The sequence below is a fragment of the Castanea sativa genome, chromosome 12 (assembly GCF_040712315.1).
Source record: "Castanea sativa cultivar Marrone di Chiusa Pesio chromosome 12, ASM4071231v1".
Taxonomy (NCBI): domain Eukaryota; kingdom Viridiplantae; phylum Streptophyta; class Magnoliopsida; order Fagales; family Fagaceae; genus Castanea; species Castanea sativa.
Window position 1 is genome coordinate 39,677,513 of NC_134024.1, and position 117,765 is coordinate 39,795,277.

General features: G+C 34.9%; 5 protein-coding genes, 2 long non-coding RNA genes and 1 pseudogene across 8 annotated transcripts; 1 reads left to right on the forward strand and 7 right to left on the reverse strand.

Annotated features, from left to right (window-relative positions):
• The first annotated feature begins 22,261 nt into the window (after window positions 1-22,261).
• Window positions 22,262-25,651, forward strand: LOC142618528 (uncharacterized). Its single transcript, XR_012841308.1, has 3 exons — window positions 22,262-22,316; window positions 24,566-24,592; window positions 25,271-25,651. It is a non-coding gene; the product is annotated as an uncharacterized LOC142618528 (long non-coding RNA).
• Window positions 25,652-26,113: 462 nt separating this feature from the next.
• Window positions 26,114-27,581, reverse strand: LOC142620953 (putative glutathione S-transferase). The gene is made up of 2 exons (XM_075794275.1): window positions 27,228-27,581; window positions 26,114-26,757 (listed from the first exon to the last, which is right to left on the reverse strand). Exons 1-2 carry the CDS (start codon window positions 27,534-27,536, stop codon window positions 26,398-26,400), a joined length of 669 nt encoding a protein of 222 aa, XP_075650390.1. The 5' UTR covers window positions 27,537-27,581; the 3' UTR covers window positions 26,114-26,397.
• A 7,190-nt stretch (window positions 27,582-34,771) lies between these two features.
• LOC142618379 (pentatricopeptide repeat-containing protein At4g16470-like) lies at window positions 34,772-35,838 on the reverse strand (annotated as a pseudogene).
• A 153-nt stretch (window positions 35,839-35,991) lies between these two features.
• LOC142618380 (uncharacterized) lies at window positions 35,992-36,991 on the reverse strand. Its single transcript, XR_012841276.1, has 3 exons — window positions 36,639-36,991; window positions 36,139-36,222; window positions 35,992-36,052 (listed from the first exon to the last, which is right to left on the reverse strand). It is a non-coding gene; the product is annotated as an uncharacterized LOC142618380 (long non-coding RNA).
• Window positions 36,992-37,611: 620 nt separating this feature from the next.
• LOC142621127 (putative indole-3-pyruvate monooxygenase YUCCA9) lies at window positions 37,612-39,230 on the reverse strand. Of its 2 annotated transcripts, XM_075794438.1 has the most exons (3): window positions 38,854-39,230; window positions 38,306-38,679; window positions 37,634-38,080 (listed from the first exon to the last, which is right to left on the reverse strand). In XM_075794438.1, the coding sequence occupies exons 2-3, from the start codon at window positions 38,519-38,521 to the stop codon at window positions 37,952-37,954; spliced, it is 345 nt and encodes a 114-aa protein (XP_075650553.1). In that variant the 5' UTR covers window positions 38,522-38,679; window positions 38,854-39,230; the 3' UTR covers window positions 37,634-37,951. The 2 variants fall into 2 exon arrangements, 1 of the variants encoding a protein (XP_075650553.1); XR_012841707.1 differs by having other exon boundaries at window positions 37,612-38,080; window positions 38,298-39,230.
• Window positions 39,231-39,937: 707 nt separating this feature from the next.
• Window positions 39,938-41,803, reverse strand: LOC142621218 (dehydration-responsive element-binding protein 2C-like). The gene is made up of 2 exons (XM_075794536.1): window positions 41,639-41,803; window positions 39,938-41,213 (listed from the first exon to the last, which is right to left on the reverse strand). The coding sequence occupies exon 2, from the start codon at window positions 41,002-41,004 to the stop codon at window positions 40,183-40,185; it is 822 nt and encodes a 273-aa protein (XP_075650651.1). The 5' UTR covers window positions 41,005-41,213; window positions 41,639-41,803; the 3' UTR covers window positions 39,938-40,182.
• A 24,726-nt stretch (window positions 41,804-66,529) lies between these two features.
• LOC142621273 (putative glutathione S-transferase) lies at window positions 66,530-68,070 on the reverse strand. The gene is made up of 2 exons (XM_075794589.1): window positions 67,655-68,070; window positions 66,530-67,221 (listed from the first exon to the last, which is right to left on the reverse strand). The coding sequence occupies exons 1-2, from the start codon at window positions 67,961-67,963 to the stop codon at window positions 66,862-66,864; spliced, it is 669 nt and encodes a 222-aa protein (XP_075650704.1). The 5' UTR covers window positions 67,964-68,070; the 3' UTR covers window positions 66,530-66,861.
• Window positions 68,071-94,845: 26,775 nt separating this feature from the next.
• LOC142621286 (putative glutathione S-transferase) lies at window positions 94,846-97,045 on the reverse strand. The gene is made up of 2 exons (XM_075794606.1): window positions 96,659-97,045; window positions 94,846-95,443 (listed from the first exon to the last, which is right to left on the reverse strand). The coding sequence occupies exons 1-2, from the start codon at window positions 96,968-96,970 to the stop codon at window positions 95,084-95,086; spliced, it is 672 nt and encodes a 223-aa protein (XP_075650721.1). The 5' UTR covers window positions 96,971-97,045; the 3' UTR covers window positions 94,846-95,083.
• Window positions 97,046-117,765: the final 20,720 nt, after the last annotated feature.

The window sequence follows — 117,765 nt, forward strand, 5'->3', positions numbered from 1 at the left end:
CTTCTTTTTCTGACTTCCTTGCTCCCTTTATATTAAAGACATTCTAGAAGCCTTGGCTTTAAGAATTTCTTTCTTGTAAGTGAACATATTTTAGATTTCAAAGAGGTTAAACTTCTTTGATTTCTAAATTATTCCTTCATTGAATGGTATATTCATGCAAGTATGTCTCTAATCTCACTCTTTGGTTTATTTCCTATCTGATTATGATATATATGTTTTATTCATTGATTGATACAATCTTGTTCATATTTTTTTTGACCATGTTCACATGTTTAATTTGTTGTTTAATAGTCGATTAGCATGTCTAGGTTTAAGATTTAGTTCTTCTTTAAATTTCAAGATCTGCAATAAACTACTAAAAACATTTTTTTTATATAAAAAAAGAACAACAACAAAAACAAATTTGTATTTTCATTAAATACAGATCTAAAATTTTTCAGCATATAAAAACTGATCTGTATTTTCATTAAATACAGATCTGAAATTTTTTTTGAATCAAAACAGATCTGAATTTTCATTAAATACAGATCTGAAAATTTTTTGCATAAAAAACTAATCTGTATTTTCATTAAATACAGTTCTGAATTTTTTTCAGCATACAAGACAGATCTGTATTTTCATTAAATACAGATCAGTATGCAGAAAAAAATTACAAATCTGTAGTTTCATTAAATACATATCTGAATTTTTTTGCATATAAAAGAATAATCTGTATTTTTATCAAATACATATCTGAACATTTTTTTTATATATAATTTGAAAAGAATTTTTATTTTATATATATATATATATATATATAAGGTTAGATTCAAGTTACACCTGGTGTAATTCTTGTAAAGTTATACATTTTTTACACTATAGATTTTTAAAAAATTTATTGGTTAAAAAAGACCATTAAGTGTTATTGCTTTCGACTTTTGTCTCTCTCCTTATTTATTATTTTTCACTTGATTGAAGAGCACTTGCCATTTTCAACAACCTACTTTTCAAATGATTCTTCCTAAAAAAGAAATTAAATAATTTGAAAAGATTTTTTATTATATGGTGGACAAACCAACAACCCTTTAAGAGAAAAGACTTGTATGGTTGTAATTCTTAGATTTGGGCTACATATGCAACCTTTTTAACAATATAAAAAAGAAAAGAAATCCTCATGCAACTTGGAGATCTTTTCGGCTAATCTGTTTGTAACTTGAAAATTGAAAATCTAAACAATCTGTTTAGAATTTCATAGTTTAATACAGTATCCAGATATTATAGCATACAGCATTACTAGAACCACGAACATAGAGTTTCAATCTTTAATTGTGTCTAATCTTCAATCAATGCCAGCAACATATATGAGTTTTTACCTTTAATGCTTTGTTTTTCACCCATTGATTCAAGAATCACAACCACGAACACAGACCTACCGTTGGACCTTTTGATTTTTCCACAAATCAGTTCTTCTTTCTTATTAAAATGAAAAGCAGTAGATTACTTTTAAATTCAATTGTATATATAATTGTACAAATTTTATTTCTTATAATATAATTTTATCATCAAATATCTATTTAATTTCTCTTTTAGGATGAATCATCTGAAAAGTAGTTTGTTGAAAATGACAAGTGCCCTTTAATCAAGTGAAAAACAATAAATAAGGAGAGAGAAAAAAAGTGCAAAGCTATAACATTTAATGATGTTTTTTTTAATTGTTTTTTTTTTATAGAGGAAACGATAGTAGACCTTATTAATTGAGTATCATGATTTAGAATGGGGAAGAGAGAGAGAGACATTTTATTAACTAAATAGTGACCCCCTCATTCTCTTTTACAACACTAGCATACGTTAGAGTAGCACGATTACATCGTAAAGAAAAGAAAGAAAAGAAAAGAAAAAAGAAAATCTTCAAAATCCAAACTACTGTAAGAAAAGCGAATCTTCACTTCAAAATCTCTAGATGCCCAGAAAACCAAAAAAAGTGCCAAACGACACCTTCTTGATTTACAAGGACATCAAAACAACACCTTCACTTTTTTTTTTATGTTTTCTTTTTCCAACTATAGGAGCGCCAATCCCATAGTTGATACAACCCCTTTGCTCATTCTCCACAGTTCTATATTTCCTTTCTCCCTTAACATCTGTAGCCTCCTTATTCATGTTTTCTGCTTGCTTCCTTTTTTGCCTAGGTTCCACGTCAACAATTGAAGAATTACTAAGAGTCTGAGGTCTTGGAGTAAGCCTCTTCCAACTCATTATTGCGTTTGAGCTTTCAATTGTAGACTTCTCCACAGACTCAACTACTTTTGGGCTATGCAATGATTGACTCACACCCTTATCTTTATTACCACTTCTTTTGGGCCAGCCCTTACTAGTACCCTTGCTACCTTGCCCGTTACCACAGCCAACCTTAAAACGTATCTTTGATCCCTTGAAACCCACTTTGAATCCCATTTCATATGCTACCCCACTAGAATTAACATTATATTTATCCACTTTTGTTTTCAAATTCCACTTTTTATTCATGGGATTATCTTTTATGACTTCCACTTCTATCATGTCACATTCGTTATTATCTTGAAACCCCATGGGATCAGTTTGGTCAACTTTTGAATTTGAAACCACCAAATCTGCATTGATAGTTGTATCAATATCCCAGATTAACTCCTCAAAAACCGAGGTGTGCTTCCACAACACCTGATTCTCCATTGTTATTCTCATTTCACCACTCATTGCATCTCTATTGTTTCCGACATCCTCCGTGGCTAAACCTTCCATCGGCATTGCTGCATTCATAGTTGACTCCTCTCTATTTACATAATCCACTTCTCTGCTTGTGACAGACTTGATAATCCTACTCGACATCGCTCTTCTTGAGAATTCCATGGATGACTTTGGACGATTTGAATCAAAACCTTTAACCTTAACTATTGTTTTCCTCACTGGATTGAACCGAGGTGCTCTAATCCATGGCCCAAATTGTTGTTCATCTACAGTTAGTGTTCCTCTGCTACTAAGCCATAATACACAGTCTTTGTCGTCATGTGATACAAGCCCACACCGGTAACAAATATTCGGTAAACGCTCGTACTAAAATGCACCCATCCCTCGCTATTTTGGTCCCACAAGATTTTTCGGCCCCTGCATAGCGGTTTAGAGATATCCACTACTACTCGTACCCCCTCATAAAACTACCTCCTTCCATCTCACCAACATCCTTCGGTTTGGTGACAGTATCTATAGTTTCTCCGATACTAAGTGCAGCATCTATTGTCAACAATGAGAAAGGGAGGTTGTGGAGTTGTATCCAAAAAGCTGTCTTGTCAAAACAGAGATCTTGGATTGAAACAACACAATTGTATCTTTGAAAAACCACTAAGTGTCTATCGAAAGCCCACTGTGCTCCCTGCATGACCTTCTCTGCATCCACGTCCATTTCAAAAGCTAGCAACAATATATTATTTCCTCTATATGACACCTCAAAGTTACCCCAAGTATGCCATAGTGGTTGAAAAGTCTTTACCACCGCCTCAACATTTAATAATTTATGAGTAAAGAACTTAGCAGCTAACATGAAATCTAATTTTTTTCTTTCCCCTTGAGAGGTCCACCTTAGTATCTTCAACCTCCGACAGAGACAGTGTTTCCCACTTTTGAGCCAAATCCTCCATGTTATGACCTTGTGGATAACCACGGTCACAACCTGAGGAACAAAACACAAACCCTACTAGTTCTACAACTAGAAGGTACACAACGTCCTTCTCAATGAGAATTGAAACTCTATGCTATAGTGGAGAGAGTAGAGCTACCTCCTCTTGAGAACTAGTGATGAAAAAAAAAAATTTAATTGTTAGATCTCTTAAAAATCCAAGATGTAAAAAATGTGTAACTTTACAAGAGTTACATCAGGTGTAACTTAAACCCATCTCATATATATATATATAAAAGGATTCCCTTCCTTGAATTGGACTTTTTTTATAATAAAAAAAAAAAGCCTCATCTAGTATCTAATAACTTCTCTTAAAAATGTTTTAGAATAGGGTCAATAGCGTCACACTATTACCAAAAAAAAATCCCTTTATTGAACTAGACTTTTATGTGATTCAAAAAATACCCTTATTAATAAATAGTGACTTCTCTTCAGAGATAGGGTCAACAATGTCAAATAACAAATTGTTTTGAATTAAAAAAAAAAAAGAACTCCTAATATTTAGGATTTTTTTTCCCTCAAGTTCATCTTAGATTTTTCTTTCTCAAAAAAAAAAAAAAAAACCACCTCCTATAAAACACCTCCACGTTGATTCTTGGTGTAAATAAACTTGTTCCCTATATTTTGGGGTCATTTTTATTTTGGTCCTTACATTTTTATTTTACCACTTTTAGTTCTTAAAATGAAAAACACGTTCCATTTTGGTCATTACTGTCACTTACTGAACGGAAATATCCTACGTGGCAAACAGAGTGCACTATTGGTGCTAACGTGGCAAACGGAGTGCACTATTAGTGCTAATGTGGCAAATAAAATAATATTAAAAATGCCACATCAGCATCTATTTTTTTAAAAAATTTATCAATTTTTAACCCAAAAAAAAAAGCAAAATTAAAATTCAAAAAAACATAAAAATTTAGATGTAGATTCATCTTCAACAAGAACACAATAAACAAAAACCCAGATTTTAAATATAACAACACACACCCAAAATTTCTAGCATTTTCTTGTCAACCAAACACAAACATAAACACAAAAACACACACAAACCCCGGCAATCAATGAACTCAAGGTAGTGAAGAACTCCATCCTTGAACTCAAATTGGTTTTGATGAAAATTAAGATACTCTTATCCATTTTCTTGGCAACCAAACAAATTTTTTAGTTTCACAAAAAAAAATTCCAAATTTGACAACCAACCAAAATTTTGATGCCAATCCTAAGATCTAAACATTTTTCACAAACCCAACTAATCCCTTTATGCACAAACCCAACAGATTCTCTATCATAAACCCAAAAATTTCCTTTCACAAACCCGTATTATCCCTTTTCAAATTTATCAAAAATCCAAAACAAATACAACAAACTCAACCTAGATAAAAGAGAGAGAGAGATGAGAAAGTGATGAGGGAGAGGGGTTTCAAATCTAACTGGAAACCCATATGATGGCACCGGCGGTGGCAACTTGCCACCTCACCACGCTTCCCAACCTCGCCCTCACACTCACGCCCACTCTCACCACCAGCACTAGCAAATGATTCTCGACGATTACAGTGGCGGTGACGACGAAGTCGAAGTCAAGGCAAGCCGAGATGTGGGTCCAAGACATGAGTTGAGATGTGGGTCCAAGACATGAGCTGAGATGTGGGTCCAAGCTGGAGTCGAACAAGCACTTATGGGAGTAGATTTCATCAAAGACGAGAGAAATGGAAGAACTTGCTTAAAGAGTTCAAGAAGGCTAAGCACCAAGATAGAGGGAGAAAGAAGAAAAAGAGAAGAAAGAAAGAAGTCAAAAGAAAGAATGGGAGACTGAGAAACTAAGAGAAAGATTTGGGGAAGAAGAAGAAAAATAAAAAAAGAAAAAGAAACTAAGCACAAACATAACAGATCTCAACTCCACCATTTTTTTTAAAATTTTTTTTTATAGTTTTTATAATTTTTAAAATTGATAAATTTATTTTTTTTAAGTTAGATGTTGATGTGGATGCTGACATGGATGTTGATGTAGCATTTTTTAATATTATTTTAATGGACACGTCAACATTTATTATGCCAATAGTGTACTTTGTTTGCCACGTAGGATATTTCTGTTAAGTGAGTAACAGTAAGGACTAAAATAAAACACGTTTTTAGTGTTAGGGACTAAAAGTGGTAAAATAGAAATGTAAGGACCAAAATAGAAATGACTCCAAAATATAGGGACCAAAAGTGCATTTACGCCTTGATTTCCCCCCCTAAAATTTAGCCTTTTGTTTTCCTTTTTACCCAAAAATAAAACACCTCCAATTTAAAAAATAAAATAAAATAAAACTACTCAATTTTAAAAAAAAAATACTTATCCTTATCCCTTTTGTTTTTTTTTGAGAATCTAATGCTCTGTTTGTTTCGTTGGAAAACCTTCTGTAAAAATAGTTTTTCACATTTTTCAGTGTTTGGTAGTATAAAAAAATTTAGTCAACAGAAAACTATTTTTAGTCAAAGGAAAACTCTAATAGAAATAAGGCTTATTTTCTATAGGTTGTTTTCCAAAAAAAAATATTGGAAAACAATCTCTCTCTTGCGCAATGCATAACTCTTATAGTTCTCTCACTTCTTCTCTTCCCTTTACTTTTTCTCTCACTTCTCACACGGTTACTATCACGCTATCTGATCTTTTCTTTTTCCACAGATTTCTCTCTATTCATCTCTCTTCTCTCTTTTCTCTCGGTTTCCCTTCCCCTCTGAAACACAGTTCTTTGAATTTTGAGCTATATTTTATTTTTTCTCTAAACAATTTTTGGTTTGATGGATTCCCATATGGATAACTGCAGAAGTTTATACTTTTTTTCTTTTTCTTTTTTTATGGGTAGAAGTTCATTCTTTTTTGCACATAAAAGCACAACAAAAAAAAGAAAGAAAAAAAGAAAAGAAAAAATGAACAAAGTGAAAGACGAAAATTTGCCAACATAGTGCTATATGGCTAATTGATTTTACATAGGGCAATTCATACAATAAATTAATAATGTTACAAATAATAGTATAATAAATGATAATTTTTTTTTGGGGAATTGCATTTTAGCTTATCATATTAATATTATAAAGTGGATTTCAATCTTTTCCTCAAACTTCAACGCTAAGCCATTGATTTCTTTAAACTACTGTAATCTATACCCTTGTCCTGTGTATGGGCTAGCATTGTAGATATATTATGCAGAATTTTTTATGAGTAATTTGTAATTGTTTTTTGTCCTACAAAGTGATCAATTTATATTTCTTATGTACGTTATTTGTCCTAATACACACACACACATACACACACACACAAGCAAGATGAATGGTAGAGATCATGAAAATTAGACAGATAATTTTAATTGTATTTAATTTTGACTGTATCTGTTGTCAAAATTTTAGTTTAAAACCAAATTCATTATTGATTTTTATTTTTATTTTTATTTTATATTGATTACATTAGTTGGGTTTACTCAAATCACTTGTTATACATGTTTTAAATTATACAAGAAATGTTATAAAAAATTTGTGCATACCAAACACCGGAAAATGCTTTCAAGCTCATTTTCAAAGTTGTTACCAAACACCGGAAAAATAGATAGTTTTCTAGAAAATATTTTTTAGAAAATGAACCATTTTCCAAAAAATATTAATACTGAAACAAACAAAGCATAATTGCAATTTGAAAACCAATAAGAGAGTGGTCAAGTTTTGATTTAATATATTTCTCACTTTTTGTATTCAGTTTTCTCCTTTCTTTATTAATATATTTCTATCGTTGATGTCAAAAAAAAAGAAGAAGTAATTTTACTAGGTTGTCTTAAAATTTTGTCAGGGTATAAGGATATTTTTGAACCATAAAAAAGTCAATCATAAATAAGAGAAGTCTTATAAATAGTAGTATAGAATAAATACAATCAAGATTTACATTTACATTTATAATTAAAAATTCATGATTTGCATAAATTACTAACTAAATACTTGTTATATATTAAAATAGAATGTCAAAAAACTCTCTGTCTCTCTCTCTCTCTCTTCCACAAAAAGGGAAGGATAGTGATGAAGAAGAATAGATAGATCTAATAAAATCAGGATAGTTTTCAGCATGTATATAGCTGGAAATGTCTCACCAAAACAATCTAAGAAGCCAATTGAAATGTGATTATAAAAAATAAAATAAAAATTTGAGATAGTTACAATATATTGCTAACTCCACAGCTCAATTTTTTTTTAAAAAAATTAAAAATACTAAAAACGGGTACAACACGTCTTAATAAAGATGTTGTATAACTAGTCAATTTTATAAACTAGTTATATAACTTATAGACCTGGTTTTAGTAGCATAACCACGTGTAAACTACTATATTTACATACCAAATACCAAACAAAACCTCCAATTATTATCAAATATAATATATATAAATACATAAATTGTAAGCTAACTACTCAAAACTCTAACCATCATTTCCGAATCTAAATATAGAACTTATAATAAAAAACACTAATATGAATATTATAATATATTATGTAATGTAATAGACAATAGACACTCAACAAGCATATATTATTTCATCAAAAAAAAAATATATATATATATATAGTATTATTATTTAGGATGGTCAGAATCGTCAGACAAGCTTGGCAATTGTATTACATCCAAACAAACACATATATTTGCAACTATTATGATTCGTGAAGTACTAGAAGTCTAGAAAAACATCTATCTATTATATCAAAAACAAAAAAAAGTCTAGAAAGACTAACATTTAACCTATTTCATAAATAGAGTCACCAAATGCTTCTTCTTTTTTCTTTTTTTTTCCCTGATAAATCGATAATTGGGGGATGGAGAAATTTGAACCCTAAATATCTTCGTTGGAAACATCAGATGGTGCTAGTTGAGTTACAAAACTCTTGGTGAGTCACTAATTATATATAGCATTTTTTTGAATTGTTGCGGGTAACCTTTTCCTATCCATTTTATGAAATTTCATATTTGAATATTTCTTGAGCTTCGAGCCTAGAAATTGATATCTAATTGTTCCAACTTCAATCTTATTCTATCTATTTTTCTTCTCTTTTTTTAACCTTATCCTCGGAATTTCTGTTTCTACGCTAAACGTTAAGTCCTCACCACATCAAGTTGTATTAAAGCAAAAGATCCTAGATCTATGCCAAAAAATTCATATCTGAGTCAAAGGTAGTAACTTTAAGCTATGGCCAGCTGTGGTAGAGATCATGAGGGTAGAGGATGATAGGCCGCAAACGTATTGACCCCTAGTGTTTAAATTAATTGATTAATCAGCCAAGTTATTAATTAATCAAATTAACATCCAAAGTGCGTGGTAGCACAAATAAATCACCAATTAAACTAAGTATGCAGCGAAAATTAAATGACACGGTGATTTGTTTACAAATGGGGAACCCCTACACGACAAAAACCCCACGGGGTGATTTTAAGGTCACCACTCCGGAAATTCCACTATTATCACAACAAGCGGTTACAAGTAAAGGAATCCCAAGTACCTTACCAACCTACAATCGAACCCTTACCCCAATACCCAATTGGACTTGTTCTGTAGTGACAATTTCTCCTTTCAATGCACGGCTCCCAAGTACGTGACAAACCAATTGCGTGGATCCCAGTACGGCACTTCAATCACCAACTAGAGAAGATTATTGGTTGCAAAGTTCTTCAATTCATCTACATGATGAAGATCAAGAAGATGCTTAGTTACAAAACCCTACGGTGCACATTACACAGCAACTTCTTCACAAAAGAGATGAACTAGGGTAAAAACTTTGTCTCCGATCACAACTTGCTTGAACAAGGATTTCTCAATGCTTGTGCAACTTGTGAACACTTTGACGACCCTTAAAATAATCCTTTTATATGTCTAGGGTTAGGAGAAAAGAAGGCCCAAAGACACATCCACGGATTCTAAGAAAATCAAATCAGAATTCTGAAATTCGTAATCCTCGACAAATTGAAGCTATTGAGCACCTGTCGAGAAGCTGTCAAGCCTCAAGACTGGAACAGCTCTTTAAACCTCGACACATGCTAGCTGTCGAACTTTAATGAACTTGCACTTTTCAACTTGTTTCTTGGACAGACTTGATGACTTTAACACTTGATTTTGAAACATATTTTCTTGAAGCATAAAACACATCCCAAATCTACCCAATTACAAGTAAAGTGCGTTTTGTCAAAGGATTAGCTAATTACATAAAAGAATGACATATGTTCTAAACAAGTGAAACATATATGTCCTAACAATCTCCCTCTTTGGTAATCCGTGACAAAACGACAACAAAGAAATGAACATATGAGATAAGTCATAAATCAAATAACTCATATTCACTTGTTGAATATAATAAAATCTATCCTAATACAAATTTTTGAAAAACTTTGCAAGAAGAGAGTTTATGGCAAGTAGACTTTGACAACCTGTACTTTTGAAACACTTTAAACAAAACTCATCAAAGCATCTAAGTGTGAAACAGAAATAATAGATTGCATGCAAGTAATAAGAATCATGTGTATAAAGATAGAAAAGAAACAACACATGTAAGGGTAGTTGAGAGAAACATACATCAACATATAAAGAGAATAAGTCCAATGTATGTCATACATGGTCACAAGACCTCATGTACAAGAAAAAATGTATCTAAAGTAGATAAAAGAAAAAGATACAAGTAATCCTCACTACATCCCTCAAAACAACAACATTCTCCCTATCAAAAATGTCCTATACAAGCTCTCCCCTTAAGTATGACTACTCTCATAACTAAAAACTACTCTCCTTTTTTGTCATGAGTGACAAAGGGTAGAGTGTCAAGTAGACATTGCATCAGTTGAGCTAGCATCTCTATCATCATCGGCCGAAACATCATCATCATCACCATCATCATCCTCAGACTCAGAAGCCACAGGAGGTGGTGGAGGAGAAACCTCAAGAGCAAAACCACCCATGGTCGCTTGTCGCCGAGCAATGCAACCAACACGAATATTCACCTGATACAACTCTGTAGAGAGCATATCTAGGCTAGCATCCATGCGCTGAAGCTGTGCCATGATGTCTCCTAATGACACATTGCTCGTAGAAGAGGAGGTAGCAGATGAGACTTGAGTAGATCTAGATGGAGCCGAACGGGAGGAAGGAGCTACTAAATCCATCTGTCGTGACCTAAACTGCACCTCACTACGTTTTACGATAGCGACGTCTATGGCACACATGACATGAAAGGGGTCGGACACAGTAAAAGGGATGGAAAAATGGCGTAAAATCCTCGTGATAGCGAAAGGAAAGATGAGCTTATCACTGGTAGCCATATCCTTATGCACATCTATTATAGAAGTAATGAAATGTGAAGGAAAATCAATGGAAAGATCCTCAAGAAAAGATAACAGAAAACGAGCATGAGGCTCTGTGATAGAGTTGTAATGAGAGAGAGGATACAAAACAAACGTCATCACCATGTTCAGGAATCGAAGACCTTTAGCAAAAGGCTGACATGATGTAAACTGAAGCTCACCCCAAACAGCTGGGTGCTCATAGAAGGAAAATATCATCTCGTCTTTGGACACGATCTGTAGACGCACACAACCAGGGTAGTCAGGATGCGCAACCTTCAGAATATGAAGCACATCGGATACCAACTCCGGTGTAACTACTTTACGTGTACATCGAACGCGAGTGTAAAAGAGAGGTACTGAAGTATCAGTTCCATGCATGTTGGAGTAGAACTCCTAGATTAGCATGGAAGGACATGTGACCGAGACGTCACACAATGACTCCTATTCCTATTTGTGAATGATATTGGGAAGGTCAGTGTTGGCGAAGTCTGCCAAAATAACTTGGCGTTCCGAATGAACACCTCGTTTAGAAAAGTATTCCAAGTAGTCCTTTTGGGCATCCTCATCCTGGAACTGAACAGAGGAGCGAGTAGGATCAAAAGATGGAGAGGCCCTAGAACGAGGAGAGTTCTGGGATGGGGCAGACTTACGTTTTGTAGCCATAGACACTACTAACATAAACAGAAAGAAAGGGGGAAAGAAAAAAACACTCAGAGAAGTCCCAAAACAATTCAAATATAACAAGTATATTGAAAAGAGAGAACGTATGCATGGGAAATGCATGAACATATGACATGCAATATGAAAAGCATCATGGGCTTAGCCCAATCCAAACCTACTAGCACACAAACAATTTGCACACATCTAAATGCATGAGAATACTGTTAAAATATGAATGTGATGCAATGCATGGAGTTTTTAAGATCAAATCTACAAAACCCATCCCAAAAATTGCAACAATAACTTATCAATTTTGAAAAACCCCAAAATTTTTCAAGAACTCCAAAAACTAGGTTTCAAAACATGAAATGCATGTAAATAAAGAAGATTAGAAGCTTACCAAGTGAAGGAAAGCTTGAAAAAAAACTTGAAGAAACCTTGGGTAGAGGTTTAGAGTAAGAGAAAGAGGTTTGGGAGGTGAAGAGACAGAGCTATTGAGAGAGAGATCGAGAGAAATGAGAAGCGGGATTGCACAGAACCGTTAAATAGAGGTTCAGTAAATCTCGATAGATACAGGTGTCGAAAGGTGTCGAGTCATCTGTTGAGGAATGTGTCAAGAAAAGCAACGTCAATAGATAGAGATATTGAGAAGGTGTCGAGGAACAAAGCAAAGACACGAGAATAGAAGCTTGATCGATCCACCAGGTGTCGAGAAGCTATCAAGAGGACAGAAGTTTTCTCGATCGATCCACCAGGTGTCGAGAAGATGTCAAGATTGCGATAAGAAAAAGCTAAGAAGCTCGACAGACTGCTAGGTATCGAGGAGGTGTTGAGGAGATGTCGAGCCAGCTTTTAAAAGCAGTTTTTCAAGAAGGGAAAAACACAGACATGAATGCAATCATGCATGCAACTCAACCAATGATCCAATCAACATATTAGACTCTTAAAATCATTTCTCAACAACAATTTTAAGTACATGGATCTCAAAACACACACACAAACACTAAACAAGTCTAACTGATTTTATATTTCAAAAACAAGTCAAGACAATTTATTGAGTATACATCAACACATGTAAACCTTGTGATGGCCAAATCATATTGTACCTGAACATATATCAAAAGTAGCAAAGAATATTGTGTGTTGTGTGTGAAAGCATCACAAGATTGCATAAGTGTTTCTATGTTATGACAATTTGAGATATGAGAAAATCACTGTAACTCATACATAATCATAACTGTTTGATGGAGACTATCACCTTCGAGGTACATCCTATAACTCTCACATCTCCTTGAAGGCACGCTTGCAATCATGTTTTTAAAGCATTTTGTTCTTTTCGCTCTTCTTTCTTTGCATATTTACTTGTATTAAGCAAACCATGCATAAGTATATAAATGAGAGAAAAGAAATACCCAATTATGTTAACCTTTTTGACATTGCACTTTTGCTATGCCGAAGCATACAGATGTCATTGACATTGCACTTTTGCTATGTCGAAGCATACATATGTCATTTCATGATTGGCGGGCAACAGTGGTGAGATGATTATTTATGCCTTTCTTTTAGGATTTTCTAGTCCTTCCTGTCAAAAAGAGTGATATGAGTGTTAAGTACAAGAGATCACTTAACCTTACTCATCACAAACAAAGAGCCACAAAGCTCACTTGCTTAGTTGTACATAGAGATGCTCATCTAAGTTACAAGCTATACAAAATTTAGAAAACTCTGTTTCAATGGCCATTTTAAGGTTCACAAGAACCAATGTGCACATACATACACTGTTTTTGTATTTTTCAATTTTTTTTATCTGAAAAACAAAATAAAACAAAAACTGAAAGTAAGCAAACAAAAATATGTTAATCAAAGCAAAACAATACATAATACTAGACTGACTCAAAAATAATAAAGCAAAACACATAACTAATGCAAAAACAAAAACAAGAAGGGGAGAGAGAGAAAAAGTGATTAAATCACTTGGAACCCTTTTCCTTCCACACCTTGGAAGAACCTTTCCTTTTTGCAAACCCTTGAACCAGTGATAAGGGGGGAGAATTTGAACCGTTCAAGTTCGAAAGGAACACGAGGGCTTTGAGAAGATCTCCAAGAGGAGCAAGAGAGGTTTGAAGCGGATTCTGGATCCCGGATGCTATCATACCATTGCTCTGTTGAGTGGCTAACCACTTATAGCAATTTGGTTGAGTATGATCGACAATACCACAATGATGACAGAGATGCTGCTTCTTCTGTTTAGGCTTTTAAGAGTTAGCTTTCTTAGCCCTAGGGTTTTTAGTTTCCTTCTTCTTAAGCTGAGGTGGTGCTCCTAAGATGGATTTACCCTTATCTAGGTTCTCACTGGCTAATTCAGTTTTAACATCATTGTTCTCAATTTTAATGTTATTAGCAAGAGGAACAAAAACAGTAGTACTAGCAGAAGCAATATTAGAAGAAGAGAAATCATACTCCAAACCGGTTCGATCGGAAGCAGATTTCTGAATGCTAAGCATCTCATCCAACTTCGCACTTGATGTCCTCTCCAATTGAGTTTTAACTTGAAACAGCTCCACTTCATGCTATTTGGTCTTCTCAACTAAGAAATTGTTCTCGAATCTCAATGCCCCAATGGTCTAATTGGCTTCATCAACTTAGTGGAAAGCTCCTCACGGTTAAGTTCCACATCACTGAGCTTCTTGGTGGCCAGCCTATAGAGTTTTTCATGCTTCTCAGAAAGCTTGTACAATTTCTCATAGGCTGTATGGATATCATCTTGATCATCCATCTTTTCAAACTTAGCATCCACCAATTCTTCTTCTTTATCTTCATCTTCTACAATCCCTTCGGTAAGATTGACAGTGGCAGTGAAGGCATTCAAGATTCCATCATCCTCATTGTCGGAATCATCCCTAGGCTCAGTGTCGCTCAAAGTGCAGCAAGTGCCTTGCTCTTTCTAATGCTCTTGAGATATGTGGGGCACTCCTGTTTCATGTGACCAAAGCCTTGACACCTGAAGCACTTAGGTTTGTGAGAACAGTGTATTGACCGCCATCCCTAGCATCCTTCTTCCCTTTATCTTGGATCTTGAACTGAGAAGAACTGGATCGCCTACGATCCTTGTCAAAGCCTTTTCCACTGGCTTTTTTCATGAATTTCTTGAATTGCTTGGTGATGTAGGACTTCATCTTAGAATCTTCATCGTCTGATGACTCATCTGTCTCATTGCTTTTGGTCTTCAGTGCCATGCTTTTGCTTTTACCAAACTTACCAATTCTTGTCAACCCTAGCTCGTAGGTTTGCAGATTACCAACCAGCTCAATCAGAGGAATCTTGTCAATATCCTTTGATTCTTCTATTGTCGTGATCTTGGCATGGAATCTCTCGGGTAGAGATCTGAGCACTTTTATCATAATTTTGGGTTCAGGAATGGTTTTCCAAAGATTGAAAGCTAAGTTTACTATGTCCTTGAGCTTGGCATAGAACTCATCGAACGACTCATCCTCCTCCATTTTAATTTCTTCGAAGCTTGTAGTGAGCCTCTGTAGTTTCGAATCTTTGACAGCCTTTGTTCCCTTATAGGTAGTCTAGAGGATGGTCCCCTGCTTCCTTAGCAGTTTTAGTGGAGGATATCTTCTTAAACTCCTCATTAGTGACCGCACTGAATAAAGCATTCAATGCTCTGCTGTTGAAGTTTACCGCCTTGATTTATAGCATCATCCTAATCGGCCGGCGCTTTTGTAGGCTTGGTCCAGCCTATCTCCACAGCTTGCCATACCTTCTCATCTAAAGACTACAATAAAGCTCTCATGCGTACTTTCCAATATGCATAATTAGTACCATTAAACAATGGAGGTATAATAAGAGACTGACCTCTATCCATGACAAACAGGGGTCAATGGATCACACATAAAGATTAACCCTAATCAGAGTGTGTCTGCTCTGATACCACTTGATAGGCCACAAACGTATTGACCCCTAGTGTTTAAATTAATTTATTAATTAGCCAAGTTATTAACTAATCAAATTAACATGCAAAACACATGGTAGCACACACAAATCACCAATTAAACTAAGTATGCAGCAGAAATTAAATGACACGGTGATTTGTTTGCGAATGGGGAAAACCTAAACGGCAAAAATTCTATCGGGTGGTTTTAAGTTCACCACTCTTGAAATTCCATTATTATCACAACAAGCGGTTACAAGTAAAGAAATCCCAAGTATCTTACCAACCTACAGTTGAACCCTTACTCCAATACCCAATTGGACTTATTCTATAGTGGCAATTTCTCCTTTCAATGCACGACTCTCAAGTACGTGACTAACCAATTGCACGGATCCCAATACGTGACTTCAATCACCAACTAGAGAAGATTGTTGGCTGCAAAGTTCTTCAATTCATCCACACGATGAAGATCAAGAAGATGCTTGGTTACAAAATCCTATGGTGCACATTACACAACAACTTCTTCATAAGAGAGATGAACTAGGGCAAAAACTTTGTCTCTGGTCACAACTTGCTTGAACAAGGATTTCTCAATGCTTGTGCAACTTGTGAACACTTTGATGGCCCTCAAAATAATCCTTTTATATGTCTAAAGTTAGGAGAAAAGAAGGCCCAAAGACACATCCACGGATTCCAAGAAATCATATCAAAATTCTGAAATTCGTAATCCTTGACAGATAGAAGCTGTTGAGCACCTGTTGAGAAGCTGTCGAGCCTTGGGGCTGGAATAGCTTTTTAAACCTCGACACATGCTAGTTGTTGAGCTTTAATGAGCTTGTACTTTTCAGCTTATTTCTTAGACAAATTTGATGACTTCAACACTTGATTTTAAAACACAGTTTCTTGAAGCATAAAACACATCTTAAATCTATCCAATTACAAATAAAGTGCATTTTGTCAAAGGATTAGCCAATTACATAAAAGAATGACATATGTTCTAAACAAGTGAAATACATATATCCTAACAGAGGAAATCAAGGATAGTAGAAAAAAAAAGGAGATGAGGCGTATTATTGAAGATTTATTGCTAGTTGTTCTTTTCAGCAATGAGAACCAGTGGGAGACTCACATGAAGATTTTGGAAGGAAACTAAAACCCCTTGGACATATTGGAAAGTGGTCATGAGGATGAGAATGATGATACAGAAGATGAAAGCTCCTTTCATGATACCAAGTAGAGCATGTAGCATGAGGTAGGTTGGAAGATTAGTTGGTGTGTGTAGTTGAATTGAAGGATGAAAATTTTGAAAGAGTTTGCGCCACAAACTAGGATTCTTTTTATGATGGTTTAGGGATGTGTAATTAATACAAATTAAAGAAATTATTTTATCAAAGTAATGCACATCAAGAGTTCGATGCAAGTCCTATGAGTGTTCTTTTGGACATGGAAGATTTGCATACACACGATTTGCAAAATCTAGTACTGTTTGATTGAATTCAAAATTGAAAAATTTTAGTGAAGATGGATACTTTTACATGGAATGATCTGATGTTTAATGTTTATGTATTTTTTGATAGATAATGAAAATTTTTATTAATAAACAAGATAGCCAACCCAAGTACATTGGGGATGCGCTTTGGGGACAAAAATCAAGAACCCAAATTACAATGATCAAGTAAAAGAGGAAGAGAAAAACAAGAAAAATGCAACAAAGCCACACTCCAAAGAAGGAGAGTGTGTAAGAAAAAAGACTTATTCTCTAGCAAGGGCCATTCACATCCCTCAAAACAGCAAGCATTTCTTTCCCTCCAAATGCACCACATCAAGCAATGTGGCACAAGTTTCCAAAAATCTATATTGTGATGTTGCCCAAATTCACCTTGCCAAGATTCAAACAACCCAATAACCTTAAGTGACATAACCCAATGCAGCCCAAACAAACAAAGCAATGACCACACCTCCCTGGCTAAGGGACAATGAAGCAGAAGATGATCCATTGACTCTCCACACCTCTTACACATGTAACACCAATCAAGAACAACAATACGTTTTTTTGCGAAAGTTATTAGTTGTAAGAATCTTACCTAAAGAAGTTGACTATGAGAAGAAAGCCATCCTTCGGGGAACCTTTAAGTGCCACACCAACCTCCAAGGGAAAGAAAGGGAAGGAGGGTAGAAGGAAAGATAAAAACTACTAACCTTAAACCCTCTACTCCTAGCTAGCTTCCAACAAACCTTATCAGGTTCAACCCCTCGCACTTTCGAAGAGTAAACAATGTCCATGAACCGATCAAAAGATTCTTCCTCCCAACCTTGCAATGAATGACGAAAAAGAAAACTCCAATGCAGCTGCCCACCAGACCAGCCCATAACCTCCGCCATTGAAGAATCATTTGCTCTGCTAAGACCGTAAAGTTCTGGAAAAGCCTTTTTGAGGGAACAATCCCCACACCACACGTTCTTCTAAAACTTCACTCTAGTACTATCACCTACATCATATTGTAACAGTTTAGAAAAGTTCAACCAGCCACTTCTAATAAACCTCCAGAGGCTAACACCATACGAACTAGTAACCTTTTTCCTGCACCAACACCCCAAACATTCCCATATTTCGCCTTTATGACCCTCCTCCATAGCGCATTTGCCTCTAAATCATACCTCCATAACCACTTTCCCAACAAAGCAGTGTTAAAACTTCTCAATCGTTTGATACGTAGCCCCCTAACCAGCATTGGCTTGCAAACCTTAGCCCATTGCACCAAGTGAAATTTAGAATCATCATTACTACCACTCTAAAGAAAATCTCTTTGTAGTTTCTCCACACGATTAGCAACCTTCCCAAGTATAGGAAGAATGGAAAGGAAATAAGTAGGTAAGGAGGATAAGACACTTTTAATAAGAGTGACCCTACCTCCCTTAGATAAATAAAGCCTCTTTCAACCTGCTAGTCTTTGTTCTATCTTCTCTAAAATAAGATTCTATATTGATATCTCCTTGAATTTGGTGCCCAAAGGAAGTCCCAAATAGCATTATGCCAATTTTACTATTGGCATAATGCTGAATGATGATAATCTTCCATTTTATGAAGATAAAGATACAAGATTTGATTGTGTTTAGGAAGAAATTATGGAGAAAGAGCTGCGAGACACAATTCGACAAGCTCCAAGAGATACATGGATGGGGTTAAGCCAATTTTAGAACAAAGTTGTATGGTGTTAGATGACGGTACTTTGTTCTATGTGACTTGTTCATGTTACAAATTGAAGAAATGTCCCAAACCTTGTTAAGTAGAAGTTCTTATTGGCATATTAAGGCTAAGTAGCTATTTCTTGATGCTTTTTTTTTTTTTTGGAGAAGTACTATACTATTTCTTGATGCATTTAAGAAGACAAAGAATGAAAAGATAGAAAATATTATTTGGGACTCCGATAAATTGTAGAGAATTGAAGCCCAACTAAGGATGAATTTTCTCCAACCCAAGGAGAACTGATGTAGGAAAATTTAAGCCCCCCAAAAAAGGCCCATCAGTCCATTCTCTTTTATTTCTATATTTCATGTTTCATTTATTTTTATGTCTCCAGTATTTCAAAAGGTCATTTGACTACCATGTGACTTTTAATGAAGTCACAAGCTAAAGTGGCACAAACTCTGAAGACTGATGCAAAGGTATACAGGTCTGGTATAAAACCAGTCTGTCTCATCTTGTAATAAAGATTTAACCCCACTTCTTCAAGCCCCTTTTGCACATACCCTGCAATCATTGCATTCCATGAAACCGAACTTTTCTCCCGCAAATTATCAAATAGAACGTAAGCAGATCCTAGATCCCTTGACTTCACATACAATATCAACAATTTAGTATTCAAATACTCCCTGGGATCAAATCCAACAACAACCATTAGTGCATGGATTCTTCTCCCCTTCTTATACTCTTTTCTAAATATGCATTCCTGCAACAGAAGAGCATAGTTCTTGGTTCCACTTGCACTACAGCAGCGCACAACAGCCCCACATCTTCCTGAAATACAAAGACCCTTTGATGTTTTATCCAATTGGAGGTAGCTCTTGTAAGGCTCAACCTGAAAGCTGGTGATAATCACATTCCATCAATTGAACCAGTACATTGCCAAAATCTACTCTTTCCCAATTCTAAAAATAATATATGCAATTACGCATGCCAATTCCATCAAACCTTGAGCTTTACAAAAATCACATTACATACATAAGTATGTATATAGTAATGGAAAATTCCATTCAAATTGCCAAATATTCAAATTACTCAATTCACTATTCAGCCTAAGGATCTCAAATTTGGCACAGAAAATGATACTACCCACCAAATGAATGCAGCATTTTATCAACAACCTGCATGAATTCAAGCTTAAATTCATATATAAAAATGCATGAAAGAATGGAAAAATTTCATTCAGACGGTCAAATATTCATACTACCTAATTCACTACTGAATCTAAAGATCTCATCATTGGAACAAAAACAATACTGCGCCCACCCAAAAAAAATTATCAACAACCTGCAAAATTCAATCATAAAGCATACATAAATATGCATATAAAAGCAGCATAATTCCAATCAACACTACTGCGCCTAAGACATCTCATATGTGGCATAATAACAACACTGTCCACCGTAAAAGCAACAATCTTAAAACAGCTCACGTAAATGCAAGCTCAAAATCAATTACAATGCATAAATTTAAAAGGGAACATTTCCATACAAATAGTTAAACTATCCAATTCATGTTTGACAGTTGACACTAAAATAACACCAACCACATAAAACGAGCTAAAGAAAAAACACCATCCACCAAAATGAGCTAAAATTTAATCCACAACCTACATTAAATTCAAGCATGTATATAACACACATAAAGAAAGTAACTAAAACTAGTGAAGGTTCACAAACCTGCCATTGCTGCTCTCAGATTCAATTCTGCGAAGAAGGATGCAACGTGGTAAACAGGAAGAATACAGACGATGCACACAGAAGTGGATAAAAGAAGCGAAGTGCAGGGGGGAGGAGTTACAAAGTGAGTCTGAAAATTGGAAGTAAAATCCAATAAATTTAACGTAAAAGACTAGAAATTATGACTTAAAGGACGGATGAAGAGACCCCTAAGAGAATAAAGTTCTAAGAATGATCATTTTGATCACTCTCATTGACTTCCATATTCCTTCAAATGCTAGATTATTCCTTTTCATGTATATTGTACACATTGGACAGGACAATACCAATCTTCAAGAAACATAGGTTCTCCCCCCATCTATTTTGATCCCCCAATGAGCCTGCAATCCAAGAACTTGAATATATGACAGTTGGACAACTTTTATGCAGATTATCTTATAAGACTGATTTTGAATACATATGTGGAGTTATATTGTAACTTCTTATTAGCCCATAAAATGGTATATTACAACATGTTAAGTTGTGTCTAAGTGGAAGATGTTTGAGGCATTTTGAATTTATGACTTGTAAGATCCTGCTTGTTCTTCAGATATAATATGTTAAGACATGTCTAGGCATTAATGTTTTGAGGCATTTTAGAAGCCGGAGTCTTAAATTTCTTTCATTGGGAAAGCTCACTCCCTCCCCATTCGTTTTTTAGAAAAAAAATTTTTATGTGTTCGTGTGTGTACCTAAACACGGAGAAAAAAATGTCATTGTGTGTGTCTGGAAGATTCGCTGAGTTGTTTTAATCATATGATGTTATACACAAGGACAGCCAAGTGCCTTGTAGCTTAATTGGTTAGCACCTTCTGGTGTTTCCAAAGGAGATTTTCAGGGTTCAAATTCCCCCTCTCCCAATATTGAATTATCAAAAATGATGTTATGGACTGATGCCATATTCAATGTCATCAGGATTTTCTTCTTTCTTACTTTTTTTGGGTGATAAGTGGGTTTAAATGCCTATTGATTTGGTCAGTGACTCAGTGCCCTGTGTACCATGTTGGCAAGTTCTGCTGTTGTTGATGCCAGGAACCTGGTTTCAACTTGGAATAACCAACTGATCAATTAATTCTATCGGTAACTTTCTATGGAGACATCTAGGGTTCAAATTCCCCCTCTCCCAATATTGAATTACCAAAAATGATGTTATACATAAGGACTGATGCCATATTCAATATCATAAGGATTTTCTTCTTTCTTACTTTTTTTGGGTTTAAATGCCTATTGATTTGGTCAGTGACTCAGTGCCCTGTATACTACGCTGGCAATTTCTGCTGTTATTCATGCCAGGAACCTGGTTTTCAATTTGTAACCACCAACTGATCAATTAATTCTATCATTAACTTTCTATGGAGATCCTATTTCTTAATTATGTTGTTTCTCATGGGATATATCAAATATTGCTGTTGGAGAATATTAGTGACTGCCATGTTTAAAATTTTTGAAGTCATTCCTTGAATAAAAATATCTAAAAGTTTGATATATATATATATATATATATATGTATATATAATTAGTTAGTTAGTTCTTTGCCACCTAATTGACAGTTCCTACGAAAATGGACCTTTGGTTATCCATTTCTTTTTTGTAGTGCTTATCTTTCAGTTCAATTATACTCTTACCTATTCATTTTTCCCCTCTTTCAGGTCCCCAAGGGCCACAAGTGCAGAAGGTTCTAGAGAGCTTTACTGGCCAACATACTGTACCGAATGTCTTTATTGGTTAGTTGTACTTTTGTAATGCTTAACATTTAATTCTAATACTTCTAGAATATACTTTTTATTTTTTCTTTTTCTTTTGGTTTTTCTTCTCCTGAACAACATGGTGATTACTGCTTCAATTTATTTTTGAAATGGATAAAAGTATACGTTTGCATTGGCTGTTTTAATATGCACAAATGTAGGGGTGTTTCCCATATGGAATTTGAAAAATGGTAAAAGCATAATTTCCAATATAATAAGCTATGTCACTGTGTATATTCTTGAATTGTGCAAGTTTAACTTAAGGATTCATGTCCTATTGCTGTTGTGACTGCTTCCTTTGACTGCAAGACATGCAGATTTATAAAACTTGTCAAGCATATCCTGAGAATATACCATTCTCATAATTGGATTTTTTGTCTTGATGAAAGATAGTAATCAGTTTTAGCGGTCAAAGAGATCGCTTACCTCACATCTGGTGACAACATGATTTGAGTTGAAGATTCCATGAACGTGGAAGGGTTTGGCTGCCTATGGTCACTCCAAATCTTCACTTTCTCCCCGTCATCAATCCTCCACTTTACCTGAGATAAGATCGCTTTCACACCCCAGATACTCCTTGATGCATTTCCTATTTTCGCTCTAAGGATTAGTTATGGAAGTAACTTCCTCTAAAGACCTTATGAAATTAGCTTTGTTTGACCTGTGTAAGTCTCCACTTTTGTTTTGCAAGCATAGCTTGATTGAACTGTTGTATATCTCTGAAGACTTTAGGGTGCACATTCTGTCCCAACTTCATAACTGGGATTTAGTAGTCATGATTTTGTGTTTTTAAAATTTTTCTTAATGCATGTATTCATTTTAGATACATCTGTTGTTCCAAATCTTATGTCCAGTAAGTTCAACTCAAATTGAAATTTGGACCTTGAAAATTTAGCTTTATGTGTACTGATTTGATGGATCCATTTGGTAAAGGGGATGCTTCCAGAACCTGTCAGGATGCAGCCTAGTGGTTGGACTCTTGGGATGAGCTGTAAACCCAGACATCTTGGGTTTGAGTCCCCACTAGGAGAACAGTTCTGGCAGGTAGGTCATGTATCCGTGGTTTACTCCTCAGGGTTGTGTCAAAGGGCTCTACCTTGATGAGTTTCCATTCCATAAAAAAGGGGGATGCTGCTAGAGTGAAACACACTGGACAGCAATATTTTAGACTGCTATCCAGTCAAAGCAGGATCTGGAAGTGTATATACTACGTAGACACTCAAATAGTCTCACCTGATTGTCTCTGGAATTTAAAACATAGAAAAGATAAAATAACAACCAACAGAGGACAGCCTTAGTAGCTAGTGCCATTGAATATTTGGCTGTGTTAATGACTCTTTTTAGGGTTGTTGGAAGCAAACTCAAACGTAGTTGCAATTTGTTTGCTGGGAATAAGTTGAATCAGTTCACAGTTGGACAGCTAATGTATGAGGGGTTCAGGCTTCTATAACTTGCCAAATTCTAAAAGAAACTGGGAATTGAAGTTTATTTATCCCTAGTAAAATGGTTCGACATTTGAGTGCAAAATGAATTTAATATTTCAAAAAATAAAAATAAAAATGAAAATGAATCTTAATTTATTTTACGATATATGGGGTCATCTGATTTAGAAGATCATAAAAAAATCTGTTGACCATGAATGTAAGGCCATAGATATTGTTCTGTCTTAACTCTTAAGTATTATAATTATTGAATATTACATTTTTTGTTTTTAGATGATGCTTTTTCGTTCAGAATATTTGGCAAATTATCCATTGCAAGATGTTTATCTCAGTTTGTCCTTCAAATTACGTCCATTGTTGTGATCTTACAAGTCAATACAAGATGAGCTATGACTTTCTTCTGATGGCCTTTGTTCATAAATAAAGAATGCAATGATGATTACCCCATTGTTTTTGATCCCTCGCCTAATAACAGTATCATTGAAGATATGACATCAATCATGACAATTTCCAATTTAAAAATGATGCCAGAAAAAATATTTTAACAATGTGAAAGCATCAGTTGACAACGTAAGACCTGATGTTGTTTATGCATGTTTCTTTTCAAACTAGTAACTATTCATTTGATGATGGGAAAATTATCAGAGCCATTTAGAAAAGATATGATTTAATGTTGGTTTTGAAGCAATAATTAGTTTTTCTTATGCTGTATTTTCTATAACGGATTTATTTGGATATTGATATTATTGAAAATAGATACTTATTCTTACTGTTATCCATGACCAGGGGGCAATCATATTGGCGGGTGTACAGGTACAGCTTTTCTTCCATTATCTTTTACCCATTGGTTTATGTAGTTGAGTGTTGTCTCTCCTCCTTTGTAGGGGGGAAGTAAGGGGTTCAAAACCTTGTGTTTTACTTATTGGTTTAGGTAACAGTGTATGATTATTAAAAGGAAAAGGAAGAAGGAAAATACATTCTTCATGCTTGTCTTTTATACAATAAACATACAGGTAAATATATCTGACAGTTAATATCATAACATTCACCTTTTCTCCCCTTAGCTTTTTCTATAATGTTCCTGAAATTCATCTTATATCTTCGATAAATTCATGGATATAGTGGCCACCCAAATTAAAATTTTCATTTATTTACTTCCTAGTGATTCCCAAATTCTTGGCCTGCAACTGCTTATGCATCAATCTATTTCATGTTGACCACACTTCTATATTTCTGGCATTACATTTTGGCACCAACAATAATCTATGTTTGTCATTCTAATGACTGCCATAGATTTGGATTACACTAGTTAAAAGAATTCTCTCAGGGTTTTTATTTTTATTTTGGAGAGAGAGGGGGTGGCGTGAGGTTTACATGTATATTTCTTACATAAAAGACAAGTATGAAGAATGTCTTCTCCTCTTTCTTCTTCTTCTTCTCCTCCTTTATTTTATTTTCTTTTTTATACGTTTGTTTCTTTTTATAATGTAGACACAGTGAAGCTGTACCGAAAAGGTGAACTCGAACCTTTGCTATTAGAAGCTAATACTAAGAATACAGAGAGCTAGTCCCTCGGACATGTAGTCATTCAAAGAACCTGTTCTTCATGCCAACCTGGGATTTCACAAGAAAACATATCACATTTCTGTCTCTGCAAATATCATGAATTAGATTTACAGTGAACCTTCTTAGCTAGTAAATTCATATAAAATCCTGAAGTTCTGGCAGTTGATGAAGGGTATGCGCATCTAAATGCTGAGGGTACCTGTGGGTGTGGTTGGAACTGTACATTTATTTGAATGTAACTTTATTACTATCCCCTCCAACCCCCCGCTCACTCCCCTTTTTTTCTTATTTCGATTGCTTTGTTATTTTATTTCTTATTTTTGGTTTTTAAGTTACATTCCATGTTTTGGAAGTACCAAATAGTTTAATGAGGAAATAACTGTGCTGAGATTTCGGAAGTGAGAAATAACTTGGGGTCATGAAATTACTGAGCTTCTTATGGATTCACTGATATCCATATATCTAAAGATGGATGAATAATTGTAAGGGTATAAAGAGAATGGTCTGGAAAAAAAAAATCATGTGATTTTTAGGAACCGATTACTCTAAACTAAGTTACAAAAGATGGATAAATTTTCAAGCAATGGCAACCTGAGATCATTTCTGCTACTTCAATGTGCAAGGAAACTTGGAACCTGTATTGGAAATGACAAAATATGAGATTTATGTTTTTGGTTGTTAGATTATTTAGGAAAAAGGGGTGAAATTTATGAACTGCAAATTGAAAACACTCCACAATTTTTGTTTTACAACAAAAAAAAAGAAGGAAAAATCAATTTATTTGGCTCTCATAATATATCTAGAAATTGGTCTCATAGTCATCACTCGCCTGTTTTTAGTGAGAATAAGAAAAAAAAACTACATAATAGCAAGCCTCTACATGTAGAGCAGAATTGTACATCTAGTAAAATGCCAGTCACAATGCCCTGTCTTTTGCACTCAGCCATGCAAACTTATTTGTAGAATAACGAAACTTGAGAATTAGATTCAGAGAATGAGAGAACACAAGCTATTGAATTAGAAACCAAGCTGATGCTAGTAATGTTTGATGTTTATGATGCTGCTGAGGAGAGCAAGTATTCTCTTGTTCCCTTGAAATATGTTGACAGTGCATTGCGATCAGGTAGGCTCTCTTTAACCACTGGAATCTCGTTGAAGTTTTTGATCCATGCCTGTAAACGAGGGAAGCTATTATCTTCCAAGACTTTGACCCCAGCTGCTTGTTCCAGAAATTCCAGAAAGCAAGCTATCCACCCAAAAGCTATGTTGACCAATCCTATTTTATTGCCACCAAAATACTTCTTTTCACCAAGACCATGCTCTTCTAGGATTCTCAGAAGTTCTTGCACTTCTTTTGTGGCTTTCACTTGTTCTTCTCCACAAGTTACATAGAAGCTTAAAAAGATTTTCATCTAAATCACATAAAGCATCAAGTTGAAAGAGGTAGCACTCCATCTTATCTGGGTTTGGAAAAAAAAATCTTTGTTGTTCAGACTTTTTTTGTGTGCAAAGACAATCACCTTTTATGATTTTCTCCTTTTTTGGCATCTTTAGTCAAATGACATTTGAAAGAAATACTTTTGAAACTTACAAATGTATAAAAGAAAGTAAGATTTGTAGTGAAGGAATGCTAAGAACATGATATTTTTAATAGCTTCACAAGTTGCTGGTATGACATATTGTGATTGGAACATTACTTTCACTTTAATTTATCATTTGACATCACTTTTATTATGCATTAGTCACTACAAAACATGTCAATAATTGTAAAAAATTATATCATAGACTTATTGTTTGTAGCCCAAAAACAATAAATAAGAAAAGAAGTTATAGTTGTGATTTTATGCAAGCTAATCTGAATTATTATTAGTAGTAGAATTACCTTGTCCTCTCCAAACTTAGTCCAGAACCGAGCCACAGCTCTCTCATGAGGATCATCTGGAAGCAAGGGGTTCTGTGGCCACTTCTCTTCAAGGTATTCGAGAATGACAGTAGATTCCGGGATGGGTTTCCCACCATGAAGAAGCACAGGAACCTTCTTATGCACTGGGTTGTACTTCAAAAGCAATTCAGTCTTGTTAAATATATCCTCTTCTAAATATTCATATTTGATACCCTTGAGTTTCAGAGCCCATATAACTCTGTAAACATAACCACTAGGCCAAAATCCTATTAACTTTACTTCTTCCATTCTTACTCAGATTTTCTGTCTTCCTGCCCGAGTGAGTTCATATATAACTAGTCAAATTGATTCCCTGGCTTTATCTACAAGCTTATGGTTGGTCAATTAGAATAAGTATTTGTTTATTCATCAAATTAAAAAATAAAAAATTTGGAAGATGTCATTTTTATTGATCTATTGTTGACTAAAGGTCAGGTTCACTACTGTACAAATCATTCTTTATTTTGCAAAAAATGAAATTACGTTTTACTAGATAAATTAGGTTGGATGCCTTGAAAACACTGATAAAAGCAAGTTTACTTTGAACTAGTTGCGAACTTGCGCGTTGCGCATGATAATTATTTTTATGGTAGTTTTATTAAAATTTTTATACAATTTAAACTAATTTAATAAAGAGTAATGTACTTTGTAATTATATTTTTATTTATTATAAGAATAATCATAAATGTATGGGTTCCAGTTAGCTCAACTGGTAAAGTCTCTGATGATTGTATAAGAGATCTGGGGTTCAATTCCTGCCTACACCAAAAACTGATTGGTGTCTTAATCTGATGATAAAGAGCGATCATTAAGAGCGGACGCTATAGGTTGAAACTCTCTAAAAAAAAAAAGAAAGAATAATCATAAATGTAATATAGGAGTGCAAGAAAATTTGAAGGAGAAGAAGGGAAGACTTAAGAATTTTTGCCATGCTTGGTTTTTATCTTTCACATGTCATGCCTCTTGATCTAGTTTACTTTTAATAACAAAGAGAGGTGAAGATATTTCCAGTGGTATGAAAGTGAAACTTTTGGCATCTCAGTCCACATGTTAGAAGTCCTTAAATTCCACGAGAGAATGTTCAAATCTGATGGCATAATAAGATTTACATATTTTTGTCTATTTTCTTAGGAGAAAAAGAGAGAATTGAACGAGAGAATGTTCAAATCTGATGGCTTAATAAGATTTACATATTTTTGTTTATTTTCTTAGGAGAAAAAGAGAGAATTGAAGATGGGATTAATTCACTTACAGGCCAATTTTACTCTAAACAGAAGCTGATCAGACTGGGATGGGCTGAATTTGATGGATGTATCAAAGTGTAAACTTTCCTACAAGTTAAATATAGGTTGTATGTGACTTCTTTCATGATGCATACCCAATTAAATCCATACCCAGTTAATTAAATCCATACCCACTTACCCCATATCAAGATGCTTAATTAGGTGTGTGATTTAATCAAATTGGGGTTGGCTGTTGTTCGTTTTGCATATTTTGAATATGTTACATGTATCACTTATTTTACATGTGTTTATCTTTTTGGTATTTGCATCGACTTTTATTCATGCTAGTCGCAAACCCATGCGTTGCGCGTGATAATTTTTTAAGTAAAATACTATTTTAGTCCCTAGACTTTATAAATAGTTTTTTAAAAAAATAAAAAATAGTTTTATCATATTTTTCATAATCTTGTCTATAACGTTTTTAAATTTTTTTTTTTTTTTTTATCATTATCATATATTTATTAGTTAATGATTTGCATAACATAGACATTAAATAAGAGGAAGAACTATTCATTAAATTTTTTTAAGTCATGGTGTATGAAGATTATGATTATATATATATATATATATATATATATATATATATATATATATATATATATATATATATATAATGTAAGTGCACAATTTGTACCCGAACCCAAAACGAGTGATGGGCTCAGGCCCAAAAAACCTTATACAATGAAATTTGTAGAGTATGAGTTTGAAACCTAGGATAGGGATATTGGAAAGTTGATAAACAAGCTAGAATGCCGCAGCCTATACCAGGTTCAAATGAATGTGACAAAAAACCCTCCTTGAACGTAAACCAAAGACAATTTGTATAGCCTTTCTTTCTTTAAGCAAAATGTTACAATTTTTGGTTTTCAAAAGAGAATCCCCCTCACTTTTCTTCCTCTCTCGTCTTCTTATATCCCTCTTCTTCTTCCCTGTTTCATCCACGTGTAACACAGATCTTTCTCCTGGATACTTGTCCCACCCATCACTTTCTTAAAGTCTTCAAAATCATAGCTGGAAGGTTGAATACTACTATTAAGAGGTCATTTATCCATTAATGCGGTCAGATAGGTAGATGTAGGGCCTTTAATGTGGTGGTAGCAGCTTTTTCCTCAGATATTTCTCCAACGTTCCTGCTTCTAATGGGTGCTTGGATCACGCCTTTACCCAGCAGACCTTCCAGAATTCGGTCTTTAAGCCCTTTAGCAAGTCGCATGGCCTTTACTGGGCCTGTCCGAGGAGATATTCCACCTCGGACTACTCCTCGGACCATTGTAGTGCGGACTAACCTGTGGGCCCAAAAAACTCTGAATTTGAATAGACTTATATCAACTAACCAGGCCCAAGGCCCAAATGTGCCTTCAAGCATTTTTACCCCCCACAATATATATATATATGGGTTCAAGTTACACCTGGTGTAACTCTTATAAAGTTACACTTTTTTAACACCTTAAATTTGTAAGTAATCTAATGGCTAAAAAAAAATCATTAAATGCTATTACTTTCCATCTTATTCATAATTAATACTAGTATTTTCTCTCTCTCCTTATTTATTGTTTTTTGCTTGATTTGAGGGTAAACTGCCATTTTAGTTCATTTTTTATTTGAAAGGGAGAACAACAGCCTTTGCGTTGAATGTGCTTTCTGCTTATTCTAGTGCTCGGGTAGCTTGGAGGGCCATTTCAGAATGGAGTTGAAGGCATGTCATAGCCATCTGAAAAAGAATGAACTGAATCATTCATGTGGGCATGGATAAAATTTTAAACAATTCCACAGTAGATGAAATAAACAAAATAAGAAGGAAAAAAAAAAGGTTTTCCTAAAGTGCTAAACTTCTATCATATCACAGGAGTTACATAAGCATTGTTTCAGAATATGTTCTCAATTTTGCAGAAGTAGAGTTCTTCAATTTTCTTAGGGTTAATCCAAACATCACCGTGTAACCAAAAAGGACATATATTAGCTAGCATTCAAGATTAGAGTGAATGATTGATTCACGAAGCATAATAATGATGAAAGCTAACTTTTCGGAAATGTGTTAGAAGACAAATTAATAGAAGTTGTTACAAATGGTATCAGCAAAGAAATTATTTTTGCAAGTCCATTTCACAATGTTAATTATAGCATATTCCTTACTACTTGACTATTAGCTTCGGCAAGATCTACAAGTTCAACACACAGGCAATACTATCCGCAAGAAAGAGATGGTGAAAATGAAAAATACAAGCACAAATTTTGAGCCTCTATGGTGAAGTAACTTCAGCTAAGTGCTTGGAAATAGTAGTTAATTTTTTATTTGATCGATTAAGAAGAACAAGTTCATTTTTAATTAGACTAGAACTAACTTTTTTTTTTTTTTTAAAGAGTTGACTGGAACTAATTGGTTGTGAATCCATTGAATTTTCTCCTTGTGCTTGATTACTTTTTTTCTCCCGTGTGATCAATTAGAACCATATTCATTTTAGTTCAAAAAAGCTATCCAATGTAAGTTGTTAGCCGTATAGTTTTTTGTCTCTGTATAGTTCTCTTTTCCAAGTATAGAAACGTTAGTCGTTAAAAATGGCAATGTGCCCTTTAATCAAGTGAAAATAAATAAATAAGGAGAGATAAATTGCTAGTATTAATTATGAATGAGGTTGAAAGTAATAGCATTTAATGATATTTTTTTTAGCCGTTAGATCACTTACAAATTTACGGTGTAAAAAAGGTGTAACTTTACAATAGTTACACCAGGTGTAACTTGAACCCATTATATATATATATATATAAAAGGTTAAATGAAATGTTAAAAAATAAGATTATAAAATTTTTCAACTTTATTTCTAATATAATTTCTATATTACCGAAGAACATCTCATTTTTAGTTATGATAGGAAATATAATTTCTCTAGTTAGAGTTTGATTAGTTTTAAGTATAAATTTTGTATGATTATATTTAGTTGTTGATTACTGATTTAATTAAGTGAATGTCATGGTTGATTTTATTGCACTATAAAGTTTTCAATGTCCACTGTATAGCCATCTCTATTTTATTTCTTACTTCTCTTGACCACCTTTTTATTTTCCAAATAATGGTTATTAATTGATGTTTAATTTCATTTTATTTTTCTTCCTTCATTATTCTTTATTACTTTGTATGTTCCCTTGCTAGCTGTTTTTATGGTTATCATTAAGAAATAGATATCATGGATGACTTAAATAGGTGTCGATGTAGTTATGCTAGTGGTATGTCAAAGGGTTATTTTTTCCTTCCGAATTTTTAAGGAAATATGAAAGGCATTTCTCTAGTTAGGTGTCAATCAATTAAGATATCCATAATATATTAACGGAAGTAATAATGAGCCTTAAATATTTTTTAATGTATGAAGTGGTTAGGCTAGTGGTATGTCAAAGTTTTTGTACAAAATATTTAAAAAATAATTCCAAGCAAATGTAAAAGACCCTTTTTAAGAAAAAGAAAAAGAAAAAGAAATTGTGGCTTTTTGAATTGTAGAAATATGATTGTTTTAATTACCTTGTTTATAGATTTCATTATTAAGTTATAAACATCTAAATTAAAGTAGATGAATATATAAATGCAAAATTATATGTAAAGTTACAACCGCACAAGATAAATATGTATAGATAATTTTTTTTTATTCATAAATCATTATTTCATTGTTTACTTATAAATATCTAAACTAAAGTTTTTTTTTTCTGAAAAAAAAATTAAAATAGACGAATATGTAAAGGTAAAATTATATAAAAAGTTAAAACTACCCAAGATGAATGTTTAACCACTAGTAGATATGTGTTTTTGAAGACTAAAAGTATATTTGATTGCTTTAGTTGGAACTATATAATTATGCAAATATTGTTGTGAGTAGTTCCGTCATTTGTAAATTATCAAGTTTGGTGGCCTTATAAAACAGATATTTCATTTTGTAAAAAATTTTACATGAACTCTTCTTTTGTGACAACTTTTTTTTTTCTTTCTTTTTGCCGAAACAATTTAAGAATATTAAGACTTAAGTTAACACATATGGTAGTTGTAGAACACATCAATGATATGAAAAATAGAAACGTTTAAATATTTAAAAAGCATTTTTAGTAGATTGTAATGTAAAACATATTTTTCTTAATATTTTATGTAACTTTTCCCTTAAGATCAATATTGTTGGCATCTTTTAAAGATGATACATAATATTTTTGAGAAGAAGAAGAAGAATTAGAGACGATGCTAACACATAACATAAAATTATTAAGTTTGTGTTATTTAAATTTGTGCAAAAAAAAAAAATAATGTATCTATGATAAAAGTTTTTATCTAAATGATATATAGTAGTTCATATTTTTTTAGTCTTGATTCAAAAAGTTCATTCTCAATAGGCTTTTAAGGCTGCAAATTGCTCAACCTATAGGCCTAGACACATTCAAAGAGTGCTATCTAAATTATAAATTATATGACCCTTTATCATACAAATATTTTGATTCCCCCAATGTATGGTAAAGGAAGGCAGGTTTGTGTCTAGTCATTTTTCTTGATTTGTGCTACATAATCTAATAGTATAGAGGATGTGAATGGATTTAAATGTTAAATAAAATAAGAGAAGAAAAAAGAGTAAAAATAAAATATATAACAATAAACATCAAATTATCCAAGTCATTCTATGTAATATAATAACATTATATTATTATATATTATATGTATAATGCAGTAGGATAATATTTAATCAAAGAGAATATAAAAGATAACAACTTAAAACACAAAACGAAATTGCATCAGCCCAAAGTAGAATTCTAATTGACACAAAAATTAATCAACCTAAACAATTGATGCAATAAAAAAAATCAAACAAAAAATAAAAACAAATTGAGAGAGAGAGAGAGAGAGAGGTAACCTTTTTTTTTTATGAGAAAACTATGCATAGAATGAAAAAGAAAATGTCAAATTTATAGTAAAATGTTGAGAATCAGAAGAGTTAAAATAAATGAAGATAAAAAGGTAGAGAAAGAATGATATTAAGGTAGAAAGTAGTGAGGAGATGAAGAGGTAAAAGGAAAAGAGAGTTTTGGAAAATTAATAATAAAAATAATGGTTAAAAGATATTTTAATTTTTAAATAATGGTGTTTTTAAGTCACCTTAAATGAGAAAAATGTTTAAAAAATATATGTAAAAAGTTGGACCTAAAAAATGATGATGTGACTGCTGATGTAGCTCAACGTGAGCGTAGCAACATTAAATGCTACGCTTTAACTTATAGTAATATATAGATAGATGGTGGATCAAGATTCTGTAATGTAAAATGAATGATGCTAGGATAGAGAATTTTATTAGATTAGTGACATTAATTTGTAACACCTATATGATAAAATTTGTAATATTCCTACCATCGTTTAAAAATTGATTCAAAAGGTTTATAAATTGATATTTTACCAATTACAAAAATAAACTAATATTTTTATATTGCTGAAGTGGCAGCAACGTGATTCAATGCTACATCAATCTATAGTCTACTACTACAAATTTTACTTATGTAAGATTTACAAAATGGTGTAACAATAAAAATGATTGATAACACATTAATCTCTAATATTTTTATAGTAAAGTTAATAAGAACTTTAGCATTTTCACATCATTATCCACTGAAGGAGTAAATTTGTAGCAATAGTACTGCTCATAGACTCAGTCATATACCATGGATGGCCAGCTATTCTGATTTTTTTAATATGACACGCAGTGTGTTATCCACTCAAGGATTTCAAACACTGACGACAAAGCCTAGGAAAAATAAAACACAGATTATTCTAACTTCTATATACCACAATACATTCGTATCATATTATTTTAAAAATCAAAGTTTTAGGTTAATATAACAGGTTAGGTAAGGGCAGCTAACTATTAGTGCCAGACTAAATTTCTGAACACATATAAGGTCTTAATTTAAAATTGAGGGTACTACTATCCTAGAAAATATGTTCAAATTTAAATAGTGGGTTGGACCGTTAGGTGCTTCCTGAAACCTTCTCTACCAGATGATTTTGTAATTTTTATTTTATTTATTTATTTTTGAGAATCAATATGATTGCTGTATTGTTAAAAAAGAATTTATCATTCCTCATAAAATAATTCTTTTGAGGCATTTCATCCTAAATAATTCTTTAGCAAGTAACAGACTAACAGTTGTTTTTCTTCAGTTTCAATATATTATAAAAGATTGAATTACAATTTATATCTTTAAAATTTAGGAAAATTTTGATTTTATTCTCTAAAATCTACAATTTATATCTCCATGAACCCGTCAAGGCCCAAGCGAAGCACCTCATATCACTGAGTGATCCTTACAAGCTTTACCAAATTCATACGCTTCTTGTAACCGGCCAGCACGCCCTAAAAGATCAACTATAGTTGCATAATGTTGTCCTCTTGGCTGAATTCCATAATCTTTGGTCATAGATGAGAAATATGCCCAACCCTCATCAAGCAAACCTCCATGGCTGCAAGCAGAAAGAACTGAAAGGAAAGTAACATAATTTGGTTCGAAACCCCTACAACTTTTCCATGCTGACCATAGCCAGAGATTAAAGCAGTCCGCATAACAACATTCCTATTTAAAGACTTGTCAAATACCCAATGCCCATCAGATAAACTACTGCATTTAAAGTACATGTCCATAAGGGCACTATTGACTACCACATTTTCCCTAATTTGACACTTGATCATGACATCATGGGCCTGTTTCCCATGCTCGAGTGTTGCTAAAGTGGCATAAGCTCTGAAGACTGATGCAAAGGTATACTGGTCTGGTATAAAACCAGTCTGTTTCATCTTGTAATAAAGATTTACCCCACTTCTTCAAGCCCCTTTTGCACATACCCTACAATCATTGCATTCCATGAAACCAAGCTTTTCCCCTGCAAATTATCAAATAGAACGTGAGCAGTTCCTAGATCCCCTGATTTCACATACAATATCAACAATTTAGTCTTCAAATACTCATTGGGATCATATCCAACAACAACCGTTAGTGCATGGATTCTTCTCCCCTTCTTATACTCTTTCCTAAATACGCATTCCTGCAATAGAAGAGCATAGGTTCTTGGTTCCACTTGCACTACCATAGTGCACAACAGCCCCTCAGCTTCCCTCAATCTTCCCAAAATACAAAGACCCTCTAATTTTTTTATCCAATTGGAGTTGGCTCTTGTAAGGCTCAACCTGAAAGCTGGTGATAATCACATTCCATCAATTGAACCAGTACATTGCCAAAATCTACTCTTTCCCAATTCTAAAAATAATATATGCAATTACGCATGCCAATTCCATCAAACCTTGAGCTTTACAAAAATCACATTACATACATAAGTCTGTATATAGTAATGGAAAATTCCATTCAAATTGCCAAATATTCAAATTACCCAATTCACTATTCAACCTAAGGATCTCACATTTGGCACAGAAAATAATACTACCCACCAAATAAATGCAGCATTTTATCAACAACCTGCATGAATTCAAGCTTAAATTCATATATAAAAATGCATGAAAGAATGGAAAAATTCCATTCAGACGGTCAAATATTCATAATACCTAATTCACCGCTGAATCTAAAGATCTCATCTTTGGCACAAAAACAATACTGCCCCCGCCCACCCAAAAAAAATGATCAACAACCTGCAAAATTCAATCATAAAGCATACATAAATATGCATATAAAAGCAGCATAATTCCAATCAACACTACTACGCCTAAGACATCTCATATGTGGCATAATAACAACATTGTCCACCGTAAAAGCAACAATCTTAAAAACAACTCACGTAAATGCAAGCTCAAAATCAATTACAATACATAAATTTAAAAAGGGAACTTTTCCATACAAATAGTTAAACTACCCAATTCTGCACTGAACCTAAAAGATCTCATGTTTGACAGTTGATACTAAAACAACACCGACCACATAAAACGGGCTAAAAAAAAAACACCATCCACCAAAACGAGCTAAAATTTTATCCACAACCCACATAAATTTCAAGCATGTATATAACACACATAATGAAAGTAAGTAAAACTAGTGAAGGTTCACAAACCTGCCATTGCAGCTCTCAGATTCAATTCTGTGAAGAAGGTTGGGGGGTTTTCCGTCAAACATGGGGCCAACGATCACGCGAATCTCTCCAGAAGACGCAGGAGGGGTCAGCAGCTCCACGTGCACACCACGACTTTGGATTGAATGAATGGAACAAGTAGGAGAAAAGGTTGTGGGTTTTAGGGGAAGGAAAATTGTGTGGTTGCATGGAAAGGATTAGGGGAAGGGGGGAAATGGGGTTTGAACTATATACATCAGACATTCTACTACATAATGGTATGTTTTCAAGTTTCAACAATAATTTTGCTAATCAGCAAATGCAAAATCTAATTGTTAGGAATACACTACATCATCTTTACCCATGTCTATGCATAACAAAATTATTAGCAATCCATTACATAACCTTATCAGTGGTTTATAGATTTTGATAGATGTGTTTTACACCTTTTTTTTGTTTGTTTGTTTGTGGTAAATATACAATTTTACCCCTTTGATGCCAAGTTTCCTTTACATTTATAACTTCTCCAATTGGTAATTACTCTACGGCGACTGTAAACAAGATAAAATGACTTGAGTTTATACAAAGTTTCAATAATCTGGGTTTATGCCTCAAGCTAGGCGGTAAGAACAATAACCTTACAGTTTGGGATCCATTTAATCCTAGGGAAAAGTAATTGCACACACCTCTATGTATTTTTTGTTACTATTTCAACTCTGAAACTTTAAGTTGGTTCTAATTTAGCTCAATTAAAGTCTCTTATTAAAATTGAAGTGAAGGAGATTCTCTTTTCTTTTTTTTTTCTTTTTTTTTGATCACAGGAGATTCTCATATTTGATCTAACAACGTACTAGGAAAAGTACAAATAATGTTAACTATAACTATCAACAAAAATAATAATAATAATAATAATGTTAACTATTCTGCTATGTGCTATCAAGGCTTTCTTGATTTGAAACTAGAATAGAGATACAAGACAACATACAAAATACAAAAGTGAAAAAAGAAGTTTTTGTCATTTGACTTCATCATTGAATATGTTACACAAACTGTATGAAACTTCCACAACAACAACAGCCAAAAAAAAAAAAAAAAAAGGGTAACAAGAAGAAGAAATCTCATCATCCTCAGTTTGCAAAATGCCCAAAACATCTGAAAACTTGGGCCTTCGAAAAGGGCTCTGACCCTGTGCAATCTGTTTCTTTCTTTGTTTGTTTATACAATGTCATTATTTTTCTTTTACTCTAAGGCAAGCCGTTGTCCTCTTCTTTTGCTAGGTTTCCTCTATCCAGAGTTGGCCAATATCTTCTCTATTCTCATGGTATCTGAGGATGCACTAGAGAGCCCTCTCCTAGTGAACCCAACTGCATAGAGCCCACTATTTCCTTGCCACCCATTTGGAAACGGTGCCTTTGGAAAACTATTCTTGGAGAAAATTCACCTTCCTGTATATAAACCAATACAACATTAGCCTGTTTGTGCAGACAAAAATATCAATTATAAAACAATCATAGAAGGAAGCTTCTAACCAAAAGCTCAGAGTCTGACATTTTTTAGCATGTAAATCAACTTAACAACTTCCTTATTCTTTTGTTAAAAAACCAACCATCAAAACCGCCCTTCAAACACCCAAAAAATAAGATAGACAGAGGAAATAGAAACCTTCTTGCCTGAAGCCAAGAAGGGACATTGTGGTGGTATCCAGTAGCAAGTAGCCATTTTCCCCTAACTGAATCAATATCAAGCTTTTTGCCATTTACAAGCTCAACTTGGTCACTTAAGAACTTCTTGATATCAAGAACCACCTTAATGGCACCAGATTTGATTTTGTCCAATGCACAAATTTCCAACACAGGAGTCTTCCCCTTAGTGTTCTTGAGCTGCATTGGCCAAACTGCCGACCTGCTCAACCTGTATTTCTCAATGTTTCCAAATACTAACCATGATGGAAACAAGAGGAGCTTGTCAAATGTCAACTAGCCAAAGGGGTAGCACCATTTCATCATTGGAACCGCCAATTCAAATGTAGCTTTTCCACAAAATTCTCTTGGCAAGACATGCAGTAGCGAAACAAAATAAATGCCATCAGAATGTTGGTTAAATGATTAAATTTACTATTTTATAACAACTCAAGCTTTTCGGACTATTAGAACAAGTGGTCCTAAGTCCAAACCCTATCTTAAGCTAGCATTACATGGAATTAATTAATAGTACTCACCGAGCTACAAGCCCGCCAAGGATGGAAAGGCACTGTAGTTGCAAAGATTAAGGGAAACTTCCACGCCTAAATTTCCACACTGCACAACTAGTACTTGCACTCACAAAGTATGCAAGTGTGTAGATGAATTGAATAAAAAAACTAACAAAATAGCCTAATACAACAAAAATCCAAAATCATATTTTGTTAATAAATTCCAACTAACCTAATGCAACAACAACCAAGCCTTGTTACCAAATTATTTTGAGTCAACAATCATGGATCCATTAATATAGAGTGACTAAATTTTACGCGGCTACCTACCGCAACCCTCTTCCTTTTTCCGGGCTTGGGACCGGCTGTGAACAAAACATATGGCACTAAGCACCAACACAGGCGGAGTTAAATTTTTCTAACCTAATACGCATTGAAATTTTAAAATCATTCAAAACTTATTCTACCAAATACCATTAAGATAGCATTAGCTATGATGTTGAAATTGCAGTCTTTATGGGCATTGTCATTTTAAATCAATAGGTTAATCCAATAGGGTTCTGCAGTACAATATCTTACCTCAAATAAACTGTATATAGAATGAAATCATTCGCATTTCAAAAATATTAAGTTCTAACTTCCAACCACATGGTCCATTGTAAAATGAAAGAAATTCAGACACAGATATAAGAAGAGCCACTAGTAACAAGCTGTGCCACAGGTAATTATTTAAAGAATAGTCCAAACTTGAATAATAACAAAAAAATAACAGATATTGACAGCATCACCAACCATAGGAGTTTAAATTCAGCATACGACACTACCTCTACCACATAGAAATTATTAGAAACACATTAACAGGAAATTATAGAAACATATAGAAAACTATCAATTGAGAAGGAAAAAGATTGAGAGAAAGGGGGAAGAACAAAAGAATGGGAAGATTTTATATTAAACAATTATATGGTAAACCAGAATTTAAAAAAAATAAAAACAAAAAACAAAAACAAAAACAAAAACAAATATGCTACCAAAATCTGTTGATAAGTAATTCTATTGCCGACCAAAACTAGTCATTTACATGAAGGCTAAACCTCAAAACAGAATCCAGCATGCAAATACAAATATCCTACCAAAACTTTTTGATAAGTGATAACTAATAGTAATACTGACCAAAACTAGACATTTACATCAAGTATAAACCTTAACACAGAATCAGTAAGCGAATAAAAATACCCTACCAAAATTTTTTGACAACTGTACTAATACCAACCAAAACTAGACATTTACACGAAGTCTAAACCTTAAAAACTCACTCCAATAAGTGGTATAAGTGGCATACTGTTAAAGAGCCTGCTAAAATTTCCCCAATCCAAGCTGATCAGCATCATAACCAAAACCCAGCACTGAATCTGTGTTGCCAACAGGATCGTTTAATAGAGCCATAATTTCATACATAAGATTTTCATTTTCTGAACAGTCCAGCAAGTTCTCCTGTCCATTATCCCCAAAATAGTTTGTAGAGTCATCCTTAGCTTCTGTGACAGGATAATACAGAGTACCCTCATCAGCACAAAACTCAGACACACCAGTAGACTCACCCTCGGCCTCTGTCCCCACCAAACTTGGCATGTTGGCTTCAGTGACAGGATAATACAGTGCATCCTCATCAGCACAAAACTCAGAAGGGTTTGCAGCAGTTGTGGATTCAGATCCCACAGGACTTCCCATTGAATAAGGGACCGATTCAGAGGAAGTCCAGCAGCAATCCTTCACAGATTCCATTGGGGATGTGCGACTTGTGATATCTGGAAAGTTAAGTCGAGCAGAGGAACCATACATTGTTGAAGCAGCTTTGTCATATGCGGACGCAGCATCAATGGCAGTCTCAAAAGTCCCTAGCCAGAGTTTTTTTCCACCATTTGGCTCACGAATCTCCGCAACCCACTTACCCCATGTCCTCTGCCTAACCCCTCTGTAATGGCACAGTGAGTTTTCGGGTCCTCCTTTTCCTTTCACACAACACCCTTTCTTTGACCCTTTGGCTTGAACTTTAGGAGCCCCACAAGTCGCAATCTGGGCAGTATTTTTTTCTTCCCACTTCGCCAGTGTCTCAGCCACAGAGTCTCTACTATTCTTCCTCTTCCTCTTCTTCTGATCAGGATTGTCCATGACCATGTGAAACCTTTCCAGACAATTCCAATAATGCACCCGCTCAACAAAAATTCCAGAAACACCAAGACTGAAGTAACAACGTGGAATTTCCCAAATCACAAACCCTCTTGCAATAAATCAAATCCCACAGCAATCAAAAACCCCAAACGGAAAAGGAAACTGAATTTCCTAATCTGAAAGTGAAACCTTTCCAGACAATTCCAATAATGCACCTGCTCAACAAAAATTCCAGAAACACCAAAATTGATTGAAGTAACAACGTGGAATTTGCCAAATCACAAACCCCCTTGCAATAAACCCCACAACAATCAAAAACAAAAACCCCAAACGGAAAAGGAAACTGAATTTCCTAATCTGAAAAAACACAAACACTTTTACATCAAACCCCAGAAAATTCAAACCCTAAAAAAATAATAAAGAAAAACCCAAACAGAATATTTCCCCCACAATCAATGAAAAACCCAATATGAAACCCTAATATTCAAGTAGCAATACTGAATTTTTCAAAAGAATCAAAACAGAAAGGAAAAAAAAAAAACACAAACCCCAGAAAAAAAAAAAAAAAATCAAACAATAAAGAAAACCCAAAACGGAAAAGAAGAGTATAGTCTAGAAATTGCTTTAAAAAAGAAGGTACCTCTGAGTCTGAGTCAGAGTCAGAGTCAGTGGAAGAAGACAACAAAACCTCTAGTGTGTTGTAAATTGCAGTGTTTGTTTCTGACCAAAACGAGTCGTTTCGGTTTCTCCTTGATGGGGGCGTGTTTGTGTTTGAGAGACAGAAAGAGAGAGAGAGAGACAGCTTTCTTTGGTCCCAAGTTCAGAGACAGAGAGCTTTTTGAAGAAAGAGAAAAAGAGCCGTTATGAATCTAAGGTATTTATAGGGTTCCCGCTTGCTTTTTTTATTTTTTATTTTTATTTTTTTTAAGGCTGAATATTTCTTTTATTTATTTAACATATTTCTTATGTGATATTTTGTACCTCATCAAAAAAATACTACTATTTAAAATAAAAATAAATTCTTGAAACTGATTTTAGTTAAAGTAACATTTTAATTTTCTTGAACTTGAGTAATAAAGTTTTTTTTTTACGTAAATCACCTTAAAAATTATTAAATTAATTGTCATTTGTTTCCTAAAAAAATAAAAATAAAACTTAAAAATGAATTGATCAAAAGGAAAAAAATCATTTCATAAAAAAATTGTCAAAAATCATACTATACAACTTGTGATACATTTGCTGATATATAATAAATGGCAAAATCATTCCATCTTTACCGGCCTTGAACAGTCTTGATATTATAGATTCAAACATAAATATATCATTATGTTTACATAAATTGCTAGAATTTTCACCGATCATTTCCAATGTAAATAGATTAATTTCTATTCGAGAAAAGTTTTTCTAGTTTTATTTTTATTTTACTGAAAGTGTGTTAAAATATACTTATACTTTGAAAAAGTGAGAAATTTTTTTTTTAAAAAAAGTGAGGCTTCGAAAAGCTGTACTTAAAGTCCAAAGTTAAAAGCTAATGTCAAACTCGCCCTAAGTGTGAGTCTGAGAATTGTTGAAAACAAAATTCTTTTTTATTTTTGTCTCAACTTTGTTTTGTGTTCATATAATCTAATTTTTAGTTTTTTTTTTTAATAAACTAGTTTTTATTTTTTTTTTTAACACATTTAACTTAGAATGTACCAAAAACTATATCTTTTGAAAATTACTATGCAAATAACTTACCAAAAAATAAACATGTCTCAAACAAACACTGCCTTGTCTGACATTTCATTTAAAACATCATAAAGGGTCCTCTGATGCCATCTCATTAGTCATTAACCAATTCATATGCTGAAGTTAAACAACCTTCTTGCAAAGTCGACGATCAGTATGTTAAACCTAAGAGACGTCAGAGACACATTGCTATTTTATAGCAAAGCAATCATACATTACAGCCTTGGCTTTATCAAACCATGCACTAGTCACAATGTCACATACCAATCAATTAAGGTATTGACAAGCACAACATTTGGAGCTGGCACTTTGTTGAACAATGCCCTTGCTTCCTCAACTTGCCTCATTCTACACACTAATGCATTAGAAGTCTATAAGTTATATAATTAGGGGAGGAACCCCAAACAAGCATCCGATCAACCAACCCAGTTTGCCTTATGCATCTGATTGATTAAGCTTGCAAAGGCCATAGATAGATAAGAAAAATTTTAGACCAAAAGTTTCAATGCTTTCTTTCACTCTATGATTCTTAGAAAGTGCATGTATCAGACTCTAGTATATTACCGAATGTTGGATATATTTCAACAATTTACTTTATGATTAAGAAAAAAAGAACAACATACAAATTTAATTATAAGCAATAATACAAAAATATGTGATAGGCAAAAATAATAAATAGATACTATATATATATATATATATATATATATATATATATATATATAAGAAATCTGCAAGATAATTAAAAACTCATAGAACTGCGTGAAAGAATGATGAATGATACAGATCAAATCTTATGTTTAACACAATCTTCTTAAAGCAAATTTCGCCCTTCACACAATCTATGATGTTGGGTGCATATGCACCTTAGTCCAGCCCATGAAGAATAAAAGCCCAAGTGATGAAGACTCCTATATCAAGTTGAAATAAGAGATCATGGTCAATTTGTACTTTGTGTGTTTCTAGGAGTCCAGCTGCATCTAATCACTACTTTTTAACGAGTTTGTGATAGGCTTGAATAGCGAGGAGTCCTAATTCCTTGCAAAGTACTGTACATGGTGTACCAAGATTCCTATTCCTAATTGATGAGTGTGAGGGCATGCTTTTATATATAAAAGGTATGCGTGTAGTGTGCTAAAAAGTAGAACACAAACAAGAAGAAAAAGTAGGTGCCGCACAGTGAAAAGAAAAAGGTGGGGGCCGCATAATGAAAAAAAGAAAAGAAAAAAGATTGTCGCCTTTGAGAAAGATAATTTGTGTGTGTGTGAGAGCAAAGAAAAATAAGAGAGATTTTTTTTCTTTAGCCGAGAGGTATACACAAGAATTATTGTAATTGATTTGATAAAAGCGAAATTGATTCGGAGTTTGTCTCATGGTTTTTCCTTTCAGAGATAAAGGATTTTCCATGTAAATATTTATGTTCTTGTGTGTGATTTCTTCCTATAGAGATAATCTTCAATCTGCATTCTCTAATACGCAAAGTCTGTTTCATCAAATTTTCATTAGAGCCAGGTTAAATTGGAAGCGATGGTTGGAGAAGAAGAAATTGAGAAATTTGATGAAACAGACTTCGCGTATTGGAGGATGCAGATTGAAGATTATCTCTATAGGAAGAAATTGCATCTGCCTCTTTTGGGGATGAAACCTAAAACTATGAAGGATCAAGACTGGAACCTTCTTGATAGATAGGTATTGGGAGTTATTTGATTAACTCTATCAATATCAGTTGCGCACAATGTTGTGAAAGAAAAGACCACGGTGGATTTGATGTGAAAGTAAAGACCACAGTGGATTTGATGAAGGCTTTGTCTAGCATGTAAAAGCCGTTGGCTAATAACAAGGTGTATCTAATGAAGAAGTTATTTAATCTGAAGAAGGCAGAAGGCACTCCTATAGTGCAACATTTGAATGACTTCAATACAATCACAACTCAATTATCCACGGTGGGAATTAAATTTGATGACTAGGTTCGTGCATTGATACTTTTGGCCTCTTTACCAAACAGTTGGGAAGTCATGAGAATTGTTAGAATCCAAGCTCTTATACAATTCATCAATTGAAGAAAGCAACCAAACAACAAGAGAGAAATATGAGAGAATTGTATTCTTCTTGTATATATAAAATATCTGATGCTCTGCCTTTATATATTAGGATTAGAGGTGGGAAAATGCAACAGCTGTAGGTAATGTTCTGATCTAACTAATTACAGGTATCATAGAAAAAACTAACTAAATGCTAACTAAATGTTATATACAAAACTACATGTAGCTTAAGCATTTCTAATCTAACGTATTTTGTAAACTACTTGTAGCTTATACAGTCATGTGCACAATTTAATACTCCCCCTCAAGATGAACTGTATATATTGATTAAGTTCATCTTGGAAAGAAGATAGAAAAACTGACTTTGTCCGAGGGCTTTAGTAAAGAGGTCTACTAGTTGATGCCTTGTTGGATTGTGGAAAGTCTTGATAACACCAGCTTGAATCTTTTCTCTAATATAGTGACAATCCACTTCCACATGCTTTGTTCTTTCATGATACATAGGGTTGGTAGCAATGTATACAGCAGCCTTGCTATCACAATAAAGGTAAGCAGCTCGTGTATGATGCACCCCAAAGGTCTTGAATAAGGCAAGTAACCACACAATTTCACTAGTTACTATGGCCATAACCCTGTACTCAAACTCAGCCGAGGACCTTGAAACTACTTGTTGTTTCTTGCACTTCCATGAGATGAGAGAATCCCCTAGAAAAACACAAAAACCTGAGAAAGATCTTATTATGTCAATGCAAGCTGCCCAATCAGCATCACAATAAGCCTTCAGTTGCAAATTTGAATATGCAGAAAGGAACAGACCCTGCCCTGGTGTTTTCTTCAAATACTTGATGATTCTATAAGCTACTTGTAAGTGAGGAACCTTGGGAGAACTAAGGAATTGACTCAATTTATGCACTGAATAGCATATGTCAGTTCTGGTCAAGGTTAAGTAAAGAAGTTTCCCAATTAATCTTCTATATAGGGACACATCTGAAACTGGTTCACCAATAGAGTTGCTGAATTTTGCAGATGGTTCCATAGGTGTGCTTGTAGGTTTACTTGCCAACAAACATGTATCAGCAAGAAGATCCGAGGTATATTTCCTCTAACATAAAGAGATACATTTGGTAGTTCTATCCACTTCAAGCCCAAGAAAATACTTCAATGTACCAAGATCCTTAAGTTTGAACTTACTATCCAAAAACTATTTGAAAGAATTCACTGCATTCACATCATTGCTTGCAATTAAAATATCATCAACATATACCAAAATGATAATAATAGAACATCCTTTAACTCTGGTGAAGATTGAATAATTAGATTTGGATTGTACAAACCCATGATCAACAATTGTGGTAGACAATTTAGCAAACCATTGTCTGCTAGCTTGTTTGAGTCCATACAATGACTTGAGCAATTTACAAACGTCCCCTTTGCTGCCAAACCCAGGTGGGGGATGCATGTAGACCTCTTCATGAAGATCCCTATGAAGAAAGACATTATTGACATCAAGTTGTGTCAAATGCCAGCCAGAAACAGCAACAACTGTAAGTAAGGTCCTGACAGTAACAAACTTAACCACAGGGGAAAAAGTCTCAAAAAAATCAATACCCTCAGTTTGGGTAAATTGCTTAGCCACCAAACGAGCATTATACCTCTCCACAGAGCCATCAGCCTTTAACTTGACTTTGTAAAACCCATTTACACCCTATAGGAACCTTGCTAGGAGGAAGGGAACACATAATCCAAGTATTATTAGCCTTAAGAGCATCAAACTCAGCTTGCATTGCATCTTGCCATCTAGGATCCAAGATGGCTTCAGCATAAGAACCAGGCTCCTTAGAAACAGAAAGGGAAATGGCAAAAGCCCTATGACAAGTAGAAAGTCTATCATAAGATAAAGTAGAGGAAATTGGGTAGAGAATACCTAAATTGGTGGAAGCACTGGAATCATGAGACTAAGTAATGGAAGCTAAAGCCAACACATGTGAAGAAGCCAAGTTACAATGATAATCAAGAAAGTAAGAGGGTGCTTTGTGAGATCTAGAAGATTTTCTGAGGGGCTGAGGTGATGGTGGAGAGATAGAATTGGGAATCATAGGTAAATCAGGAGCAGAATGAGACTGCTCTAAGTCAGAAGAAAGAGGCACCAGATTTGGGAAGTCATCAGGAGGAGTGGTAATATCTGTGGTAAAGGTAGGAGTGAATTCTGCAGAAACAGGAAGGGAAGAAAAATCTGTAGAAACAGGTGAGGAAATAGATTCAGCCAGAACAGGTTGAAGTGGAAACAAAGAATCAGAAGATGAGAAAGAAGGGATAGGAGTGGATTTATTAGTCCAATGCTTAAAAGGAAAACAAGACTCTTTGAAGACAACATCCCTGGATACAAAACATGTCCTAGAAGCCAAATCATAAAGCTTGTAGCCTTTGGTACCAAATAAATAACCAAGGAAAATACAAGCCTTGTCTCTAGGATCAAATTTGGACCTATCTCTAGCCAAGGTAGAAGCATAACAAAGATAGCCAAATGACCTAAGATGATCATAAGAAGGAGGTTTATCTAATAACATTTGAAAAGGAGTGAGATCATGCAAAAGAGGACTAGGAATTCTATTAATCAAGTAAGTTGCAATGAGAACACAATCACCCCAAAACTTCAAAGGAAGGTTAGCTTGAAATCTCAAAGCTCTAGCAACAGCAAGGAGATGCGGATGCTTCCTTTCAACTACTGAGTTTTGGTGTGGTGTTTCCACACAACTAAGCTGATGTATAATTCCTTTAGAAGCATAAAAGGAGTTTAGAGCAAATTTAGGTCCATTATCAGTTCTAAAGATTTTAATAGGAACATGAAATTGTGTAAAAATCATATTATAAAAGGTCTGAATTAAGCATGAAGTCTCAGATTTTTGTTTCATTAAGTAGACCCAAGTACATCTACTATGATCATCCACTAAAGTAAGGAAATACTTAGATCCCTTTACTGAAGGTGTAGAATAAGGCCCCCAAATGTCAGCATGAATCAGATCAAAATAGAAAGGAGAAGAAGAAGTAGATATAGGAAAAGGCAACCTTTTCTACTTGGCTAAAGGACAAACAGAACAATCAAAAGTTTTATTAATATTGCTAGTAATGACATTTGGTACAAGATATTGCAACAAGACTAATCTTTCTGGGGAAGGGTGACCTAATCTACAATGCCATAGACCAGTCTTGTTAACAGAAGATGTACACGAATTGAAATAGAAAGAAGAAAACCTAAACAGTTTGGCAAGGACAGCAGAAACAGATGCAGGTAGTGAAGCAGTAGATTGGCTTTGCAATGTGTAGAGTCCACCTTGTTTCTTACCCAACCTAATCATCTTCCAGAGCTGTAAGTCCTGAATGAGAAAAAATTGTGAAAGAAAGATGCAACAACAAGAAGAAGACTAGGTCAATTTACTAATGGAGATTAAATTGAAAGAGAAACTAGGGATGCAAAGCACATTTTTTAACAACAAAGTAGGAGAAACTTGGACAATCCCAATATGTGAAACCTTAGCCATATCACCATTAGGCAACCTAATAGAGATTTGTACTATGGAGGTGATAGAAGTAAAAAAATATGTAGAGTGAATCATATGGTATGTTGCACCACTATCCAAAATCCAATCACTAGAACTAATATGGGTTATGACTGCACTAGAAGAAAAAAACAGAATAGTCTAAGGAAAAACCTGACCAAATACTTGAAACCTCATGTGCCTAAAGTCTAATGGTAGGTTGAGTGGTGATATTGGCAACTTGGTGTGTGTCAGAACTTCCTTCTGGTGGTGCCTGTATACCAAAGTGACTGTGGGAATTCAACAAGCCAAGCAATTGTTAATACTCTGATCGGGTCAAGTTCACACTTTCATCAAGAGAAGCATCAGCTGCTACAACATTATTAGCAAAAGGAGTAGCATGTGAACCCTTGTTCTTGAACTTATAACCAGAAGGGTACTCATGAAGCTTATAACACTTATCAACAACATGGCCCAAAACACCACAATGGGTACATTGTGGTCTGCCAGACTTAGCTTTGTTGAATGTCTTGCTAGAACCATTAGCCCTAACTGCTAGAGTAGAAGACTCAATGGTATGCTTCTTTCCAACCTTTATTTGTTTCTCATCTTGAAGTAAGAGAGAGAATACCTTGCCCAAAGAAGGAATAGGATCCATCAGTAGAATCTGCCCTCTAACTGTGGTATAAGTTTCATTGAGGCCTATCAAAAAAGACATAACACAATATTCTGCTTGATGTCCACAAGAACAAGTTTTATAATCTGAAAGTTCTTGCCACAATGACTTAAAATTGGTGTAGTAGCTATTGATGCTCAAATCCTGTTGTGCTAAAGAGCTAATTTCTTGCCTTAACTCAAAAATACGTGATCCATTGCCTTGAGAGAATCTGTGTTGTAAGTCCAACCAAAAACTCCCTAGCTATCTTGAAATAAACCACACTAGGTTGAAGATCCTTGGATACAAAATTGAACAACTAGGATAGTACAGTGCTGTTGCATTTGCACCAAGCAGTGTAGAGAGGATGATCCACAAATTGAGGCTTCAACAAAGATCCATCAATGAATCCCAATTTAGATTTAGCATCCAAAGCTATGAGAACAACCCTACTCCAGGTGTTGTAGTTCTCTTCAGTGAGAGCTTGTACAACTAGTGATACACCGGGATTGTCATTGTTGGGCAAGTAATATGGACTAGTAGAATTCTGCCATGGCTGAATGGTTGGAACAGAGGTACTTGAAGTACTATCACTCATTTCTTCAAATCAGAGACCAAGAATCGAAGAACTACAGCCTAAAAGATGAACTTTGAACTAGAGAGACCAAGAATCGATGAACTATAGCCCAACAAGATGAACTTTAAACTAGAATTTCAGAATCATGTCTAAATCTTTGAAGAATTGAGGATTTAGACAATGAATTCAATCACAGGAAAACTTAAGATTCTATTACAAGAATTGAGAAACAGAAACCCTAAGATTCTATTACAAGAATTGAGAAATGAATTTCAATGATCAAATCAAGATCCAATGTGAAATTCAATATCTGAAACCCTAAATTTTGTATTTAGTTCGCTTAGAATTGCAAAGAAAATCAGAACACAGGAGAAAAAAAAATTGTGCGTGAATTAAGAGAAAAATACAAAGAAAATTTCTACTTGATTTGCAACAATGCACAAAGAAGACAAAGAATCAAGCTAGAGTGTACCAAGAAAGAAGACTCTAAAATAGCTCGGCTCTGATACCATGTTAGAATCCAAGCTCTCATACAAATCGTCAATGGAAGAAAGCAACCAAACAACGAGAGAGAAATATGAGAGAATTGTATTCTTCTTGTATATATAAAATATTTGATGCTCTACCTTTATATATTAGGATCAGAGGTGGGAAAATACAACAGCTGTAGGTAATGTTCTGATCTAACTAATTATAGGTGTCAAAACAGAAAAAACTAACTAAATGCTAACTAAATGTTATATACAAAACTACATGTAGCTTAAGCATTTCTAATCTAAAGTATTTTGTAAACTACTTGTAGCTTATACAGTCATGTGCATAGTTTAATAAGAATGGCGGTGAGAAATTCTGCAGGGAAAAGCAAACTCAAATACGATAATATTCGAGATTTGATTTTAAGTGAAAAGGTTTGCAGGAGAGATGCAAATATAGACAATGCACAAGATCAAGCTTTTGTCATGGAGAACAAGAGAAGAGGTAGAAGCAGAGATCCTAATGATCGAAAATTCAATAGTAGGTCACAATCAAGAGATAGATCTTAGTTCAAGAAAACTAGAGAATGCTTCCATTGTGGGAAAAAGGGTCACTTAAGAAGAGATTGTTGGCATTGGAATAAGGAACAAAATAAAGGAAAATATGAAAAGAATGATAGTGAGAAAAATACTACAGCTGCTGTGATTGATGAGGATGTTGTGGTACTCTCTATTGAAGAGCCAAAGTGTAAGCATATTGCTAATAATGATGTTGAGTGGGTTATTGATTCTGCAACCCCCCCCCCCCGACCATATTATCCCTATGAAGGGGTTGTTTACCACGTACAAAATATGAGGCTTTGGTATAGTGAAGATGGGTAATACTAGTTACTCAAAAATTGTGGGAATTGGTGATATGTGCATTGAAACCAATGTTGATAGTACTATGATATTGAAGGATGTGCGACATGTTCCAGATTTAAAGATGAATGTGTCTTCTACATTGGCTATGGATCGAGCGAGTTGTTGCAACTACCTTAGTAATGGAAGATGGAAACTTACTAAGGGGCCATTGGTTGTTGCAAGAGGACATGCATGTTGTGATTTGTACAAGACTCATTTGAAGACCTATAAGAAGAAGTTCAATGAGATTAAAAATTTTGAGAAAACTCCAAAGATAAGTGTTGGGATTAATGGTGTTAAAACCAAGAGGTTGAAATTCTTATTGCCTAATAGTGCTTCAAAAGAGGAAGTGGTAAGTGATAAAGAATGTGAAGTTGCTAAGGCTACATGGGATGACAATGAAGTGAAAGATCCTAAAGGTCTTAAGCAGGGGGAGCAATATCCTCCACTAGAGATTGTTGAACCTCATGAGAAGAGGACTACTGGAAAACATCATATTGTTAGCTTCAAGAATAATTGGGCTTCTGATGAGGGGGAGCCAAGGGATTGGATTAAAGAAATCCAAGATGAGATTAATTATTTGAAAATGAAAGGGATTGACATTGATGAGGTGTTCTTAGTATTGGTGAAGATAATGAAGAAGATCACGTCTTATGTTGGCTTGACTGACATAAAATTGAATTGAAGAGATGGAATGAAGATCTCTTCCCATTGGTGGGCTGGAGGGGGAGATTGTTGGGTGCACATGCACCCTAGTCCAACCCATGAAGAATAAAAGCCCAAGTGATGAAGACTCCTATATCAAGTTGAAATAAGAGATCATGGTCAATTTGTACTTTGTGTGTTTCTAGGAGTCCAACCGCATCTAATCACTACTTTTTATTGAGTTTGAGGCTAGAATAGCAAGGAGTCCTAATTCCTTGCAAAGTACCATACGTGGTGTACCAAGATTCCTATTCCTAATTGACGAGTGTGAGGGCATGCTTTTATATATATAAAAGGCATGCGTGTGGTGTACTAAAAAGTAGAACACAAACAAGAAAAAAAAGTAGGTGCCACACAGTGAAAAGAAAAAGGTGGGTGCCGCATAGTGAAAAAAAGAAAAGAAAAAAGATTGTCGTCTTTGAGAAAGATGATTGTGTGTGTGTGAGAGCAAAGAAAAATAAGAGAGATTTTTTTTTCTTTAGCCGAGAGGCATACACAAGAATTATTGTAATTGATTTGTTAATAGTAAAATTGATTCGGAGTTTGTCCCGTGGTTTTTTCATTCAAAGAGAAAGGGTTTTCTACATAAATATTGGTGTTTTTGTGTGTGATTGCTATTTTGAATTGATAGTTTTTTGATAATGTTATTTGGGACCCAACATATGATACTTTGAGACTCACGGACGTTTACCTCCTAAAATAAAATGATCTACAGCATGGAGAATAAGCATATAAGGTCTGTACTCTACGAATTAATCTTTATCTATTTTGCTCTCTTTGACTCAAATGCTAATGCACAAAATATTTTCTCTCTGAGAGAGTTTCTAAAAAAAATTTCTTTCATGAATGAGGGACTATGAATAAATTATAAAATATTATTATTATTTGAACAAGAGGGCCCAATACACATATGTCTAAAACCCAACCCATTGTTCAACCCATGAATATATAAACTTATATTCTCTATCATTTCTTACATGGGACTCAAGGATTCTCACCACTTCAATATTATGTTCAAATAGACACATTAGGAGGCAATTTCTTATTCACTCCATGATATTTTTCTAACACCAAATTCCACACACCCCAACTTCTTGTCATGTCCCTAATTAGAGAGAACGCAGAATCCACCACATTAACTAGACAAAGTGCTTTTATCACAGCACCACGTCAAATGTGTAAACAATAGGAGAAAGAAACACCCTTACTCAACGTGTCATAGAAAACATTGGCACAACATTGGAACAATTTTCAGCCACAACATATCCAATACAACACTATAAGATCAAACACTTGGTTCACAAGAATAAACAACCCTCATATCCAAAAGCAACCTAGTTGCTTGCTTGGAAGAACTGGTTGTCCCATAATACATAATCGAAAGGAAAAGGGCCTCCCTTCTTCTTTCATTTGCATCAACAACCTATCTATGTATTTGGTATGCTTACATTATTAGAGATATTCAAATGGGCAGGTGCCCATATTGCCATTCATTTGATTTATGCTACGCATTGATAGATAAGCATGGGATAGCCATGGGATTAACAAGCGACTTCCTAAGCTCTTTGAGATGGAAAGGTTTAAGCAACTAGCTTGCCCCACTTAGCCAAATACCAAAACAATGTGTTTTAAGCAAAGATTGTAGCTTTTTGGTAACTTCAGTAAAAAAAAAATTTGACCTTTTCAACATTACTCCCAATGGTTAACTCAGAATTTTCACAAAGGAACCCAATAGTCAGAGATTTGGAGTATCTATAAAGCAAAATGGTCATGATCCTTCAGCATAATCGAATTGTTTTCATTGAAAGGAATCGTTTTTAATCATTTGAACTGTAATGACATCTATTACCTGGAGAGAAAAGAGAGAGAAAACCATGGACATTTAGAACTTTGGATCATTGGCTAGAAAGCTCCAATCAATGTGTGTGTATATATATATATATATATATATATATATATATAAACAGAGACCTCATGCGAGAGTGCATAACGTCCTGCTATGTGGTACTCTAATATTTCATTTAGTTTTTTTTTTTTTTTTTTTGCCTCTTTTCTTTAAGTTTTTTTTTTACTATTACTCTAATCAAAAGGTCACGTTAACTTCTTCTTCTTCTTCTTCTTCTTTTTAAATTTTTTTATAGATATCTAAAAGATATATATATATATATAGAGAGAGAGAGAGAGAGAGAGAGAGAGAGAGAGACCTCATGCGAGAGTGCAAAAGGTTCTGCTATGTGGCACTCTAATATTTCATTTAGTTTTTTTTACCTTTGTTCTTTAAGTTTTTTTTACTGTTACTCTAATCAAAAGGTCACGTTAACTTCTTCTTCTTCTTCTTTTTAAATTTTTTTTACGGATATCTAAAAGATGGGCTACTATTGAAAATTAGACCAAATTAAACCAAACATTGTAAAAAGCCCAAGCCCACTTATTCTTTTATATATTATGACCCAGGCATTATCCTTTCCCACGTGTAGATGAAAGCCCAGACTCTAACCCACTTACAAACTCGCTTTCTCCTCCCCATGTGTAGATGAAACTTAAAAGCCAAGATTTTGACTCACTAAGAAACTCTCTTCTTCTGTACAAGCGTCCCTTTAGATTACACACACTCTTAAGCTTCTTTGGAAACAATAGTTTGCAGTCAGGATTCAGTGATCCCATTTGACAAAAACAATGTTTCTACTCATTTTTCAAGTCTTAATTCAGTCCTCCTGTATAAAATAATGGAGATGTACAATTAAGGAAAATATAAAATCACTCTAAAAAAAAAAAAAGAGTAAATGTACAATCTAACCTCATTCTCCTCTTCCAAAAATTATGTATGTCTGTCTGTCTGTCTCTCTCATATTTTGAGTGGTATATTAGGATTCCCCAAATTGGAGATAGTATTTAATCTTACCAATGTACTACACATTGGAAAGATTGTCTTCTAAGATAACGAGTACTTCTCTTGGTGTGTTATAGAAAATGTCAAATAGAATGCGATATGACATAGTCACTAATAGTTATATTGCATTCAACTATATTCATATTAAATTTTAAGTTGTCAGTGATGCTATGGTACTAGTTAATATATATATATATATATATATAAAAACAGAAACCTCATGTGAGAATGCATGAAGTCCTGCCATGAGGCACTTTAATATTTCATTTAGACATTTTTACCTCATTTCTTTAAGTCTTTTTTACTGTTACTCTAATTGAAAGGTCAAGTTAACTTTTTTTTAAAATTTTTTTACAGATATCTAAAGGATGAGCTACTATTGAAAATTAGACCAAATCAGACCAAACCTTATAAAAAGTCAAAGCCCACTTATTCTCTTACATATTATGACCTAGGCATTATCCTTTCCCACGTGTAGATGAAAGCCAAGACTCTAACCCACTTACAAACTCGCTTTCTCCTCCTCACGTGTAGATGAAACTTAAAAGCCAAGATTTTGACTCACTTGGAAACTCTCTTCTTCTGTACAAACTTCCCCTTAGATTACACACACTCTTAAGCTTCTTTGGAAACAATAGTTTGCAGTCAAGATTCAGTGATCCCATTTGACAAAAACACTGTTCCTACTCATTTTTCAAATCTTAATTTAGCCCTCCTATATAAACTAATGGAGATGTGCAGTTAAGGAAAATATACAATCACTCTAAAAAAAAGAAAAAGAAAAGAGGAAATGTACAATCTAACCTCACCATTCTCCTCCTCCAAAAATTCTCTCTCTCTCTCTCTCTCTCTCTCTCTCTCACACACACACACACATATTTTAAGTGGTATATTAGGATTCCCCAAATTGAAGATAGTATTCAATCTTACCAATGGACTACACATTGGAAAGATTGTCTTCTAAGATAACGAGTACTTCTCTTGGTGTGTTACAGAAAATGTTAAATGGTATGCGATATGACATAGTCACTAATAGTCGTATTGCATTCAACTATATTCATATTACATTTTAAGTTGCTAGTGATGCTATGGTACTAGGTATGAAACCAATTTGTTACTATGACTTTTGATATGCTCCTACAAACGATTAAGAAATTCACAGCAAGTTGGACCAAACTATTTGTGATGCCTTTGAATTGTAGGTGTTTTTAAAAAAAAATATTTTTTTATAAGCAAATGCATGAAAGTGGTATGTCCATCATAAGCATATAGATGATCATAAGTTCAAATATTGACAAACAATTAAGATACTGCAGTCATAGATTCTTATAGCATTTGTCCCTTCTAAAAATCTAAACAATTTATAGGATTCTAGGAACAAATATTTGTTATATAATCTATGATGCAAATATAATTTTGGTATACCATAAGGTAGAAACTAGAGAAGACTACAGAAACTTGTACTTAGATGCATACCATTTTTTTTTTTTTTTAATTTTAAAAGTCTTACTATAGTATTTATATGGTTTGGCTTAAAACAAAATTTCATTGGCAAAATCAGTGATATGTTCATTCAATCAAATCCATGAGTAACAAGGGTATGCCATATGTGACCTTTTTACTATAAATGTTACTTTATTTAATTATTTAATTATATATGTACTTCTTTTTTTTATTGTTAGTTCCTGCTTTATATAGTTTTTAAAATTAGATATATATATATATATATATATATATATATATATATATATATATATATATTGTGGCTAACAATATGTACTTATTTTACTTTTCATAGCAAATTTATGTTTATTTAGATGTTCATTTCTATGAATCATCTTCAAGCTTTTCTTGCTTACTCAATTTCTATTGATGTAAATAGTGAAGATAAGAATCCTATAGAAACCAAGTTTATTGTTTTAGTTTGAGACTAACATAATTTAATTATACTTTTTATGCAAAACTTGAGACCAACATACTTTTATGCAAGAATGCATGGGGTTATGCCATGTAGCGCTCTAAGTTTGCATTTAGCTTTTTTTTTTCTACATTTTTTCATTAAGTTTTTTTACTATTACCCAAAAGATCACATTAACTTATTTTTACTGTTATCTCATTAATTTCTTGAAATTTCATCACACCTCTCTCTCTTCTTCATGTCTTTTAATATACACACGGTTTTAGTTTTAAAAACAAAAGCAAAAGAAAAATAAATTTAAGGACTAATATAACTAACCAGATAAAGCCCTAGGAAGAGATAAAGAGGCAGAAAAATGTTGTGGATTATTAAATGTAATGCATTTTTTTTACTATTACCAAAAGAAAAGACCTAATATTAACAAAGCATTCGTAAGAAAGAGAAAGAGGGGAATCAGAGGGGCAGCTACCTTCTTCATGTTGGCCTCCCACCACCATCAAGCCACTGAAACCCCTATGGGAAAATTTTGTTGTTGTTGCTTTTTGAGATAAATTTATTACTAACAAAGTTCTATAACAATTATGCTATAATATATATATATATATATAATATTTTCCAAAATTATATTATATAAAATATTACAATTTTATCTGTGCATCGCATAGGCAACTTACTACTTCATACAAATAACGGATAATCTCGGATTATTTTCATGGTTCTTGGGGGTTAGGAATTGCATGATGAAATTCATCAAATCCAAAGGAATGTGTTATGTTGAACTTGTCATGCTATAAATTTTAACCTCAAACTCACAAGAAAATTTTGAGAAATAGTAGTAATGTGTTTCCAATATAATTGATGAGTTGATCTACAATTGTTTTGGTGGTTAAATAGGAATGACAAATAATCTTTTGAACAGCCACATTTGTTTGAAATCCTAGTTGACAAGAATATTTTCTTTTTCAATTGGTTTATTGATGGTAGGTGAAGGATTTTACAAATCCCTAAATCTATTTTTATTAATTAAAAAATAATAATCTATCTTATTTTTGGTAAGCACAAGGACACCACTCAACTTAAAACCTGAAATCTATGAATTTAGGTCCAACTATGTTATATTAACTGCACACTTATATATCTTTTTTGTATATGTATATATGTGATTTCATTTACACATATATACCCAACATATATATAAGTGAGCATCAAACTTTAAATTTAAAATGAGGCATATCTTCTATAAGGTGATCGGAAGTTACTAAGGACTCAATTCAACCCATGCCTAGCCCTACAACATTTGGAGGAGCAACATTTGGGGAGTGTAGTGAACTAGTAGGCATGATATTATATAAACAATAATTTTTGTTGCACGCACTGAGTTATATACTACACACTTCAGTTAAAATTATGTTTCAAAAACATGATTTTAGTTATAATCGTTAAATTGTGTTCACAATTATAACTGAAATTTTGTTTTCATTTCACAATTATAACTGAAAACTCAAAAACATTATTTCAAATATGTTCCCTTACACACACTGTGCAACACTATAATTATCACTACTGTTATATAATTATCACTACTCTTATGTAAATGTATTCTGGTGGTCTTTGGATGGTAGCTCACAATCTCTCTCTCTTTCTCTCATGTTTACTGACTTTCTCTTTGTTAATTTTAGACTCTAAAAATTTGTGTCTTGCTCTTTTTACTAGTTTTACAACCCAAACTTGTGACAACCCCACTCAAAGAAGTGCTAGGAGTTTTGGGGTGTTTAGCAATGTGAAACAACCATTTACAAGGGTCTTGGTCTCATTGGCTTCTTCATAAGATAAGCCTAAAAAAAATCATGACTTTTTGTGTATGCATCTTAATAAAAAGTGATTTTTTAGAGATGAAAGAGGGAAGATCTGGATACAGTTATACTTTATTGAATCATAACTCATAAGTCTTCATTGTGTCATCGTTTCATTTTTACTTTTTTATTGCACACCTTTGTGATATATGATGGTCCTAATGATGTGGATGTCAATTTGGTTAGGTTGGGAATCAATAACACGGACAGAGAGAGAAAATAATATAACATATGAAATGAATGAGGAATTCCACTATTTTTAGACTCCTTCGTGTCTCTTGGGAAGACATTTCTTTTCTTTAAAACATATAACTTATCTAAGAAACATAACTCTTCAATATATAACTAATTTTAACATTAAACTTATTTTCTTCTACCGATTGGCAAAGTAATATCATCCACCAAGTAGGGAGTTATTGTATAAGTGAGGGTGCACTATATTATGGTGTGATCACCCATCACTATTATACACTAACAATATGTCCATCTATAGTTTGATAGTACACATCTTGCACTCAAGAGGATATTGTTAACTCTCTTTTATTGGAAGGGATAGGAGATGGACTAGACAAGGTATCTTTTCATTACAATCTTCAATTTCATTTCTAATTTTGGTGATTCCTAGGCTAAGGCCAGAAATCTGAAAGAGAAATTCCATGTCTACAATATTTTCACAACAAATCCTATGTGTCAAATTGTTATAGATTGTTATTGGTGGTAGAAAAGTAATTTCAATGGTAGGTTCAATTTAGAACTAATAACAACTAATCACCTATGATTTGTTATGAAAATGTTGTGGATGTAGCACCACTCAATCTAAAAAGATCATAGGGCAATTAACTTTTGCAACAGGAGTAAGAAGTAAGACCTACAACTTTGATTTCCATAAATCTAAAGAAAAAGACCTTAATACCAAGTAGAGCACAACCCTTTTCCCAAACAACTTTTAACTCCTCGAAGGGCGACAACAGTCCACAAGGAAATGATTGATATTAGGGTATCTAAGATACGGCACTAGAGAAAACTATACTTTAACTTTCAAACTTTCATACTATATGTGAATACAATATTGACTATAAACGGTTCTTTAAGAAGAAGAAAAGAATAGAAAAAACCTGTTTCAAATTCACATTCACTATAGTTTTATATTTTCCAGCAATGTATATTGATGATAAGTAAAGCATCTATCGAACATTGACCACATAAATAGATGTAACAATATCTACATTCTTGATAGGGACCTAAAGATGTAAATTCCTAACTAAATTGCAATTTCACTATTGACAAGTTGTGTAGAATGCAAGGCAGAGCATACTAGGAAAATCTTGAGTTCCCCCTAAGTAGTTGAGAGGCTATTTGTTTGTTTGTTTTTTTTTTCATCACACCTTACTCAATTTTTGTCACTCATCACTTAAAATACCTCAATTTCTTATTCCCACCCGTTTGGCACACTTCACTCAGCTTCTCATCACTCAAATTTTTCTACTTTTTTGTGGGACCCATACCTGTAAATTGGTGAGTCCCTTCTATTAAGCCTACCAACGGAACCCCCTTGCCCACCATTTTCTCTTTACTCATTTTCCCTTCACCCCTGTTACTCTCTCTCTCTCTCTCTCTCTCTCTCTCTTCACCCTACACTCTCTACCACTAGGCTCACAAGCTCAGCCTTCTTCTTCACCAGGTGCCAAAGCTCACAAAACTCACAAGCAGATCACGCTGTGAACATCGGTGACTGACAAGGTCTGCACCGGCGGTTCAGCCTAGTAGTTTAGCGAAGGAAAGATTGAGTCAGCACAGAACCTCTGGACGAAGATGTGAGAATCTTCGCGAAGGAGAAGATTTTATCCTCACCTGTAGCGGCGACGTCGTTTTGGCTCCTAGAAGGCTCTGATGGACAGTCTACGAAATTCTGTTTAATGTGAATAGGATGGAGGAGGAGCCTGGCAAAAACCTCGTCAGTTACCTGATCGGCAAGGATTTGGACCTTGATGTTCTGGGTTTGTATGTGTTTTGAGTTTGTTTTTGTTTTGATATTTTGCCCAAACTGTTCTGGGTTTTTTATTTTTTTATGCAGATTTGTATATTTTTATGGATTTATGGGTTTGATTTCCTAGAGGTTTCAATGTTGATTGTGTGGGATTTTTTTGTGCTGAGATTGATTTTGAGTGGGTTTGTCTTGATTTGGAGAAGAACAAGAATAAACTAAGATGAGAAAAACAATAAGGAAGAAGAAAAGAAAAAAGAAAAAGAACAAACAAACTGAAGAGGTGGCTGCCGCTGGTTGGATGAGGTGAGGGCTCGGTCGGCATGGTTAGGCAAAGGGGTTGAAGTGTAAAAAGGTATGCTTGGATTTGGGAATGGAGAAGAGTTTTTGTGGGGTGGGTTTTTGGTGTGAAGGAAAAAGTTGTTGGTGGGGATCATGAAAAGGAGAGCAGGACTTGACAAGGCACTGATTGTGGGTCCCATACATGTGTGTTTAATTACGAAAATGCCATTGAAAACTGAGTTTTGAAAGCTAAAAACACCTATAATGTGTTTTCAGTTTCCATAACTCATCACTCAAAAATCAGAGAATTGAGTGATTGAACAAAAATCTGAGAATTGAGTGATGGAAACAAAAACTAGAAACATAGCCAAACAAGCTTTCTTGGAGTGGGTTTCACGTATTTTAAGTTATGAGTGATGGAAACAGAGTTATGGGTGATAGAAACACAAAATCCAAACAGCCCCTGAACTTTGCATAAGAGACACACGGAGTGTTTTGAGATTCCAGGACAGTCTTTGCAGCTTCCTTGACTACTCGTCTGCTGACATAGTGCTGTTGACACACAATCCAAGCAACCATAGTGCTGCTTTCTTGTTAGAATTTCCAAGCAATGTAATATGATATGATGCCATTTAATTGCAAAAAAGCTTTTTAAGTTATAAGCTAATTGTTTCTCATAAAAAAAGTTATAAGCTAAAACTCTCAATCCAAAAAAATAGGTAATGACCTAAAAGCCTTTATATGGATGGTGATAGATTATAATTAGGTAAAATCACGAGTATAAAAATAGCTAAATATAATTGGTGGCCTATTCAAATAACTAAAATAATTACCATCTAGTCTAGCAACTATTACTCTTTTGCCATCATGATCAGCAGCTTCACGATAGAAATCATAAAGGTCCCCAAAGAATTGAGCTTCATCAATACCAATCACATCTAACTATCACTAAATACAGGTCAAAACTAAGTATCACCCCTAGTGTACATAAAAAACTAATGAAAGTTAAATGCAATAATCTGACAAAAAAAGCAAGAAAACTATGCTCAATTCAAATTGAGATATTTCTCAGACACACAAACCACTTATTCATTACTAGACAGTGCACATTTACCAAAAAACAATAACTTTATTTCAAACAATACACACACGCAGAGAGAGAGAGAGAGAGCACAAAAGAAAATAGTTCTATATTTTTACACAAGAAAGGATAACTGTTTGTAATACATGTATCACAAATTGTGTCTTTGAAATACCTAATCATATGCATCAAGACCAAACCTTAGTCTGAATGATGACAAATTAGGTAAGGCCAAGCATGGCGATTTCGCCCTGTTACAGATATATATTAGCCTATTAGTATAGACCCAAGCCTAATTCTATTTTATGTGCAAGCCAAGTCTCCTACTTGTACTAGAAGTATATTTGTCTAGGGTTTAGTCTATTATATATACACATGTTATGGTTCATTATAACATAAAATTTATACTACACTCTAATACATTATTAATGTAGCCCTTTAGGGTTTTTTCTGTGGATGTAAGCCGTTAGACCGAACCACGTAACCCTTGTGTGTTATTGTGTTCTATACTTTATACTTTTGCTTCTTTGCATTCATACTAGCACATTCAATATGGTGTGTCAATACTAATACTTAACACACCCCATCATGTGTCACTATTGAATCTAATTCATATTTTGTATCCTTATCTGATTTTATTATTGCCACTCTTCTGCATAACAGAGATGTAAAAAAGAAACAAAGCATCACAAGAAGTAAAAAAGAAACAAAGCATCATAAGAATAATTCCAAAAACAGTTAAACATTGTTCAGTAAAATCAAGTTTTTGAATATTTTCTGCCTTGTATTTGCATAAAGCACAGAAATTTTTTTCCAATAGAAGTTTTGGTGATTTTGTTGTTCAAATACCCGTGAAGTAAGATGGTTCACATAGTTGAAGTATCTCTAGAATGAACAATATAAACTATGGTGATAAGAAATTACAAGCTCCCAAAGTTGCAAACTATTTAAAATCAAAAGCTTTAGAGAACAAATGGAAGAAATCCAAATAGAAAACTGATCTCTTTCTAATACTCAAAAACTATCCAATATCTATATAGGGTCCTAGGGTCTACAAGAAAATAATGGGAGAGGAAAGGGATCTTAGGTTTAGGGTTTGGGTCCTGATGCAATATTTTCAGCTTAAATGTTGCAGCACATTAGAATAGATCTAAATTTAGAGGCAAATAAAAACTTAGTCAGACATAATATGCTTTACAGACTTTACTAGGCACTATAAAATGTTATTACGTCAATATCCATTACTTGTAATAAATTGAAAGAAATGAAATTGAGAATTAAAAGTTTTATGACATGCAAAATAGCTTGAGAAAAATAATGGGTTTAGAGTGATAAGGATCTTGCAGAAAACAACTTTAGATGTGTATACGGACAAAGAGGATTAAGAGAGGGGGGCCATGTAATTTCCAGAAGGATGAGAACTGGGGAGGAAAGGAGTGATTACACATCTTGCATAAATGAGACAAAATTTGATAAGCTTCTGTTTCAGTTTTGAGGTTCTTTTTATATGATTTATATCTAGTTTGGGAACTTAAGGAAAGCGGAGGAGCAAGAAATGCCAGGAATAAACAGCTACATTTCTCATATGTCACACTAAACAACAACAATCAAGCCTTAATTCCAAAATTTTTGGGGTTGGATTCTCATATATCATATAGTATCATGCAAAATTTTACACATTTATCATCCATTATATATCATATCATACAACAACAACATCCAAGCCTTAATCCTGAAATTTTGGGTTGTCTTCTCATATATCATATCATACAAGTAAATTTTCATACACTTGTCATTGATCTAGATTGCCTGTGAATTCAACAACTTTTGACCTTTACACATCATCAAAAAACCTGAACAGACCGAACACATAGATACATATGTAAGCATCAATATGCATTATTCAAAATGCAATTTTCGGCATTAGCAGGAGTCAGGACACAGAATAGGTCGACCTATATGCTTCGACAGTTGGAATGGCTCTATCGTTGCTGTACTCGGAATTAATAAACTGAAACTAAACAATTTTCTTTGGTACAGATTAAAAATTGTTTAAATTCTTGAAGAATGAAATACTTAAATGATCCGGATGCCTAATGAGACAATATTTGATATGTAACTGATATCTATTGAGCCTCACCCATTAGTGGACCTTCCAGATTCTACAAAATTTAAAGAAAGTACCAAGGTTTTAGGCATACAACTCTTAATCTCTCAAACAGCCCTGCTTCACAACAGAGAGATATTCACAGGAAATGAATCATTTTCCATGACATGAGTTAGTTGTCAATTAAGATCAGGAACATAACCTGCATCCTTTAAAATACAAGTCATTTCTCTGATCAGCTCATATAGCTTCTTAGATTGTTTATGAGATATGTCACCCTTGAAGAAAAATTGGGACCCATTTTGAACCTCTATTCTGCTATAACCATGCTCCTTTATGATCCCCAATTCCCACATCACAGCCCTGACCTCAGCAGCATTTTACCAAAACCCAGAAGTGGCATAAGCATTAGACAAGACCACATATTTTCCAGGATTTTCGGGTTCCAACTCAAAAAATTTCTTTGCTGCAAGCTTTACCAAGTTCATATATTCAGATGGCTTGTAATTATGTCTTTCGCCAATGGACCAAGCATATCAAAATCGATTTCAATCTTGCTCGGCATCACCTCCTTCATTGTTCCTTTTGGCCAATCTTTGTTGCCTCTCAAGATCAACTTGTAGACATCTTTATCAAATTGCATCCTCTGGATGCTTTCGTAATCCAGTTTCTAAATTTAAGTTCGTCTCTCATCTTTCATCTTGAAGTTGAGTAGGGCTATTAGTGTCTGTCACTGTACTTACGTACAATATTGTGTCATTGGTGTATCACTATATAAAGGACTCATCTTGTACAATATTCTATGCATCAATATATCGAGAATTCATTCTCAATTCTAGCATATCTAAAACGTTGAGGGTAAATTCTAACTTTTCAGTCAAAAAAAAAAACGTTGAGGGTAACTGTAGGTGTGCTGGAAACTGTATTATATTTGAATGTAAGCTTTGTTATAATCCCCCTCCTCTTTTTTTGGTTGCTTTATAATTTTTTTTTAGAAAGTTTCAACTTATGATGTCCGCTCCTGATGATAGTTCTTTATTATCAGACGAACATACCAATTGATTTTTAGTATAGGCGGAGATTGAACCTCAAATCGATTCCTACTAATAGCTCTTATTCAACCATCAAAGACTTTATGATTTTTTTATTTGGTTTTTAAGTTACATTCAATGTTTTGGGAAAGTACTAAGAAATTAAATTAGGAAATAACTGCTCAGAGAGTCCAAATGTGAGAAATAAATTGGGTCATAAAAATGTTAAGCTTCTTATGAATTCCCTAATACTGTTTTTGTGTGGATACATTGATAATTGAAGGTGGGGGAATTTGAATTTTGAATGTCTCATTTGGAAACACTAGGAGGTGCTAATTGAGCAAACATGACAAATGTTCTGGTCGGGTCAATTGGGTTGCGAGCCAAAACGGGGCGGGTTCAACAATGGGTCGAGACAATCATGTTGAGGGCGGGTCAAGCTAACCCGTATTTTCACATGAAAAAAATAAAAACTAAAAAAAAAACAAATAAATGCCAATTTTTTAGAGAGAATGAATCAAATCAATCAAGGAAACAAACTGCACATGATACTCTTTGTTTTTTTTTTTTTTTTTTTTTCCGTTAAGTGGATACCTACTATTATTAGATTATTGGCATTACTATTAAACCTTTGAAGGGGAAAAAACAAACATATTAAAAATATAAAACTTTCCATATCCTTCCAATTCTAATAGTTTTGTGCATGACTAAAATTCTTTATATTCATGATAACAAAAATTAATAATTCATAGCCAAAATGCTTATAATTACAAATTTACAATTTGAGATAGAGAGATAGATTCTAAGGAGCACAAAAAGTATATATTTTAAGTTTACACACTTCATATTCAAAGTTCACTAATAGTTTGTACTTTTGGACTTTTCTTTTACTTTAGTTCAGTTTTGTTCTAGTTAGATTTAGTGTTAGTAACTTAGTCATGATATTTAACTCTACTACTTAGTATTTAACTTAGAGTTAGACATTTAGTAGTGTAGACGTGTAGTTGTAGATGCTTTTGCCTTTTGTATTTTTTTTTTCATTTAATTTTTTTTTTAATAGATGGAGGCGCGGTCACTACCACTGGTGGCTACCAAATGGCTAGGTAATGTCAGTGCAATGCTTTGTACTTTTATGTTTATGCACCTACCACCTTGGCATGTAGTCTACATATTTTTCAAGAAAAAAAAAAGTTTTAAAAAATGGGCCGGGTCATGGGTTAGCCGGGTTGGCTTGGCCTGAAAAAAAAAAGGCGGACTGCAGGTTGGCCCTTTTTTATTTGGGCCAAAAAATTCTGGTTTGGGCTGAGTCAAAATGGCGGGTTCGGGTTGGGTCAGCAAATTTTTGCCCATTTTGCCATGTCTTTGAGCTACAAAGCTCTTGGCTCCCTTATGTCTATATCTTTATTAAAGATGTATGAATAATTAATAATTAGTTGTGTTAAGGGGTATCAATAGTGGTCTGAAACCTTGCAAAAATTGAGTTAATAGTAAAAATTCATGTGATTTACTGTCCAGGAACAGATTACTCTGCACTTTTTTATTTGGGGGGAGAAAGATTTCAGTACATTGGGTTATTCACTATTGCAAGTTTCTTTTTGGAGGTAAATTTTGAAGCAATGGCATCCTGAGATAATTTCTGCTGCGTAGATGTACTAGCAAACTTGGAACCAGTACTGGAAGACACCAAGGTGAGATATGCTTTTAGTTTTTATTTTTATGAAGGAAAGAGGGAGGAAATTTATGACTTGCAAATTGGAAAACATCAATTAGCTAAAACACCCCACAATTTCATTCTTCCAAAACACACGCACACACAAACAGTAAACATCAATTTATTTGTGACTTCTATTTATCTGGGATGGTCTCAAAACTTGACCATTTTAAAATATAGGGGAAAAAACACTCAATATTTGCAAACCTCTACTTGTAGCATTATACATCTAATAAATTACCAGTCACACTGCCATGTTTTTTTGCACTCAGACACACTAACTTTTTTTTTAGAACAACATATTTTGAGAACTGGATTCAGAGAACGAGAGGGCACACAAGCTGTTGAATTGCAAACCAAGCTGATGCTAGGTAGTGTTTAACATGTTTATGATGCTGCTGAGGAGACAAAGTATTCTCTTCGCCTCTTGAAATGTGTCAACAACTCATTGCGATCGTGAAGGCTCTCTTTAATGGCTGGAATTTCATTGAAGTTTTTGATCCATTCCTGTAAGCGAGGGAAGCTATCAGCCTCCAACACTTTGACCCCAGCTGCTTCCTCCATGGTTTCCAGCAAGCAAGCTATCCATCCAAAGGCTAAGTCAGCCAATCCTATGTTATTGCCACCAAAAAACTTCTTGTCCCCAAGACCATGCTCTTCTAGGATTCCCAGAATTTCTTTCACTTCTTTTGTTGCTTTCATTTGTTGTTCTCCGCTAGTTACAAAGAAGCCAACCAAGTTGTTGTTCTAAATCACGCAAAGTATCCCGTTAGAGTGGGTAAAATCTCCATCTTGTATATTATCCGAGTCTAGATAAAAATGTTTAAAGCTTGTTTGTGTGTGCAGTTCATTATAGTTAGATTAATCAAATCTACTTAGGTTTCGGTTAACTCAACTAGAAAGTTTTTTGTCATACAACAAGGAATTTGAGTTTGTAGTTCACATATACCAAAAATTAATTGATGTCTAACAATTATTATGAAATTGACGAATTAACTTTAGTTAAATGACATTTACAAAGAAAATACTTTTAAAACTTTCACATGCATGTATAAAAGAAAAGTAATAACAACAAAGGAAACTAATAAAAAAAACAACAATAAAGGAGAACAAAGTTGTAGGTGTGATTTTATGCAATGTAAGAAAAAACATAATAATCAATTAGTTGACGCATAATTACCTTATCCTCTCCAAACTTTACCCAGAACCGAGCCACAGCTCTCTCATGAGGATCATCTGGAAGCAAAGGGTTGTGTGGCCAAGTCTCTTCAATGTACTCGAGAATGACAATGGATTCTGCTATGGGTTTCCCCCCATGAACAAGCACAGGAACCTTCTTATGGACAGGGTTGTACTTCAAAAGCATATCACTCTTGTTGTATATATCCTCTTCTACATATTCATATTTGATACCCTTGAGTTTCAGTGCCCATATAACTCGATGAGCATATGGACTTGACAAGGCTCCTAGTAGCTTTACTTCTTCCATACTTAGATTTTCTTAATTTTCTTCCTACCCCAGTGAGTTCATATAAACCTTGGATAGTCAAATTGATTCCCCTGCTTCAGCTACAAACATATACAATTTGGACAATTATAGAAGACAATTTGGACAAGTCTTTATAGGCCATTATTGGCTAATGGAGGTTGATAATGTGGGCCATGGAGGTTGACAATTATTATTATTATTATGATTATTATTATCATCATCTTTCTAACGCCCCAAAATTGGACTAGGAGGTGGAGCCGTGGAGAGAGAATATAAGTGAATTAACTTTAATCGGTGATCAAAGAGGCTTAAGGTGTAACATGAGCTTCTTTATTAGGAAAATTGGGTTCAAATCTCCTTAACTTTACTACAATATCAAAGTTTCATTTTATGTACTAAAATTGGTGAAAAAAAAGTACATGGATCTCACACCGACATAAAAATTCAGAGAGTCTAAGTGCATTTTACCCAATTTTTTTGGCATCTCCCTTGCTTAAAAGTTATTATGGTTTTTGAGTGGAGTTGGTACACGCCTTTGTGTTGGAATCATTTTTCCTCTCTCTTGTGTGTGTGTGTTTGTTTCTAAAAAAAAAAAAGGGCAATTGCCCCGCATTACTTAAGAATGTGTGTTATGTGTAGTATAACTTGTCCCATCTTTCCTTAAAAATTACCATGGCATTTAAGTAAATTTTATGGTGTGCTTTTGTGTTAGAATTTCTTTTCCTCTCTTTTGTGTGTGTGTTTTTTTCTCAAAAAAAAAAACTTTTTTTAAAAAATAATAATATGCTTAATATGAACTTAATGATATACTTGTATTGGATTTTGAGTTTAAGAGCATGATATTAAACCCGAGTTTGAGCTTGATATGGAGCTCAAACTTGCCAAAATGTGCTTGGACATTTTACTTTTGTTGTTGAGATGAGTTTAAACATTAATTCAATACTCTGACAAATTTCAGCTTGTTTATTGCCACCACTCAAATTCTAAGGGCTTTTGAAATTGAAATAGTCTATATGGCCTTCATATCATCTTACACAATACATTCATATCATCTTATTTCAAATCATTTTAGATTATTATAAGAGCTCCAGGTAACGGCGGCTAATTATTGGTGCCGGACTAAATTATGAATTCATAACTTAAAATTGTGGGTATTATTGTTGGATTTCGTTGTTTATTTAGTTGTGGAAAATATGTCCAAATCTAAAAGGTGTGATGAAATTACTATTTCATCCAAAAACCATAATACTCATCACACCCCTAGGTATTTTTATGATTGAAAAATATAGAAATCTCAAATTATAATGAATACAAATTATTAATCATTTACCAAAAAAATAGAAAAATCTCTGAACACACGCATAAACACATGCTTAGAGGTTAGTTAATTAATAAAAAAACATTGCATCTTGATGAAAAGCTTATTCCAAGAAATAAGGATTCTTTTCCATCCAAACCTTAAAAAAAAAAAAAAAAAATCAACAATAACAAGAGCATGTTTAACTAAAAGATGAGCAGGTTTATTCCCTTTACGTTGCGCATGAGAAAACCTTACATTGCGAACCTCATGACAGGAGTCAAGAATATTCCCATACACAACAGGAGCCACCATAGTTGATGGAGGAGATCGTCCAACAAGAGCACAATAAACAAGAAGGAAGTCACCCTTTAAAATAAATTCCTGTAATCTCAGATCCTTTGCAAACTGTGGATCGGACAATAGTTTGTATTTCTATCATTTAGTATATAAAGAACTGAGCTCTTGTAATGTAATCTTTTTTAGTTAGCTTAATAATTAATTAATTTTTCCACATTTTCTCTTAAAGTTTGTTACTATATAAACCTGTTTCATAAGATAATAATTTCAGCATGAGATAAAAAATCAAAGGACCTGGATAGTGGGTTGATTTTACACATTGTGACTGTGGGTCCATAACGGGTTGCGTCAAAGTAGGATAATGTTTCCCTTTAATTGTAATAGCAGAAGTTTGTTTTGAAAGTTTTAGTTTTGCCACATAACCAGGCATGTGGAGAGAAAACCATGAGTGTGAGGCTTGGGGACTTGATAAATACTGTGCCCACTAATGAATAAATTCTAACTTCCAAATAAAAAACATTGAAATTAAATTTTCTTATATCATTACTGATTTTTAAGTTCAATCATTTTCACTGTACTATAATTCAAAAATAACGGATTCCATATTTTAAACTTAAAAAAAAAAAAAAAAAAAAACTTGCAACACTAAGGATCTGTTTGGATACAACTTATTTTGCTGAAAATTGAAAAAAAATAAAAATAAAAATAATAAAAAAGTTACTGTTTATGTGCATTGTTCACATGTCTAAATGCACGGTTCATGGCCCATAAACAGTGCAAGAAGCACTCAGCTGGAAAAAAAAAAATCACAAAACGTGGCCAGAGATGTACTACGCAAGCAAACACTAAATTCTTATTGCCTCCATCCTTTCATTAAGTTTTTTTTTTTTTTTTTCAATCACTTGACTTTTTATAGATTCAAACTCTGGTCTTTTGCTATAAACTCAAATATTAAATGATAACAGGACTAGAGAAAGAAATTGGAATTCTACATATTTTTAAAAAAGCAATCAAGGAAGTAAGGCAATATACTTTTTTATTAATATACATTACTATACTTCTAACACTTTTACTTTAATTTATTTTGAGCAATCAAATTATACGGTTGACGAGTACATTATAATTATATTATTGTTTATTTATCTTTGTTATTGTCAATTAATTAATATTTTTTATCTTATTTTTTAATTTTAATTAAGCAACGTGCGACACTTCTAGGCTCTAGTAGAGGAAACGAAGGGTGCAAATATCTGCAAAATATGGGAGAGAGAAGGAGAGAGAGAGAGAGGCACGTTTCAAAGCAAGCATTGAATATATACATGATACGTGACCCTGACAAGGACTTCCACTAACAAGTTTTCAACTTCCTCATAGAGCCGACCGCAAAAATCACATGACAAAGAGATTGTCGGCTGAGGGGTACGAAGGTGGTTCTGATTGATTGTTGGTGTAACAAATAAAAATCTAGCTATATATAGCTACGGAGCTACCTCATTTTCTGCTCAATTATGAGATTTTAATCTCCTAATTGTAATAATTACTTTCCTTTAACCAACGCTTCTCTTTGATGCGGTGATCACTCTACAAGTATAAATGTTTGTGGAGGTATGAGGAGTAAGGGCTGAAGTTCAAGTCTCCAGGAAGGAGTTTCACACACATATACACTTAGATTAAGTTAGAGTAGAAATTCTATCTTGTATCAAAAAATAATAATAATAATAATTACTTTCCTTTAAACCTTAACCACAAGGTGATAACACTAACTTTTGGGCACGTTCATCACATTGCCTGCATGTTTCACACCTTTAATAATTGCATTGATGTGCAAGGTGCATGTGCACCTCTTAATTTTACTGAAACTGCTAAGAAATGCATCCCTTTTCGGCTGCATGGGGGTCATGGCCATGAAAGATTATTGGAGATCTATATCTACTTTAAATTGATACACTTTCACTAAAGAAGAAGAAGAAAAAAAAAAAATCTATCTTGAGTACTTTTTGAAATGCTTAAAACAAGAAGAAAGAGATGAGCATGACACTAGTTAATAATCAATTTTTGTTCAAAATCCATTGCTTCGTATAATCACAAGGTATGTTTGGACAATCCTCACTTTTGTTAAAGGCGAGATCACCGAAAGTAGACATGATTGATTTGAATTGGTCTAATTAAACTCTAATAATTATAGTTTGGCAAGCATTGGTCTCAAATCAATCAAATTAAATTACTTTTTAAAAAAATTTGATTCCCAAAAGGAAATAAATAAATGAAAGGAACTGTTAGTAATTGGGTCGGATTATGCCCAGTCCATGACCCATATATGGAACATTCAAATAAGAGGTTCATGGGTTTGAATTAGAATAATATAAGGGGTACTAGTGAGACGTGAGAACTCATGATTGATTTGTACATGCATGATTGTAATTGTGGTGTTTGTGAAATTGTGAATAGTTTATGAAGGCTTATAAAACAAGTAAAAAATCCAATGTATGGACCATCCAAACATGTTTAAGGCAAACAGACAATGGGTAAGTTAAATTTGACTCACTTACGGTTTGCTAACTGTTAGCAATGATTTGTACATGCATGATTGTAATTGTGGTGTTTGTGAAATTGTGAATAGTTTATGAAGGCTTATAATTAAAACAAGTAAAAAATCCAATGTATGGACCATCCAAACATGTTTAGGGCAAATAGACAATGGGTAAGTTAAATTTGACTCACTTACTGTTTGCTAACTGTTAGCAATGGTGAGGATTGACTCAATACAATTTAAAAGTTAAGGCGAAATCTTTAAATAAGCCTTTTTATATTTTTACATTTCTTAATAATATTCATTTTATTAACCATCAATTTAGTTGATGTATTATTATTATTATTATTATTATTATTATTATTATTATTATTATTATTATATTTTTTTTTATTTAACATCTATTATTTTTACTTTTTAATATAACTAATTTATTTGAGCGATGTTAGTAAGACAATAAATTTCACTACATAAGCCATACAAATCAACATGTTGTCAATTTGATTCTTTAGCTTTCAATGGAGGATGGGATATCTTGATTTGTGGGTTGCTCTTTGAGGAGATTGAAGCTTGTTAGTTTTTTGGTATGGTGATTGATTTTTTTTTCTTTTTCTTTTTGGTGGATTGTCGTACCTTTATATAGTGGTAAGGGAAAGTTGATCCCCGCCCATGGCATACAATTGCTAATAGTTGATTCAAATTTCTTGAAATAGTGGATTTTTTTTACGGGTCTTTATTACTCTAAGTTTTATTATTGGAATTGGTAATTAGAGAAAGGAAAGTGTTTCATGGTTTCAGACTAAAAAGCATAGGTACAAATATATGGTACTGATACAAAATACAATAAAACAATTCTTGAAAAATTAGGTTATGAAATAGCGGGATACAAATATTAATTAATTATTAAATATATAATTTTATTTATATTTTTTATATACTACTAAGTGTTTATTTTTAATATTTTAATATAAGTATATATTAATATAGGGATAATAAAGTGAGCAATAAAACTTGGGACACAACAAAAATTCACAACAATTTCATAACATTCCTAAAATAGCTTACCACTTCATATATGGGCCCACCACAAGGTCAAATTAATATATATATATATATATATATATATATATATATATATATATATATATATATAAATTCGAAAATTTTGTGATATTATTGTGAACTTTTGTTTATTAGTATTTACATGATTGTAGAATTTACTATGCATATGAAAGTATCTAATAGTTCTATCAACGTTTTTGTAACCATATTTGGATTAGAATTTTTGTGTTCATCCTTAAATTATATACAACCATTTCCTTTCATATTTTGAATAAGAAGTTTTATTTCCATTTTATGCAAGTGCGTTCTCCTAAAAAATAGTTATATATTGTTTTAAATATTATTTTTGAAACTCGCTACTAACATATGCGATGATAAAAAATTTAATGATATACATTTTAAAGTAATTTTTTTATGTTTCATTTTCCCATAATTTGTATCTTATTATCAACGATTTTTTTTTTTTTTTTTTTGTCTTTTTCTTTCCTTCTCATTAAGAATAATATAAATATTGTAATACTAAAATTTTATATATCGTAATATTTTTTAAAAATAATATATATTATAGTTATAAGAGTTTTTAATAAAGCAAAAGTATAGTCTCATATTTTATATAAAAATATTTGGACTGTTACATAAATAATGTTATTGCATTGAAATATTTTCATGGACCTTTTATTTAATACTATTCAGTATTCACTCAAATGATATAAATAAAATTTTATTCATTGTTTCATTAATAATGTCTATTGATTAGCAACAATATATTGGAAGCAATATAACAATTGTTTTTCCTTGATTATGATTATGTTTTCGTTAAACTTTTACTTTTATCCAATATTTAAAATATCAATACTTATGAGTTATGAGTTATGAGTTTTCATGCATCATAATAATAATAATATTAACATAAAAAAACATTTTAAAAAAATTAAGTGTGCAACATACAAGCCTATCATATATATATTTAAAGCCAAAGTTGGGAGAAAATTCAATTAAGATGACAATAGAAAATTCCAGCTTAAATCCAAAAAATTGGTTCCATTTATTTATTCTATTCTATTTTCTTGGAAATTAGAGAGGGTGTTTGGTACACCAACTCAAACACACATTTTCAGTTTTTAAATAACATTACACACATTTCTATACACTTTTTCACCCACATGTATTTTCACACATAATTCCAAACAACAAAACATATATTTTCAAACACATGTACCAAACATCCTAGTATTTTGATTTTCTGAACAAGGTATACTTGAATTCAGGGTGCATGTATACCAGATCCTGAGATCCGGACTTAATCCAAGAAAGAATTTGCTTGGCCCAAGAAATATATAATTGTGTGCTAGAAATGGGCTAAAACCAATCTGCTTGCCCCAAAAAAACTAAGCCCAAGAACTTAAATGGGCACAACATTCCCAAGCCCCAACCACAAGCTTTCGAACTCAAACTGGTTCATTTCGCTGATTTTTGGTTGATAATGTGGCAAATGGCCCTCAAGAACTTCTATTCTATTCAATCTTGGAACAACATTCAGATTCAAGTTGTTTGTTTGATTGCATCCGAGCCCTTCTCCACTTCTTAATCTCTCTTGAATAAATTTTGTTTTTTTTTTTTTTTTTTTTCATTTTATTTCTCGATAATTGGTTTTGCCATTTGATTTTTGGTTTAGTTGTTGCAGTTCTTTTTTAATTTAATTTAATTTTTTGAATTTAGCATTTAAGAAAAAGTTAAGTTTACTACTATTACAAGGTCAAAGAAGGATAAGATTTCTATCCAGTGCACTATATATTTAAACTCGATACAAGACTAACATGTTTTAAAAATTGGATGTGTCATGTCTGTGTTGCGTTGAATGTTTCAATGCCTTGAAGACGAACCAAGCTTGTTTACCAATATTGTAATTTATGATTCATGAATGAGGAAAAAAGAATTATTATATTTTATTTTAAAATTTTAAAATTCATTTATTATATTTTATTAAAAAATTACTAATAAAGTAGTCACATGCATTTTTAGTCCTTCGCAATTTACAGAATGGTCATTTTATCAATTATGATACCACATGAACCAATAGCATTAAGCCAAACTCAAGAAGCCATTTTGCATTTTATCAAATGCCAAAGTCATGAGTCTACCAATCAAGAATTGAGATTGAGAAGGATTTGAATGTTTGGTTTTGCCATAGGTCTATCTCTCTCATTCCAACGGGCAAAGCTTTAAGTTTCTCTCTACCTATCTTTATGACATGCACCAAGTGATCCCAACCATTTACTATCCATTTTGAGCAAAGATGTCTTTTAGCAGAGCATCTCCCAAAAGAAGCATTGGTTGGATACTAGGAATAAACCATTTCCCCCCTCCATCAAACCGCACCCTTTGCAAATCCCTTGACTGTAGGCCTACCTTCTTTGCATTGGTTGAGTACAAGTTGGTGGTGCTTTGACCATGATGTGGTTGTCCTATCACTTTCTATTTTGTCTTCTTTCTTTCCCATGCCCTTCCTGCCGTTGATGTATGGCCTTATCTCATTCTGTGCCTTGCATTTTTTCTGCAAGTGTTCATCTCTTGTGGGAGATGGAATGGGCTTATTGGGCTTGCCCCACTTTTGCCTTTTCTTGGGTCCATGGATCTACTTGCTGCTACTTTCTGTTGGACTGGCCCATTGGGCCTTATCTCTCTCTCTCTCTCTCTCTCTCTCTCTCTCTCTTTTTGTTTCTACCATTACTTACCAATCTCTTATCATATTCCTTTTTTACTTTTTATTGGACTTCCCTACTGTTGGGCTTTAAAAAAAAAAAACCTAAAAAATGGGGATCAACAAATAGTAAACAATAGGCCAAGCTCCTAGTAGCTTCACTTCTTCCATTTCGTTAAACTATATGCTCTTCTTTCTAACCAGCTAATAAGTTCATATACTGACCAAATGGATTGGTTTTCTTTTTTTCTTTTTTTAATTTTAAAACTTTTTTTTTTTTGAGAAAAATAAATTTTAAACTTCAAATTCAAAAGATTAGGAGAAAAGTTGTTTTTTTTAGAGTAGTTGCCACGTTAGGACCAAATATGGTGTAAACAGATATATTTGATCATGTATGTTGAATCAAATATAAAAAATATCCTCAAAAAATATAAAAAATATCTTCGGCCCTTCTCTTCATTGACATGATACATTTGAGCAGCTGCTTAGTGTCAGTTTGTTACACAGCTTTTTTTTTTTTTTTTTTTTTGTCTCAACCTTTTTTTCCTAAGATGTAACTTTAGTTTTTGAAAATAAGTTAATTTTTTAATTTTTGATTCCACATTTTACAGATAAATTGTACCTAAACGCATTAATTTCATGGTGCATAAGAAGCAACCATAGAAGATATAGATCCTATCAATTAACAAAAGTTTATTATTATTATTATTATTTATAACCCGAAATTTTTTGGAAGAGGGATCTAACAGCTAAGTGAGATGACAATATAAGATTCAAGCAGAAATCCAAAAAAATTGGTTTCATTTATTTATTCTATTCTATTTTCTTGGAAATTAGTATTTTGATTTTTTGAACAAGGTACTTGAATTCAGTTTCTCAAAAAAAAAAAACTTGAATTCAGAAAGCATGTATGCCAGATGACTTAATACAACAAAGAATTTTGCTTGGCCCAAGAAATAAATAAGTGTGCGCCAGAAATGGGCTAAAACTAATCTTCTTGGCCCAAAAAATAAGCCCAATAACTTAAATGGGCACAACATTCCCAACCACAAGCCTTGTCAAATATATGAGAACATTTGCTGCCATTTTTTTTTGGAGAAGGAACATTTGCTGCTATTGATAATATGGCGAAAGTTATTCTTGAATGCCTTTACTCGACTTTGCTTTTTTAGGTTCTTCTAAGCGTGCAAACATGGGACGAATTTACTCGCCTCTAAGAAGAGAAGAAAGAGAAAGTTCTTGGTAACCAGTATAAAGTGTTGTGTACACTTTATTTTGTTTTTTTGGAAATTTTTTTATTTCTTGGAGGAGAAGTACTTTAGTACAGTGGAAATTTGATGACAATTTTATTTTATTTTTAGTTAAAACTTAAAAGGAATTTGATAACAATTACACTTTACATATTCTGCATGTAGCAAAAGAAAAGAAAGATTAACTTATTGGTGGCCAGTTATAAAGTCCTGTTTATATTGTTTTGACAAATTATAAAGTTCTATTCATATTGCTTTTTGACCAACTATAAATTTCTAATTCATATTTGTGATGTGTCACGCATAAATGCTCAATAGAATCTACAAATTTTATGAGTAATACATCCACTACCTAAGTAATGCTACAAAAAATTTGACAATTTTTTTTTATATTGATTAAGTGGGCAAGATTTTACTGGATTTTATTTAGATTTATCATTTATATTACTTTTTTTTATTTACTACTAACAATCTATGGCATTAATTTATGTCAAATTTGTTGTGCCCTTGATTTTCTCTTAGAAAATACCAATTTCAACTTCAAAGTTTGAAAGGCAACCGGTTCTTTTCACCGGTGTTCTTATTAACCACAACCACAAGCACCATGTGGATCAATTCTAAGTTTCTGACATTGCCCTTAGACCAAAGCAGGTGGACCGGATTTGAATGTCACTGGGTCAACACTGAATAGGCTCACCAAAGTGATTGGACCTTCTCCAGCGAAGCAAAAGCCCACACAACTTTAGCCCACTGTTAAGATCCTATGTCCTATTGATCCTGTTCTAATTCATGTACCACCAGTGAACTTATGACACGCATCTCTTTATTTATTTTTTTTATTCTTAACGCTACTGGCTAACATCTCTCTTTTTGACTAAATGAACTTCTTAACGTTAACGTTATTTTAGTTCGCTGAATATGTCATCTCGTGTTTTAGTTTTCATGCTTCTTTCGCAAATTAAAGTGAAGTTCAGTTCAATAAAAATTCACAACCGAGATTGCATCAGCTCTTTTCCCTTTTTTAAGTAATTGTCATCATAACCACATTTTTCGCGTTCTAGGTTTTCTCTAGAAACCTTAGGCGCTGAATACCTTTGTCTATCCTTGCATAGGCACCTCTTTCCCCTCCGTGGTGGAATTCTTTTTCTTTTTCTTCTTTCTACTCTATTAGTCTTGCTTCTCTGCCGGTCTTGCTTTTCTCTACCACCTAGTCTCTGCGATGGAAGATCTCACAGATCGATGGGAAAATCTTTCACTCAACACCAGGGAGAGCACTACCATCAGTCTTTTCGATAATGAAGTCGGAAATCAATGGCGGCGCCACATACAGGTCAGGGTGATCCCAGGACCACCCTGACCTGAAAAAAAAAATTATGTATAATAATTAAATTTTTTTATTTATCTACCTTTAAAAAAAAAATTAGGAACACCCTCAAAAAAATTAAGAACACCCTCAAAAAATTTTTTATGCCAATAAAATTAAATTTTGGTAGATTATTTGTTACATTTCGGCTGGTACCAAATTTTAGAAGAAAAAAAGAAAAATTCCTAAACTAACAAACTCGTCAGCATAGCACGTCATTACCTACATCGAACGCCTAAAAAACAAATCCAGCCATTGCAAAGGTCGCCCCTTTGCAATAATGAAGTCGGAAATAACAGGGTTCTTGTCGCTAATGGTCCGTTTGGATTGAGGGGGGGAGGGAGGAGGAGTAGAGTAGATTTAGCACAAAATTAGCTTATTTTTAACCAACACTACTCTACTTCCCTCTACTCTCCCTCCTTCCCCTCTCTGTCCAAATAGGCCATAAGTTTTTTACAAAGAGAAGAGTTAATTTGGAAGCTACTGTCAGGACCTTGAAGAGTATGTGGAGGGATGGAGGAAATTTTGATGTCCGTGACCTTGGAAACAATACTGCTATGTTGATTTTTGATGATGAAGATGACCCTAAACGGATTCTAATGCAAGGACCTTGGTCCTTTGATAAATATTTGATTGGTTTGTTTTTCCCAGATGAAGCTGCAACGATGGAGGATGTGGAAGTTCGACACTGCATCTTTTTGGGTGCAGATACATGGCCTACAAATCATAAGAATGACAAAAGCAAATGCCGTGTCCATTGCAAGCATGCTGGGTAGGGTTGAGAGTGTTAAGGAATCGGTTAAGGGGGTTGTCGAGGGCATTGCATGTGTGTGCAAGTTAATATCGACATTAGCCAACCTTTGTGCTGGGGACGTCTAGTGAACGTGGGGGACTCTTAGGCACAACGGATATCCTTTAATATGAGCGTATGCCAAAATTTTGCTACTAGTGTGGTGTTATGAACCATGATGAAAAGGATTGTAAGATGTGGGTAAGCAACCAAGGAACTTTGAAGAAGGAAGATTAGCAATATGGGGCTTGGTTACGGGCTACCATAGAGCGGTTTCAAGTGTCCCATGTTGTGTGAAATAAGCCGACCCAGTATCCACCTGCTATGACAACGCCACAACAAGAGCAACGGCCGATGGCTCGCTTCTTGGAAGTCATCATTGGAGAAAGTGTGGAACGGGAGGAGAGTAATGGACATGGTGAAGTTCAACCAACCTAGGTTCATGGTAATTATGATTGTCAGCTGTCAAACTCCGCAAAAGAAATTCTTGCTAATCTAGAGATGTTTGGTGCACATTTGGAGAGTATTGATAGGGAAATTGGTAAGTTTTCGCAAAATAGTACTATAGGCTTGGATGGGGGCGTGGACCAAGAAGAGGGGCACACAAATATGAAGGATATGGATGGGGATTATGTGGATCAACCAGCCAGGTCTGATGAGGAGGGTAATGTAGTGAAGGGTGCTTTCAATTTCCAAGCAAGGACAGGATTAGATAAAAGGGAGTAGGTCTGGATTGGAAATTTCAACTACGGTAGTACAACATGCTAATGTGGATGTTTTGAATGGCATGGAGGGTGTGGTGTTGGTTAAATACATGTTTGTATCACATACAAAGCATATACAGTGAAAAATTAACGGTTTTACTTCATTCGCAATTGTTAACATGTACTATGCAAATTTCAAAATTCAAGAACAAGAGAGCGTACCTTGGTGCGGTGAAATTTAAAACAAAAGATCAAAAGTACTTGAGAACACTTTTAATCTTCACTCCAATTCCACTTTATGCCCAAGAAGTGTAGTCTCTCAATCAGTTTTCAAAGGGAGAATAAGAGAGTGTCTCATATTAACATATACACCATTTTACAATGATGTCACACACTTACTCAAAGTTCTGTATGTTTCTCCCTTTGTATCTAACAGATTATCTAATTGGCCTAACTTTTTGAGCCTTTCCAATTGGGTTTTAGTGTATAGCTTGGAGTGAGACCAAAAGGGACCAATAAGACACTAGCTCCAATAGGCCTTAGGCTTTTCTGTCAACTTTTGACAAGTCCAAAGTTACCATTAATTATATTTAATACCACTATATAAATATAGTTGCACTCTAGGCCTTATTTATAAATTATATCCCAAGACTTTATTATACATACAATCCATTCATAAAATATTCGTACAAATACAAAGTCATGAATGCAGATTGCCACTTTGTAAATTACTACATCTTAATTCTTGAGTACCCGATTTAATCCTCTATGTTATTCATCATATATTTATGAAATTCAATTTCATAAATATATAATTTAGTAACTCCATACTAAAATGGTTAGACCTAACACTCTGAATAACCAAATCTATTAAACTTATGTGAAATGAATATTTTGTATCTCCATTAAGAGAATATGAATTCCATCTTGAGAATATATGTTCCATCAACACTAAATGCGGCTGCCTAATATACTAAGGTTTTGATCGTATCTTTAGATCTCACTCCTGATATATCAAAGCAACCTACATTTCATGATCAGGTCCATTATCCTCTCAGGATTAAGAGTTCATGTAAATAGAAGCCGTGAGATTTATTATTCAATTGATAGTCGTTAGGAGAATTATAAATCTCACAGTGGTCCAGTTCATTATGTCTTAACTCGTAAAACATATCAACATATCAACTAGAAGTCTCCACTTCCATGATCAAGACAAATCATCTTAATTGATATGTTATAGTTTTCGTAGATGAAATGCCTAATTTCATCACTGACTACAAACTATAATTCTGAGTTTACAATGAACTTGTGATTTATATCTTCTGTGACTTTTTACATAAATCACATACTATGCATCTCATGGACTATATGATAATGTCTGAATATTCATGTTACCATTATTTTAGATAATAATAAAATAAGTTTATCAATCACAATATTAAGTCATACATAATGTCATAATATCATACATAGCATTATACAACAGGATTTAAGGGCACTAATCCTTACATGTGGGACCCTAGGAAATTAGGGGTTTAGACTCTAATACATCCCTACCTAATTTGGCCCAACAACATGGTAAGTGGAAGAGACAAGACTCAAGTCAGAGAAAAAATGATACAATGGACGCAGAGGTTTAATTTCTGATAAAGAAAAGAAAAGTGGATAAGGAGAGGGTAATGGAGGTGGATAAGGAAAATATTGTGAAAAAGAAGAAAAAATTGGAGGTAGAAACAAAAGCTTTGGGCAAGCTTATGGCCCAACACTTAGGATTGGCAGTGGCTGCTAAGCAACACTGTCGGGTCTAATGAATATCTTAAGTTGAAACTGCCAGGAGCTTAGGAAACTCTGAAAAGTTCATGCCCTTAAAAAGGTGTTACAAGATGAAGCTCCCAAGGTCGTCTTCCTCAATGAGACAAAATTACCACGAGAAAGGATAAATTTTTTAAAGCATGAGTTGGGTTATACTCAAGGGTTAGTAGTATCAAGTGATGGACAGAGTGGGGGGTTGGCTTTTTTATGGAAACCAAAATCAAAGGTGGAGGTTAGGAGACTTTCACGGTGGTACATTGATGCTTACATAGATTATGACAACATGGGGGAGGTCTGGAGGCTAACAAGCTTCTATGGTCAGCTTGACACAAGCAAAAGAGAGGAGACTTGGTCGATTCTTGAATCTTTCAAAACACATAATCAGCATCCATGGCTTTGCATTGGAGATTTCAATGAGATAACCAGTAGTAATGAGAAGAAATGGGGGAACCCTAGGCCGGCTAGACAGATGGACATATTTAGAATGGTCATAAATTTTTGTGCTTTCCATGATTTGGGCTTTGTGGGTTCACCATTTACTTGGTCAAAAAATAACAGGAAGGAGGGGAGAATATGGGTTCGGTTGGATCGTGCACTAGCAAATAATGAATGGATAGCAAAGTTCTCAGGCACTAAACTATACCATATTTACATGTCTCCTTCTGACCATTCTTTACTTGTTTTACGTTTTCCTCAGGAGAGAAACAAACTCGAAGGGGGGGGGGGAGTTATTTCACTTTGAGGCAATGTGGCTCCAAGATCCTAGGTGTGATAAAGTTGTCCAGGAAGCTTGGCATGATGACTTATTTAAGTTAGGTGGTTGTCAGTTTGAGAATTTCTTAGAGAGTTGCCGAAATAGACTTGTTTCTTGGAATAAGTTGGAATTTGGCCATGTTGGAAGGAAGATAGTTGAGCTTCAGAAACGGCTACAGTGATTGGAACTACAAAATGGAGACATTGTGAATGGGGAAATAGAAGTGGTTCGACATGCACTAAATGGGTGGTTGGATACGGAATCAGTAATGTGGAATCAACGGTCTAGAAACATGTGGCTAGTGGATGGGGATCGAAATACTAGTTTTTTTTTTCATGCAAAGGCTTCACATCGGCACCAACATAACTCAATTTCGGGTCTATGCGATGCAGAGGGTGTCTAGAAAGAGGATGATCAAAGAGTTGAAAGCATTTTGGTGGATTACTTTACTAACATCTTTAAATACAATGGTCCATCAGATGCCTCACCGGTGGTAAATGCTATCAAGCCCGTGGTGAACAATGTCCTGAATAATGGTTTAACTCAAGATTTCTAGGCAGTTGAGGTGATTAAAGCTTTGAAACAAATGCATCCTAAAAAACCTCTGGGACCTGACGGTATGACCCTTTTGCTTTGTCAGCATTATTGGTCTTTATTTGGTAATTGTGTCATTAAAATTGTCCTGGATATTTTGAATCATGGTATTAACCCCCTAATTTCAATGAAACACATGTGGTGCTCATTCCTAAAATTAAAATCCCCACTAAGATCACCCAATTTAGCCCCATTAGCCTTAGCAATATCATCTCCAGATTAGCCTCTAAGGTTCTGGCTAATAGGTTAAAGCAACTATTTCCACGTATTATTACTAAGAATCAAAGTGTTTTTATGTTTGAACGTCTTATTACTAATAATGTACTAGTTGCTTTTGAAAAAATGCATCGTATCAATCAAAAGAAGTCAGGGAAGGTTTGAGAGATAGCGGTGAAGCTTGATATGAGTAAGGCTTATGATCGAGCTGAATGGGGTTGTTTGGAGAAAATTATGCTTAAGATGGGTTTCCATGTGAAGTGGATCAATCTTATGATGAGTTGTGTATGCTCTGTTTCCTATTCTATCAAAATTAATGGGAAACCTCGTGGCCATATTACCCCCCACACGGGGTTTGCACCAAAGGGACCCCTTCTCTCCCTACTTATTTTTGATTTGTGCAGGGGGTCTATCCGCTCTTTTAACGAAATTTATGGAGGATGGTTTACTGAATGGTGTAGCAGCATGCCCGAGAAGGCCAGCAATATCACACTTGTTTTTTTTGCAGATGATAGTCTTATTTTTTACCGAGCCACAAGGGAAGATTGCACTAGCTTGGAGAATATTCTAGAAACTTATGAGCACGTGCCTGGCCAGCAACTAAATAGGGATAAGACTTCTTTGTGTTTTAGCAGTGATACACCACAGGACATTTAGGATGATATCTTTGGTGCTAAAGTTGTTAAACAACATGAGACATATTTGGGATTGCCATCCTTGGTGGGTAAGTCTAAATGCAATACTTTTCAAAATCTGAAAGAAAGGTTGGATAATAAATTAGTAGGATGGAAGGAAAAAATGCATTCACATGTTGGAAAAGAGATTCTTATTAAGGCAGTCAAGCAATACTGACATACACTATGAGTGTCTTTAAATTACCAAACACTTTATGTGATGAGATGACAAGCATGGTCCGAAAATTTTGGTGGGGGTATACTAATGAAAAAACTAAGATGGCATGGCTTAGTTAGGACAAAGTTTGTACTCCAAAAGAGGAGGGTAGCTTAGGCTTTCAAGATCTTAAACCTTTTAATCTTGCGCTTTTAGCCAAACAAGGGTAGAGGCTTCAAACAAATACATCATCTCTGGCATATAGAGTTTTAAAGGCGAGGTGTTTTCTAGATGGTGACTTTCTTGGGCTAAACTGGGCTTTCGACCATCTTTTGCATGGCGAAGCATTATTGCGCCACAAAATATTGTCAAAAAAGGGTGTAATTGGCAGGTGGGTGATGGGAAATCAATTGATATTTGGACTAATAAATGGCTTAATGATCTATCTTATTTACAAGTGTTGTCCTAGCCAAGCATGATCCCCGCTCAATCTATGGTGAGTGTACTCATTGATCCCCAAACAAGTGCATAGCGTGAAGAGCTAGTGCATCGAATTTTTATTCTAGTAGATGTCCATTCAATCCTCAGAATTCCTTTAAGTAGTTGTCTTCCACATGCCAGGCTAGTGTGGGCTTATACTCCAAAGGGACGGTTCACAGTTTGTAGTGCGTACAAGCTTGCAATGATTGAATTTCTAGCGGAGAGTACGGTGGGGTCCTCCAATGCTGATACACACAAAATATTTTGGAGAAGATAATGGGGCTTGAATCTGCCAAATAAAATTAAGTCTTTAACATGGAGAGTTTGTCATAATATCCTCCCTACAAAAATGAATCTGCATCAGTGATATGTCATTAATGAAGCTCAGTGTGAAACTTGCAGTCTAGGGGAAGAATGACCATGCGTTCTAGGAGTGTGGGAAAGCATAGGAAGTGTGGAGTTTATCTGGTATTGTGTTTGAGACACAAGGAATCCATTATCAAGAATTTGTGGATCTGGTATGGTATTTGATTTTTGTCTAACACGCTGGAGATGACACTTTGGAGATGATTTTTCTGGTAGCTTGGTGCATGTGGTTCAATAGGAATGTAGTCCGACATAGGAGTTTTCATCAATCGACAACAGTGGTGGTGCAGAAAGCTTAAACTTTGCTTGTTGAATTTCAGGGAGCAAACCATGTTATTGCTTCACCGAGGATGGAGATGAATGATTCAGGGACATTACCAACGGCCCCAAATTACAATGTAAATGTGGATGATGCAGTTTTTAGTCATATTCGGGGGTCTGGGGTTGGGTTGGTGATTCGTGATCATGAAGGAAGGGTTGTAGTAGCAATGAGAAAGAAACTTCTTCAACCTTTGGCTCCGCTGGAGATTAAGGCAAAAGCTATGGAAATTGGAGTGTCATTTGCGTGGGATACCAGAATAAGGGATGTGGTAGTTGAAAGTGATTCCAAGATTGTAGCTGACACTTTCCTGGGATTATATGTACTCCTCCTATGGTTGTCTTAAATGTTTTGACTGGTATTGCATACAAACTTCGGGATTTTAGATTAGTTTAAGTATCTCATGTGAAACATCAAGGCAATAAACCTGCACATTTTTTGGCAAAGTTTGCCATAGAAATAGATAATATTGATAATTATGTAATATGGATAGAGGAAAATCCATCGCTAATTGAGTCAGCTATTGGTCATGATGTACTAAATTTATCTTCTTCTTAATAAAGTTACAAGTTTTCTATAAAAAAAAAGTAAAGTTCAGTTAGTCAATGAGAGAGATGTTAACTAGTAGTGTTTAGAAATAAAAAGTAATAAAAAATAAAGAGACGCATGTCATAACTTCACTTGTGGCACATGAATTAGGACAAAAACAATGAGACGGAGGATGTGCATTCACGTTATATGACTAGCTTGTATCCGCAACGAACTAAAACCCATATAGGATAGAACTATTTTGATTAAATTCTAGCTTAATTTGTCATAGGTTTTGCTAAAAGCCTAAGATCAAACTTTAGTGCAACTTGTCTTAATTGCTCCCTTTTTCTCTTTTTGATGATGGACATGAATTCGTTTGTGCAGTCAATCATCATATCATTTGTGCAAAGATAGAAAGAGAAGAATCCTTTGGAATTGGGCAAAGACTGAGTTAACTGTGAGTTTGAATTTGTATATTTTATAATTCATAAGTCAAAAGGGTACCATGCGCACTTGTGATTTGTTGCACCACCCTCATACAACGCTTCCATTTCACATTGAGGCACATGTCTGGCGTCACTAATAAGGTGGCTAATGTGCTCAGCTTCGAGCATCTTTGTTGACCATCCTACATAGTGAGGTTGTAGGGTTTGATTGCCTCTAGGAGCTGTACAAGAATGATGAAGATTTTGGTGATATTTGGGGTAAGTGTCAACAAACTCATACTGCTGTCAATAGTATGTACATCTAGGATGGTTTCCTTTTTTGGGGTTATCAATTATGCATCCCTAAAAGTTCATTGAGGGAGTAGATTATTAGGGAGCTACATGGTGGAGGTGTGGGTGGACATATGGGCAGAGGTAAGACTATAACATTGGTAGAGGAGAGGTATTATTGGCCACAACTCAAGAGGGATGTTGGTAATCATGTGAGGAAGTGTCCAACCTGCCAAATTGCCAAGGGTCAATCTTAAAATACTAGTTCATACATGCCTTTGCCAGTTGCCCAATCACCATGGGAGGATTTGTCTATGGACTTTATACTGGGTCTCCCTCAAACCTAGCGAGGTATGGATTCTATTTTTGTTATGGTTGATAGGTACTTGAAGATGTCTTATTTCATAGCATGCAAGAAGACTTCAGATACTACTCTAGTGGCTAATCTGTTCTTTAAAGAAGTTGTGCGTGCAAGAAGTCCTACTTCATAGCATGCAAGAAGTTCTTTAAAGTCCATCACCTCTGAACGGGATACCAAGTTCATTAGTCACTTCTGACGGACTTTGTGGAAGCGTTTTGACACTTCCTTGGATTACAGCAGCACCAGTCATCCTTAGACTGATGGCCAAACAGAAGTGGTTAATCGCGCTTTGCGGAATCTAATCCGGTGTATCTTAGGCGAGAAACCCAAGTAGTGGGATCTTGCATTGTCCCAGGTAGAGTTTTCTTACAACAGCTCAGTCAGTAAAAGCACTGGTAAGTCTCCATTTTCCATCGTCTACTGCATGCCCCCAAAACACGCTTTGGACTTGGTACCTTTACCCGAGAGGCGTGAGAAGATCTTCAATATTGGGGATTTAGTACTGGTATATCTTAGAAAGGAGAGATTTCCTATTGGTACCTACAACAAATTGAGGGACAAGAAGTATGGGCCATTTCAAATTACTAAGAAGATCAACAACAATGCTTATGTGGTTACACTAATGCCAAGTTATAAATGAGACTCCATTTTATCAAAAAAAGAAAAAAAAAGAAATGATACTCCATAGGACTTGATTAAAGAAAGAGAAGTGCCACCTATTTTGTATCTAGTGGTTTGTACCCAAGCCCTATTAAAGCTTCTATTGTTAATATTCTTTGAAGAAAGTGAAGATTTGTGTTGTTGAAGTTGTTGCTGCATAAAGTTTACATAGTTACCGGAATAAAAATGTTCAAGTGGGTACTTGAAGTTGTGGACTGGAGGTTCACATTCAAAAAATTTTGCTAATTGAGGAACTTCGTGGACTTGGGAGTTGCTTTAAGTAATGTTAGTAAGTTAAACTAGAAATAGGGTTATGCAGTATTGTAAAATTTCTAATCAATTAGTGGATTTGTTTTACCTTGGGATTGATAGGCTAAAACCCTGTAGGGTTGTTGCTGTGGAATTTCTACTACATTGGTTTTCTCTAGGTCACCATATTTTAATGTATTATTTTAATTCCATTGTGCTTATCTTGCTTGATATTAGTGATTGTTGCATTAACAAATTGGCCTTAAAATTAATTAATTGGTATTTTAACAGGGTTTAAAAATATACACTGCTATTTATATCATTAAAAATAATTATCAATAATAATATCGATGGGAGCATATAATTGGCAAAAAACCACTTGTAATTCTAAAGATGATGACATAAGTATGTTGTCAACCATGTCATGTGTTAGTTTGGTAGCCACACCATATGTGTTTTGAGAAATTATGCCATGAGTTGTGTCACTAGCTTGTCAATTGCATATACGAATTGAAGACACTTGTCACATAAGAGGAAAATATAAGGAACTACTTCCTTACTTCGTGGGGGTAGTTATTAGCTGAAAATAACTACTATTTTTGCCCATAATAGGAGCTGCTTCTCATGAAAAAAGAAAAAAAAATACAATATTTTTATTGACTTCGTATTGTGTTCTTCAATTTAATGCAACCATTTCCTTTGATGCTAGTAAGTTCCATCAATTCTTTAGTTATTGATTCCACCTTTTTTTTGGGGTTCAGTTATTGCTATTGTGTTTGTCATTTTCTCATCATCTAAAAGTCTTGAATTTGAATGAGGCATTTCCAAATCTATTAAATTTCACCTGAAGTTGATGAATTTGATCCTCAAGTTAGAAATAATTTTTATAAAACAACTAAAATTTTTATTACATAAGCTTTACATAATGATGCTGTAATGAATGTGATTAATATATATCAATAATATAATAAATAAATGTTTGAATTACTTTTTTGTGATTGATGATTATAAGTTTGTAAAGTTTTTTTAGTAAAATTTATAATAATTTTGCAAAGAGTAAAATTTGTAGTAATTGTACTAATTAATCATAATCACATATAATATGACGCCCAATGTTTCATCCATGCAAGGATTCCTGAAATCCTCGCATTGCCTTAAATGGATGACTAGGATAAAATTTATAAATTAATTTAATTAGTTGTAGAACCATGCGACGTGTGGGAATAGATAATCATTTTGTAATTGTGGCATAATGCATAATTTGTTATCTAAAATTTTTTGAAGATAATTTTGTTCTCCCAAAAAATTAAATAATTTTAAAATTATTTCATCTTTCTATCTCTACCAAAATATCATTCTATTATTTTGGGTCTGTTTGATTTATATTATTCCTTTATGGATGGTCCATATTTTTCAAATTATGTTATAATGTGCTCTCTCTCTCCTCTCTCTCTCTCTCTCTCTCTCTCTCTCTCTCTCTATATATATATATATATATATATATATATTGCACAATTAAACTTTTTAAATTTTAAATAAATCATTCATATTCCTTATTTTCTTAAAGGAGATTATTATGATAATAAAAAATCATAACAAAATTGCACTTAATTTTACTCAAATTGTTGATAGACACATTCAAATATATATAGCCAATTTTTTATAAATATATTTTATATAAATTCAAATTCTCACTTCTAAAATAACTAAGTGTTAACTCAAATAAAAATTAAACCAAAAATATAAGAGGGATAGAGACTACTTGTGATGGAAAACTAAAAAAAATACAACATTAAAACGTATTAATCCAAAATAGATTTTAAAAAGCACAATGATTCATCAACCTAAAGTGGTATTGAAAGAAAAAATAAAAGAGAGAGAGAGAGAGAGAGAGAGAGAGAGAGAGAGAGAGAGAGAATAAAAAATTTATAAAAAATAAGATGAGAATAAAATCAGTAAAAATAAAATATATAGTAATAAATATATACCAAATTATTCAAGTCATGCAATAATATTATATTCTATCTTTATCATGCAATATGTTGACATCTATGAAATCAAAGAAAAGAAAAAGATAACAACTTAAAAATACAAAACAAAGTCACATCAACCTAAATTAGAGTTATAAAGAATACAAAAATTCATCGACATAGAGTAGAGATGCGTGAAAAGTAAAAAATCCACCATAAAATGAAAAAAAAAATTGAGAGAAAGAAAGAGACATAACTTTTTGTGTGTGGGAAAGCTATGCATAAAATAAGAGAGAGAATTGAAAATTTAAAGTAAGACAATAAAAATAAGAAGTGCAAAAAATAAAGGAAGATAAAAAGATAGAGAAAGAGTGCAATTAAGGTAATTAGTAGTGGGGAGATGAAAATGTAAAAGGGAGGGAGAAGTGTTCGAAAAAATGTAACAATAAGTTAAGAAAATTAATAAGAAGAGAAAGAATTAAAAAGAGAGAGAGAGAGAGAGAGTTGGAAGAAAATTGATGATGTGGCCGCTGATGTAGCCGCTGATGTGGCTCAATAGAAACATTGCAACAACAAATGTCAATTTCAGTTTTTAGATATACTAGTTGATAACCCTTGCAATGCACGGGAACTACTGGATGAGTTTTACGAAGAAAAAAAAATGTTGTTTTATTTATTAGTTGTTTGTGGGAAGGAATAAGAGACATAATGTTTCATCTCTAGTTTAGTTTGTGTTGTATATATAGACATAGTTGTCAGTATCGTACGATATGCGATACGTATCGTACAATACGTATCGTATCGTGTATAAAAAATTTCGTATTATATCAGCGTATCGTAAGTGCTTATGAATCTTACGTTACAGTGTGTATATCGTATGAGTCGTATTGTATCGTAAAATCATACGTATCGTACGATACATAGACAAATGCTTTAAAATAAGATTGTTTGTTAAAATTTGTACTTTTATTTGAATCTAACAAGTTGTTAGACTTGTTTTAAACACAAAATCATTATGTTACTTAATTTAACCTAATAAAATAACATATTCATAGTTTCTTTCCCTCTCTTTCTTTTTCAAAATTTGGACTACGCAATACACACTTACACTTCACTTTAATATTTACAAATTTATTTTCTATACAATGTGTGGGGGAGATGGGTCTAGGAGTGCATGTTTATATGCATGTTGGGCCGGAGGCCCAAGCCGAGGACATTAGGCAGTCCAAAGATGGGTAAACATCTTACTAAGGGTCTGTGTTAGTTTATAGAGAAACAAAGTCTGATCGTGATCATCCGAGAAGTTGGTCCGAAGAGGAATATCTCATTGGATCAGCTAGGCAGAGGTCGGAATGAGTTATCTGCCATCCAGAGGCAATGTCCCATGAAACTTTATTGATAAGGATGTGCAACACAGGGGTATAGGACAAAGGAAAACCATGAAATATCTAAGAAAAAAGCTGCTGTCACCGCATTGAATGCTCTACAGCTAACTCTCTGACTGCATTAATGAGGAAGTGATGCCTGAGTAGTAGGGTTCAGCCTTATAGCTATCTTCAAAAGTTTCAGGAATGTGCTGATGTGACAAGTATCCTGACCGGCAATCTGATCTATACGTGGAAGGTAGAGAGAGGAGAAAGGGAAGTATAAAGGAAGAGGAAAGCCCCGAGAGATTGAGATTGGAGAAAAAAGAGAGAAAACATTGAAGATTGAATATTTGTAATCTGTCTTTAAGAAAGGAAAAATATAAGAACAAGCTCCTCGGCTTGAGTCTGAGGACAATTTTTCATCTTACAAACTAGTCCATCATCATCATTTTGTGATCTTGGGCCACTACCGTTATTAGCTAAGCTCATAAGAAACTAGATTTCGAACTCACTCTCTACAAATTTATTGTATTGGGCTCTTTGGACCTATACCCTTCCTATTATTCGGCTTAGGTACAAATTGTGACCTTACACAATGAATAAGATATTAATTGAAAATATAGTTATTATTATTTTTTTCATTATTGTTATAAGTCCAAGAAACTAGAATGCAAAGAAGAAATTCTTTTTAATTATTAAAATAAAAAGAACAAGAAGAGATAGTAAATGTTATTGACGATGAAGAAAATGTTAATGAAGAAATAAATCTGCAAAATAATAAACATGATGATAGCATTGACTTAGATGTGGTTGATTAGCCAATATGATGAATATGATAAAATAAATTAATTTTTGGGTCATTATAATATATTATCACTTTTGAATTTAAGCAATTTGAATGTATATGTTATAAACAAGTGCTAGTTTGATTTATTTAGTTAGTTTGTTAAATATTATTACATAATTGATGAATAAATTACTTATTAGCTGAATATATTCAAAATTTATAATGAATATACCTTTTATATATGTATATCTATAATTTTTTTTATATATTTTATTAAGTGTTTGTGTATCTTGCGATACACGATACGAAAAAATAAAAAATCGATTCACGATACGATTCGCGTTTTGATAACTGTGTGTGTGTGTGTGTGTGTGTAAGATAAGTTGTAATATATATACCAAAAGGTACCTATTAATAGGTCATAACTATTTAAATTAGATATACCCAAAGGTGCTATTGAATGAAAATGTGCTTATTGGTTGAAAATGTGTTTACTGAATGAAAAAATGTCTATTGACCGAAATGCATCTATTGAACGAAAATTTGCCAATTTAACAAAAATGTGTCTATTAACTGAAAATGTAACTATTGAATGAAAAGATGTCTATTGACTGAAAATGTACTTATTGAATGAAAATGTGTCTATAATGTTCCTATTGAATGAAAATGTACATATTGATTGAAAATGTGCCTATTGAAAGAAAATGTGTTTGTTGTAGGGTCATAATCCTTTGGATATAAATAGTGGTTTATATTCATTTGATAACTTCTTCTCAATTTCTTTCTCTTTCATCTTTCTTAAAAACACAAAAACTTGTGGGTTTTCTCTAAAATTACTGTTTGTAAGTTGGTTTTTTGTTGTTGTTGTTGTTAAATAGCGAAAAATTCTAGGAATCAAGCCATACCAAAGGTAACAACAATAATACTGAACAATTTCTTCATTTGGTAACTTTTTCTCTTTCATCTTTCTTAGAAATACAAGAAACCTGTAGGTCTTCTCAAAAATTACTATTTGTAAGTCTTTTTTTTTTTTTGTTAAATAGTGAAAAGATCCAAGAATCAAGTCACACCAAAAGTAACAACAATAATACTGAATGATTTATTTATATGCCTTACGAATGCTATTCTTATTAGATTTCGCATTTTCTTCGTTATGCCTTACCAATGTTTTTCTTCTCAATGATAGTTTTTTGTTTTAATATATACATCTTATGCGAAACAATGAATAGATACTGAAACTTAACCAATAAAATAAAAAGTATAATTGTTCGGTGTTTTAAAATGTATACGTAACATAAATTTATATAGCCACATGGCTTAAAAAGGAGTGGTCAACAAAAAGTCAAACGTTTCATTTTTATATTATATAGAGATATATAGATTTCTATATAACACAACACATTCATGTCATCCAGGGACAGCGTTACATGCTGGCCAGGGGGTTAACCTGGAAATTTTTATATATATATATATATAATTTAAAAAAAAAATTGTTTTGACTCTCCTAAAATAAAAATTTGAACACCCTCACCCTCACCCTAAATTTTGTTTAAATCCAACTAAAATAAACATGAATATAATCATTTTCATGCTACTTTCACATTATTTTCACAATAATTTCATAATAGAGGTTAAGTGACAAGTTGTAACTAGGTTTTATTTTGACCCACAACTGACATCAGTTTTTTACCTTTCTTTTTTTGCTAAAATATCACCTTTTTTTTTTTAATTGACATTTAACAACTTCTCACTTATATTTTGTTGTGAAATTTTTGTGTAAGTGTTGTGTCAACAGCGCTACTCTTAAAATATTTAATTTTATAATAAAGAAAAAAATGCTTCAAATTTTTTTCTCATTTGTTAAAAAAAAAAAAAAAAAAAAACCCTCTATCTGGGGCTTTGGCTTACTTTTCCGTTGATTAGCAAAATGAAGTTGTTTTTTTCCCCCTACACTCTTCTTCTTCATTAGCAAAAAATTACACTATCATTCCAACTAACATATTTATATTCATATCTATGATTATTTCCTCATTCTCTCTATCTGTCTTTCTCTCTTCTATATATGTTTTCTTAGCTTTTATCTTTGTTTATTGTTTAATCAAGTAGTTTTCTTAGCTTTTATATCTGTTTGCTCCAATTTCAAGAGAGTGATCACGTATATGGTTAAAAAGTCATACACTTCAAAAGCAAAAATTTATCTTTTTTTTTTATTTTTTTTATTTTTAGTTTCACATTTACTCCTAATCCTACTCCTACTCCTACTCCTACTCCTAGGTTTGTTATTATTATTCTTTATCATATATATTTTTATTTAATTAACATTATATATAAATATAATAAGTTATTATGCATTCATTAATGATTATTGTCCCACTAATCTTTTAACTATTAATAAATTTTTTAGACTATTATACGATATAATTGTATTGTATACTAAATGTATTCGTTTTATATTATTTTATATAATATGGAAATTGTATATATAAAATATTAATCATTTTATTTTTTAATCACCCCATGACAAATTTCAAACTCCACCACTACCGACCCTCCTAGAAAAGAATCTTGAAGCCAGCTCTGATGTCATCTAATTTTTTTTCTCTCTCAAAAAAAAAAAAAATGTCATCTAATTTTCAATCAAAATTCTAGATCTTTAATTGAGGGAGGAAGATGTTAGTACTCTAAATAAATCGGAATATTCATGTCATGTAAGGTTTTTTATTTATATTTTTTTGAGCGGTAAAACTTTCGAGCAGTGGCATTCCTGAGGTCATTTCTGTAACGTAATGCGCATTTATGCGCTAGGAGACCAGGAGCCTATACTGGAAATGACCAAGGGTGAGATGTGTTTCTAGAGTCTAGACTAGTTGAATTTTATGAAGGAAAATAGGCTGAATTTTACTACTTACAAATTGAAAAAAATCAATAATTGCAAGCCTCTACTTGTAGCATTATACATCTAGTAAATTACCAGTCAAACTGCCATGTCTTTTGCACTCAGACACAAACTTATTTGGAGAATAACATATCTTGAGATTTAGATTCAGAGAATGAGAGCACACATGCTGTTGAATTGCAGATCAAGCTGATGCTAGTAGTGTTTAATATGTTTATGATGCTGCTGAGGACATCAAGTGTTCTCTTCGCCATTTGAAATATGTCAACAGCTCATTGCGATCGCGAAGGCTTTCTTTAATGGCTGGAATTTCATTGAAGTTTTTGATCCATGCCTGTAAGCGAGGGAAGCTATCAGCTTCCAACACTTTGACCCCAGCTGCTTCTTGAAAGATTTCCAGCAAGCAAGCTATCCATCCAAAGGCTAAGTCAGCCAGTCCTATGTCACTGCCACCGAAAAACTTCTTCTCTCCAAGACCATGCTCTTCTAGGATTCCCAGAAGTTCTTTCACTTCTTCTGTTGCTTTCACTTGTTCTTGTCCACCAGTTATAAAGAAGCCAAACAAGCTGTTGTTCTAAACCACTCAAAAAGTATCCAATTAGAGCGGGTAACATCTCCATCTTATTATCCGAGTCTAGAAAAAATGTTCAAAGTTTGTTTTTGTTCAGTTTATAATAGTTACATTAATCAAATTTATGTGAGTTCTGGTTAATTCTGCTAAAATGTAATTTGTAATTGACAAGTGGCTTCCTAAGTATCAACTAGGTGTCAACAATCTAGCAAACATAAACTATAGGTGGTAGCAAATGAAGAGAAGAAACATGCAAATGGACATCTCATGACCAAGTGTCATTCAAGCACAGTGCAGAGCATCTCAAGGATTCCAGCAATAAATAGAAACTCTCTTGCATCATTTATGAACTATGTAACCGACCTTACACATCTATAAATAGTTATAAGGTGTGAGGAAGTTTGAGGTACAACAATATTGCAATGAAAGTTATGCAGCAACACTCTGTTTTCTTTTCATATCTAGCATAATAGTAACATCTCTACAAAAGTATATAAACACTAAATTCTACTCCTAGCCATATAGTTCTAAACTTGCATCCAACAATTTTGGTATCAGAGCAAGGTTGCCAGCCCCTTTTGTCCAAGAACTGTAAACCAGATATACACAAACCATAAACCATGGCAGCAAGTACAAGTACAGCCACCTTCAACTATGCCCAAAACATTGTTCCCATCTTCACCGGTGAGAGCTATGATTTTTGGAGCACACAAATGAAGACACTCTTCATCTCACAAGTATAAACACTAAATTCTACTCCTAGCCATATAGTTCTAAACTTGCATCCAACAAATTCAACAGTAAAATATTTTCTCTTCTAATAAGAAATTTAGGATTGAATTCTGCCTATATATACTAAAAATCAATGTCTAAAAATTACTATAGAATTGTTACTATAAATTTAAATCTTATCATATCATGTCTATATAAACAAATAAAAAATCAAATATACCAAAAAGAAAAAGAAAAAGAAAAGACAATCACCCTTTTTTATTCTCGTCTTATTTTTTCATCTTTAGTTAATTGACATTTACAAATCTAGCAAATACTTTTAAACTTTCATATGTATAAATGAAAAGTTAAAAAAAAAATACTAACAATTAAGGAGAACAAAGTTGTTGGTGAAATTATATCAAAAAATAAAAATAAAAAGGTTGTAGGTCTGATTTTATGCAATGCAAAAATAAAAATAAAAATTAATTAGTGATTCATAATTACCTTATCCTCTCCAAACTTTGCCCAGAACCGAGCCACAGCTCTTTCGTGAGGATCATCTGGAAGCAAGGGGTTCTGTGGCCAAGTCTCATCAATGTACTCGAGGATGACAATGGATTCTGCGATGGGTTTCCCACCATGAACAAGCACAGGAACCTTCTTATGAACTGGGTTGTACTTCAAAAGCATTTCACTCTTGTTGAATAGTACATCCTGTTCTACATATTCATATTTGATACCCTTGAGTTTCAGTGCCCATATAACTCGATGAACATATGGACTTGACCAGAATCCTAGTAGCTTTACTTCTTCCATAGATAGATTTTCTTAATTTTTTTGGCCTTATCTACTTGAATTGTATACTACTTGGAGTAAAGGGAAGTTGATAATGCGATGTGGGCCACGTGGCTCACATTATTGGCTTTTAAAAAATTTTAAAAAAAAATTTATTTTTTATTTTTATTTTATTAACATGATGGGCCCTTTTCCCATGTGAGATTCTCAGACTCCTTTGTCTCTTGTTAGAAATTTTCCCCCTCAAAGCCTTCTGTTAAGATTTTATTTTATTTATTATTATTATTTTAAAAAATTATTTTCTTTCTAACGCCCCAAAATGGGAGTAGGAGGTGGAGAGAGCATATAAGTGAATTAAATTAACTTTGATCGGTGATCAAAGAGGCTTAACTCAGTGATGTAACATGTTCTCTTTTATTAGGAAAACTAGGTTCAAACTTCAAATCCTCTTTTAACTTTTTTTCCTGCTAATTCAGTGCATAAACTTGATACTATAGCCAAAAAAAAAAAGAATCTTTTGTTTGAAATCCGTCAATTTGCTAAAGGAAAATTGGCCCAAAAAAAGACTTGACGCAATCTTACTGCACAGCATAAAATTTCAAGAGGTAGTCTTTGTACATTAATTATGCATAGTCACGTACGTCACATTTCCATTTACAATTTGACGGAATTTTAAAGAAGGGGTCTATTTTTACTACAATATCTTTGTGTACTAATTGGTGAAAAGAAAAGTATATGGGCACTTTCTATGACAACATAAAAAGTTTCATTCTTAAAAAAAATAAAAAAAATAAAAAAAATAAAAATTCAGAGTCTAAGTATATTTTACACTTTTTTATTTTATTTTTATATATGGTACAAATTCTACTTTAACCTAATCTAAATTTATATGTATGTGAAACTTCCTCCTAGAAACTTGAAGTTCAACCCCTACCCCCATCCTACAAGAACATTTTACTTGTGGAGTAACCATCACGCCCATGATGCGCAGTTATGGTGGTCTCTAATTTTTAAATATGATGTCTGTAAGGACACAATTCAAGTTCCCAAACCACGACTAGGAGGAAAATGGGCTTGAAATGCCTTTCTTCACAATGAATTTGTAGAGGATGGGTTTATAATTTAGATTTCAAGGATGGCTTTAGACAATCACAAAAAGAACGGGCTTTGGGCCCAATGGAACAAAACAAAGAATCGTTCGCAAAGAGTAAGATTGAGAATTCCTCCTCGGACTGCTTCCGAGGATAATTTCTAATAGTATTTCTCAAGTGTGGATACAAATATTGATTATCATACACTTTTTCTTTCTCAAAAAGCCTCTCCTTTCTTCGTATGCCTTCCCTCCTATTTATACTCCTCCTCTTCTCTTCATCATCTTCCACTTTATGGCCGCGACCCTCATTTTTGGATACTTGTCCCATCCATTCTTCCCCTAAAGCCCGCTGGATTCGGGACCAAGTTCCAAGCTCTATACTCGTGTCCCATCCTTCCATCTATATTGTCGCCGTATCAATTACAGTGGTCTTTAATACACGGGCGTGGTAGGCTTTACTTTAGACATTCCACCGCTCTTTCTACTGTCCTCCACGTATACTGTATATCCTCGGCTTAACATTCCGAGGACAAATCTACTCCTCGGACGGTATGAGACACTTAAATACTCCACGATTATTTTGATGTTTTCGGATTTGGGTTTCTAGCCCAAAAGACCTTGTTAGGCCGTCCATTATAAATTACTAGGCCCAATACCCCTACAATAGCCCCTCGAGATTCTTTATTTTTCTTTCACCTCGGGAGGAAAATAGGATCTCGATTTAAAAGACCCTTTCACCCTGCAGGATCCTGGAATGTTACTAACGGAAATAACTTCTGAATTACCCATCGCGTGTTCCCGATGCTTCGGTATGCGAAACGCCCCCGAATTTATTATTGGCGCTTCTATGTCCCCCACGTTTCATTGATATGACACATATCCAACGGTCGAGAGCGATTCCTGTGTTTGAGGCGGGAATTCGCCCGCTTCAAAACACCTTTTGACATATAAATACTAATTTTCTTCAAACTTCCTCACACCACATAAAACCTCGATAACGTACCCGCCACACTTTCCATCTCCCCGTACTCTCTTTCTCTCAAGTACTCGTCCGAGGTGACGTGATTTCTTCTTTTAAAAGTAAGTTCTTCAATACTCTTTCCCTCCTTATCACCTTTTGTTTCTTTTGTTTCTTTTTCTTCCCGTCTTCTCCTTTTCACCGTGTCTTTCATCCTCGGCGTAGTTAGTTTTCTTCCCACCCCCTTTTTTCAAAAAAGAATGGGTAGGTTCGCGTCCCTGGTAGATTCGAACGAAAAAATAGAGCAGTTTAAGGCTAAGTACAAAATTCCCTCGGATGTATCCATTACGTACTGTAACGAGGAAGAGTATTATACAAAAAGAAAAACGGGAGAAGTCGTAATCCCGATGATTGCGTTCATCGAAGGGGGAATGAAAATCCCCATGGGAACCGTGACTAGGGATTATTTTAGGGCCTTTAGATTAGCTCCCACCCAGTGCGCCCTAAATGTCTTTAGGATCCTAGGTTCCATAGACGCCTTAAATGAGAAGATGAACTTAGGGCTCACTCACCACGACGTGAACTGGGTTTACAACCTCCATTACCTAAGCAAAAAAGATGAGTATTACCTAAAGTCTAGATACCCAGAGGTTAGGCTAATTCAATGTCTGCCTGAATCAAATAAGGGCCTAAAAAACGACTTCCTGATCATATCAGGAAATTGGCATGACGGCCTCCCCTATCCGACAAGGGAAGGGACTCCAGGTGAAATTTCTTTTACATACTATTATCCTCTGTCTTTTTACTTATTCTTACCCTCTCTTACTTGGACAGACTTATAGCATCCACACGCCGCGGATCGTCATCCCAATCTCGTTGACTTCTGACGCTTGATAGGATCCTACAAGCCGAGGTTTTTGTGCATACCTGGACGGTCAACTCCGAGCAGCTCATCCGATCCTCGGCTACAATCCAATATCCAAAGCCTTTCAGGCGCCGAAGTGCGTGATCAAAGCCCACGATCCTCGTCTTCCTCGGATCGCGTTGTTGTCGAGGGTTTTTTGTGATCCTAGGGACCGCCATTCCTCAAGGCACCTTGGTCACCCAACCAATCCAACCACCACAATTCGTTCCGGTTGGGATTCCCACAGCCTTTCTCCACAAATTTAACATTTGGTGAAGCCGCGCCTTCTCACTCCACTCGTAAAGGAAGAAGAAGAAGAGATAGTTGAGGTATCGATTCCGAGGACAATTTTGAGGTTTTTAATCAACCCTACTCTCCCCGAAGATTCAACTTCCATCCTCGGCACCTCTACCCATATCTTAAAGGCTACTACCGAAGAGCTTGACACTATGGGCATTCAACGAAAGACTAAGCCCAAGGCCTAAAGGATGTCCTCGAGGGCAATGATAAGGCCCCCGAGTTCAAGAACCACCAAAAGAGGTGCGCCCTGACTCAAGAAAAGGGTGCCGACAAAGGCCCCTGAAGTTAGGCTTCCTCCTCCTCCCCCATCCTCCCAAACCCAACGCACCAACCTAGCTGATCTCAAAAGAAAAAGAGATCAGCCGAAAGGAAAGGAAGTGGTGGAGGCAGGAAGGGCTCGTTTCCAAGGAGTCCGAGGTGGAAAAGGGTGCAAAGCAGGGCCCGTACTACGTACAGGTCCTGAGAGAAGAACTGACCAACAGGTGGCCGTGCGCGCCCCTTTATGGCTCCCTGATATGTCTATGGATGACGAGGCCATTACTGTGGATGCGTCCATTAGGAATTCCGATGAAGGGACAGCTGCATGCGTCGCGGATGCTTTGGAGCAGGCGCTGTTACTCCCCGAGGATATGGTTGAGCTGAGAAAGAAAAGGGACCATACCGTCTTCATGACTTTGAAGAAGGAGCTTGCAATGGTAAGTTTTCTTTCTCTAAAATTTTGGCCTTTGTTTTTATTTTCTATATATATATGTCTAATTTTTATATGTTTTGTTTGTAGGCCGTTCAATCTGCCCATGGCGGGAGGAGATTGCCATCAACTCCTATAAATCTTTGAGGCCGAGGAATCCAGCGTGAAAACCGCCCAAAAGATCTCGGACCTTCATAAGAAGAAACTGCAGTAGAGGTCACAAAGAAAATTGGCTAAGGCCGAGAGTGCTAAGGCAGGCTTAGAGGCCGATCCGAAATACGACGACTAAACAGGCCGAGGATCGAGTGCTTAATGCTTCGCCAAGCCGAGGATAATCTCTTAAGAGCACGAAGGCTCGTAGAGGATCTTAAGAAAGATCTGAACGAGTCCGTGAAGGCCAAAGAGGAAGCCATCAAGAGCAAAGAAGAAGCCATTGAGGAGAAGAAAAGGCTGAAAAGCAAAAGAAGAGGCCGAGATCTCAAGTGGACCAAGCCGAACAAGACGGTTATGATATAGGCGTGAAGGAGGTCACCGAAACCTTCAAGGCTCAGTTCCCGAGGTATGTAGGCATTATCGCCTCCAAGTGTGGAATGAGGCACTTTCCCAAGTTGGGGTCGATGCCTCTTCCACTCTTTGGAAGAAGAGTGTCTACTATCCTCCCGCAATTCGCGCTTCTTCCACTCCTGAAGTTGCCCAAGAAGTTGCCTGTGATCATCTAAGGATAAGGGCTGATTTGGTTGAGGATTCAACTCTTCCTGAAGATGCTTCTAAGCAAGCCGATCCAAGACAGAAAAGGCGCTTGAAGACGCATGCAGCTCATGTGACCTTCCAGGTGTATCTTCGAAGGATCAAGTTGGGTGATCAAGCTAATCCAATACCCTTGACAGATGAACCCAAAGTCAAAGGAATTGCCGTTGAGTCCCTCGTCCAACTTCCATCTCCTAAAGACCCCAAAGGCCCTCTGAAGATCAAGCTGAAACAATGAAATGCCTGCTGTCTTCCTTCCCTTTTTTTTTTTTTTTTTTTTTTTTTTTATATATAATTGTAATTTATAAATGTGATTGAAAAAGTACTTACTTTGAATTTAATATAAGCACGAATGTTTGTTTTACTTGTTTGGATGATTCTTACCTTTTGCTCTGTTCTGATCATATCATTCCATAAATATCATCTCTTTGTCTTTCACCAAAGTTATTAACAACAGCTTGAATTGAAATTGATACTCCTAGGAAGGCTTAATTATGCCGAGAACTGCATTAAGTGATGCATTTTGAGTATTTGTTTCTTCGTTTTGGAACTCTAGTTTGAACTATGTAAAGATAAGGCATATGGTCTATGCAAATGTCCGATGTATTAATTCTTGGCGAGTAAATGATCCGAGGATCCAACAATACCAAGCTTCAGCTTGATACTTAGACGAATAAATTTAAAAATGTTAATTTTCCCAAAGTAGGTGATCCGAGGACCAGACGTAACTTAGGTTCTGTTTAACACTTAGTAAAGAATATCAATTTAGACGAGGTATGTGGTCCGAGGATCCAGGCATACCAAGTTTCAGCTTGATACTTAGTCGAATAAATTTAAAATGTTAATTTTCCCAAAGTAGGTGATCCGAGATGAAGTACGTAACTTAGGTTCCGTTTTTAACACTTAGTAAAGAATATCAATTTAGACGAGGTATGTGGTCCGAGGATCCGTGCATACCAAGTTTCAGCTTGATACTTAGTCGAATAAATTTAAAATGTTAATTTTCCCAAAGTAGGTGATCCGAGGACCGTACGTAACTTAGGTTCCGTTTAACACTTAGTAAAGAATATCAATTTAGACGAGGTATGTGGTCCGAGGATCAGGTCATAACAAGTTACAGCTTGTTACTTAGTTTAATAAATTTAAAAATGTTAATTTTCCCAAAGTAGGTGATCCGAGGACCCGACGTAACTTAGGTTCGTTTAACACTTAGTAAAGAATATCAATTTAGACGAGGTATGTGGTCCGAGGATTGAGTGCATACCAAGTTTCAGCTTGATACTTAGTCGAATAAATTTAAAAATGTTAATTTTCCCAAAGTAGGTGATCCGAGGACCGACGTAACTTAGGTTCGTTTAACACTTAGTAAAGAATATCAATTTAGACGAGGTATGTTGTCCGAGTATACTTGCATACCAAGTTTCAGCTTGATACTTAGTCGAATAAATTTAAAAATGTTAATTTTCCCAAAGTAGGTGATCCGAGGACCAGACGTAACTTAGGTTCTGTTTAACACTTAGTAAAGAATATCAATTTAGACGAGGTATGTGGTCCGAGGATCCAGGCATACCAAGTTTCAGCTTGATACTTAGTCGAATAAATTTAAAAATGTTAATTTTCCCAAAGTAGGTGGTCCGAGGACCAGACGTAACTTAGGTTCTGTTTAACACTTAGTAAAGAATATCAATTTAGACGAGGTATGTGGTCCGAGGATCCAGGCATACCAAGTTTCAGCTTGATACTTCGACGAATGAAGATAACGAATATAATGTAGTTTACAACAAAGAACGGCCGAAGTGCCTTTTATTTAGTAATAGTACCTTCGTAGATTATTTACATTCCAGGGACGTTGTACAACATTTTCGTCCAAATCCTCCAGATTGTAGGCCCCTATTCCTGCTACCGAAGTAATACGATAAGGTCCTTCCCAGTTGGGCCCCAATTTTCCCCACGCAGGATTCTTCATCGTGCCCAAAACTTTCCTTAGTACTAAGTCACCTGGTCCAAGAGGTCGAAGTTTCACATGAGAATCATACCCCTGCTTGAGCTTATGTTGATAATAAGCTAGTTGAACCATGGCGCTTTCTCGCCGTTCCTCAACTAAGTCTAAGTTTCTCATTAACAGATCATCATTGCCATCTAGAATAAAGGAGCTTTTCTTCTGGGTTGGGAACCCAGTTTCTAAGGGGATTACTGCCTCGGCCCCATAAGTCATGGCGAAGGGTGTTTCTCCTGTGGATCTTCGTGGTGTAGTTCTATACGTCCACAAGACATGTGGCAGTTCTTCCACCCACCTCCCCTTGGCGTCACCCAACCTCTTTTTGAGTCCGCTCACTATTACTTTGTTGACCTTTGGCTTGCCCATTTCCTTGGGGATAAGCCGGAGTGGAATATCTATTCGTAATGCCAAGATCACAGCAATTTCCGAAAGGCTTTGCTATCAAATTGTAAACCGTTATCCGAAAATGAGAGTATGAGGAATGCCGAACCTCGGTAACGATATTCTTCCATACAAACTTTTTTGCTTCCGTGTCTCTCGATGTTTGATAATGGCTCGCCTTCAACCCATTTGGTGAAGTAATCTGTTCCCACGAGAAGCCACCGTCCGTTTCCCGTTGCTTTGGGGAAGGGTCCAACAATGTCCAAGCCCCACTTGGCAAAAGGCCATGGGCTAGATAGAGGATCTCAGGACTCCACCCGGTTGATGTATATTCCTGAGCGAACCTTTGACATTGGTCACATTTCTTTGCATAATCTTGCGCTTCTCTCTCGCATATTTGGCCACCAATAGCCCCGAGTAAGGGCCCTGTGAGCTAAAGACCTTCCTCCTGTGTGACTTCCGCAAATCCCTTCGTGTAACTCTTCCAAAAGTAGCTCCATTGCCTCGGGGTGTATGCATAGTAAATATGGTCCCGAAAAGGAACGTTTGTACAATTTTTTTGGTCCTCTGAGCAACCGAAAACGAGTGGCTTTCCCGCGAACTTTATCTCGCTTCAGCCTTTTCTCCGATGCAGTGATGTCATTTCTAGAAATGTTACTATTTGATCCATCCAACTAGGCCCAGTCTAATTTGAAGAATTTGGGTGGAGTTACTATCCGTCCAAGTGGGTTTCACCGTATCTTCAACGAGGATAACTCGTGGTAGACTTTGTGCCGAGGACGTCGCGAGCGTGGCTAATGAATCGGCATGGGTGTTGCCACATCCGGATACATGCAATAGTAGAAATGACTCAAATTTAGATTGCGTATACCCGACTCGGGTTAGGTATTCTCGCATTCTGGAATCCCTTGCTTCTAGCTTGCCTTCTACTCTGGCGTCTACCACCAATAGTGAATCCGAGAACACGCTGCCCTTCCTTTCCCATTTTATGAACCATGTTCATCCCTGCGAGGACGGCTTCATACTCTGCTTCGTTGTTGGTGGCCGAGAATCCCAATCTCAAAGATTTCTCAAAAGTAATTCCCTCTGGGGATATCAAAACTAGTCCGACACCCGATCCCCTCTGATTTGCTGCTCCATCAACATGGACTCTCCATAATGGAGGCCCTTCACACGAAATCATGCCTACTGATTTTTTACCCATGCCTTCTTGATAGTCTTCCAACGAAGGCTCAGCAAATTTCGCCACAAGGTCCGCGATGACCTGTCCCTTCATAGAGGTGCGGGGCATATACTTGATATCGAAAGCTCCTAGAACAGTTCCCCATTTGGCAATTCTTCCCATATAATCTGCACTTCGCAGAATTGATTTAAGAGGGAGTTGTGTAAGAACAACAACCGTATGAGACTGGAAGTAATGGGGAAGTCTTCGTGTAGCATGTACCACCGCCAAGATAGCTTTCTCCAAAGGGCAAATAACTCAGCCGCCCTCATGCAGAGATTTGCTTACATAATAAACCGGTCTCGGATGTTATTGTCATCTCTCGATAAGAACCAAACTAACCGCATGGTTAGCCACCGCAATATATGCAAACAGCGAATTTCATCAACCTCTCGGTCGAGACATAACCTGGTGGTCGCGAGAGATATTCTTTTAGCCGTTGGAAAGCTACCGCGCACTCCTCGTCCATTCAAAACCCTTCCATTTATTTAATAATTGAAAGAAAGGCCCACCGTCCGCGGACCGAGATATAAATCGGCTTGAGAGCAGACCATACCGTTAGCCTTTGCACTTCTTTAGGATTCCGAGGTGGGTGTAAGTTGTTTATTGCCTTAACTTAGCAGGATTGACTTCAATTCCCCGTATGAGTCACCATATATCCTAGAAACTTGCCCGACCCCACACCGAAAGAGCATTTAGAGGCATTGAGCCGCAATTTATATTCTCTTAGCTTTTGAAAAGTGTTGCTCGCATCTTCCGCATGCGCAGAACTTCTTTACTCTTTACCACCATATCGTCCACGTATACCTCAATAGTTTTTCCTAGCCGTGCCTCAAACATCCTCGTCATCATCCTTCTGGTAGGTAGCCCCCTTGCGTTTTTCAAACCAAAAGGCATTAACTTATAATGATAATTTCCCGTAGGAGAGTGACGAATGCAGCCTTCTCCTGGTCCTCAACGGCTAAAGGTATCTGGTGATAACCTTGGAAAGCATCAAGAAAACTCATCCGAGGATGTCCAACAAGAGCGTCAACCAATTGATCAATTCGAGGCATCGGGAATGAGTCCTTTGGGCAAGCTTTGTTTAAATCTCGTGAAGTCTACACAAACTCTCCACTTCCCATTCTTCTTCTTCACCACCACCGTATGGGCTAACCATTCAGATAAAACACTTCTTTGATAGCCCCGCCGCTTTGAGTTTGAGCACTTCCTCCTTTACGGCCTCGGAATGTTCTTTTCGAGGACCTCCGAGGTGGTTGCCTCCTCGGAACTACGCTGGGCTTGACCCTTAAATGATGACATATGAAGTTCTGATCAACCTCAGGGCCTCATACGCGTTCCAAGCGAACACATCCATATTTTTCTTCAAAAATAGAATTAGCTTCCGCCTTCTCCTCCTGCGGCAATTGAACTCCAACCCGGAAGAACTTCTTAGGATCAATCGTCTATGAGAATTCTCTCCAATTCTTCACATACCGCTTCATCTACCCGCCATGGGAAGAGACTTTGATTGCTATGCCTCTCCGTTAGCTTGAGGCCGAGGAGTATGGTTCGACGCAGAATTGCAGTACTCGTAACACACCGCCGAGCCACGTACGACTCCCAAGTAACTCCACCACCTCGGTCTCCAGTAATGAAATTTGACTTTGACATGCAAGGTTGAGGAAACCCCTAACGCATGCAGCCCCAAGGTCTTGCCACAATAGCCGTATAGTGGAGAACAAGCATCGACCACGATGAAATCTACGTCTACCACCTCCTAACTCCGATTGCATGTGCACTAACTCGTCCCCTTTGGAACGACAGCTCTCCCTTCGAAGCTTATCAAGGGTGAGTCATATGGCATAAGATCTTCAACTCTTAACTTCAAGCCTCTAAATAGGTCGTGTACATGATATCCGCACCACTACCTTGATCAACCATTACCCTTCTTACATCATAGTTACCTATTCTGAGGGTTACCACTAAGGCATCATCATTGAGGCCCGGATGGTCCCCATCTTGTCCTCTTCGCAGAAACTTAGGACTGGCAGGATACTTGCCTTAATCCTCTTCTCGCTGATCCCGTGACTCCTCGGCAAATGTTCGAGCAACCGACATTACTTCTTGAAAGGAGCCGAGCTACGCCCTACTGTGTGCCGCAAAAATGACATTGATAGTACCTAGAGGAGGTCCGGATGAAGGACCGTCGTGGTTTGCCACTCCTGATTGGTTTCCTCGCCCGTTGGGTTGGCAAAACCGGCTCAGCTTTCCCTCTTTAACCAATTGTTCGAGATGATTCCACAAAGTGCGACAACCTCCTCGTGGTATGACCTCTCTCCCCGGTGATAATGGCAGTGGAGATTTTGGTTGCGTCTCAAAGTGGTCTCCTGCCATTTTATTCGGCCACTTGAAAAAAGGCTCATGCCTTATTTTCTCCAATGCTCGCCGCACCGGCTCCCTGAAGACGGTGTTGACCACTTGTAGGGGTATGTGACCAGCCTGCCTGGAAAAATCCCGCGTAGGCCTATTGTTGTTGTATCGGTCCGACCTGAAATCCCTCCTTTCTTGTGGGATAACCTTCGCCTTGCCTTTTCCCCGCCGTCGATCTTCCTCAACCCTTTTGTACTCGTCGATGCGATCCATCGGCCGACGTACGCTTCTTACAGGCTTCTTCGTCGAGGGATTTCCTCAAGTCATGCTCCGTTGGTAGGCCGACCTTGAAGGTCCTTATGGCTACATCGTCAAAGTCTCCGTCGATTTCGTTGAACATTTCCCAATATCGGTCCGAATACGTTTTCAGGGTTTCCCCTTCCCTCATGGCCATGGATAGTAAAGAATCCAATGGACGAGGAACTCTACCGCACGTGATAAAGCGAGAACCGAATGCTCTAGTAAGCTCTTTGAAAGAATCATGGAGCTCGCCCTTAAGCCGTCAAACCATCTCATGGCCACGATGGCCCTAGGCTAGAAGGAAAAATCTTGCATAACAAAGTTTCATTCCCGAATGCAATCCGCCATTCTCCCGGGTGAAATGGCTTACGTGCTCCACAGATCCGTCCGACCATTGTAAAGAGTGAAGGCCGGTTGTGTGAAGCGCCGAGGCAACCTTCCTTCTTCCACCGCGCGCGAAGGGTGATCTGGAGATTTGGTGTAATGCTCTTCCCATTGCGTCATTTCCTAAGCCCCTAGGGTAGTTCCTGCCGCGCCCCATGCTAGATTGTCTTCCTCGGAGGAGACATATTCTCCTGGGGAGTCCCGGATCTCCCCGCCCATAATGGTTATCCCCGGATCCCTCCGAAGAGGGGTCCGAGACCGGAGGGTTCTCTTTCGCCTTTCGTGACGCAATCTCCTCTTTAGGTCGTCAATCTCCTTCGCATGGCCCCGGCATTTCTTTCATAAGGAGCTCGCTTCCTCCTTGCGAATGACTTGCACTTCGATGGTGTGTGTAGTATGTACACTTCCTTCTCGCTTTTCTCCGTGATCGGATGCAAGGAGTGATCCTCACGCCGGGTAGCCCACGGACTCTGCACTGCGTTGTGGTCCTGACCCTACCATGATGTCCTAAACTTCCTTGAAGACTAAATTCCCACAGACGGCGCCAATTGTAAGGACACAATTCAAGTTCCCAAACCACGACTAGGAGGAAAATGGGCTTGAAAGGCCTTTCTTCACAATGAATTTGTAGAGGATGGGTTTATAATTTAGATTTCAAGGATGGCTTTAGACAATCACAAAAAGAACGGGCTTTGGGCCCAATGGAACAAAACAAAGAATCGTTCGCAAAGAGTAAGATTGAGAATTCCTCCTCGGACTGCTTCCGAGGATAATTTCTAATAGTATTTCTCAAGTGTGGATACAAATATTGATTATCATACACTTTTTCTTTCTCAAAAAGCCTCTCCTTTCTTCGTATGCCTTCCCTCCTATTTATACTCCTCCTCTTCTCTTCATCATCTTCCACTTTATGGCCGCGACCCTCATTTTTGGATACTTTTCCCATCCATTCTTCCCTAAAGCCCGCTGGGATTTGGGACCAAGTTCCAAGCTCTATACTCAGGTCCCATCCTTCCATCTATATTGTCAGCGTATCAATTACAGGGTCTTTAATATATGGGCGGTGGTAGCAGCTTTACTTTAGACATTCCACCGCTCTTTCTACAGTCCTCCACGTATACTGTATATCCTCGGCTTAACATTCCGAGGACAAATCTACTCCTCGGACGGTATGGGACACTTAAATACTCCACGATTATTTTGATGTTTTCGGATTTGGGTTTCTAGCCCAAAAGACCTTGTTGGGCCGTCCATTATAAATTACTGGGCCCAATACCCCTACAATGTCCATTGTGTTATTTAGTTATGGGATTATAAATGAACTAAGCCGTCTATAAATAGCTTGAGTTAGACTAAATAAAAGCTTGTTAATGTTTCTTTATTTCTGAACAAGTGCCAAGCTTGAGCTTTATTTTTACTTGTATTTAATAAATGAGCCAAGCCTAAACAAAATAAATTGTTCATAGACAGATTCGTGAACAATAGAGCTTGATAAAAAAAAAACCCAGCCCTAAACTCATTATGAGCTTGGTAATAAATTTTTTTTTTTTGTTGAGAAGATGGTAATATTAAACTTGATATATGTTTGAAACATAGATCCATAGCTAAGCCTTTTATTAATTAGGAGTTGAGACTTGAGACCACTTGTCTAAATTAAATGAACTTGATAACATGCTTAATATAGACTTAAAAATATATTTGTGTTGAATTTCAAATTTAAGAGCTTGATATTGAGCTCGAACTCGTGTAGATACTTGAACATTTTATTTTTGTTGTTGAGCTGAGCTCAAATATTTAATATTTGACTAGCTTGATTAAAGTCACCGCTCAAGGTCAATGACTTTTGAAGTAGTCTACATGACCTGCATTGGCTAACTAGAAGAGGAAAAAAAAAAATCATCAAACACAACACATTCATATCATCTTATTTCAAATCATTTTAGATTATTATAAGAGCTCCAGGTAAGGGCGGCTAACTATTGGTGCCAGACTAAATTAAGAATTCATAACTTAATTTTTTATGAATTCATAACTTTATTTATTTATTTAAGATCTCCATCTGCCCATTAAATATTAAAGATGATTCCTGTATTGTGACAATAAATATTTATCATTCCTTGCTAAATATCTTGTTGGTACCGTCACCGTTTATTGTCTAAATTATTGTATTAATGCTCCATTTATTTTGAAGAAAATATTTTTCTATTTTTTAATGTTTGTTTACAATATATAGTTAACTTGTAAATTATTTTTTTATTGACTATAAAATTCTTTATAAAAAAGTTGCAAAATGATTTACTATTGAAAATTTGGTAAAACATTTTCTAATAACACATAGTGGCTTCCTCTCCCCCATCTGATTGCTAGGTCACCAGCTCGGTGATCACTCTAGCGACTCATGTTGGTGAACTAGTGGCAGGAGACGACTAGTGGCAGGAGACGCCTCATTGGCATTGGTGCCAGCAGTTTGATGGCCAGAGACGACACAATAGATACAAGTGTCAACAATTCGATGGCCAAAGATGCCATATCGCAACTGGTGCCAGAGGTTTGGTAACTGAAGACGCTGTTTTGTCAACCAATATTGGCGATCTGGTCCCTAGAGATAACGCTCTGACAATGATCGTCAGTAGTTCGATCGCTAAGCCACCGCTTTGATTTATGGTTCCAATAGTCTAGTCACTGGTGTCATCATTCTAGCTACCATTTTTTGCGGTCTAGTCACCAGAGTTGTGGCACCAACTGCTACGGTGCTGAGCCATCAATTTTGGTGGTTCGCTTGAAAAATTTTACGTGCCATATCAAACACCTAAAAATTTTTTACATGTAAAATTTTTTACTTTAAAATAAATGGAGCGTAAATTATTCCTTGTACTCTGGAATGCAGAAAGTAAAATGGTCATTTTTCAAACTTTTTACCCCCATATATTGAATTATTAAAAAAAAATTGTAAAAAGATGTCTGGTGAAAAGAAAATATCCACCTATTACAGAAAGGTCTTTGAACTTTGTGTGTAACACAAAACTTAAGTGTATACTGTTGATGCTGTAGAATGAGGCATTTTCAAATGTGATTGTAATGGGTATGAATAATTCATGACTTTTCTTGTGATTACAACACTTTTTTTTTTTTTTTCAAATTAGCAACAAGGTCCTTATTAGTCCATATCTTAGGAAATAAGTAAGAAATCAATTTTTTCATAACTGATTATGATTTAGCTCTCCTTGTTCATCTACCAAGCATGCATGAATTATATTATACGCTACTGGCCTGCTAAAACCACTGTATTTATATTACTCTTTTAATTTTCAAATTAGTTATGAATATGTTGAAGTTGGAAACTGTAAGATTGAATTTATTCAATCATTTTGTTGGCTTTATTCCGTGCCAATTTGCTTGTAATTCAGCATTTAGAAACTCTTGTATTTAGGTGGGAATCATGTAAGGGTAGTGTGTGGGAAAGTGTGAAGAAAAGCTTCAGAGTGTGCACTCAAGCAGGGGCTCGCGACTAGCGAGTCACCAAAAAGGCACACGTGTGAAGCATGCAGGGGGAGGTGAAGAGTCACGCCAGCTGTCGCACTACAGGACAAAACCTCCAGCTAGCCAGACAGTTAGCTCGCGACTCAAACTTGCGACTCGTTCTAGTTGCGAGCTCAAGTCGCCAAAATGCCTTGTTTGACTAAAATTGTCTTTTCGCTTTCCAAACATACACCAGTATAAATACCCTTTATACCCACGTATTGTTGAGAGCTTTTAGAGAGAATTTTGAGAGAGAAACCCTAGAGAAAAACAAGATTAACTCATCCACAATCTTCATCCTTTGATTCTCCAAATTCCTCTACTTTCACTCTCTCAGTTGTTACATCCTTGAGAGGTACATTTTAGCCAAATCCTTTTTTCACCATACCCATATCTGTGAGAATGTTATTTGGTGTTTGGGAAGCAGTTAGGAAGGGATCAATTGATATTGGTTGATGCTATGGGTTATAGCGAAGCCCGGTAAGCTAGAGAAGACAAAGGTTCGGTGTAACCTCGTTGGAGTAGGAGCTTGGAGGGCTTAGGTACATTGGGTAGATTAGGCTTGGAGGGTCTTCTGCTGTTCATGTATCCCAACTTCATTCTCTAGTGGATTATTGACCGCTTGGAGGGCGGCAGAGAGGTTTTACGCCGAGGACTTCAGTTTCCTCTTCGATAACACATCGCTGTGTTGTCTTTGTGTTTGCATCTCTCTTCCCTTAATCTTTACATTTAATTGCTGATGTGGTTGTGATTAATTATGGTTTAGATTGTTTTACCAATTTTGATTTAGCTTATTTTCATATTCCGCACATACATTGTTTGATAATAAACTTGTGTTGGTAATTTGTATTTTGGGGGTCTAAACGTTCATAGATGCTTTACACACTTTTTGAACATTCAATTGGTATCAGAGTGGGTACGATTGTTGTGGATTAAATACCTAAGTGTGATCCTTGACCCCTTGTGTTTATTTGTCATGGATAGTGCTTTGCATGCCTTTATGCATGTTTTGGATGTTGATGAATGTAACATGCCACGTATTTGTGAAAATGCCTTTATGAGTGATAATCCTCATTATTGTGATGTTATATTACATGAATCTTTGGATGTTGTTGATATTCCTAACATCAAACTCTTGAAGAAAAATGCTAAGAAGTTTCAAAAGAATTTCAGCAAGTTTATTTGTGAAAAGGATGATTTGATTGCTAAGCTCAATGAATCCAATAAATTGGTTGAAAAGTACAAGAAACTTGCTAAACATTCTCTTCAAAAACTAAAGGAGTTTGAATGTTTGAATATGGACTTGGATGCTAAACTTGTTTTGTCCAACAAACTAGTTGATGATCTTAAATGTGAAAATGAATCTCTTAAGATGCATGCCAAGTGTATGATTGCTGAACCTACTGTAAAAATAATGAAAATATTTATTGCAATCATGTTGTGGTACCCGATTTTGTGCATATTGTGTATTCTACCTCAATGGACAAATTGGTGTACATTCCTCCACAAAAAAAAAAAAAAAAAAACAAAACAAAACAAAACAAAAAGTGGAGAGAAAGGCTCTTAAGCCAAAACCTCCATTTAGGTCTCAATCGAAGGTTGTGAATGGATCTACGTTGCGGTGTAATCGGTCACATAAGACCTCAATGCTCCAAGTTGAAGAGAGGACAAAACCATGTTGCTAGATCCCTTCCCAAAAAGCCTAGTGGACCTAAATGCATTGCTTGTCACCATTGTGGTGCCTTTGGTCATCTAAGACCTCAATGCTCTAAGTTTCATGTTTTTTAAATAATCAAAAGAAAAGAGAAACTTAAGCTTCTTTGAAATTGTGCTAAAAAGGGTAAACTGGATTTGAGTGAAAATAGTATGTTGTTAAAGAAAGTGTTTAATGCTCTTAACTCCTTGTCTATGCGCATCTCCGATTCTCATTCTTCCAACCCTCGTCTTACTTCTTATGAGACACTCATTCTAAATAATCGTTCTGTTTGGATGAGGAAGGGTTCTTATGGTTGAGTTTTTGCTTTTTTGGTCCTTGATCTAATTCTTTTGATCTTTGTAGAACCCTTCATTCATTAAATGTCATATTTTCATGCATTTTGTGCATCTTGCATTTATTTGTATGCATTTCTTTTGTTTTGTTTTGTTTTGTTTTTTTTTTTTTATCTTACTTTATGTCTTTGTTTTGTGTGTGTAAAAATCCAAAACCACATAAAAAGTGAAAAATTCAAAAAGTTTGATTGTATATGTTTGAGCACATATCTCATGTAAGTTTGACCTAGTACCTTTGTACTAATGGCGTAGTGCATTTACGAGTTTAGCTTGTTTTGTATGCACATCTATCTTCGTGGGAAAAATCTTGACATCTATGTGTGATTATTGTAAATTAATCTTCAAACTTGTCATGAATGATTAGTCAATAGTCTTGTTGGTTTTAATACATGCATAGACTTGTGCCTATATATCTTCCCACACTTTTTTTTTCCTTAAAGAGCTCAACTAATGTAAATCTCAAAATGAAAAGAGATAATGAGCTGCAAAAGCCGTCGCACATACTAGTATTCGACTAGGAAAAAAGGAAAGGGACTTATATGATAATGTATGGTGCCCAAAATCCAAAGGCTTGTTCATCAATTTGAAATATAAAAAATTCCAGGCATCGATCTGAAAAAGAGATGTAAAAATAAAAAAATGATCAAATGTTATGAATTGTAAAGAAGCTAAATGAAAAGCTTCAAAGATATGTAATCATTTTCTTGTGGGAGGTCATATATGTTCATTTCTATAATTGAGATAGACCACTTAACTTAGTATTAGTTGTGTATGACTTAATTGAATTGATCATTGAAGTTTCACTCTAGACTAAGGACTATTCTACGTTTGATACACACACACAACGCACATGCTTAATGTTCAATGAATGCCTTATTCATTTGTTCGATTGTACTTGTTTAAATGTGATGTATGTGTGCTCAACTATATATGGATCAAACCAAAAAGATTTTTGATCATTTTATATGTATTTAGAAGTGATTTTATCACTCTTTGTGTTTATGTTTAGTGCTTACTATGTTTTTCATTATTTTAAACATGTTTTGTGTTGAAAAACAGGTGTCAGAGTTTTCGCGGCTCACTTGCTACTTGCCAATTGCGAAAATTTTTCAAGACTCATCTCGCGACTCGCCAATCGCGAAGCCCTAGTCGCAAGTTCATCCAGAAGCTTTCGTAACTCATCCCGCAACTCGCTTGCGACTCGCAAAAATTTTCGTGACTCACTTGGCGACTCGCCCAGTCGTGAAACGCCCAGAAACAGCTTTTTAAAGAGCGTTTCATGGGAAACCTATTTTTAAACCTCTCCCATTCTCTCTAAAACTCCTCTTTCAATATTTTTAGATCAAAACCTAATCAATTTGAATGGTTTTTAATTCCATTAACATCTCTAAGGTAATTTTAAACACTTTTCATTGATTTTAATCCTTAGATTATGTTTTGGAGAGTTTTGTGCTCTTGGTTGGGTTTTTCATCATAGGGGTTGGGTAAACTTAATTTTTGTCAAATTTTTGTATGGGTATGGTTTCTTTTTATGATTTGCTTTGGATTTTGGCCCCTTGTGGCAAAAAGAACATGTGTTAAGGGTGGATTTCATGATGTTCATGCACTGTTTCACATTGTTGTTCATAGTGTGCACGCTAGATATTTGATAAAATGCCTCTTAGACATTTTTTCGCTTGTTTGGACTCCGATAAGTATCAAACTTTGGGGTTTCTCATGTTTCCTCATGAGGAACATGCTTGGTTCATTGGTTGTGTATTTAACACACCTTGCCCACATGTGCATTTTCCATGCATAGGTCATGCATTGCACATAGCCACCTTTTGCACACACCTTTGCTACCCTTGTCATGCATTGGTCTATACATTTTTTCTTCATCCTAGCATGTTATATTTACCTTATGCTTTGTAGCATTTTGTTTTATCTTAGGTTTGAGTTTCATTTTCTCATTCATTTCGCACCCCTCATGCATCATTATCATTGTTCGTACCTTCATCTCTTGCCCTTGTTTCTCCTTGACCCTTTGTCTATTCGTGACAAAAAGGGGGAGAGTATATTCTAGAGTAGTATACTAGAGAGTTTTGTCATTTCTATATGACTCTTGTGCACATTCTTAGGGGGAGAAATTCTATTCCATAGAGGAGATGCATATACCAAAGGGGAGAAGACATTGTATTAATAAAAAAACTTTTTTTTTATTGTGTTTCTCCATGTTTGTTTTCTTGGTTGCTTTTTGGTGCTTTGAGTTATATTTAATATCTATGCTTTGTTGTTCTCATTACATTATAGTTGAGTGTTGAACATGCATACTTTCTTATGTTATTGTGCTTCATTGAATGCATGTTTAAATGATCATTTGCCTTGCTATGTGATCATTGTAGTCATTTCTATATGACTGTTTTGGTGTATGATCAAGTTGCACACATGTTTCACATCATGTATACTTGATCGCAATTTACTTGTTACATTATACTTGTCCTTTTATTACTTGCTTTACTTTGAGGGTCTAATGTGTTTCGTGCAAGTGTTTCAGGTTACAGGTATATATGTTCCAAGTTCATAACAGCTCCTATGATAGGGGGAGTGATATGATAGGGGGAGAAAGATTCAAGATATTTTATTTTGTACCTTAGCCTTGTAGCTCAGTACTTCTAGTTAATGTTATGCATTTCTTTTAGTACATCACTCTTATGCCCTTGTTAGATTTTATATCCTTGATGCAATTACCTAGTGTTGTTGTATTGGTTGAGTGTTGGACATGCAAATGATACTTTGCATTAAACTTATTTGCTTGCATGTCCGGATGTTCATTCCTTGTGAGAATGATCATTGTAGTCACTATTTATAGTGATTGCTCTTTTTTGGTCAAGTCATGCTTTACTGTTGTTATTTATTACTGCTTGATTGCATTGTACTTGCTCCATATGCATTTCAAGTTTTCTGCTTACAATGATCGTATTGTGTTGTTGTTTTCAGGAAATACTTGTTCGTATGGTTCAAGAGCCTCACAGATTCTAGAGTTAGGTGTGAGTGAGTTTTGTTCAACTGTTCTCAACTCATATGTTAAGTCTAGAGTTTGTTTTAGGGTTTTGTCACAAAATAGCCAAAGGGAGAGATTGTAAGATTGAATTTATTGGATTATTTTGTTGGCTTTATTCCGTGCCAATTCGTTTGTAATTCAGCATTTAGACACCTTTGTATTTAGGTGGGAATCATGTAATGGTAGTGTGTGAGAGAGTGTGAAGAGCTCAAGAGTGTGCACTCAAGCAGGGGCTCGCGATTGGTTCACGACTAGCGAGTCGCCAAAAAGGCACACGTGTGAAGCATGCAGGGAGAGCTGAAGAGTCACGCCAGCTATCGTACTATAGGACAAAATCTCCAGCTGGCCAGGTAGTTAGCTCGCGACTTGTTCCAGTCGCGAGCTCGAGTTGCCAGAATGCCCTCTTTGACTAAAATTGTCTTTTCACTTTCCAAACACACACCAGTATAAATACCCTTTATACCCACGTATTGTTGAGAGCTTCCAGAGAGAATTTTGAGAGAGAAATCCTAGAGAAAAACAAGATTGACTCATCCACAATCTTCATCCTTTGATTCTCCAAATTCCTCTACTCTCACATTCTCCCTTATTACATCCTTGAGAGGTATATTTTAGCCAAATTCTTTTCTCACCATACTTATATCTGTGAGAAGGTTATTTGGTACTTGGGAAGCAGTTAGGAAGGGACCAATTGATATTGGTTGATACTATGGGCTATAGCGAAATCTGGTAAGCTAGAGAAGACAAATGTTCGGCGTAACCTCGTTGGAGTAAGAGCTTGGAGGGCTTAGGTACACTGGGTAGATTAGGCTTGGAGGGTCTTCTGCTGTTCATGTATCCCAACTTCATTCTCTAGTGGATTATTGACCGCTTGGAGGGC

What these genes read in the sequence shown, in the direction of transcription:
- LOC142621127 (XM_075794438.1), bottom strand. Translation starts at nt 38,521, where the DNA reads ATGCAGCTCAAGAACACTAAGGGGAAGACTCCTGTGTTGGAAATTTGT. An exon ending in ATGTCCCTTCTTGGCTTCAG is followed by an intron (nt 38,081 to 38,305) that starts GCAAGAAGGTTT and finishes GTTTATATACAG; the next exon opens with GAAGGTGAATTTTCTCCAAG.
- LOC142621218 (XM_075794536.1), bottom strand. Translation starts at nt 41,004, where the DNA reads ATGGTCATGGACAATCCTGATCAGAAGAAGAGGAAGAGGAAGAATAGT.
- LOC142620953 (XM_075794275.1), bottom strand. Translation starts at nt 27,536, where the DNA reads ATGGAAGAAGTAAAGTTAATAGGATTTTGGCCTAGTGGTTATGTTTAC. An exon ending in CTAAGTTTGGAGAGGACAAG is followed by an intron (nt 26,758 to 27,227) that starts GTAATTCTACTA and finishes TATGTGATTTAG; the next exon opens with ATGAAAATCTTTTTAAGCTT.
- LOC142621286 (XM_075794606.1), bottom strand. Translation starts at nt 96,970, where the DNA reads ATGGAAGAAGTAAAGCTACTAGGATTCTGGTCAAGTCCATATGTTCAT. An exon ending in CAAAGTTTGGAGAGGATAAG is followed by an intron (nt 95,444 to 96,658) that starts GTAATTATGAAT and finishes TGAGTGGTTTAG; the next exon opens with AACAACAGCTTGTTTGGCTT.
- LOC142621273 (XM_075794589.1), bottom strand. Translation starts at nt 67,963, where the DNA reads ATGGAAGAAGTAAAGCTACTAGGAGCCTTGTCAAGTCCATATGCTCAT. An exon ending in TAAAGTTTGGAGAGGATAAG is followed by an intron (nt 67,222 to 67,654) that starts GTAATTATGCGT and finishes TGCGTGATTTAG; the next exon opens with AACAACAACTTGGTTGGCTT.